Source organism: Tasmannia lanceolata, unplaced genomic scaffold (assembly GCF_043159265.1).
Source record: "Tasmannia lanceolata isolate RefF3 unplaced genomic scaffold, GAP_Taslan_0.1 ptg000013l, whole genome shotgun sequence".
NCBI classification, from domain to species: domain Eukaryota; kingdom Viridiplantae; phylum Streptophyta; class Magnoliopsida; order Canellales; family Winteraceae; genus Tasmannia; species Tasmannia lanceolata.
Window position 1 is genome coordinate 19,901,505 of NW_027518690.1, and position 144,179 is coordinate 20,045,683.

The window sequence follows — 144,179 nt, forward strand, 5'->3', positions numbered from 1 at the left end:
TGATGTTGTCGACTAATGGTTTCAGTCCTGGTATAGGAATCTCGGAAGAGGTGGTCCCATACAGTTCTGTCGACCTGGCCCAAACTGCCCTTGAAAATCTGCTTGTGGCATCATGTTCTCTGCCCTGACATTCTTCGGAGGTTCAAATTCTGGCATCTTTCATTTTCCTTTCGATTCATTTATCAGCTCTGAAGTGGTATAAGTAGGGGTGGTGGGACCTTTGAAGGATTGAATGGGTCTAACCGGTGCATAATTCATGAAAGCATGGAGTTCAAGAAGAAGGGAAGAGTCTCCTTCTATCTTGTCTTGGATTATGTGTTTCAATGTCAAACACTTATCTGTTATATGACCAATACTTCTGTGGTACTCACAGTACTGACCCTTTCCCCAACTTCTAGGGATTGGGTTAGGAAGAGGCCTCGGATTTTGGAGTGTCAGACTCCCTTCATTGACCCATTTCTTCATGATGACTTCCTGAGAACATGGCAGCTGAGTGAATTCTCTCTTCAGTTTCTGACTCATCTTTTCTTCTGCTACCACTGGCTTCTTAAGGGGTTGATGATAAGGTCCAGCATTCTTAACCTCATTGGGAACAATGGTAGGCTTTTTTCCACTATGCAAATCAACATATCTGTCAAGAATTAAACTCTGAGCTGAAGTCTCCTCCGCCATGGTACCCATATCGATAAACTGCTTTGGAGCTGAATCATATCTGGCGGACAAGCATTGCATCTAGACTTTCATCTCCCTCACTTCCTCAGTGAAAATGGTCATCTGACCAAAAAGTTTAACCATCCAGTTTTCCATTCTGATGAGTGCTGATCTTTCGAATGATTCCTCCATTGGTTGAGAGTTTGATGAAACAGGTCGTGTATCTGAGCTAGGACGGATAAGGGATGCAGGATCTAACAATGGCCCATCTATAGAGATGGCTCCTACCATAAGTAAAGGGCCAACTGGCCTTTGCAATGGTTTGCTGGTAGCATTGGATTTTCCAACAACTACCTTACCCTTCTTGATAAGTTTCAGGATCTTGTGTTTCAAGGCTTGGCAACTATTGGTTGAAAGTCCATGAACTCGATGATACTCACAAAAGTCTTGTTCATAAAAGTTGCTAGGATGAGGATTTGGAGGAGGAGAAGGTTCAGGAAGTTCAAGTTTACCCACTTCATACTAATTCCCTCAAAGCTTTATCAAGATGCTTAGGCAATGGAGGAATCTCTTTATCCGGCTTCTGAATATGCTTGTTTCCTTTCTGGGCTACCTTCTTGAAAGGTAGAAGAGAGGTCTCCATATTGTTAACTTCTTTAAAACCCCTCAGAGGTTTCTTTTCATTTCTCGGATCAGCAGACAATTTCGCAGCCAGACTTTTAGCAAAAGCATCTTCAATTCTAGTTCTTGTCTTAATCAAATGATTAAAGTCTAGATAATATTGTGCAGCCATAAAATGGAAATATTGGGAAGACAGGCTTTTTATCACAATCTTGATCTGGTCTTCGCCTGACAATCTATGGGTCATCTGAGCAACCTTCCTTTTCCATCTTCAGATGAAGGAAGTGAAAGTTTCATTATGCCCTTGCTTTAGCATTTCCAAGTCCCTCTTGGTTATGTGGATTCCCTCTTCCATGGAAAATTATTTGACAAACTTGTTTGCAATGTCTTCTAAGGTTCTAATCTCTTCAGGCTTTAAGCTCAAAAATTATTTCTTAGCAGTTCTGATCAGAGACCTAGGGAATACGAGAGCAATCTGCCCTGTAGAAAGCCCATGCTATTGTAAAAGAGGAATGACAGATTTCAGATCACTCGTGGGGCACCCCGTCCCATCATACTTATCAAGATCAGGTACTTGGAACTTAGGAGGTAGAACGACTCCTGGGACTATCATAAAGTCTGTCATGTTCAACTTTTTTGGACCTTGGAATTCCATATTCTCCACTTCTTGAGTCAGTTTCTCTACTAGGTCAGCTAACCCCTTTTCCCTTGTCAGGTCTATCAAGGTAAAGAAGGCAGTATTCTTCCGCATAGTGCTCTTCGTCAAACTCATCATCTACAGTTAATATGGCAGGTCGAGTTTTTACAGGAGAAACGGCTGGGGGTTGCTGAGGAACAGGCTCCTTAGAGGTAGAAGATCTATCACTTTTCAAGCGAGCTATTTTGTAATTCATGCTATTCATCTGTTGGAACATTGCTTTCATCATTTCGCTCATTTCTGCTAAAGTGTTATCGGATTGAGCCATTTCAACTGCAGTAGGTGAAAGGAAATAGGTACAGCAAATGAGTGAAGCCAACAAAGTCAGACTCCTGCCATGGAATTGACAAACACTAGAATTCAGTACAGGGTAATCAAATAAAAATGCCATATGCAAGTCGAGACAAAAGATGATACGAATATATCTTTCCCATGGATAAAATCCGGCAGCATAACATCTATGCAAGGAAATATGGTTAGATAAGCACATAGAGTTTGTCAATAAATCTAAAGGATAATGTCCAAACTCAAGATAATTGAAGAAAATTCGGCAGCATAACGGATATATAGAGAGGGTCTGAAGCAGTTAATCATAAAAGGTATGTCAATAGGGTTAAGATAAAGTAAAGCACTCAGCAAGATAAACTCGCAATCAACAGGTGGAACACAATCGGATCAGAATCAATCATAGGATAAGGTTCATGGATGATAGATCAAGACTAAGATGACGGTGATGAGAAATTCATGATCTGATCAGGATCCAAATAATGGAAAGATAAGGATAATTGCCTGAATTGGATAAGGAACTGAGACTAAGAAGAAAATCCTAATCTAATAATATAAATTCATGATGGAAAATACAGATCAATCTTATGACCAATAGGTCAAGGAATAGATTATGGATAAAGAACCAATAATCTACTGATAATTCACAGAATGGATAAATAGAAAGAATTCATTAGATTAGGAAAGGGAACCTAACTAAGAAGTAAACCCTAATCTAGTAAGGAATATGCAGTACAGGAATCAATAATACAGGATATAATCAAATTTTATGATCAAGGGATCATGGAATAGACTATGGTCATAATGGTGGTAAGTAAAAGCCACTGACCAGATTTATATCAGAAAGATGAATTGATTTAATTGATTGAATTAGACAGGGAAGCCTCACTAAATAAGTAGGCCATAATCTAATAATCAATAGATATAGATATATATACATATATCCTAACCAGAGGCACCAACCCTAGTCTAATCTAGCGGAGTCAAGGAGGTCTCAACTCAAGACAGACGGATGAGTGTACTAAGACCGTGTTGTAGCCACATAAGGTGAGCTACCCTAGTCTGTAAGTAGGACAAGGCTCCTAACTCTCGGCTCAACATGTGTAAGCAACACATGTTCGTCCCTATATGCAAACAATGGACAATTGCAATATATAGAAGGGGTAAGGTTGTGAGGTCCACGTGGCTTGGTGCATAATTACTTGTACACTGTGACTGTCGTCCAGTGTACGAACTATGTACGTTTTACACACAAAGTGTCTAGGTGCTGAGTATACTATGGGTGTGGTGATGCCTCAGTGAGAGTAGGTATAGCTCTCGTGGCTCCTGTTGATAGTACCCTGTCGAAATAGGTTAATTTGATATCAACCCACAACAAACCACAGCATAAAAGTAACCACAAAACAGGAATATATGCAGGGATGAAAGTGAGTGTGTGGTCCCTTGTTTTATTTACTCACCTTTTTGGTGCCCCTGGCTTCTAACGAAAAAGGTTCCAATTTCTCATGATTTTGGCTCAAATTTTCTTAAAAATTAATTAAAATGGCATTTTTATCAAAGTTAGGCAATATCTTGAAAGATCCCCAGCAGAGTCGCCAGCCTGTGGACCCCGATCTCGAGGAAGGTGAGGGAAAAGCCCCCAGCCGGCCTCTAAGATCTCCACATGTGAAGGAGAGCTCTACCAAGGAACTTTCGAAAGAGTGCCTTTGATTCTTCCCGAGGCCGGGATACGTAGAGCAGCCAGGATGACCGTCCAGGTCCAAGTCAAACTTCACATTAGAGACTAAGGGTTTATTGTCCTAAAGTCATATGGGTTTGTGGTCTAGTATTTGTTTATATGTTTGAGTGATTTCTTTCTTTAGATATGTCTCTCATGTGATTTTGGTTGTGTGGGTTGTTACTTATTATGATTTCGTGTATAGGAGCATGCTAGTGTGTTTTTTCCTGACATATTGAGTGATCACTTTCTTTAGTAGATTCCCATGCTTAGTTGTAGCATTTATCTGTTTACTTATCTCATGTTCATATGCTTAGCTGTAGCGATCATATTCTTAGATAAAGCTCTTTACTTTTGTTGATTATTACTCTTGCTATCATATACTGACGTTTGCTCACTGTGCAGGTTCGTCTCTTTAGCTGTAGATGTGCATGTGTATGTTCATTGTTTATTTAGCTGAGTTGAGTTAGGATTAGAGGAATGTATACAGATTGGTAACAGGGTTATCTGTTATCAGATCGATACTAGTCTTCTACGCCTCTTTATGAGACGGCGGATTCTAGTATTCATTCTAATGACAGATGGTACTGGTACTAACTCTCTTTAGGCATGAATGTTAGACATGATATATGGAGATAGATAGCAGGGTTATCTTATATTGGATAGACATTAGTCTTTTACGCCTCTCTAAAAAATGTTGAATTCTAATGTTCATTCCAATGACAGATGACACTGATATCAACTCTTCTTAGGACTTGGATGTTTATTTTTCTTTTGCCCATCTCCGGGACATGCATACTTAGGTAGACATTTTCTCGAGGATATCTGTTCCCATTTCACATGATTTTCACCCAAAATTCTTCAACGTTAATAATAAATGGCATAAGAGACCTGATGATTCCATTCGGGCAGATGGGGTGCTCTTTGGACCTTCCTCATTCATCACCAGGCACGGACCCAATTATCTCTGGTTTATCCATTGCACAGAGTAGATTTTTGGTTCCGTGGCCGTATTCGACGGATGGTGTGGACCCTGATCCCGAGGACATCGTGCTGAGGAATGAGTCCCCTGCAAACCTCAAAGATCTCCACATGTGAAGGAGAGCTCTACTAAGGAACTCTCAAAATGAGTGTCACACTCATAGGATAGCACGAGTGGCGATACATAACGAATGAGATACCTCTTGATCCGGAGCCAGGGCTCGAAACCAAGACGTACCTAAAAATAACTCAGAGTCGTCATCTATGGATTCGCCATGGAACCAAAACAAATGCTCTGTCTGCAACAGATAACCAAAGATACAAAAGGTCCGTACCTAATTACAAATGGAGAAGGTCTGAAGAGCACCTCCAATTCGTCCGAGTGCAAGCACTTGGTCTCTTATGCCATTTATTATTAACCTCGAAGAGTTTTGGGCGAAAATCATGTGAAATGGGAACAAATATCCCCGAGTGGACGTCTAACTAATCATGCATGACTCGAGGATGAAACAATAAGCAAACACATCATAAATGAAAGAAGTGTCCTCTAAACATTGCTAGTTTATGAGTGACGTGCCTAACTAGTGTCTAAGTTCTGGTAGACAAACACATGCATTCTACAGTTAAAGGTATAAGGTCTGTACAGGAAAGTAAGAAAACACAATAATACATGCAATATAACCTCTTGATACCACACACGATGCAACACAACAAATCCTAAACTCTAAACTTACTCCTCCACTCTTGGATGGTCTGATGTTCATCCAAGCCGCCTACGTATCCCCGCCTCCACGAGAATCAGAGTCACGTAGTTCTTCACACCTATTCTAAGCTATGATGCCTAAGACATCTAGACCTCTATCCTAGACTCGACCTAAAAGACCAGACTAGCTATTAAAGCTTCTTGTGCGATTATTTAAATTCCAGTTGATTGTGGATTTTAGGACACCCTATATGCCCTAACTAAATGCAGGTTAGCCATAAGCTAATGCAGGTGGTTCTTATAACCTATGTGTAACTAGGCTGTGTGTCTTAAGGAAAATAATGGGATCACTAACGCATCCTAGACCTAATCATCAGTCGGCGATGTGAATCGCCAACTGACCGGACGGAGGCGTAACAAACTCCTAACTCTAGTACAAACACACAACAACCACAACAATCAAACAACATATAAAGGATCCTAACTCCAAAACTCTCTATCTAAGATAAACTCTTAACTCTAGAGGAAGATCCTTTTGAAAAATAAGGTTTTACAGTTGTTTGAATAATTTTTGAAAGATTTACAAAGTCTATTTACAAAGTTTGGCTGGACTTGGGATAAAGATCCCAAGCTGCACTACGTACCTTGTAAAAGAGGATCAAGCCAACGTAGTTCGAAAGCAAATTTCCTAACTACGCCTAAAAAAACTTCAAAGCATTTCAAATGATTTAAGGATTATTGATATTTTCAAATGCTTTTTGACTTTTGAATTTTCGATGTTTTTGAATTTTAAAATATTCAATTGTTTTTTGGGTTTCAAATTTCTAATGTTTTTTGAGTTTTCAAATAATCTAATGTTTTTGTGATTTTTAATGATTTCAATGTTCTTGTGATTTTAAGATTTCAAATGTTTATAGATTTTAAAACTTCAAATGCTTTAGGACCCTTAAATGCTTTCACTCTTAAAGGGAACACGCAAGTAACTCCACAAACTAAGGCAAGGCCCTAAATCTAAAGGGGAAACCCCGAATAAGCAATCAGTATCTCAAAGAGACGAACCACAACAAGTAAACTAGTGTCCCAAGAACAGAGAAAACAATCTAAGATCCCAAGTAAGCAAAGCTCTAATAAGACTGAGTTAATCTCTAATCAAGGAGAATGACAACTCTAAAGGAGAAACTCCTAGCTACCAACACTAAAGAAGGGGCGCAAATGAGTCAATGACTCTCTAATAACGCTACTAAAATCAGGGGCAAATAAGTCAAAGACTTGCTATAAAAGAAGGGGTTGCTCTAACATGAGGCTGGGTAAGCCTCCTAAAGGGAAAACTCTCTATATGAGACAAGGCTTGTCTCCAAACAGGGACTTTATAAATGAGGCAAGGCATGCCTCCTATGAGAAAACTCCCTGCCAACTAAGGTAACCTCCCTAAGGGATAGACTCTAAACAACAGGGTTTGTCTCTGAAAGAGAACTGCCTTTCGAGACGAAAAACGTCTCCTAATGGGGCTCTAGATGATTCTTTCATTGCCCGTGCAATGAGGGAAAAACTAACGTTTAAAAATATCCAAAAGGCTGGACCAGCCTACTAACATAAAAGAGGGGAGTGCTACTAGGACTGAACAAGTCCCCTAAGGATGGGCTTGGGCTAACGCCTTCATCGCTTTTAAAGAGGAAGGGCTCCTAAGATTCAAAAGACATTTAAAAGAATGAACACTCTCTACGTAAAGAAGAGGGAAGAAGAAGACAGGGGGTACTACCATATCCTAGTAAGTCCCCCTATTGATGGGCTCACTAATGAGACCAAGATGGTCTCCTAAAGATCAAGATGTACTCCTATAAAATCTTATATAATGTTATGCTTCTGATTAAAATCCAACCTTTCATTCCCAGCCAAAAGTGAAATGGTTTTTAAAAATATCACACTGTTGTAAACCCAAGTTGAAAACTACCTAAGCTCAAATGCATTCTTCACTTGTAAGAAAACCTGCTGTAACCATTATGATTCCTCTATCAAATCTATGGATATTCTTAAAAAGGACAATCTGCACACAGAGTTACATACCAATACTGATCTCAAAACAAGAAAAACAAGATTAAAAGGAATATCATACAAGAAAGGCATCTACTTGTGTATAAACTTGTAAGGGTCTAAACTTTGTTCATTTGACAGAGAGTCAAAAATTGTAAACCTTATAATCAATTATATGAAATGGTCTGTACAAAACTTCTACAATGAGGTAGCCAAGCCTATCAGTTATGTACGTCCTAATTAGGATGATTTGTATCCGTTATGCATTTACTAGGTCCACAATATGACCATAGGACATGACTCAGAATAATTCAAGCACTAAAAAAACAAGATATCATTATGACCATATAACAATTAGTAATCAGCAAGTAAGTAATAGTATGCTTCTCACCTAAACTAATGCAGACCAAGGGTGAAAGTTTACACACAATTTTCAAAAGACATGATATCTCACTTGTAGATTCGAATGAAAATCAAACAATTCCGATCCAATTATGCAGATTCATAAATAGGTAACCTACCACAATGGAGGATTTAACACCATTTCTCCCAACTAACAATGTCAAGGCATGAAAGTTCTCCACCTAAAACTACTCCATCAAGCCTACCATGATTACCAAAAGTGATCCCCAACATAAAGATTTCCATCTAAATCTCCTAATGAAGGTTAAAAATTTAAACCACAGGTGCATCTCAAACCCCTTGTAAGGATTTAAAGAACACAGGGTAATGACAAGAACTGAAATCTACAACATACACAGATAGTTTTCCAATCCATTAAATTTTAGAAGAAAATGATGTCTAGAATTACATCTTCATAATGGTTTAGTGACAGTATTTTCTCAACTTTCAAGGACAGTCTTAAAATGAATTTCCAGCACACTTCTCCATTCAAATGAAGCATATTTATTTAGAGTAAGCCTTGGTGTAATCTCAGTAGCATACCATAAGTGATTTCTTTTTATGCTTGTAGTGGAAAAGAAAAATTCTACTAAACAACAACATTTATGCCCTGTTATTTCCTTCAAATAATTCAAGCCTAAACATAATATGCCAACATTATAACACTTAAACTCATACGGCATTCAATGTAAAAAAAATCACCAATATATTTTCATTTCAAAAGATCATAGAAACTATCACTGGAATTTGAAAAGAATTACCTGAACAGAGTGTACCTCTTTCCCGATGACGGGTGATGAGCAAATTTATGTGTGAATTAAAGGTAGGAAAAGCATGCATTTTTTTCATTTAAAGCGGTGCTACTAAGGTATTTTGTGTGTTTTTGGTGTTTCAAGGGTCTAATTGGAGTTTTGAAGGAATTGAAGCTAAAAAGATCAAATATTGCAGAACATATAACAAATGTTTGGCCGAATTGTAGAAATTCAATCCATGGGGTTGGATTTGTTATTCGCATCCTCTTATCCTTGAACTTTTACACATCATTATATACTAAGATCAAGATCATGGGCTGATTTGGAAGTTATAAATTTTCAAGGGTTGAGATCACTTCAAGATTCAACAACTCACACATCAGTTTGGATTAATTGTGGCCACCTCAATTGGGCGGCTGTGATAATCGAATCGCTTTATGGCCCATCTTGATATGGTTTGGATTATCCCCTAAAAGTAATTTGAGAGCCAACCCATTTATCCCAAGGCCTAATAGATGTACGGTTTAAGATCATTCTATATAGTGGATGGCCCGGATCAACCTAAGAAAATGGGAAGGACCCATCGGATTAAAAGTCATATGTTGTTCTCAATATAAATTTTGGCAAAAATGGAGTGGGGTCCACTATTTTAAAGAATTAAATTTTGTATCTATGGAATTCGGCTCAACTTGGGGTCAGATTCACAAATTCCGAGGATTGAAATGGGGCCTGAAAATATTAGAAATTTATATAGGTTTCAGCTAATGGTAGAATCATTATGTGTAGGCCCATTAATATGATTTATTCCCATGTGGCCTTTCAAATGGGCCCCATGTGATTCCAATGTTTGGTTCGGCTATTGTTGGGAGTAACATGTGAAGACCACAAATGTGGAATCACACATGTGGGATAGCTCAAGGGGAAGATTCGGTTATCAAGGAGTGGGGACCACCATAAAAAAATGTTAAATTTTTTATTCCCCGGTGTAGACACTCCTATTTTGCTACGCTTTAAAAAGCAAAAGATTCGGTAGTAACATCGAGTTTTGAATCCGTATTCAGCATTAGATTAGGCATTCATGCACTTTAGGGTAGATTTCATTTCATTATGGGAGTTTTGAAGTTGATTCGCGATCCTGAAGGTCTCTAGGGAGTTCCTTTGGCCTCTGGAAGATGAAAGTTCAAGTTTCCAAGCAAATGAAAAAATCTACTATTTTTAGAATTTTCAGGGTTTCCCTCATTTTTGCCTATTTTGCACTGCAGTGGTATTTTGGTCATTCCCGATGTGTCTCGTTTGAACCCCGAGTTATATTTGAGAAATCTTGAGTGGTTTTATAAATTTTGAAAAAGCTGCTATTTTTAGAAACTCATGGGGCTTCCACATTTTCATTATCTTATGGATATTTCAATCATTTCTCATATGTCCAAAACCATCTCGAGGGTACGGCTGATGGATTATGAGTAATTTCGTAAGATTTGGGAAACCTGCTAAATTTAGATCTCTCAAGATTTTCTCTTTAGTCTTGCACTTCGGGGGTATTTTAGATATTTCCAAACATATCATATTTGGTCCCTAAGTTGTGTCTAAGGAATCTTGAGTCCGTTCATAAATTTTCGAAAATATGCTATTTTTAGAATTTCTCAGGGTTTTCCCTAGTCTCGCCAAATTCTAGCACCTCGGGGTAATTTGGTCTTTCCCTGTGTAATTCTTTCGATCTCCGAAATATGTCTGAAAGATTATGAATGATTTTCTGAATTTTGGAAAACCTGCTAAATTTAGAATTTCTCAGGAGTTTCGCTTAATTTGGAAATTTTTAAGTGTTGAGGGCATTTTGGGTATTTTCAGGGGATACCAAATGATCCTGTTTAATATTACTCACCGAAATTACCCAATTTAAAAGTTTCTATATTTGAAGTTTGACCACAAAGACTTTCTATTTTTAATTTATTTCTTTAGGGGTGAACCAATCTGAGGGTATTTTGGTCGCATTTAGATGTCTAACAGTCAAATAGGGGCATTTTGGTCCGAAAAGTTGTTTTCCAAAAAAGATGGTCCAATCATGTGTGAGGCATGCACCATAATTGTCAAATGGGTTGGGTCCATATATAGAATGTTGAATTTAGAAAGATTTTATTAAATTTTTACATAAAAACCCGAAACCCGTGTGAAATGGCCCATTGGGCTAAAGCCCGCAAAGATGGAGCTCATGTGGGTTCACCCATATGGGTCGACCACCATGGTGGGCGCCCCACATGGCTGACCCACATGAGTTGAGCACCCAACCTTGATGATGTCACAATGGTGACATCATATTTGTTAAAAGAAAAATAAAAAGAATAAAAAAAAAAGAAGGAAAGAAGGAAAAGAGGAATGATTGCTTAAAAAGGTTTTCTTCCAAAGAAGGAATGTGGAATGATAATAGCATGTCTTGATTGACAAGAAATTAAGATTGGAATCAAATCTAATTTGGAAACAAGAAAGAAAGAAAGCAAGAGGGGAAAATTGGAAACAAGCCAAAAATGAGAGCTCTCACATTGAAAATTATTATTTCTCTCTTAACCCTAGCTTTTTTTGTATAAAAATCAAAGCAAACAATCCTAGAAAAGATGGAAAAAATCCAAATTCGCCCTTTTTCTTTCTCCTCCCAAGAAAAAAAAAAACCTCTTCTCTCTTGAAGTGTGTTCATATCTCTCAAGGGTTCTTCACAAAAGGGATTCTTAAAATCCCTTTTCTTCTTCAACAAATCACACATCAAGGATCTTTGGGATATTCTTTGGGTCTTCTTCATCATATAAAAGGGTGCAACAAAGCGTATAATTCGGATCTACGCACCCTAGAGAGAAGGAGCACGATCAACGGTAGGATCTTTATCTTTGTAATATCAAAAGTAGAAAAACATGCTAGGGTTTTACTTTTGATAGATCAAATCAATGAATTTTTCCTTGAAATTCCAGTATATTATAATATAGATATAAGTTTTCAAAATTCAAAATTTCACCAAAAAATTAAATTTTCTCCATTTAATAATGATTTTCTTTCGTTTTTTATTCAATATGGATTTAAATCGGATTATCAAAGCAAGTGTTAGAAAAGGTGGGTTTCTTTAAAAATTGATATTTTTTGGGATTTATATAAAATAAAATACTACTGGAAACTTAATTTCCAATTGCGGTTTGGCCGTTTTAATTTTCATTCTATTTTTCAAACAATAACCCCGAAAGGGATTATTTCTTGATGAACGAACCCCATCCTCAGTGCAACTGCAACTCAAGCCCGAAATAGCTACCACATACCGATTGGCCTTCCTTTTTTTCCTTGTCTTCGACCTTGCTTTCTGTATGGTTGGGGATAGCTTCCTCTATCAGAGTAGTGCTTGTTTTGTAATGATTTTCACATTGAATTACAAACATAAACTAGATATCAACATGGGATATCTAGGGAACATGTCAAAGTCTTATTGTAAATAAGTTTAAGCATATAGACTTTGAATATTTTTCAAAAAGATATTCATCAATTAAGCTCATATACATATAGATACAAGAGAGTCAATCAATGATAAGCTCTGGTATCTATACTACATTTTTCAAAAGATTTTCAAATTAAAACACATACCCCTAAATCTAAGATAAGCAAAATATACTTATGTTGGGGGTTGTGGAACCCAAATCATCTTGATTCCAAAAGGGTTTGTTCCATAGAATGAATCATTTCTTATCCAAACAACCCTACTACTATTTACAAATCGAAGTTTACAAATAGATTTGTAATGTCCAAATCTATCACAAAAATCACAAGAGTGTAAGCTAGTAGATGAAAAACGAGATTGACTATAATAATGGTTATAAAAATAAACATGATTAGTTTCCAACAATTCAACTTTTTCAATAAATTCTAAGTTTTTCTTTTCTAAAGTTTTACTAACTTTCATCAATTTCTTTTCTTCATTTAACAAGACATGATAATCACTTTGAAAATTTTCAAATTCCTTAGAAATTGAGTTGAGAGAGTTTTTAAGTTTTTTTATTCTTGGAGACTTCAAGAGACTTCAAGATTTATGGTATCATTTAGTTTCTCACATCCATCAAGAAGTTCATCAATAGTAAGAGGCTCATCCCTATCTAAATCATTATTTTCGTCATTGATGTTTTCTAAAGCCATAAAATATTTTACATTAAAAATATTTTCAAGTAAGGTTCATATTTCTTTGGCATTTTTACAATTAGTTATTTTATCAAACATATGAGAGGGTGAGGCACAACATATGGCATTCAAAGCTTTTGAGTTCAAGCAATATAATCTTTTATCATATTCACTAATTCACTTAGATTTGGAGTTTAATACAAAATCGTTTTCAATTACTTTGAATAATTCACTATCTAGACTCTTGAGATAAGACCTCATACGGATCGACCAAGATCCATAGTCGGTTCCATCAAAATATGAAAGTCTAGAAACCATTAGGTTACCAATATAGATCTTTTCTCTTGAAGAAATTTGAAAGTTCAAAAATCTATATAAGAGCCTTTAGCTCTGATACCAAGTGAAATCCCAATAGGCAACCCAAGAGAGGGAGTGAATTGGTTGTCTTATTAAAGATTTTATCATTTTTAAAACTTTTGCAAGATTAGTTAGTTTTCAAAAGCTTAAGTGAATATTCTCTCTTAGACCTTTTGAGAAACACTTATTAGGTGACTTTTGAAAACCCTAGCTGATTATTTTCTTTTTAATCTTTTTATCAAAATACCTGGTGGATGATTAAATATTACAAATATAATGTAAATCTCACAACAAGATAAAGGAATAAGATGAGTGGTTTCTTTTAGGCCTTTTATCAAACACTTGGTGGACCCTAGTTGATCTACTCTCTTGAGTTCTTTTGACAAACACTTTGTGGATGGTTCATGCAAACTTAATTAACAAGATTAAAGGGGCTAATTATCAAGGTACTAGATAAGCAAGTTAATTAGTAATGTAACTACTCACTCAATTCTAATTGTATAAATGCAAGCACAAATAAGAGTGAGGGTGAGAGAGAGATAAGTACCACACAAGAGACACGAAGATTTATAGTGGTTCGGTCTTAACCCCAAGACCTACTCCACTTTTCTCAAGTTGCTCTCGTAGAGGAATCCACTATCTTCTTCCAAGAAACTTAAATATGGTGTTCCTTCCGCCAAGTACAATCCGAGCTTCCAAGCTCCAAGGGTCTTAAATACGGCGTCCTTTGTTGCCAAATACAATGAAGAGAAGAAGAGTATAGCTCACTTGCCTGTTAGTAGGCTAATTACAAGTAGAATACACTCACTCTCACTCAAGAAGATGATGAACAAATAAAGAACCTAAAGTCTCTCAAAAATATTCTAAAGTCAAAGCACAAAAGAGAATGGGAGAGTGAAAATCTCTTTGAAATGGTGTAAATATGCCTTTTAATGCTCTAAAAATGTTAGGTTATCTCATTCCCTCATTTTCCAAAGGCCTCAAGGTTCATATATATAGAGGGAGTCAAGATATGGGCTTTTTAGACTCCTCAACAGTCTTCTCGGAGTTTGCGCTCAGAGCTCCGAGTGGACCGTTACAGGTTATTTTTTTGAACCTGGACGATTTCTCAAAGCTCCGAGAATTTTCTCGAAGTTCCGAGAAGCCTATTTTCAGCAGGTTTTCCTGTTTTTGTTGCTGATTTATTTTGGGCTTTTGGAACTCATTTTCTATGTAGATTGGAATGTCATGAGGGTCCCACAATGATGGAACACCACATGGTCATTCACTAATCCAATTTGGCTCTAAGGGTGTGTTGTAGTCTCTTTGGAAAATATTATTTTTTCACTAGTTTTAGGGGATTAAACAATGTGCCTTGACAAGAGAAAATGGAAGAAAGATAGGAATACATTCTACTCTTTCTACCACTCTCTTGAACTCTTATCTTGAGCTGGGATCTTCTATGGTTGAGCTTCCATGCTTGACATCTTCAAGTGTTGGTTTAAGCTCCTTTGCAGGTTGGTGATCCACAAGCTTTGGCCTTCATGATCTTCCTTTGTGTGTTCAATGCTTTGAGATGATAGTGTTGAGCTTCTCATTGGTTGATCCTCTAAGGTATAGTTTGTCCAAGTATGTTCTAGCTCCTTTATCCTTTATTTGGTTCATCTTCAAGCAAAGGCCATTTGCGTGTGTTGGTGCTATCATGGATTAACCTGTGAATTTCTTGTCCATAGCACAACACTCAAGGCAAACAATTAGTCCATAAAAGACTAATCAATTTGCGTTTGTTAATCATTAAAACAAGATGATTGAATGAACCCATGGAGAACCATTGGGCTTACAATATTGTACAAATGCAATCCCCATGCATAGCCTCCAACTGTATCTAGATTATCTACATAATCACAATAACATGTATCTACTTTACTCATTGACGTCACGAACAAGAAAGTTGAAAAAAGTAACATTATCAACAGCTTTACAGATTCCTCTGCCCCTTCAGTTGAGCATAAAGACACCTCCAACCTCTTAACAATTGCCTGATAATCTAAGCTGTTGGCTCCAGTGAATGATTCCCTGAATGGGGTCGATTTCATATTTAACAACTCTATGTTTTGCCCTAAGATGGGCAAACCAAATATTGCACCCACATCCTCAGCTTTAAAGGGTACTACCTGCCTCCCTATCCTAAAACCCTTAGTGTCACTGTCCCAACAAGGAATCAACTGCTCTACAAGACAGCTATTTTCAGGCATTGCTTCTATCTCCACGAGACGAGTGAATAGAGTTTTGCCAAGCACCTCTCTGTGCTCCTTTCTTAACTCAAATTGTTTGTAGTACCTTCTGAATTTCAATACACTGCATCGCGAGTCATACGGGACCTGTAAATAATAGTTTAATTACCTGACCAAATGACAGATTGTAGGAAAATATTAAGCTTTCACAAATTCTTGAGGAAACTAGTTAATTACATGACCTACAAAGATGTACATTGCATATGAACCCTAGACTGGGTAAAATTTTATATCCTAATGAAATGGAGATTGGGTAAAATTTTATAACCAAATAAACCCTACATTGGGTAAATTTTTATCTCCCATCGATTCTATGAAATAAAAATAACTTGAGCACGTCATTGGATTTATGTACTTGTAGATTGGGTAAATTCCATAAAATTATTCCAAAAAGGAGAGGTAAATTTCAATATAAACCTCAAACTTGGGTGCACTTTATGTTAGGGTTTAAAAAAGGCCCAAAATTTTGGTATTTGAACAGTACCTGTTTCTTCTTTGCATGTAGCCCGGATGATTCCATCTCTGCCGGGTTTTCAACTGGATCACTTGGGTTTCTAGTTCCATTTCTCTGGTTATCCTCAACGTTATCCTCAACGTTTTCCTCAATGTTTCCCAAAGCTTTTTTAGATGCTTTTTTCGCACGACCCATTGCTCAATTACTCCGACAACCCTAGTTTACTCAAGAAGACGAAAGACAAGCAAAGGAGAACCAACGGACCAAAGTTTCAGCACGAAGATGAAGGGAGAAGATACTTGCTACGGCAACGGTGACAAATGAACCCTTCTATATTCTAAATTCAAATTGAACCCTAGTTCCTACCCGTAGATAACTCGTTCAACGCCCCAGATTAAATCATTCTTCACTCTCTTAAGTTCTCGAACTGTGGGCCCTTGATGCACTCGCACCACCCTACATTCGGCCCCCACCCACCTTCTCCACTCCCACCTTACTTTCTATCTGTCGATTTCCTTATTCAAGGGAAATATTATTGGTTTCAATAGTTTATTGATTCAACGGCGTCAATTAAGCCCCGAGATCAAACAACCGATTGCATCGCACCGACTTACATCCGGGTCGCACCCATCATTACTCCACTCGCACCATACTTTATAGACGTCGATCTCGGCATTTACAGCAACAATTACCTCTGTCCTTACAATGCACTATTTTTTCACTTACAACGTCGACGTTATGTTCGACGTAAGAGTCAGATTCAACGGCTTCGATTAAGGCTTCCACTTCCGAAGTAAGCTGCACGATCCTCGAGATTATAAACATTTAATGTGATTTCTTTAATGAATCGCTCCGATATAGATTCGGATCGCACCCATCGTAACTTCAGACGCACCATTCTTTTTAACCGTCGATTGCCGCCTCAACGGCAAAGATTGTTGATATCTTTACACAACGTCGACTGTAACGACGACGTTGATATGTACTGATATACAATCTTTGGCAGATGTCGAGACATATTTAATGCGAATAGAAAAAGAGACGCAATCTTTCGATGTGATTGAGTTATACTGGGGCTTGCAAGGAAAGGCAAAATGGTCTATATTTCTTCTGACACCCGTCCTTTTGCCGTGGGCTTGCAAGGAAAGGCAAAATGGTCTATATTTCTTCTGACACCCGTCCTTTTGCCGTGTCAAGCCGTAAAGTTGAAAACTCGCCGTCTTTTGAAGTTTAGAAAATAAACTAGCCGCCTTTGGTATTTTCCTCCTCCACTCTCCTATATAATATCCATGCATCAAATTTACAAAAAAAGTCTCTTAAAATAAAAGAATATCCTTTATAATCTTTTTTTTTTTTGGTGATGAATATTGTTCGCCTTAAAAAATCCGGCATGCTGCAATTGATCCCACCTTATCGAATGATTCTAGAGCATTGATCAACTCAACTCAACTAAGCCTAAGCCCAAAGAAAAATATGTCTTTTAAGAAGTCTCTAAGGCCCTCTCTGGCAACCATGAATATATTTTCCATGGAAATTTTGCTTAGCCAATGTGTGTGCGTTTTCATTCTACAGCCAAGACTGATCAGAACCAGCTCCAATGTAACAAATCCAAGCATTTGACCATTAAAAAAAAAAATCCCAGCATCCAATAAAAATGGAAATAATATTATGCATAGAAACAATGTTTACATTTCAATTAATCATTTGATCAATTAGGGTTGTCAATAACCAAGATTAGTTTGGGACTTGCATATATAGCTTAAAATACCTTCAAATAAACACCAGAATTTTGATACCTCCTCATTACCTCAAATTCCTACATTTTCCTCGAAGAACTAACCCTAGCATTGGGGACGAAATGGCCCAATTATCCTCTTTAACAATTGGGCTCACAAATATCCTACAAAAATGCCCATAGTCCGGACAGAGGTGAATATATATTTAATATTATTATTCTTTGTTTTCCCTACTCTTGGGTCCATTTGGCTGCACCAAAAATGGGGAAAATCAAAGTAAAAAGGACCTGTTTATTTTTCCTAGTATTGTTTGGTTGCCACTTGCTATCATGACAATCCTTATCGGCTAAATTTACAAAAAAAAAGTCTCTTAAAAAATAAAAGAATATTCTTTCTAATCTTTTTTATTTTGGTGATGAATATTGTTCGCCTTAAGAAATCCGGCATGCTGCTATTGATCCCACCTTATCGAATGATTTTAGAGCATTGATCAACTCATTCTAAAGCATTGATCAACTCAACTAAGCCTGTCCCAAACTAGTTGGGGTCAAGCATTGATTAAGCACAAAGAAAAATTTGTCTTTTAAGAAGTCTCTAAGGTCCTGTCTGGCAACCATGAATATATTTCCCATGGAAATTTCGCTTACCCAATGGATGTGCGTTTTCATTCTACATCCAAGACTAAGAACCAGCTCCAATGTAACAAATCCCAGCATCTAACCATTAAAAAAAATCCATGCATCCAATTCAAATGAAAATAATACTATGCATAAAAACAATGTTTGCATTTCAATTACTCTTCTGATCCATTGGAGTTGTCAATAACAAGGATTGGTTTGGGACTTAAGTATATAGCTTAAAATACATTCAAATAAACACCAGAATTTTGATACCTCTGTCATTACGTCAAACTCCTACGGCTGCATTCCAAGCATGAAGAACTAACACCCAGCATTGGGGACCAAATGGCACAATTACAGTGATGAAACAATCCTGCACCATTGAAAGAGAACCTTTAGATGATTGCTGGTCGTTTTGCTATACTCGATGAAGGAAAATTGGAAAAATTGTGGCACATCAATTCTAAGTCTCTGCATTTCACTTGGTTTCCTAATATTGAATTGTAAAGCCCAGTTCGTTTGGGATTATTTCTGAAGTGATTACTATTATGGCAACCTATTATTGCAATAATATATCATAACATAATTGCATTCTTCTGCATCATTTCTCAAGTGAATATTAGTACATCTTCAAATAAGATAAAAAGATCGCAATACCCTTTGATGCAGTTGCTCCTAATTGTCAGATTAGAACATGTAAAATCATCCTAAAACAATGTTCAAAATATCTATGCAAGTCCTGTATATAAAAAATGTGAAAATAATGTCAAATAAAAACTTAGTTTTTGAATTGAAACCACAAAAAGTTGTGAATTGTTTTTAATAGCAGATTGATCTTGAGAGCCACAGAGCTAAGGTTTGCTAGGGTTTCGTGAAGTTTTTGAGAGATTGAGAGAGCTAAGCAATTTGATCGATAGAAAAGAAACCTGCAAATCGTCAATGACTACTGTTTCAAAGGAAGAAAACCATAGATCCCATAGTTTTTTAATTGAAATCACAAAAAATTGTGAATCGTTTTTTTATAGCAGATTGATCTTGAAATCCACAGACCTAGGGTTTCACTAGGTTTTGAGAGAGCAAGAGAGCTGATTATGGCAAAATAAGGTGAAACACCGCCGGGGTAACTTTGTCGTTTTTAAAAATTACCATGGCTAAAGTTGGAAAAGAAAGTCGGAATTGCTGAAAGTTTCGCCATCTAAGTAGCGCATAATCTGTATCATCAGTTGAGAATCACCGACTTTGGTGATTATATTCATAGGTATTTTTCTTTGTATTTGAATAATCAGTTGTTAAATCACAAGCGGTTCTTGGCTATGGAACCGAACACCTATTTTAACACAATCAACTATAATACATAATCGATGATCTATATCTGAAACAAATAGCGCCTAAAACATTGAAACAACCAATTACTCTAAAAGCATAAGCTGTTAGAGTTGATGTTATTTTATCATTTATAATTCAACACTCCCCCTCACGTGTGGCCACCCTTTTTTTGGGTTGGCTATAGTATGTGGCACATGCGGCCCCTGTTTTGGGTAGGCTGTATACATGGACTTTTAATATCAATGATTGTTGGGTTTTGAACCCAAGTCCTGCCATGAGGCAATAGCTCTCATTGTGTTTTTTTTTTTTTTGAATGACAATGCAATAGCGCTGACACCATGTGAAACAAACAATCACTCCAAAAGCTTAAGCATATATGTCAATGTACGTGTGCACGTGCATGGAATGCGCACAGACATTTTCCTATTCTAAATTTCAATTACAATATTGACAAACATTTATGAACCAAACCCAAAAAGAAGATTAGATAAAATATATTCAGTTAATAAGAAGTTCAAGAGATGTTACCTCAAAATGCCCAACGAGCAAACTCCACGTCAAAAATCTCGGAAACTCATCCTGGGGTCCTCCCGTTTTCCGCCACCTCGCCGTCCCCTTCCCCTCCCACCTCTCCCTCTCCCTCTCCCTCTGCCTCGCCCTCCTGAGCGCCTAAATAACGATTTCCCATGTTTCATCTCCACGAGCGAATGCAACAACTCATCACACAAAATACACCCCACGTGCAAAGTTGCACCATCATTCAAAGGTGTTGTCTTCTTATTGAAATCCACTTCAATAATGGTTGAGTCACACTCAGGGCAGTGATCACGCGTGGTTGAAATCCTGTGTGCACCCTGAGGGAGAAAAACAAGGCAATTGCACATGTTGCAGTATAGCCTCCACTTTGGGGCGCTGACAGGGTCAAGGACCAGTGTTCCGTTGCACTCGGGACAAGCACACACGCCTTGAGCTATCACAGAGTGCTTACACGTAGGGTGTGGGCAAAGGAAACAGGGCATGCCTATTCCCTTCCCTGACTTGTTTGAACTACCCAGCTTAAGGGCACCAAAGAGCACATCTGTCCCTTCGAATGGAGGGCTGTTGTAGCAATAGGGACAGAGAGGAAATGACTTACCCTCTGGGCCGGCCAAGGAGAAGAGTAATAGCTCAAAGTTGTCAAGAGGGCACACTAGTTCCTTGTAGAGCTGAAAAACAAGAGACTGATTAGTAAATAATTGGTCATGAGGCAGAAAAGAAGGTTAAAAAGCTAAATGCTCCTGCAGCACATGAAGATATTAATGGAAAATACAGCAGAAGTCGTTCTTCTTTGTGAGAAATGTGACACACCGATACTAACTTGTGCATTCTACTGATACCAGATCAAGGAGTCCAGCAAGCTAACCCAAAACCAACTGGCATAACCAAGTTACTTGAGAACTGCAGGAAGGATAATTTGTCTTTCTAGTTTGATTAGATAGGATTGACCATGGTAGACAAATCTTATTATGATTTCCCAAATAAGTCTCAGGATTTACGCTATCTATCACTCTAACCAGTATGTGATCGAAAGGATTAACGACAATGATCGAATGCAATGATCCACTAAATTTGATCGTCCCATACAGATTTTTTGAAGGATCCAATATAAGCATCATTATTCAAGTATACACTAATAAGAAACTCCGGTATTTTGGAAGATTATCGTCTGTTGACAGGGTATAATAACCATACCGAACTCTCGAAAATACACTTCCACAAACCTGTGGAAAGTTTGTGATCCTGTCATTTGAGGCTTTTGACCATTTCTCTCCCAAATTGAAAAGTTTTGAAAACACCAAACTTTGAGAAACCACGACAGTTATTTTCTTTCTAAACTGACCAAGAGTTCTCACTGAAAAAATCCGGAAGCTCTCGGATTAGAGGTTCTGATCATAGCGAGACCTGAAGTGCAATCTGCCAAATGAACTAAAATACTCAAATCAGTAGTTATATCAGTTTTATTTACCATGATCTATCATTAGAAACCCCATAGAAGGAAGTAAAGATAAGAACAAAGAAATAGCAAAAAGAGTTCAAGATAAGAACAAAAAAATAGCAAGACCATGATAATAAGCTAAAGCATGGTGTCAATGCATCACATCCACACAAACTATTAGAGGGCCAAATGGACGGCCATGCTTATCCTCATGGACACATACACAAAATATAGGAATTATTATGAATGAACTGGGTTACCTTAATTGTGCCCTTCTGAGGAAGAGAATAAACCTCCTCACAAGTACCACAGTACAAACGTGAGGGCTGGCTGGAGATGTACTTCATGTACCGAACACACTTACCACATTTGCTAAGTAAACGCCCAGAATCTGCTAATGGTGAGAACTGTGCTTCAAACAGTGCATCCATGTTGTCAATCTGCAGTGAAGTGGGAGAAAGGATGTTAATGTTTATAAAAGGAAACCACTGAGTTTGAAATGTGAACAAATAGCATAGCTCACATCGAGACAAGATAATTGAACATACCACGTGTATTCTTCACTGAACTTATGCATATATTCTCATATATGGATTAAAAACTCAGCGCAAAATTCCGGCAGTCAGCAAATGAGGTTTCCAAAGTAAAACGAATTCTAAATACTGATAGAAAAGCCTCCCTAGGGCTTCCGCCTAGGGAGGGAGGCATTTTCTCCCTCTCGTCTCCCTCTTCTCATCCCCCTCTCTCGTCTCCCTCTCCCTCTTTCTCTCTCGTCGCCCTCTCTCTCTCCCTCTCTCTCTCTCTCCCTCTCTTTCTCATCTCCATCTCTCTCTCTTTTTGGAATCTAGCCCTCTCGTCTCTCCCCATTTCTGCTTTTTAGTCTCGCCCTCTTTTTCTCGTCTCTCCCATTGTTAGCAAAAGATGACCCGCGGAGGCTGAATCGGGAACCCTGGAAGCCAGATCTGGAGCATGGCTTTTCAATGGTGGCTAGATCTAGGGCTGTGGAGGCAGGATTTGGGGCCGTGGAGGCTGAATTGAGAGCCGTGGCGGCCGGATTTGAAGCCATGGAGGTCGTGAAGCTGGATCTGGAGCCGGAAAAACTGTGGAGGTTGCCGAAGGCCATGAAAGGCATTGGGGTGCTGGACTTGAAGCCGTGGAAAGCCAGCTATAGGCGCTGCGAGGCCGTAAAGGCCATGGATTATCGGAGCCGGAGGCCATGAGGGATATGGGAGGCTGTAGATCGACCGATTTAGCAATGGGGTTGTTGGGTTTGACCGTAGGCAGCTGTGGTCTTCGGAATCAAGATCGTGGGTGGACTGAGGACAGGTGTGATGGCCAGTGGAGGCCGGCTCGGGAACCATGGAGGCTAGATCTGGATCGTGGCTCTTCCGTGATGGCTAGATCTAGGGCTGTGGAGGCAGTATCTGGGGCCGTGGAGGCTGGATTGGGAGCCGTGGAGGCCGGATCTGAAGCCATGGAGGTTGTGAAGCTAGATTTGGAGTAGAGGAAAACCGTGGAGGTTGCTGGAGGCCGTGAAAGGTCGTGGGGTGCTGGACCTGGAGCAGTGGAAGGCCAACTATAGTTTGATGACAATGGTGATGGCTGAAACTCCCCTCGTGGAGTTGACTTTTGTGGAATACACGTAGAAGGGATTGGAGGATGACCTGCCGGATTTTGGTGGTGGTACGAGGTGGAGGTAGCTTGATATCCGACGGTGTTGTTAGGTGGTTGGCTATCGCACACGGTTAGGGGCGCACAATAGCTCTTGGCCTTCGAGCGGGATTTTTGAAAATCAAATTCGGAATGTGGTGAAGTTTGTGTGGCGTGGCAGGTCACGGTCCTAACTTGGTGGGCCCCACAATAGAGCATTTTTGTTGGATTTGTTACAATGAAGGCTTGGGTAATGTAAGGGGTAGTATGAGGGGTAATGGGCTTTTCTTTTGGGCCAAGGAGAATGCTCTTAAGCAATTTATACTATGTAAGTCTGGTGGGACTACTGGTCCCCATTGTAAATTTGCTAGTATGAATATATTTGTCAATTTTCAAAAAACAAATACTGATAGAAAAACAAAGCAATATATATTTAGGAACCGTGAAACCAGAAAGAGACCCTCATATGATCCAAGAACCAAAATATAAATTGTTTTCCAGATACTTTCGAATATGTGTGGTTCCACACTACATCTTAGGAGATTCCAGTTGTAGGGGTGTCAACGGATCCACCTATGTCTTAGTCACGATCCATTCAAATCTCTTATCGGTCAGATTGGATTCGGAGTGGTCTTCGGATCCTACTTCCAATGTCTTAGTCATGATCCATTTCAAATTGGACCATCCTGTAGGTCCTACTTACATTTTACACATTTAAAATTCTCAGAAGAATGTGAATGCAAACATGACCGGTAGCTGTGAGCATGAGCCGTAGCGGAGGCAAGGCAATGCACTAGGGATTTAGGGCCAATTGGTTAGACAAGGGAAGAGGGTGACCTAAGACTTGAGAGAGATGAATGAAAAAAATACTAAAAATACGAATCCTTCAGAAAAATGCATAGGACTTTATTTTTACTAAAATACCCCTACAATAATACTTAAAGTAATAAAAATTAGAGGGTATTTTTGTAAAATAGTATAATAAAATCGGATTTAGGACTGTCCTGAGGGTTTCTGTTGGTTGTCTGGATCTGGTCGGTAATAATTTCGGATCCTATAATAGGGTCCCGAAATGTGTCCATGGATCCTAGTAATGTGTCTAGCTCCTGCCCGTTAACGTTTCGATTTGGATGGTCCATCGGACTATCTAGGCAAGAGAAGAAAGGAGATTGACATGTGGAAAGCCACATGAAAGAAGTGACCGGATGACATACCAGTTAGGTATATTGTTATAATTAACTTAGTAAATTAGAAGAAATGATTCTGAATGGAAAGATTTTGAATATCGATTCATTAGTTAAAAAAAAACATTCTCCCACTTTTGAAGTGTTGAAACAAGAACTCTATGTGAGAGTAGAAGCCCAAAAAGGAGAATTGGGAATTTTTCTAATAGGAGATAATAGTGTTTTTTTCTTAGATATGGAAAGTTAAAGGGTTCTGAATGGAACAATTTTGAATATCGTTTTTTTAAATGGTTGGGTTATATTAAATGAAGAGAAAGAACCCCAAGATTGAGAAAATCATGGGAAAAATACAAGTCACAAATAAAACACAAGACACGGTGGGAGGAAAAATAAAATGGGGGAGACAAAGAAAACATAAGTATGGTGGGAGTTAGTAAAATATCTCCAATGACTCTCGATTCACCCCTTCATTGACTAGACGGAGTTAGTAAAATATCTCCAATGACTCTCGATTCACCCCTTCCTTGACTAAACGACCACACATCACTATTTGTCGAGCGAAGGAGATGCTGAAACCAGATAGAATGACCATTCACACAGTCACAAATCTCGTCAATAAAATCAGCAAATCTCCATGCATACGGCCCAGAGGTGTCAACGGATCCACTTGGGATCGGATCCACCTATGTCTCAATCACGATCCATTCAAATCCCTTATCGGACGGATCGGATTCGGAGTGTTCTTCGGATCCTACTTCCCACGTCTCAGTCATGATCCATTTCAAATCAGACAGTCCATCGGAGTGTCCTAGTACATCCTACTTATGTTGTACACAGTTGAAATTCCTAAAAGAGGGCGAGGGCGAGGGCGAGTTGCAACGGCGACAACGCAACAGCTTAGACATAAAGTCAATGGTTAGAGAAGGAAAAGAAGAGGCTGACTCAAGACTTGAGATAGATGAATGACAAAATATTGAAAATAGCAATCACTATGATAAATAGATATGGCTTATTTTTACTAAAATACCCTTGAAATAATATACTTAAAGTTATAAAAATTGAAGGGTATTTTTGTAAAATAATATAACAATAACGGATTTTGGACTGTCCACGGGCTTTTATTAGCTGTCTGGATCCGATCGGTAATTTTTTCGGATCCTATGATCAGGATCTGAAATATGTCCGTGGATCCTAGTAGTGTGTCTAGGTCCTGTCCATTAAACTTCGGATTCGGAAAGTCCATTGGACTGTCTGGATCCATTGACACCCCTAATACGGCCTACTGCCCTCCACCCATTTAATGGTGTGGAGAGAGTCTCCCTCGACTATCAATCTATCTTAGAGGTTATTATCTATGATTTTCATCCCCGGCAGCACTACTCTGACCACTGCCTCATTTGAATATTTGGCTCCAATAGGTTCCAAGAATGCCCCTCTGGTCACTCCCTACTCATCATTGAGCAAAACCTCCAACACCACCAAGCCCTGTATTTCTAGACCTGTTAAAATTAAGCTTGAGCCACCGAGGGTAAGGCGGCAACCAACTAGGAGTAAGAACACTCCCTCTGTAAGAAGAATGGCATATCTCCTTCAAACCTCTATTGAGATCAGAGCTAGAGTAGAATTTGAAGGGAGAGAGAACTAGTACCAAAGATATGAAAATAGATATTCGTAAATGTAAAAAGGGGACCTCTTGACCGGTTCTTGAAGAACCTTGCATTTCTCTATTTCCAAAGAATCCATATCGAAGCTAACATTGCCGCTCTTCATACGATCCTTTCAACGGACAAATGCGACGCCTCGATATATGCATATGCAAAGGCCAGCCTTTACCCGTGCAAGGCTCTGAAGGCCCTACACGCCCAACATCTCTTGATGCTTCACTTGCGCAAACAATCTCCAAGCTGTTCAACAAGCTACTAGGCTCAGATCTTGCAATGCACCTCTTGATACTTTGTTCACAACCACCAAGCCTTTCATCAAACTACTCAACTTAGCCATGTTGTGCCCAACTTTGAACCCACTCTCATGATCAGCCTACATCACAAGCACATCGAATACCAGGCCCTAAAGCCAAATGCAAAGTCCATCCAGTGTGAGGCATGATGATGCCACACACCAATCCGCCAAGCACAAATACTTGGTCATCCAAGAAGCAAGATGCCCCAAGGACTAATCCGCAAGGTATGCACCTTGCGAGGGTGACCGAAGCCACCCCGGCATGAATTCATGGGAAAGCCTAGAGATTGGCATAACCACAAGACGTACGACGGTCCAGGAGGCAAAGACCATAGATAGCCTCCCGCACCGTCTACACAAACAATGCAAGTGGGAACCCAACCCAACATGCATTGTCTTTGGGCCCCATCCTCGACCAAAGAAACAGGAGCATCCGTTTGGGTAACTCGCAGTCTGCACCCGAAGCTCCCTTAGGGCACGCACATGAGCTATAGTATGATTTCTTGCAGTCAGCATGTCACGGTGCCAACTCCCCCTAAAGAGTTTGGCCAACCAACCCGCTCAACAAGGAGTGCCCACCAAAGGTGCTCGTAGCCACTATTCCTGAAGGCGCAATGAGACGGAGCGAGATTGGGGCGCTTAATTGTTTCCTCGTGACACTCCCCCCCACCTGATGACGTCGACGCCCTCATCGACGCTAAGCACTATGTGACACTCAACTCCACAATAGCAATGAGTCGACATCCCAAACTTTGCCAATCATTGCCTTATCAATCTCCTGGAGTTATCTTCCGCATTGATGGTTTTCTTGGACTCCACCAAACTATGCGAAGGTTTTGTGCCCATCCCTACAAACGTTGTTGATGGTTTTGAGCACTCCACCAAACTCCATAAGGGCAGAGCGACCAGACTTGATTCCTTCTCTCAAGCAACTCTCAAGTCCCTCCTCAGTTGCACTCGAGCTTCCTTTGGAGCGGTCTTCCGAAGCGCCCATCTTGCACACTTTTGTCTCTCCCTGAACAGTGCAACCACTTCTGGCACAGCACTTGCCTCATTTCCAGCCAAGTGCAGCACTTGCCACTATCAAAGTGCAAGCAAAACATGGGAAGAAACCATCATTCCCAAACAAAGGGATCACCACATCAGTCCCGCCTCCTCCTGACGCCACACATCCCCTGCTGGATCAGCACTTGCCACAAGCAAAGTGCAAACAAACCATGGAAAGCCACCAGCATTCCCAAATAAAGGGACCACCACTTCAGTCTCGTCTCCTCCCGAGGCCAAACATCCCCTCCTGGGATCAACCCATACAACGCACTCGCTACTCTTGCCGGCTGTAAACCATCATGGGGAGAAACCTACATCCCCAAGCCAAAGGAACCATCTCAATGGTCCCACACCATCATGAGGACAGAAGTCTCCCCACTTTGGGATCCTCCACTGCAACGCTTAGTCTTGCATCCTTTGCCCCATCACTAACCTACTTGTTCGGACAACCAACCCTTATGCCACCAATGGTCTCCTTGGATACCCGGGCCAACACTCACACTACTAACCACTAGGACTGTCAATCGGGATGGGCAAGCTCGAAGCCCGCCCGTTCGGCCCGCTAAAAGCCAATTTGGGCTGAGCTTGATCAAGGGTCGTCCAGCCCGTTATAGGCCCGAGCCTGATAATATATTTACTATATAATTTTTCAGGATTTTTTATGCCCTTAAAAATAACAATAGATATTAATTAAATAGGTACTTAAACATTCTCTGTTACTCTTTATGATATTAAATGGTTTTCTAGTTCAACACTTAAACAGGAATACGTTCAACAGGTTTTTTTTTATGGAATGTCCAATAGGTTTTTGGTTGTTAACATGTCTTTGAGCTGATACCTGGTCTCCTTACTCTGTGCTTGCCTTATAATCTTTTCTCGTGTAGAAAATAAGAGGTGATGGACAAGCCCAAACTCGGCTCGAAGCCCGTTGTGGAGTTTGGGCTGAGTTTTGGCTGAGTTTGGGCAAGCCCGAACTTGGCTCGTAGCCCGTTGTATAGACATGGGCTGAGCTTGAGCACCTCATGCCCGCCCAAGCTCGGCCCGATTGACAGCCCTACTAACCACCCAAATCCTTCATCTTTCATATTGAACTGTCCTTTCGATCTTCTCCAGCGCAGAATCTTTGAAGTAGCAAGAATCACACAAACACACCATGTTGTCCCATACCAACACATTCTGCCAACATGCCATCTGAACTTACTACACTGTCCCATGCCAGCGCAACAAACCCGTTATCAATCTAAGCGACCTTGGTGCTTGCACCAAGGTCTTTCTAACATGAGCATCTCGCATGCTCCAAAGTGATTGTGAAATTCCACCCAAGTATTTTAGCCAATGCCCTAAGTATGCACCTTCAGTCCATTGAGGTCGCAAACACCTTCACCTTGCACACTTGGCCCATAACATCACCTCCCTCCTTCTCATGGGCTCCACTCTCTTCCTTTCAGAGTGAATCGGATACCTTAATCATGGTTCCTTGGTGCCTCCTCTTCACCCCAAGAGCATACTTCTAGTACATCACACTGGTCATGCTATCACACTGAGCATGCAATCCACCTCTATGAGCTCTTTGGCACCGACATGTTCAGCACCTCACATCTTTAGGGAAGGCCTCTGCCAACAAGCCAACCCTCATTTTCAAGTAAGCCCTCAGACCATATGCAAACTCATCAACTGCTTAGACAACACTACAACGAACCATATCCAGCTTCCCAACAACCACTTCTGATCTCACACATTGGTGGGTTGTTGTAACATGCCAACCCACTCACTGATTGCTGCTCTGTCACTTATCAAGCTTCAAGCAAATCCATTGACCAATGCTTACACCAACACTTATGGGACAAATCTTTCATGCCATCGTGCCTCTGTTGCACGACTCAAGTAAGATAGGTAAGAGTCCAACTTTCAAGCTGCCATACTTTGCCACCTTGTTTGCCGAGCTTACAAAGTAACCCATGCCACCAACACAGCTCAATGAAGCCTCACACACGACACTGAGAAAGTTACGAATCCACTTTTCATAAAGAAACATCCCCACACAATTCCTGCTCTTCTTTGGCTGACTAATGGACTTTTAAGGCATCAATTTCAAAGATTATCTCAACCAACATTACCAAGCTGCCACCACTTGGCCAACATTCAAGCTTTTCGACATTGCCACAACTCAAAGGATTTCTCATTCTTTTGTGCACTCCCAGTTGCACTTGAGATGCACTAAACATAGCCACAAAGTCTGCCACCTACTGCAACTATATCAAGCACAAACATCAGCTGTATCACAGCTTCTTGTTAAGCTCTTGCATTTACCACTTGCTCTGATTTGCCACGTGATACTCAACTGAAACCAATTATCAAAGCACACTCTTGATTTAACTCTGATACCAACTATCAAGGGCCTTTTGTTTTAGCAGCGGAATAACCGGTGCGGCGCCTCAACAAACGCACATGCTAAGGCCAGCCTTTACCCGTGCAAGCCTCTGAAGGCCCTACACGCCCAACACCTCTTGATGATTCACTTGTGCAAACAATCTCCAAGCGGTTCAACAGGCTACTTGGCTCAGATCTTGCAATGCATCACTAGATACTTTGTTCACAACCACCAAGCCTTTCAACAAACTACTCAACTTGGCCATGTTGTGCTAAACTTTGAACTCACTCTCATGATCAGCCTGCATCACGAGCACATCGAACACCAGGCCCTGAAACCCAATGCAAAGTCCATCAAGTGTGAGGCATGATAATGCCACACACCAATCCACCAAGCACAAAGGCTTGGTCATCCAAGAAGCAAGATGCCCCATGGACTAATCCGTAAGGTATGCACCTTACAAGGGTGACCGAAGCCACCCCGGCACGAATTCACAGGAAAGCTTAAAGATTGGCCTAACCACAAGAAGTACCGCGGTGAAGGAGGCAAAGAGCATAGCTAACCTCCCGCACCGTCCGCACACGCAACGCAAATGGGAACCCAACCCAACATGCACTATCTTTAGCCCCACCTCAACCAAAGAAACTGGAGCATCCCTTTGGATAACTCGCAATCCACACCCGAAGCTCTCTTAGGGCACGCACATGAGCTGTTACATGATTTCCCGTTGTGTGCCTCACACGCACAAGCAAGTCCTTGTACAGCCAACAAGCAAACCACCAAGGCCCACACCTACTAGGCCTATCGGGGGAGGAGTCAACATGTCACAGGGCCAAGTCCCCCTAAAGAGTTTGGCCAACCAACCTGCTCTGCTAGGAGTGCCCACCAAAGGTACTCTTAGCGAATACTCCTGAAAACACAACGAGACGAGGCGAGATTAGGGCGCTTAATAGTTTCCCCGTGACACAGGGCACTGATTACCAACTATCCAAAAAATTTCTAAAAGCCAAGGGATGACCCAGGGCATCCCAAACTTCTCTACGATTTTGGATAGCGATTAATAGTATACAAAAAAATTCTCCCATTCTTGAAGTGTTGAGACAAGAAATCTACGCGACAGTAGTAGCCAAAAAGCAAAATTAGGAATTTCTATCACAGAAGATAACAGTCTCTTTCCCTAGAGATGGAAAAATAATCCTTCCTAATAAAAAAGTTAAATATTTATAAAAATAGTAAGTGATAAAATAAATATAAAGTTAAATATTTATAAAAATTCATTAAATGGTCAAAATAAATAATATATATGTAATAAGAAATAAAAATAGTAACACATAAACGAGAAATCCCTTAATATATCATCTAAAATATAAATCAATTTTTATAGAAAAAATTATTTTTTAGCCATCGTTGCAATTTTATTAAGGTAACACTTTAATAACTGATAGGTAATTAACTTAATAAATGTATGTTACCCTAAAAATTATGTTAATTAGGAACAAGAAGAACCTTTGATTCTTTTTATGAAAATATGGACTTCTGTTGAAGAGTGTTATGGATTGCCCTAGTTGGGCCTATATATATATATATATATATATATATATATATATATATATATATATATATATATATATATATATAACACAATTCAACTCAACTAAGCATTTGTCCCAAACTGGTTGGGGTCGGCTAATGAATCCTTTAGAAAATTTATATGAAGAAAGTGAAAGGATCTACGCAGCCCAAATTGAATAAGCCTAATCCTGACACTAGTTGGGTTCGTCTACAATGATCATTTTCTTCCATTCTCTCCTATCCAAGATCATGATCGTTGTATATTTATATACATATACATCATATTACATGAGAGCTTCCTAGTGGAGACCAAGGTTGCCAAAGCAAGAAGCGAAAGCGGGAAGCGAAGCGAGAAGTGGGAAGCAAAGGCTCCCGAGATGGTGGGAAGCAGGAAACGTGAAAGGTCGGGGGAGCGCTGAGGAAGCATGTTTCCCATTTTGTGTAATTCCTATAAAATTAAAATGATAGGAAGATACGGAGAAGCGTGCTCCCATAATAATCTCATACACGGCCAGATTCAGATGTAGTTGTTCTTTTTTTATGTTGATCTCGTTGTTGCACTCACTATGGTCGTTGTTATTTTTATTTTTATTTTCATTATGTATTCACCACACCAGGTTGAGGAGTGTTGTACCAAGCTGGCTGTGTGTATGAGATTATTATGTTTTTTGTTGTATGGGTATTTTTAGTTGTTTATTGTAGTTTTCTTTGTAGCAAGTTGGAGTTCCATAGTATATACACTCCAGCTTGAGGGGGGTGTTGAAGAGTGTTGTAGGGTTGTTTGGTCATTACATGTATGTGTGACTGGTATTATAGTCTTTGTATCATGTTGCCCTAGCTGGGCCTATATATACATCATATTACATGCGAGCTCTCTAGTGAAGACTCGTCACATTCTCCCTCACTCTCCTTCTTCCTCTAACTTATCTACTTCTTTTTTTTTGAAAGATGACAAATTTCATTAATATTCAAATAGCATTCGGGACCAGGCGTCTCATCCTGCAATACAAACTATTAAAATGAATTAGCACGGGCATACACGAAGCCAATTCAAAAGTAGCCTGAAAAAATTACAAAAAGCCAATTATTCCTTTCCTCTATTATACTGCACATATTTCTTAAACTGCACATAATCTTTTCCGCTATTCCTTTGTCTATTCCTTTCCTCAAACCTTTCGCCTTGCACCTTTTTGAACTGCACATAATTCTAGTTTTCCTAAATAAGTACTTCTTGAGGTTAAGTAAACCGAAATTTCTGAAGACTACCAATGCTTCAAGCTTCTAAACTACCAGACTTGCAAACTGAAATTCTAAGACTCTAGATCTAACATAGAATTTCAAGAAAAAAACAGATCTAGAGAATCCATACTAGGATACCGAAGGGAAAGAACGAATCTCTCAAGCTATACCTATTGGAAATCGAAAACTTCTGGATAACGACCAGCAATGACATTGCTTTTAAACAATATATACCTTAAAGATTCTGGAGGGAATTTACTCACTACCATCCTACAACCCAAATCCTGTCGTTTCAACCAGAGCCACCAATCAGAGCCACCAATCTAAATCAATACTGCATTACCCCCTCAGACACTTTACTGAGGGGAAATTCAATACTCATCTCTGAAGCTAAATTATTTAAGCATCTTCTCTGATCTTCTTTTCAATATCTTTTTCTCTTGCCTTCTTTTCTTATCTCTGGTCTTCATTGCGAGAAACATGTTTTCGGTTGCCCCCAAATCTTCCTTACATGTAACCTCAAATACATCCCCCATCGACAACAAATCTTTGAATTCTTCCGAGAATGATCCCCTACTCCTTGAATCATCTGAGCTATCATCAACCTGCTTTGCCTCACCTTTAGGATCCTTAGAATGATCCCCTACTCATTGAATTCTTCCGAGGATGATCCTATAGGGCAGATTTTTGGTACACACCCTATCCATGGAAGGGCCTTTCAAATGAATGCTTTGGATCACCCCAAAAATGTGGGCCACATGAATTTTTGAAACAGCTGCTCAGATAAGCTATCTGAGCTGCTCACAAATTTGTGAGCAGCTGCTCAGATAAGCTTATCTTAGAAGGAGCTCACAAACCATAGGGGGCCCACATTTTTTGGGGGGTCCAAAGCATTCATTTGGAAGGCCCTTCCATGGATAGGGTGTGTACCAAAAATCAGCCCTATAGGATCATCCTAACCCTGCCACTTGTGGAGGGAAAAAATGGGCAGAAACATGGACACACAATGTCTGTCCATTTTCTCCACCTTTTGATTGGGTTAGGATGATCCTATTGATCTAATTTTTGGTACACACCCTATCTATGGTAGGGCCTTCCAAATGAATGCTTTGGATCCCCCAAAAAATGTGCGCCCCCCCCCCCAATCATTTGTGAGCTCCTACTCAGATAAGCTTATCTGAGCAGCTGCTCACAAACCATTTCCTCATATATATATATATATATATATATAGAGAGAGAGAGAGAGAGAGAGAGAGAGAGAGTGGAAATGAAGTATGTGCAGCTGCACAGATAAGCTATCTGTGCATGGCTGCACAAACCATAGTGGGGGCCACATTTTTTTGGGGGATCCAAAGGATTCATTTGGAAGGCCCTTCCATGGATAGGGTGTGTACCAAAAATCAGCCCTTTAGGATCATCCTAACCCGGCCATTTGTGGAGGGAAAAAATGGGCAGAAACAGTGTCTGTCCATTTTCCCCTCCAACTTTGATTGGGTTAGGATGATCCTATAGGGATGATTTTTGGTACACACGCTATCCGTGGAAGGGCCTTCCAAATGAATCCTTTGGATCCCCCCAAAAATGTGGCCCCCACTATGGGTTGTGAGCCATGCACAGATAGCTTATTTATGCAGCTGCACATACTTCATTTCCTCATATATATATATATATATATATATATATATATATATATAGAGAGAGAGAGAGAGAACGGTTTCTACACACAAGTGTAGATAAGTTATCTACACACTAGCTTAAAATACAGTGGAGGCCCACATTGTTTAGGTGATCCAAACCATTCATTTGTTTGGCCCTCACATAGATAGGGGTGTCCACAAAAAATCAACTCCATAGGATCATCCTAACCCTTCAAACCGTGGAGGCAAAAAATGGACAGATTTGTGAAGGTTTTATACACGTCCATTTTACCTCCAGAAATCGTAGGGTTGGGATGATCCTATGGAGCTGATTTTTTGTGGACACCCTATCTATGTGAGTGCCAATCAAATGAATGGTTTGGATCACCCAAACAATATACCCTCCACTATATTTTAAGCTAGTGTGTAGATAACTTATCTACACTTGTGTGTAGAAACCATTTTCTCATATATTTACTTCTATATAGCATAAGAGAAAAGGAGAGAATTATTTGAATTTCTCCCAAAATTCTATGAGAATTACACATCACTTTTTTTGACTTGTTTAAACAAAGGCACCCATTCAACCCACATATTTTCAATCCTACCCCCTCCTTTATGCTTTTAACAAAGGCACCTATTAAAGCCACATAATTTCAATCCTACCCCCCTCCTTTATGCTTTTTTAATTATGGAAACCTCTATAGATTGGAGGGCTAGGATCAACCTATGGAAATGACTTTACGGGCACAACCTATTGATGTTGTGTTCCATCACATGGACCATTTGGATCAACCTATGATGTGGTCCGTACAGTTCTTTGTCGGCCCGTGCATCGCACGGGGTTTTTTACTAGCATATATATTTATGAGAGAAGTGTTTCTGCGCTGCAGCGCAGAGAAGCTATCTGCGCTAAAGTCAAAACAGGCTTCTCATTCGCACTGAATAGTGGGTCCCATATATATTTTAACGTTTTAACAAAACAACCAAAATGACAGTTGAGCCCTCTTAAATTACACAGAGACAAAAAAATGCAACTCTAGTCCCCCCCTCAAACGTAAATACAAGCAGAGAAAAAAAAGGGTTTTCCCCTAACCAGACGCACGAAAGCTTCTCCTTCTTCGTCGTTTTTAAACCTAGACTTCCTCTTCAAACCCAGATTTTATTTAAACCCAGATTTTTCTATTCCTAGAGAAAAAAAACCCAGATTTCCTCTTCAAACCCAGGTTTATGAAATTAGGGGTTTTTCTCCAGGTTATTTTTCCATGTTTTTGTCAATTTAGGGTTGGAATTTTCAGATTCCCTTTCTTTCATTGTAAATTTCTGCAAGAAACCCTAAAAATCGAGCCCTATTTTGTTATTTCTCAATTTTTTTCAGTTTAGGGTTTGTATTTGGAGAAATTCCTACAATTTTGTTCTCCTCTTCTCCAATTTCTGCAGAGTGGCAAAGTTCATAACCACACTCCTACTTGAGATGCTCTTGCTTGCAACAATCTTGTTGTGGATCTTTAGCTCAAATGGAAGAGCACTTGGGAAACATGGCCTAACCTATGTTTCTCAAGAGTATGGTGGTTCGAATCCACCAAGATCCTTAATCACTTTCATTGAGCAGATTATCCTAGACTCAGTTAATTGAACTAGTGATATGCTAGTTTGGTGTATTACAATCCCTTCACCAACCGTGGTTTACCAAGTATTGCTATTGGGATAATAGTGGTGCTGAACATGTTTGTAAATATCCCTAAAACAAAGTTCATAAAGTGGATCTGGAGACTCCTTGTATCATGGTTTTGCCATTAGAACGTGCAACATGAGAACCAGAGAAACCCAAAAATCCCTAGCTTTCATTTTCACTTTGCTTCGGAGAGAGAGAGAGAGAGAGAGAGAGAGAGAGAGAGAGAGAGACGGTTGAGTTATAAAACCCTAGGGTTTTGCGACCTTCCAAGCCGTGGAGAGGGAGAACCGTGGACGAAGAGGGAAGAGGGAGAACTAGAGAAACAAAAAAAAAACCCTAACTTTTGTTTCCACTTTGCTCGAGAGAGAAAGAGAGAGACACACGATTGAGTTAAAATCTCTCTTAAGGATGCGTATGTCCATTTTTTTTTAAGTGAAATATGGGGGGCTCGACTGTCTTTTTTCAAAAATCTTGTTCAAGTTAAAACGTCAAAGGGGGCCCACTATAGAACCAACAGAAAGCAACTTTTTCACTACAACGCAGATAGGCTAACTGACCTCTCTCTCTCTCTCTCTCTCTCTCTCTCTCTCTCTCTCTCTCTCTCTCTCTCTATATATCAGGAAAGCGTTCCTGAGCTCGAGCTCAAAAAAACATATGGCCCCACATTTTTGGGGAGATCCAAAGCATTCATTTGAAAGGTCCTTACATGGATAGGGTGCCTACAAAACATCAAGTCCATAGGATCATTTGTGGATGGAAAAAATGGGTGGATCAGTGGAGAAACAGTATCTGTCCATTTTTTTCCTCCACTTTTGGATGGGTTAGGATGATCATATGGACCTAATTCTTTGTAGGCACCTTATCCATGTAAGGGCCTTTCAAATGAATGCTTTGGATCACCCAAAAAATGTGGGCCAACATGAGTTTTTGACGCTCGAGCTCAGAAACACTTTACTCATATATATATATATATATATATATATATATATATATATATATATATATATATAGAGAGAGAGAGAGAGAGTAAATTGTTCCTGCAAAAGAGTGCAAATAAGCTTATCTGCACTCGAGTGTCGAGTGCAGAAACAGGGTGGTCCCACATTTTTGGGGGATCCAAACCATTCACTTAGAAGGCCCCTTCATGGATACAATGTGTATGAAAAATCAGCCCCATCATCCTAACCCTGCCATTTGTGGAGAGAAAAATGGGCAGAAAGACACACAGTGTCTGTCCATTTTCCCTTCCACCTTTGGTTGGGTTAGGATGATATTTTTGGGACACACCCTATCCATGGAAGGGCCTTCCAAATGAATGCTTGTGATCCCCCAAAAAATGTGGGCCCCCACCTTGTTTATGCACTCTTGTGACGGAACAGTATACCCGTATATATATCTACTATTATATAGCAGAAGAGAAAACGAGAGAATTTTATCCATTTAACACGTCAATGTGGATGATTTTTACCCTTTTTTGCCCTCCCCACATATCTGTACATACTATCTATGTGAGGGTAAAAAAGGTATGAATGTTCGCTAGCCACCTTCTCCAAACGCTATGTCTCGCCCATCCTTTGCAATTGTATGTATTCAGAGATTTGTCTTATTAGATGTGATGAAAAACTGCACGGAAATACTATTTCTTGAAAGGTTGCTAGCAATAATACGCAAAGAAAGAAGCTAGCAATAATAATCATTACGCGGTAAAGTTTGGGAGGGAAATTACGGACAATGGGTACCTGGATATGACAATTACGAAAAAACTACAAAGAAGAGGTATCAAAATATGCCAATTACGAAAAAACTATTGTTCCTTATTAATTTTTTGAAGATATTACGAATTCCGTACACCTGTAAAAATATTTACAAATTCCGGGCACCTCAGACGAACAACAAATTATGGAAACCTCTATAGATTGGAGGGCTAGGATCAGCCTCTGGAAATGATTTTACGGGCACAACCTATTGATGTTGTGTTCCATCACATGGACGGTTTGGATCAACCTATGATGTGGTCCGTGCAGTTCTTTGTCGGCCCGTGCATTGCACGGGGTTTTTTACTAGTGTATATATATATATATATATATATAAAGAGAGAGAGAAGGGATTTGCTAGCGTCCATCGCAGAAGGCATTTCACGGATGGGTTGTTGCACGTGAGAGCAGCCACATCATGAATGAAGACAAAATCTGCTGAAAAGTGAGCTGGTGTAGCTGCTCTAACGTGCAACAGCCCATCCGCGAAATGCCTTCTGCGATGGACGCTAGCAAATCTCTATGTAGAATGATAAGCTTAGCTGCTATACAGATATGACATAACTACTCTTATCAGAGTGTGCATGTGCATTAAAACATCTATAGCATTGCATCAAAACTATAAATTGATTATATGGATAGGTAATATACATACTAGGTTAGAAATCACCTGCTTAACAAAATAAGAGAACTTTCGCGAAAATTGTTGAAGTACATGTTGCACGGCATGAACATGATCCGCTTGACCCTTAGCAATTAGGGTGATCTGTTGCTCAATGAAGCTGCGGATGTCTGGCAGGCATAGGTCTGGATCAATACACTGATATCCTCTTATTAGGGTAGTCCCAAGGGCCGTAGGGACCAATCTTCTCCCAGAATTGACCTTCAAGATACAAGTAAGCTGAATATTAAGGTCTTTAAAATTGTACAAAGGAAGTCTTGTACATAGTTGTGTCACTAACTGCTTGAGATGTTACAGTATGACTTGCATCGTGCTGGTGGTATATGAACAAGAATGACGGCCTATGTCACAAATATCTCCGATTTCAAAATTTTGTGTTTTCATCGCGACATTTTGATAAAACAACAACATCCCGAGATTTTAAAAACATAGGGATATTTTCATTTTTATCAAAAAATATTGTGATAATATCATGATATTTTCCCGATAATTTTATTTTATATTTTTTCTTAAATTTTTTATATTTAAATATTTTTAAATAATGTTATTTTAGGAAAATGACCAAAAACAGACCTTTTTGCCCAAATATCGGCAGAGCAAGAGAAAGTTGTAAATGACGAAAAAAGAGTAAAACCTACCAACTTTTTTCAGCTAAGGACAGAAATGCCCCTTGGGGCTTTTTGCTCTTTACTCTTCTCTTCTCTTCTCTTTTTACTCTTACTCTTATTTGTTTTACTTTTACCCTCTCCTTCCACCCATTCATCCCTCCCATTCGACGGAATCGACGGAGAACTCCATCACCAAGAGCTTCAATCGCCTTTTCACAAACAAAAAGAAGAGTTTCTATAAAGAGCTTCAATCTCCCATTCAACGAAGAGCAGGTAAGGTTTTCCATTTAGGATTTTGCATTGAGGGGTTTGCATTTAGTGTTCTTTTTGGTTTATTTTTAGTATTCCATTTGGGGTGATATTTGAGCTCCAACGCCAAGAGACAATCTGCACCTCTATTGGTTTTTCGATGTGTTGATTTCATCAGCTCAGAACCACTCTTGAGAGGTCTAATAGTGGTTCTGAGGTCTAATAGTAGTTTAGAGGTCTAAATAGTGGAACCTCTACTAGTGTTTCGATCTGTTGATTTTGTCTAGTTCAGAACCACTAATGAGAACCCTCTGAGCCACTATTCTCTAGTTCAGAACCACTCTTGAAAACCCTCTAAACCACTCTTGAGAGGTTTAATAGTGGTTCGAAGGTCCAAATAGTGGTTCAAATTGTCTAAAGAGTGGTTCAAACTGTCTGAATAGGTCTAATACTGGTTCAGTGGGTCTAAATATTGGTTCATCCGTCTAAATAGTGGTTCAAACTGTCTAAATAGGTCTAACAATGGTTCAAAGGGTCTAAATATTGATTTCATTCTCTAAATAGTGGTTCAAACTGTCTGAATAGGTCTAATAGTGGTTCAGAGGGTCTAATTTGTGGTTCAAACTCTCTGAAAATGTCTAATAGTGGTTCAGAGGGTCTAATTAGTGGTTCAAACCGTCTGAGTAGGTCTAATAGTGGTTTAGAGGGTCTAAATAGTAGTTCAAACTCTCTAAGTAGTGGTTCAGAGACTAATTAGGGGTTCAGAGGGTCTAATTTGTGGTTCAAACTGTCAGAAAAGGTCTATTAGTGGCTCAGTGGGTCTAATTAGTGGTTCAAACTATCTGAGTAGGTCTAATAGTGGTTCAAAGGGTCTAAATAGTGGTTCAAACTCTCTAAATAGCGGTTCAGAGGGTCTAAATAGGTTTAATTGAGATGTTGGATTGGATTCATTAGATTGGATTCCATCTAGTTTACCGTCTAATTGAGATTGATAGGTCTCATTGGATCGGATTACATCTAGTTTACCATAATCTAACTATTGGTTGTTTATTATTACTTGATATTTTAGTGTCTTTGTTACTTTCTAATTGCATCTCCTCCATAATTACACATTTGTTCATTAATTACAATGCTTTTTCCTGCAGCTAAGGGCAGAAACTTCATTGTGCGGACAGTGATCTTTTACCATCTGGTGACATCATGATGACAAACTTAGCCTTTGAAACATTTATTCATTCATTTACAGTTTTTAGTAAGTGTTTATGCTTTTATAATAATGTCTTTTTGTGCAGGCAATTTATGTTACATTTAAATGTTTTTCTTTTTCGGTTTCACGAGTGCATCCAGTCCTTCAAGCTTAGGAAGGTGCATGAAAAATTGAGAAATAGAAGCCCGTTCGAAGATTTGCTTAACCTAGAAGGTGTCAAATTGCACAAGAAGATTTTGACCACATTGGATCAATCCTAGCAACCTAAACTCAAAGAATTCATAATGGGTAGTATTGTAATTCCCTTTGAAGTTAAGGATGTAGCAAATATATATATATATATATATATATATATATATAGCATACCACGTTGTGGGAACCTTCCCATCCTGATGCGCATCTTAGCGGTCCACTTCAATAGAGGTGGATGCGCGTCAAGATGAGATGGTTCCCACAACGCGGTATGCTCTAATATATATATATATATATATATATATATATATATATATGAGAAAACGGTTCCTACACATATGTGTAGAGATCTCTACACACTAGCTTAAAATACAGTGGGGGCCCACATTGTTTGGGTGATCCAAGCCATCCATTTTAAAGGCCCTCACATAGATAGGGTGTCTACAAAAAATCAGATCCATAGGATCATCCCAACCCTACGATTTGTGGAGGTAAAATGGATGTCTTTAAACCTTCACAAATTAGTCCATTTTTTGCCTCCACAGTTCGAATGGTTAGGATGATCCTATGGATCTGATTTTTTGTGGACACCCTATCTATGTGAGGGCCTTAAAAATGAATGGTTTGGATCACCCAAATAATGTAGCCCCCATTGTATTTTAAGCTAGTGTGTAGATAACTTATCTACACATGTGTAGGAACCGTTTTCTCTCTCTCTCTCTCTCTCTCTCTCTCTCTCTCTCTCTCTCTCTCTCTATATATATATATATATATATATATATATATGAGAAAATAAAGTATGTGGCGCTGCATAGATAAGCTATCTGTGCATGGGTATAAAAATCAGCCCTATTGGTTCATTACGTGGCGATCCAAAGCATTCATTTGGAAGGCCCTTCCATGGATAGCGTGTGTACCAAAAATCAGCCTTATAAGATCATCCTAACCCTGCCATTTGTGGAGGGAAAAATGTGCAGAAACAGTGTCTATCCATTTTCCGTTCCAACTTTGATTGGGTTAGGATAATCCTAGAGGGCTGATTTTTTGTAATGAACCAATAGGGCTGATTTTTATACCCATGCACAGATAGCTTATATGTGCAGCTGCACATACTTTATTCTCTCTCTCTCTCTCTCTCTCTCTCTCTCTCTCTCTCTCTCTCTCTATATATATATATATATATATATATATATATATATATATATATATATATATATATATAGAGAGAAAACGGTTCCTACACATATGTGTAGAGAGTTCTCTACACACTAGCTTAAAATACAGTGGGGGCCCACATTGTTTGGGTGATCCAGGCCATCCATTTTAAAGGCCCTCACATAGATAGGGTGTCTACAAAAAATCAGATCCATAGGATCATCCCAACCCTACTATTTGTGGAGGTAAAATGGATGTCTTTAAACCTTTACAAATTAGTCCATTTTTTGCCTCAACAGTTCGAATGGTTAGGATGATCCTATGGATCTGATTTTTTGTGGACACCCTATCTATGTGAGGGCCTTAAAAATGAATGGTTTGGATCACCCAAATAATGTGGTCCCCACTGTATTTTAAGCTAGTGTGTAGAGAACTTATCTACACATATGTGTAGGAACCGTTTTCTCATATATATATATATATATTTGTGTGTGTGTGTGTGTTGGGGGGGGGGGGGGGGGGGGGGGGGGGGGTCGTATGATCTGTTTGCGCAGACAACACAGTGCTATATAAGAGCAAGAACACATGCTTCACTGTTGACTCAACTGATTATTTATCATCCGAATCATTTTCGGCCAGAATTACCTCCAAAATCTGATCAAAGGTTGTTTGTTGGAACCCTGAACCTCCAACCTTGCACCTCATCCGTGCTATCCCAGTTCAATTTTATTCTTTTACCTATCATGCTTAAAGAAAATATTTGTGCTACATCCCGAACTTCAAATGGAACTACTATACTACCTATTCCGAATTCTTTGAGTATAAGTTGCCAGAATCGAATCAATGTGGTCAAAATCTTCAATTTGACAACTTCCAGGTTAAGCAAATCTCCAAATGGGAATATATTTACCAATTTTCCAAGCATCTTCCTAAGCTTCAAGGACTAGATGCACTCGTGGAACTAGGAAGGAAAACATCTAGATGTAACATAAGTTGCATGCACAAAAAGGCATTATCATAAAGACATAAACACTTACCAAAAACTGTAAATGAATACATAGATGTTTCAAATTCTAAGTTAGTCACCATGATGCCACCAGATGGTAAAAGATCATTGTCCCTACAGTGAAGTTTTTGCCTTCAGCAGCAGAAAAAAAAAAGCATTCTAATTTATGAACAGATGTGAAATGATAGAGGAGATGCAATTAAAAAGTAACAATGACACTAAAATATCAAGTAATAATAGCAACTACTAATTAGATGACGGTAAAATAGATGTAATCCAATCCAACATCTCAATTAAACAGTAAACTAGATGGAATCCAATCCAATAAATCCAACCCAACATCTCAATTATACCTATTTAGACCTAATTAGTCTCTGAACCACTATTTAGAGAGTTTGAACCACTATTTAGACCCTCTGAACCACTATTACACCTATTCAGATAGTTTGAACCACTAATTAGACCATCTGAACCACTATTAGACCTTTTTCAAACAGTTTGAACCACTAATTAAACCCTCTTAACCACTATTAGACCTATTCAGACAGTTTGAATCACTATTTAGACAGTTGAACCAATATTTAGACATTCTGAACCACTATTAGACCTATTCAGATAGTTTGAACCACTAATTAGACCCTCTGAACCACTATTAGACCTATTCAGACAGTTTGAATCATTATTTAGACAATTGAACTAATATTTGGACCCTCACTATTGGACCTATTCAGACAGTTTGAACCACTATTTAGACGGATAAACCAATATTTAGACCCTCTAACCACTATTAGATCTCTCAAGAGTGCTTCATAGGGTTATCAATAGTGGTTCTGAACCAAAGAATAGTGGTTCAGAGGGATCTCAATAGTAGTTCTGAACCAGCCGAAATCGACACATCGGAAAACCAATAGAGGTTCCACTATTTAGAGCTCTGAACCACTATTAAACCTCTCAAGCGTGGTCCAGAGGGTTCTCGGGAGTGGTTTCAAACCAGAGAATAGTGGTTCAGAGGGTTCTCAATAGTGGTTCTGAACCAAAAGAAATCAACACATCGAAAAAACAATAGAGGTTCAGACGGTCCCTTGGCGATGGAGCTCAAATATCACCCCAAATGGAATATCAAAAATAACCCAAAAAAAAAAAACAACCAAAAAAACCCCTAAATGCAAAACCATAATTGGAAAACCTTACCTGCTCTTCGTTGAACGGGAGATTGAAACTCTTCATGGAAACCTTTCTTTTTGTTCGTGAACGAACGATTGGGCGATTGAAACTCTTGGCGATGGAGTTTTCTGTCGATTCTGTCGAATGGGGTGATGAACGGGTGGAAGGAGAGGGTAAAAGTAAAACTGATATGAGTAAGCGTAAAAAGAGAAGAGACGAGTAAAGAGTAGAAAGCCCTAAGGGGCATTTCTTTCCTCAGTTGGAAAAAGTCGGTACGTTTTACACTTTTTTCATCATTTACAACTTTCTCCTGCTCTGCCAATATTTCGCCAAAAAGATCCTTTTTGGTCATTTTTACTTATTTTTATTGTTTTTCCAGATAAAAACCCGAAAAAATTAAAAAAAATAATATATCCCGAGATTTTCACTCGCCGAGAAATTCTCGAGAGCGATATTTGTGACATAGATGACGGCTAAGAGAAACACGGGACAGGAAACAAATTGAGGACATTGCAAAGCAAGCAATATTATAAGATTTTGCAAAAATTTATGGACCTGGACAAAGTTGCGCTCGCATATGTTGTTAATGTGAACTGGGATGGATGCATCTGTGCCTATCCCATTCTTTTCCATGAGAGAAATTAACTCACTCTCACTGAGGTAATCTGGAGGCGAAGTGGTCCCCTGAAATTGTATAAATTCAATCATAATTCTATCAGAATGCATTACTGATGCTCACGAAAACTTCGGGTTATGTATAATACAATTATCTCTTATCAAGTTCCACTAAAGGCCTGTTTGTTTAAGATTATGACAACCAATTGTGACTGCCAAACCAATTATTGGACTCAAAATAACATTTAAATTTGAGTCCAATAATCAGTTTGACACTCACCATCGGTTTTCATAATCTTAAACGACCAGGGCCTAAGCCAATCATAATATTGTAAGGTCTTAAAATGAGAGATTGATAATACATAATTATAGACAAATATAAAAAAAATACATGCAATTTCTAAAAGGTAATGAAACTTATGAAAGAATCAAAGGGTGGAAAAAAGATTCAAGGAGATCAAAAGGGATTAAACTGCTACCTCAAATAGATCAACTTTCAAAAATTTTACTCTCTCTCCCGTTGTAAACTGAGGGAGATTCTTCTCATTCACCGCCATCCATGGCATGATAGATGTAAACCCTTTGGCTACAACATGCTGCCCAACACATGAGAATAACTCCCCTCCAGCTGAGAATTCTATTTTTGTTCTGAAATGAGAATGGAAGAAATCAACTTGTAGCATGAAAAAAATTCTGGCACATTCTTGAGAGCAGGAATTTGATAGCTTACTTTATTTTTTTTCTTCTCAACCTTGGCAGTAAACATCATAAGTGTAAAATATCATAATTTGGAGAAACACTAACAAGTTTCAAGGTTGTTCTCCAACCAGAACAGGTCGAAGTTCCAGCCAGATTGAAACGAAGAAACATAAGCTTACTTATATCAATTATGACCATTCATTCTGTTATGAAAGGAAAGGGACGTAAAAACATTAAAAATGGGATTGAAAACATACCCTAGATATCTGGTAATAATTATACTAAAGAAGTTCGTTCTCAATTAGTGGTCAAGCTTTGCATTGTTGGAATCATTGGGACAGAAGATATACAGGAAAGAAGGATAATTGTGTGGAAGGATGATGGTGGTTCTCTTTTATGTCGATGACGTGCATGTTCTCGGAGATGAAATGGAGTGATGTTAACTTGTGAAATCTTGTGATGGGGTTCGAGATGAAGGAATTGGGGGAGCTCAGGGACTTCCTTGGGTTGGAAGTAAACTGGTCTGACAAAGGAGGGTTCCTGTGCTAGGAGGGAAAAAGTACTCATGATGGGAACCATCCTAAGGTCCAAATTTTAATTTATACGAGTCTTTGAAGTCCCTTAAGTTAAAATAGAATTACCATAGTCTTTTCTCATCAAGATATCTTAAGTTCTTTGAGCTTTGAGTGTTTTAATTTTTACATAGGTACAATACATGTATTACGGAAATTCAAGTGGGGAGAGTCTTTAAGTAATTTAAGTGGTCCTTTTACACAACAATACCATTCTTACCCTCAGCAATTGCCATGTGACAGGCCTCCACAGGTGTTTTATTAAGGTATTTTAGCTATTTCTCCAAGAAATGATATCACTACCAAAGATGGATGCAACGCTATGGGAATACATGGTATTCACACCATTTACACAGTGGATGACGGCTTCAGGTAGTAAAAGACCAGGCGGGATTATTGTAGAAAAACCAAGAAATACCTTCTCACTTACGATCAAACACGAAACGTCAAAAAGAAAATGCAAGAAACACAATCACACAATGCAAGAACACAGGATATATGTGGTTCAGCAGTATGCCAACGTCCACGGGAGAAGAGTTTCACTATTTCAGTTTAGGGTTACAAAACACTCCTTCCCGGCCAAGAAATCACAAAGGAAACCTTGCAAACCATAACCCTAATATGTAACTTATATAAATATAAATATATATATATATATATATATATATATATATATATATATCAATGCCACTACATCAAGAAAATTAGTGAAAATACCCCTTTAGTGTGAAACTGAAAATACACAGAAAATAACCGTGTATGTGTCGTCACCATTAGTCCGTCAGTCTTATACAATATCAGAATACAAGACAATCGGACAACAGTTTTACTGGTTATTTCACATGAATGTATTACCTCCACATGCCAGTTTTACTGGTTATTTCGTTGGGGAATGCGTATGTTGTACATTAATTGCACCAAGACTGGTAGGCCTGCTGGGGTAAAAGGGTCCTTTGAACCATGAAAAGTGACAAACTTTGAAAGGTAAATATGAATGTGACAAATTTTGAATTCCCTATTATCTTTTGACTGTAGTTTTTTTTATGTCTCTTTATTTATTTGACTTTATTTCCTAAATTCCTTGTGCAGATATCCCTATAGTATTTTCATCCTAGTTTCGTCCTGGTTTTCTTTTATGTCAATTTATCTATGTAAATTATTTCCATATGTTCACTTTTAGGTGTATAATGATTGACGTATTGGACCATTTCAAAAAAAAAAATGATTGACATATTGGAGGGAATACCTATATAACTTTATAATCTAAAAATTATAAGCAATATAAAAAAGTGTCAAATATTATAATTAATTAAATGTTTTACTGGAAAAATGATGCACATTAAACTTTCCTTAAATCTACACTAGTCATTGTGTCTTTCTGTCATGTTGGCTGCATTTCTCGATGGTTATGGGACATTTTGTGAATATTATAACCCATTGGCAATTCGTTATTATTTTCAGAGCATGATCTACTTCCCCACTTTCTTGGCAAGGTTCAAAATCATATGTAAAACAGGTCTAGTAGAAATTAAATTATAAAGGATGTCTCAAGAATATTACAACTGTGCCTTAGTATTGGATAAGCAAACTCAATATATCTTTTACACAATTACTTGCAACAAATCTGATGACTTCCACAAGAATGAAAGACTTGTACTTTCCATTTCAAGTATCAGTTTACGGTAAGATTGCATTTACTAATCCCATCTCCCAAGAAAAACATGTACAATATCAATTCAACTAAGGTTAAAAGTAAAGCATGCAAAAGGTCCACAATGTTTGCCCCATACCTTAACACGTAATATCAAGAAAAATATGCATACAAAGGCAATAAAGTTTACAACCTTATGTACTTGCAGTCAGGACTCACGGTCCCGATAAAATGTTGTGTAATGTACTGGTATAATCTCCAAGCATCATTCCCTAATACATCCACAGTTGCTGATCGCATTGGAGTTATGGGAGGATGGTCACCGGCATCAGTTCCTGATCGTGGCTTTTGGAAACCATCGGTTAGTAGTGTCCGCACATCATCAGCCCAAACAGGATTGTTAAGCTGCTGTTCTAGTGTACTTCTAAAGTCGAAGGAGGCAGGGTAGGCTGTGCTCTCTGTACGTGGATAACTGCCAGAGAGAATGAAGTGATCAGATAAAATTAATAAGTAAATGAGTAACAATAAACAGAGAAATAATAGAGACTTTGAATCCGGTCCTGAGATCTAGGTGAAATTTACAAGGTTAGCAGTCCATCACTAAATTTGAGCAAGTAACCCATGTAGCATTTTTGCCTTCAACAATAAAAAATACAAACTAGCAAAATACTAAATGAGAGGTTGTCTCCAAACATCAGAAATCAAAATACCAAACGTGACACCGGACTTCTTATTTTTTGCTAACAGGAAAGAAAGGCCTATTGCTTGACCAATTTGCATGTCTCACAAAGAATATCAATAATGTCTCCAGATGAAGAAAGCAATATAGAACATGAAACATAAATGGGTTGATGCCATAGAAGTGAGCGCCAAAGAGATATCCTGCCAGAATATTTTGTGAAGTTATACTGAGGGGTACTTGGAATTACTACACTTACTTTATTTGTATATATAACATAAACTTGTTAATTCTTCTCCCAGTCATTAAAGTTAGGCTCATTATCGTATTTAACTCACTTAAAATAGGTTCATTTTAGCGTTCTAATCACTTAAAATACATTTGTTTTAGCAACCATATCAATTTATCATCTAAGAATATCAACAAATATATCAAGTTGCAAAATTTCCATACTAAAAGTTACAATTAACAAACCAACTCATACCTTTCTTCTCTTCTCCTTTTTTACCGTAGGACTATTCTTCCCCATAAGACCCTACCCATCCTCCCCTCAACTTTACTTCTTTTGTTACCTTCGCCATTTCCATTGCAACTTCGCCGTCACTTTTTCTTCTTCATATAAGACCCTTTTTCTTTCCATCCTCAACTAATTATCAGTAAACACTCTAATTATAAATTTCTTCATTGTACAGGTCAGATCCTTCTAACTGCATGTGCATAAGGGATCTTGGACCATCTTGATGGTTCCTCCATTCCACCACCGAAGTACATGAAAAGCAAAGGAAAGAGAAAACAAGAAAATCTCATGAAATCCATCGTGAATTTGCTGTCAAGGATCAACTAATTGTTGCGAGGATCAATTCCAGTCATTCACCAGAAGTTCATGGTAGGGCTCTTTATATATCTACTCCTCGAGAGCTTTGGAAAACTCCACATGGTTCCAAGGCTGAAAATCAGCTCATACAATGTAACTCCACATTGAGTTAGAGAACTGCAAAATGGAATGCCATCTATTCAAGGCTTGAAGAATTGCACTATGGAGTTGTTGAAAAGTTTGCTTCAATTCGACTGGTCACAAATGAAAAGATGTATCATCCTGATGGTCCAAGATGATTGTGCGAAACAGCTCAAGTCACAAGTTTTTTTACTACCAACGATTTCCTTCCTTGCAAAGTCTCAATGGTGTCGTACAGAATAAAAACTCACGTATTACAATGGCTGGTTTTTCTACAATATTTAGAGCTCCATATCATCTACAGATTGAAGCATTTCATATTGTTGCGTCTTTATATATGCCATTAACTTCCAGCTTGCTATCCTTTCATAACGGCACTAACTTCCAACCAAGATTTGAAATTTCGGCTTCGATATCGGTTTCGGTCGAAATGCCGAAATTTCACAAAAAATCAAGAAAAATTAGAATTTGTGGCCAAAACAATGAAAATCCGGAAAAATAAGAAAAAAGTAAATTTGGTCGAAATTTCGGTTCAGCTGAAATCCAAGACTGACACCAAAACAGGGTACTTTCGGTGTCAGACCTGACCGATATCCGAAATTTTGTATTTCGGACAAAATTTCAAACCATGCTTCCAACTTGCTATGCTTCATAACTTAGCTTCATTTCAGATTGTTAGACATGGAGCTAGCGTAAGACGAGAGGAAGAAAAATATTATTTGAAAAAAAAAACATACTGTATATAAAGGGAGCTCCTCATATGAATAATGTATATAAAGGAGCAGCCCAGTGCACGAGGCTCCCGCCATTGCGGGGTCTGGGGAGGGCTAGATGTACAAAGACCACAATGATGTATATATAGGCCCAAATAGCGAATCCAATGTACAAAGACTACAATATGCCTAACACTACAAGTAATACCTAAACTACCCTTACATGTTATTCAACACTCCCCCTCAAGCTGGAGTGCATATACTATGAAACTCTAGCTTGCTGCAAAGAATTACAACAAACAACTAAAAATACAAGAAAAAGGACCATACATCAAAAGGTACAATAAGGTCATACACATCCAGCTTGGTATAACACTCATCCTCAAGCTAGTGTGGTGAATACATAATGAAAACATAACAAAAAGACAGCAACGGCCAAGAGTACAGCAGCGAGATCGACGGCCATAAAAATCGAAGCAGCTACCCCTGAATTAGCATGACAGCGAGAGTGATAAAAAACAGGGCATCCCCCTGAATAAGAGCCCGGCAAATACATCTGCAAACCATGAAGGATCGAACGGTGACACCTCGGCAGGGAAAAAGTAGCGATCCATCGAGTAAAATAGGCACCCCAAAGGTGCACACATGAACCACGGCCAAGCACCACGAGCAGGAACACCAGCTAAGCAGCACCACGCCAATAGAAGATAACCACCGATGGGGAAACCGTCGAAGATAAGGTCGACAGGGAAACCGTCGCCTAGAGAGAAGAAGACAAGGAGAAAGATAATCAACCAAGGATGGGAAACCATCGTCCGGTGACAAAGTCGACGGCATGAACATCGTAGCCCGAAGAGAGGTCAACAGGGAAACCGTCGCCTAAGCAGAGCTAACCAACGATAGGGAAACCACAGCCCGGAAAGAAGGTCGACGAGAAAACAAAGCCGTCACCTGTAAGAGAACCGACCAACGAGGGGGACACCATCGCCCGGAAAAGAAGGTCGACGGGAAACGAAGGCATCGCCTATAAGAGAGCCGATCAACGATGGGGAAACCACCGCCTGAAAAAAAGAGGTAGACGGGAAAACGAAGTCGTCGCCTGTAAGAGAGCCAACCAACGATGAGTACACCACGGCAAAAGAGAGGTCGACGGGAAAATGAAGTTGTCGCTTGTAAGAGAGCCGACCAACGATGGGGACACCATCGACCGGAGAAGAGAGGTCGACAAGAAAACGAAGTCGTCGCCTGTAAGAGAGCCGACCAACGATGGGGACACCATCGCCCGGAAAAGAAGGTCGACGGGAAAACCAAAACCGTCGCCTGTAAGAGTTAAGGCATAAAGCCAGACAACAAGAAGAGATAAGGCATAAAGATGGAAACTAATGCGTAAAACTGCTCTAACAGAAGACAAGAAAGAGAAGATATATGACGGAGAATATAAGTAGAACACAACAACACTCCCCTCGGGCGAGACTACATGAGACCGGACAAGACAAGAAAAGACAATAAGGAAGATGATAACAACCACCGGGGGGACGAACAAAGATCATAAAGAGAAGACGATAACACTCTCCCTAAAAAAAAGACAACATAACAACACTCCCCCAAGAAGACAATACGAAGAAAAAGACAGCATCAAGAGAAAGGAAGAACTCCAAGAAAAACATGACAACACTCCCCCTCAAGTTGAAGGTCGAATACCTTCAACTTGCAATGAAAATCGAAGATAGACAAGGCACCACAACTCTCCGGGACATTCATCGAACACTTGGTGTGCGCCTTGAAGAAGACAAACAAGGCACTACACTTCTCTTAGACATTTGAGTAAACACTTGGTGTGCGCCTTGACGAACTACATAAAAGACACAGAAAACAATACATAGAAGACAATGTAAAGAAAGATATTTCAAGAAAGAGATGACAACACAAAAAATAAGAGAACCACAAGAAATAATACAAGAAAACAAGGAAAATAATACAAGCAACACTCCCCCTCATGTTGAGGCCGAAGGCTTTCAACTTGAAACAAAAAGAAGACTTTCAAGGCACAAAACCCCTTTGAGACATTTTATGAAACACTTGGAGTGCACCTTGAAGATGAGATGAGAAAGATTCTTTATTTCCCTTCGAGACTCATTTAGTCTGATTAGTAGCTCACCCCTAGGGTTTCCTTCCTTACCTTGTTAAAGACCAACTTAGACTTTTAGATTATTCTAAACCTCTCATTGCAAAGGGCAATGATAAGGTCACTTGGAGCCCATCTCTCCTTTCCTCCCGTATTTTTTCTGAGACTTGCTTAGTCTCATTAATATTTTCTTCCTATCCTCATTAGAGACTAGCTAAGTCTGCTAGACTATTACTTATCCTATCATTGCAAGGGCTATGATGAAAATACTTGGAGCCCACCCCTGTTTCTTTCCCTTTATCTTTTAGGAGACTCGCTCAGTCTGGAGTGGAGAACCCCAAATGGGTTTACACAAGTAATACATATATGATTTTTTTTTTTTTTGGATAACAAAAAACTAGATTGATGAGAGAGAGAAAAAGAGATTTTAGGTGAGGAGAAAATAAAGGGAGGAGGTGCAGAGAGAGAGAGAGAGCGAGAGAGAGAGAGAGAGAGATTAAAAAAAGAGGAGAGATTTTAGGGTGGAGATTTTCAGGAAAAAAACCCAACATTGGCTTTGGGAAATGGAATTATATTGGTTCACCCACATGGAACACCACAAACAGTAATTCAATATGCTCTCTAAAAGGATAAGGATTAACATTGGAAATTGTGCGGATACTTTTTTTTTGTTGTATAAGTGGTGTTGGTAGTCAGTTTTTTGGTGGAACATCCAAACCCCTTCAGGAAAGCTTTAAACCATAGTACTCCTTTTCGGTGGAGCATTCAAACCTCTTCAGGAAAGCTTTAAACCATAATGCTCGTTTTGTAGATTACAATGAGTGGACCAATCACTCCTTGGTCTAGTCTTTGAAGTTGACAGTGGGTGCATCTATTCCGTTCTTCAAATGAACTTGTGCTTCTACTTGCCAATCTCAAAGAAGTGTACATATCTACACCCTAATGAGATTATTTGAGCTCAAAAATATTTGGCCCCTAAGGGATTTCTGTCATTTTTGCATTCAAACATTTTTCCATTTGACCGCTGATGGCTGACTATTCATGGAAAAGTCCCCTTGAGTAGTTGGAGAAAAGCAGGATTTGCCAAATAATAGTGTAATATGTGTGTGTCATCACGCGGAAACCCCTCTATAGATCTTCAATAGCAGTTCTTGCTCCGCTTACGTCTGGTTGTTCTTTTCCTGATTATTCTACTCTTTTCTGGACCTACCAAGTTTTCATGATACTTGGAAATGGTGGCGTTATTTTACTGTTAACAAATAGTTGAACTGCCTTTGGGATATCTTTTTTCCAAGATTGCAAGGAAAGGAATTATAGAATGTTGCCTAGGCCTTTCTTTAATCATAGTGGATTTATTGTTGAAGTAATAGAAGGAAATTCTAGTTGGTTGTTTTAGTGGGATTTCCCTTTCTGTTTTCTTTCTACATGGATTGGTGTTTGTTTGAACTTCCATAAAATTTATAAAAGTCCTAATTTTGAGGCAACAGCAAAGTTTCTAAAATAGAAAATGTTGAGACCAAGAAAGCAACATTTCAGACCATTATTGTTGATTCTGATGGTGTTGTTTATATGGCGTGTGCATGTCCTACTGGTGAAGCTCAGGAATTGAAGCAAAATCTGCCACAATTTAGGAGAAGATTGAAGCTTTTAAGGGAGATGGAAATAGCCAAATCTTGAATTGAAGGTAATTCATTAATTGTATTCAATTGGCTAAAAGCCGTCCCTCGTCCTCCTTGCCACTTCATCAGGGAGATGGAAGATATTATAGTCCACGTTTTCAGATATTTACTCCTCCCCTAACTGTGGTTCATGTAATATTATATTTATTCTCTTTGTTTTCTTTTAATATTTTATGCATATATTCAACTTTAGATCATGAGAAAATGAAAAGTGTGGTAATCGTTGAAAGGATCAACAAAATTTTGGAAAACAGTATCTATTGAAGCTCAGTTCTTTCAATAAAATACGTTTTCCATTTTTCACCAACAAAATACAAGCTAAACTTATATATGTTCAATGAATTGTTTCACGTTAGGATTCAAAAACAAAAAGAAACTTTAAAGGTTCAACAATTGTCAACAAAACAATTGAGATGTAGAAATAACCTGATGAAACCTTGGGTGTATAAACGTTCTGCTATTTGCATGGCAACCTGAGGGCCAAACCCTAATGCACTTGATGCAACCTAGACAATATAAAATCTCCAGTGATTAAGTTGTTGGCTTATCAATACACAGCCATACCTAGAGAAACAACATAAAAAACTAAAAAGTATTCACTTACTGAATTAATATAACACCGTAAAAATGTAATAATCCGAGCCTGGTGTTGTGTAAGTCAAGACTTAGCAGTTACTTGAACAGTTGAATATGACTCAACCACTGTTCACTCTGAAATTTAATTATATAATGACATTATTATTAAAATCATGACATGTATTGTAATGTTTCTAGTCTTAGGATTTCTCCAGGATCATGCAATTACATGGAGCAGAAACACTAGAATAAATGTTTACAGGTGATTCTAACAAATAACATAAATCCCAGCTTAGTTTTTTCCCTTTTTGGAGCTTTTAGTTTGTATCACATGTGCATTCATAAACACCGTAAAAATGCAATAATCCAAGCTCAGTGTTGTGCAAGTCAAGACTTAGCAGTTACTTGAACATGACTCAACCACTGTTCACTCTGAAATTTAATTATATAATGACATTATTATTAAAATCGTGACATGAATTGTAATGTTTCTTGTCTTAGGATTTCTCCAGGATCATGCAACTACATGGAGCAGAAACACTAGAATAAAGCTTTACAGGTGATTCTAACAAATAAAATAAATCCCAGCTTACTTTTTTCCCTTTTTGGAACTTTTAGATTTTTTTCCCTATGGTACTGTGAATCTAATTAAGAAGTTCAGTCATGTCTTTATGAAGTGGCAGCAAATCTAGTAGCATGATTGGAGACGTTACAACATTCCCATATCTTAGTTCAAGTTTTGCTGGGATGATGGAGTCAATAGTTTGGCTCTATTTCCATAAAGACTTCGTCTATAGGATCCCATGGACAAGGCATACTACTTCATACATATCAAATACCAGATATAAATGATGGGTAGGGTTTTAGGGAAGAAATGAGTTTCTCAAAAGTGCAAAAATGAGGGATTTGATCTGTTTTTAGCACCCCCAACCCATTCATTTGGGTGGGTTAAATGACATCAAATGCACTTCGAACAAACACAAAACGTCACAAGAGGGGGGAATGGGGAAATCCAAAAAAAAAAAATTACTGTAAAAATTGAATCTGAAAGTTGCCCAGAAATTCTGCATAGTTTCGTATGAAATGGAATGTTTCTCATTGTTTAGTTCGTTCCAAATGAAATAGACCGGATTGAACTGGAACAGAAAGAAACTACCTAGGTTTCTAGATGGAACATTTCGTTCTGTGTTTTATTCCGTTTACCAAACACAGAACAGACTGTTTCATCCACTCCGGATGAAACTGAATGGAAACAATAGCCAAGGTGTATATCCATTTATATCCTACGTCATGACCTCTCTTTGGCAATAGGATATTGAATACAAACTTATTGCAATAGGATGACCTGGACAGTTGGGCATGGAAACAGAGCTTTGATTTGGAGACGCAGAAATAGACTGATAGGCTTGTTGAATTAAGACATTTTCCTTAATTTCCTTCTCTCATAAACCTGTAGGATGACCTGGACAGTTGGGCATGGAAACAGAACTTTGATTTGGAGACACAGAAATAGACTGATTGGCTTGTTGAATTAAGACATTCTCCATAATTTCCTTCTCTTATAAACCTGTAGGGACTGCTTGGAGGACAAGTTAGTTCGACAAGAGGAAAAAAATTCGTAAGGTAGAGACGAAGCAAACAAAGAAGTTATAATCGGAATAGGAACAGGAACAAAAGGAGATGGAGATGTATTTCCTTGCGATTATGGAGTATTTCCTTGTGATTATGGAGGAAATTCCTATAAGAAACACAAAAATTTGGAGTATTCTCGAACAAAGTAACATCAACACTTGGCATGAAGAATGCTAGGATTCGTGTTTCACTATTATCGCAACTTGATTCATAGGATGAATCCAGTAGCCGTATCAAATACCAAATTTGAATCCTATTTCCCAAATAATAAATTCGCAATTCAAAATTCTAGGATTCGTGTTTCACTATTACAGCAACTCGATTTTTAAAATTCTAGAATCCGGTTCCCAAGATTTCAAATTCATGACTCCTTTACAAATGATATTTCCGTCCACTTTTGTTATGTTAACTAAAGAGTATATAACACAATGGTTAAAAGAAAACAATGTTTCTTAAAGTAAAGAAAATAATGTTAATAAGAAGGATTTTTATGTAATGCATTAACCCTAAAAAATCATTTTGTTTCAGGGTATTGTTAATATAAAATAATCCCCCCCCCCCCCCCCCTTTTGAGAAAGTAAAAATAATCCCCCCTTTCTCTCTGCACAAACCTCTCCCTCACTATAATCGTAAGTATCGTTGTCCACATCTCCTTCTCTCTGCCACCATCGTCTTCTCTCTCACGACCACCGTCATTTGTCCCCATCTCCTCTTCTCTCGGTCGTCATCGTCTTCTCTCACAATCACCGTCATCGTCTTCTCATCTCATTGTTGCCGTCATCATCTTCTCTCATGATTACCATCATCATCTTCTCTCAATGTTGCTGTAATCGTCTTCCCGTCTCATCGTCACATCTGTTTTCCTATTCCCCTTATAAGAAGATGAAGAAGAAAAATAAGAAGAGTACTGAATTTGTTGTCACAGCATTTTTTCGCCACTTTCCTTTTTTTAATAGTGCTTTACCTGTTTTTATTTCTCAAATTTTGAATTTTTTTATAACAGTTTCTTGAGTGAAAGAACAGTCAACAGTTAGTTTGTTTTTTTCTTCCTTTTTTTTTGAATGACGCCAATTTTATTAAAAGGAAAGACCGAGGTGGTCAGGATACAAGAAAAGATATTATAGGACATATACAAGATACAATAGCAACAAAGACAAATTATGGAGGGAGAGTATCAAAAAGTGTCAGATCTTCCTTGTACACCCCCCAATCTAGCCAATTTATCGGCCACATCATTAGCCGACCGGCGAACATGCTAAAACGATATGTCCTATGATCTAGTACAGTAAGAGATCTCGTCGAAGAATGAATCAAACCTCCACGGATTCTTCTGAGAACCTAGCAGCCACTTAATAACACTAAGGGAATCACCTTCAATGGTCACTTTGTTCAATCCATGTGAGACCAATAATTTGATGCCTTGATGAGCAGCTCGGAATCACCTTCAATGATCACTTTGTGCAATCCATGTGAGACCAATAATTTGATGCCTTGATGAGCAGCTCGGATCTTCTCTTCCAACGCGCCCATGACCCCAATAGGTCCAGCACAATGATACTGGAATCACCCTCCCACCCTCCGACCCGCGATCCGGGGTCGCCGGCCCCAAATGTGGGTTGTTTTCGACCCTAATTGTCAAAAATGGCGACCCACAGGAAAGGGAGAGATGCATAGAGAGAGGGGGCAGAAGAGGAAAACAACAACGCTCATTCCCAATTTTAATCTAATCATACCTCACTTGAGGCAGAAAAAAAAAAAAAAAAAAAAACTGAGAAGAGATCAAGAGACTAACCTGAAATAGATGTTCCGACAAAAACTTCCACTGAAGATCGTCAATTGAAATATAATCTATGTACAGTATTGTAAAACCTTCTTCCCTGCTTCCTTGTTTATGCAGAGAGAAAGGGGGGTTTTAAATGGCATAAGCGAGGAGGGAAAAAGGAAACCATGGAAGGCATGCGGCAACTTAAAAATCCTAGAAAAAAAATCCGACCACAAGATAAGTTTTAACCTCTTTTTTAAACAGTTTTCAAATGTTATTGCCTTTCGCAAAAATTTATATTGGCACTACAAGTTTTAATCTCTTTTTAAAATAGTTGTCAAATGTAATTAGCTTTCCCAAAAATTGTCAGCAACCACCAGTTGATATACTTGTCCGTCATATTTAAGATAAGGCCTAACAATACTTTAGGATCTCTTAGCATAACATTAAACTAGAGAGAGAGAGAGAGAGCACCAGAGCGACCTGGATTAGCGCTCCGAACAGACCCGCAACCCCATATAGTGAATTAACTTAACCTACCCTCAGCGTGCCACTTACCGGGCTACCATCGTACCCCATACCCGTTCCCATACACATTTTTGCCCTAGTTTGGGCCTATATATACATCATATACATGAGGAGCTCCCGAGTGGAGACTCTCCATCCTTCACTCTTCTTCTTCCTCTCTAACTCTAATCTCATTTCTAACAAACTTTAAGGCGGAGGATCCCACTTTTGGGCCATGACTGTCTTCATCTCCTACCTTTTTTTCTTCCTTTTCTCTTACTTTTTTCTATTTCTCAATGTTTGGCATTTCTTGTACAAAGAAGAGGAAGAACAATGAGTTTGATTTCCCACACACAGCACGTTTTGTGTGGAATTCATATAAATATAATTATGTAATACATACTGATATGATATACCAGAGGGTGAGCCTTGGTAAGGTTGCTCCATTGTGACCTGGTGGGCACGGGTTCGAGTCACAGAAACAGCCTCTCTGAAAAGCAGGGGTGAGTCTGCGTACATCTAGCCCTCTCTAGACCCCGCAATGGCGGGAGCCTCGTGCACTGGGCTGCCCTTTTTATACTGATGTAATATACCACTAATGCACTTACGATTTTGGTTTCGATGTGTTTTGGTTTCGATATTGTTTCAGTGAGGATGAACACAAAAACATTTCAGTCATTTTGTGTCGGTTTCGATGGAAATTTAAAACCATGCCCTTCTGTAACTCCTATAGAACCACGAAAGTAACCTGCTGGGCAGCCATTAATCATGAAAAACTCCCACCAATAAGAAATTGACTTTAATTTTACGGTAAAACTGATAACTTCGAAAAACATTGGATCTACTCAAACCTTCAATTTAGTGTTAATGTGGCATTCCAGCCTGACTCAACTCAACTCAACTAAGCCTTTGTCTCAAACTAGTTGGGGTCGGCTTCATTCCAGCCTGACTGATTTAAAAAGAAAAAGAAAAAGAAAAGAAAATCGGGACGAAAACTAAGGGCATTTGTATACAAGTCTAGTTGCAGGAGGCATTAGGATTTTGGAATGGAAATGACATATGATGAAAACATGTCACTTGTCTTGTACATTTTAAAATGTGAATGGCCCTGCAACTGGGCAGCTGTGCCCCTGCATTTATATTTCCTCTCTGATTTTGTAAATCACGGACGCCATAAACAAACAGTAAACATATAAAAACTAACAAAATATTTCAGACAACTAAATTATGGAGTTTAAAACTAATAAATGCATTGAGCAGTTAGCTAGCAAATTATATGCATAATGCAATCAGCTCAACAATCATAGCCTACGAACTGTACAAACAGGTGACTATAAGATTCTTCCCTAGGTCAAAATGTTATCTAAAAGTTATGATTGGAAAAGCATGGTTTAAAATTTCGGCTGAAATCCAAAACCGACACCGTAAGTACCTTGAATCGGTGTCGGCTCCAGATTTCAGCTGAAATTCCAAAATTTCGGTAATTTCGGCCAAATTAAATTTTTAAAATTTTTTTCCCCGAAATTTTGGCTAAAAATTCGGAACCGAATTTCGGTATTTCGGCTGAGGCTGAAACAGATACTGAAACTGAAACTTTAAACCATGAGAAAAAGTAGTGCTAACAATTCCTATTTGTGTACTGACCTTCAGCAAATTCACTGTGTTAAGGCCAGAAGGACGGCCCTTGCATTCTTCCTTTGCAGACACATCAGTCACTATCAAAGTGCCATCTTCATCTACTAACTTTTGGAACATCACGGCAACCTGAGATTAGTAGAAATAAATGAGAGATGCAACAAAGAAATGGAATAACCATAAGAAGAAGCTAGAAACAAAATGTTAAGTCGAGAGAGGTCCTCACATCAAAGTCGAACACCTTGTCACGATACCATTCTAATTGAAGTTCATAGCCATTTTTTACGATGCAAGGGTGCAGAGACCAAAATTTTTCTGGCTTAAATGCAGTTATTTGCAAGTACCGTTGCACGCAAAATCCAAGAGTAGGGGTTTGACATGGTCCATAGCTGAAACAAACAATAGGCATGATAGCATCAGATCTGTAATGGATAAAAGAATAACAGTTGCCATAGCATGCACACAAAATCCAGAGTAGGGGTTTGACATGGTCCATAACTGAAACAAACAATAGACATGACAGCATCAGATCTGTAATGGATAAAAGAATAACAGTTGCCACTGCATCAATGAGTAGGACAGTTTAGGCACTCGGTCGCTATATGACCGAGACCCGAGCACTTGAAGCACTTAGGCGATCCACGAGTCTTTGGCTTGTTGGAAGGGTTAGAGCCCTAACCAACATCTCTTCGATCGTTTTCGCCATAGACACGACCAAGATTCATGACCGCCTGATCAAAATAGGTTGATTTCTCAGTTGACATCGTCGGATGACATGAGCGATGCTTCTTTTGCTTCTTACGTTAATGGCCAACTTGTACACGTCGTTGTAACTCCAATATGGTTGTAGCATCACGACATCCCGAATCTCCTCCCGTAAGCCTCACAAGTAGCGCCCAAGAGTTTGCTCTTCAAGCTCAGTCACAAGACTCACAACGCAACGCATTGTTAGTAAATCAAACTCCTCCATGTAATCATCCACGGTCCGATTTTCTTGCCGAAGATTATACAACTTCATGTAATTATCTTGAAGGTAGTTTTCCGGCAAGAATTTTTTTTCAATTCCTTCATCTTTTCCCAAGAATTGATCTTTTCTTTTCCCAATCTTTCTCTACAGATCTTTAATTGTTCCCACCAAGCCGAAGCATGTTTCTTCAACTTGATAGCCACAATCTGAACCTTGAGATGATCCGGTACCTCCTTATAATCAAACACTCATTCAACCGTGTTGAGCCAATCAATGAACTCATCGGGTTGAATCTTCCCTTCAAAATCTGATACATCAACTTTCATATTCACATCATGGTAGGGCTGATTAGAACCCATCCGATCTTAAAAATCCCATATCACCCGGCTCACCCCTCGGAGCACGATTATGAAACATCAGCTAAGTAGCACAGTGCCAATATAAGAAGAACAACCACGGAAAACGGGGGACACATTCGTCCGGAGAGACAAGATCGTGGGGAACATTGTCGCCTAGAGATATAGCCGACCAACGAAGGGGATACCGTCACCCAGAGAGACAAGGTTGACGGGGGGCACCATCACCTGGAGATATAACCGACCAACGACGGGGGACACCGTCGCCCAGAGAGACAAGGTCGACGGGGGACACCATCGCTTGGAGATAACCAACCAACGATGGGGGACACCATCGTCTGGAGACAAGGTCGACGGCAGAACATCGACTAAAGAGATAACCAACCAACTACGAGGGACACTGTCATATGGAGACAAGGTTGACAGGGGGACACCGTCGCCTGGAGATAACCAACCAGCGATGGGGGACACCATCGTCTGGAGACAAGGTCGACGGCGGACATCATGTCGCTTGAAAAGATAAGGCCAAAAGCCATGCTAACAACCGGGCATATAGCCAGACAATGAGAGGTGGATTGCAACGCAAACCACGATGAGTGCGTAAAACTAAGCAAGGAAACTACCCATGTGTGTAGAAGCACCAACAAACAGAATGTGGAAGAAACTAACCAAGAAACGAATCACCAAGAACACAAAGAACCAATCAACCAACCAAGAATGGTGAAGAACATCAACTGGAAAAGACAACAAGACTAAATATGAAGAAGAACCACCAACACAAACCACCGAACAAAGACTAACAAGGCGGCGATACTACATCATGCGAAAGGAGACGACAACAACAAGAAAACACTAAACAACATTCCATCCATGGAACTACATGGGTCTTCAACACTCCCCCTCAATTTGAGGCCAAAGGCCTTCAACTTGCAACGAAAAGAACACAATCAAGGCACAACACCTCTCTTAGACATTTGATCAAACACGTGGTGTGCGCCTTGAAGAACAATACAAAGGCCATTGTTGAATAACATGTAAGGGTAGTTTAGGTATTACTTATAGTGTTAGGGGTATTGTAGTCATTGTACATTGGATGCCCTATTTGGGCCTATATATACATCATTTACATGAGGAGCTCCCTAGTGGAGACTCCATTCCTCTTCTTCTTCCTCTCTAACCCTAGCTCCATTTCTTTTTTGAACGATGGCAGATTTCATTAATAAGAGGGCGACTGAGTAAGTACACCCTAAGGAAAAACATTAGAGACCAATAATGCAAGGCAAAAGAAGAAAAAAGTACACCCTACTTATGGAGGAAGGAAATCAAAGAGCTCTACACGCTGTTTGTTCACTCCCTCCCAGGCTAATCCATCTACAGTCCCATTTGCCGATCTTCTTACATGCATGAATGGTAAGGAAACACCATTCAGCCTGTCACAAATCTCATCAAAAAATTGTGCAAATCTCCAAAGGGGAACAGAAGAGCCTTTAAGCCATCTAATGACATTGAGAGGGTCTCCCTCTACTATTACTTTATCCAGGAGATCCCTATGAAGATGAGTAATCCCCTAGTAAGCAGCTCTAACTTCCGCTTCTGTCGCATCTGTTACCCCAATAGGTCCAGAAAAAAGCCCCAATGACTTCGCCCCTGTAATCCCTTCGAACACCACCTATACCTGTTGTCCCCTGATTTCCCATAATAGACCCATCAAAATTGAGCTTCAGCAACCATTGAGGTGGGGCCTGCCACTATTGAACAATGGAGGCATCAGAGGGTCTATTCTCTGTACTGAAACAAATCTCCTTCCCCATCGCCCATAATGAATATGCCGGCACAAATCGAAACAAGGTAAGGGATTTCGTCGAAGCTATAGTTAAAGTGATGACTTTGATGAAGAGAAACTGTGACGATTTAGAGATGCCCTCAAAAACTCTATCATTCCTTTCTTTCCATAGAATCTACATCATAGCTAGAAGAGATAGTGACCAAAGAACTTTCCCGCTTTTCTTCCATGGGACCACTAACCAATTTTTGAATAACCCTTGAATAGAAGATGGGAATACCCATGAGATACCAAATCTGGACAAGATGCCACTCCACACCTCTTTGGCCACACTACAATGCATAAAAATATGATAGACAGATTCCACAGCCGCTATCCATATTGCACAATGGTCAACTATCAACATCATGTTACGTCTAAGAAAGTCCACCGTCTGGATCCAGTTTCGCAGAGCCACCCAGCTAAAAGTACAAACGCTATGCGGGGCTTGGAGCTACCAAACCTTTGCTTCAATAGGAGACACAAGAATAGGGACCAGATGATTGTAGAAAGATTTAACTGAAAAGACCCCAGTAGAATCCTTAGTCCATACTCTTATCCACCCCTGCGAAACTGATGTAGCAACCCTCAAGCATTTCCAACAATCTTCCCACTGAATTCAATTCTCTGTCAAAGAAGTTCCTTCTAAAAGGTGGCTTCCACATCACCCTTTCACCTTGTCTCTCAAAACACTCATTTACCATGGCATCCTTACAGGCAGCAGCTGCAAACAGATTCGGGGAAATCTATTTTAGAGGAAGATGAGAGCACCGTCTCACATGCCAAAAATTGATTATGTCGCCCGAGTAAACTGTATATGATTCCAGCAAAGACTTGTTAACTTCCTTTATCTTTCTAATGCCCAAACCCCAACCTTTGATAGATTTGGAAACATCATCCCACCTTACTAATGGAATTCCTTTTCTCCTTCCTTCTGACCCTCCTCCCCACATAAATCTCATTTAAATCTGTTATAGGCGTTTCGCAACACTTCTAGGGCATTTGAACAAAGAAAACTGATAAATCGGAATATTCGACAAAACAGCCTTTATCGGAGCAACCCTGCCTCCCTTTAACACCGGGTTCTACTTCCAGATATCTAGCCTCGTCTCTATTATTTCCACTATTGGATCCCAAGCAGACTTTCGAGGTCTATCAGCCCCCAAAGGGAGCCCAAGATACATGGTAGGGAATTTGTCCAAAGGACAACCCAAAAGCCTAGCTAGACCCTGCTCCTCCGAGACCTCTACATTCAAAGCATACATTCTAGACTTGTTGAAATTTGATCTCTGCCCTGTGATAAATTCATAGCACTTGAGAATCTCCTTGAAGTTCATGATCTTAGACACTTGAGGGGAGCAAAATAACAGTGTCATCTGCAAACTGGAAATGAGATACCACCTCACCACTCCATCCCACTTTGAACCCATCAATTAACCCCTGCAATCTCCCCTTCTCCATGAGACAAAGATTCGGCCACAATAACAAAAAGGTGGCTGGAGAGACAATTTCTAATCCAACCTCTCCATTTCGAACCAACCCCCATTTTTCCCATTAAAAGATCTAAACATTGCCACTCTACTGTGTCATATGCTTTTTCCATGTCCAGTTTGCAAACAATACCTCTTCCTCCCGTTCTAGCTAGAAAATCCATAGCTTCATTTGCTACCAAGGAGCAATCCAAAATTTGCCTTTGGCTAACAAAAGCACCTTGATTGAGAGAAATAATTTTAGGCAGGACTATCTTTAAGCGATTAGCTAAAACCTTCGCCAAAACCTTGTAAAGACACCCCCACCAAGCTCATCGGTCTAAAATCAGAAACCTTTATTGCATCATTAACTTTTGGGATAAGAGTAATGAAAGTTGTTCCTGTACCTTTAGTCAAGAAACAAAATTACAACATTCCTTTTTACCAAAATTCGAGTTAAAAAGGACAATACACACTTATTCGAATGAAAAATAAGAACAAATTTATTCGGGCACTTGATGATAAAAATCAAATCGAATTGAAGTCCCCAACTTTTCTTCTCCTCTTCTTCCCTTCCCTCTTTTTTTTCTTTCTTTCCTCTTATCTATCTCTTTCTCTTCTAGCCGTACCCTCGCTCTCTTAAACGTATGAATTTTTGGGGAGAGAGAGGGGCGTCCCATAATATATATACTGTGTGTGGTTTCCAATTTGGGTGGAAATCTTTCCCAAGCAAATCTCCTATTACTTCCAACTCTATTCTTTCCTACTGTAATTCTAATTGCACAAATATATATAAACTTCAATTGTATAAGGTTTGAAAGTGGCCCATACGTAACTTAAGAAATATGGGAGAGGCAAAAACATGTGCACGCCCCTTATGGGAAGTCGTGCACGCCCAAAACTTTGTGGAGATTTGTAAATCTTCTAAAGTTTAGCATCTTCCTATAATTTCTCCTATTGTCTTTCCTTCTTTGTAGAATTAAATCTTTTTCTAATCCTATTTTTATGTATACTTTATATACATACATTATATAATATATATAGGGGATTTGTGGGCGCACAAGTGGCGCCCAAAAGGGAAGAAAAATATTTGCCGTACCCACTCCAATATGGAGTGGGCGGCTATATTTTTGGGAGGATGGAGATACGACCAATATTTTTGGAGTTTGGGAGTCGGTTACAATTTTTGGGAAATTTGGGAATGGCTTATATTTTAGGTATTGGGAAATACGCCACATATTTTAGGGGTTGGGATACGACTAACTTTTGGAGGCCTATAGTTACGAAAAGTGAATTCTCAATTTAACATTGCAAGTGCCAAAAATACCCTTAAGCCAATACTTAATGAAATATACTAACTACGATAATTTAGTCTCACCTACTTTATTAAAAATTTGGGTACAATTAACAAAATTTTAAATCACTAAAACCTAATTAAAGTGCCAGTTGTTACCTACGACGGGGTTGAAACACATTTTTTTTTCTTTGAGAGAATTTTTGTATGAGCTTCAACTTGTAATCAAGCCTACATACAGGCTATATCTTCTTCTTGTTTCTTCAAGATTGTAAGAGGGTTTTACGCTTCGGCCGTTGAGAAAGGAGAAGCTTGCTTGTAAGAGGGTCTTGCGCTCCGACCCAAGAAAGGAGAAGCTTGTTGGCGAGTGTGGAGGACGCGGAGTCATCCTCTTGTATCAAAGTTTACTTGTAAGGTGTCTTGGAGCCGGGCGTTGTGCGGTCTTCAAATAGTGGATACCCTTGAGTACGACCTCAAGAAGAGTGGACGTAGGCCTTGGGTTTGAAGGCCGAACTACTTTAAATCTTGTGTGCAATCTTCTTCTCCTTCTTGGTGCACTCTCTCTATCCCTACTCTTTTACTTGTGTTTTATTTCTATTGGATCATCTCTTGCTTGATTGATGTGAATATCTTTGATTTGTGTTTATTGAAGATATCTCTTGGATTTGGCCAATCAATTAACTAGTGCTTATTTGGGTAATCAAATTACATTGATTAAGTTAATAAACATAAAACTAGTGTTGAATGCTTATTGAGTGTTAAGTGCTGCTAATTAATCTTCTATTATTTAAGCTATTAAAAGCAACACTAGAAATCTAAATAGCAAAAGTTTTTTAAAGGTAAAATTTTATCAGACAATCAATTCACCCCACTCTTGTTTGCCTAACTGGGATTTCAATTGCTCTCGCCATAGTGATACTTCAGGGGGAGCTGCTCTTTTTTGGTGGCCGGCGATCTCGTTGTTTTACTCTTGGTTGTTGCTGTCTTTTGTAATGTTTTCATTATGAATTTACCACACCAGCTTGAGGATAAGTGTTATACCAAGCTGGATGTGTATAAGCGTATTGTAATTTTTGATGTATGGTCCTTTTTGTTGTATTTTTAAGTGTAGTTCTTTGTCGCATGCTGGAGTTTCATAATATATGAGGCGGAGTGTTGAATAACATGTAAGGGTAGTTTAGGTATTACTTGTAGTGTAGGGTATTGTAGTCATTGTACATTGGATGCCCAATTTGGGCCAATATATACATCATTTACATGAGGAGCTCCCTAGTGGAGAGTCTCCATCTCTCCATTCATCTTATTCTTCCTCTCTAACCCTAGCTCCATTTTTAACAGCCATGAAACACAACGAATAGAGAGACAGAAAACGAAGACCAGGATGGAGTGGATGGGAGGATAAGACTCAAAAGAGAAAGAAATAGAGGATTTAAACCATAAAGAAAGGGGAGATGAAATTAGAAAGAACTCAAGAACGGACTAAGATGTTGAAAAGAAAGGGAAAGAACCCAACAAGGGTATGGATTAACAAAACGGAAAGAGGCTTATGAATTTACGACAAGAATAACAAGAAAGGAACAAGAAAGAAGAAAAAGAATGGATTTAGGAGAAGAAAGAACAAGATTTATGGATAAAGAACCAAAAAGAACAAAAGAAAGAGTTGGATGGAGAAAAGAGGGAAAATAATGTTCAAGAAGGGATCCTTTTCTTGTTTTTTTCTGAATTTTGGGTGGATGGATTTACAAATGGCATTTACAAGAGAAGATTTGGGGTTTAGGAACCCAAAAGAAGGCATAGGGTTTAGGGATTTAGGGTTATAGAACAAAAAAGACAAAGAGAGAATGTATGGATGGAGAAGGGCAGGAAAAGAATGGATCTTTTTTGTGCTTTTTTATAGGGATTTAGGGCTTTGGATGGAGAAGGTATGGATGGAGAAGAGAAGGAAAAGAATGGATCTTTTTTTGTGCTAGGGTTTTGGATGGAGATTTGGGGTTTTGGATGGAAAAACCAATTGAAGAAGTTGCATACGAATTGGGGATCTGGGGTTTTGGATGGAGTTTTGGGGATTTGAGGTTTTGAATGAAGAAAATGGTAGAATTGGTCGTAGAAGAGGATTTGGGGTTTAGATTTAGGATTTTGGATGGCTTACAGCAAGAGAGTGAGGAGGTAGAGGGGCTACGGCAAACAAAAAAAAAGAGAAGGAGAAGAGTTTACGGCAAGTAGAAAAGGTGGTGTTACGACTTGGTTTCGGAGGGATGGAGGTTGCGCCCAAGGAGGGAGGGGAGAGAGAGATACTGAGATGTGGGGTGCACAAAACACAAATACGCAAAAAAACTAAAAAAAAAGGAGGGGGTTGGGTTAGAGAGAGAGAGAGATGGAGAGAAAATCTAGGGGAGATATTCCGTAAATGGAAAAAAACTAAGATGAGAGAGAGAGAGAGAGGGTGCAAGTGATAGGAAAAAAACGAGGAGAAAAATGAGGGAGAGACATGTAGAGAGATGGAATGAAAGAACTCTTCTTTTTCTTTCCCTTCGGATCTTAGCTCTGACCATGATAGAAATGAGGCTAGGGTTAGAGAGGAAGAAGAAGAGGAGTAGAGAAGGTGAGCAGTCTCCACTAAGGATCTCTCCCATGGATATGATGTATATATAGAGCCCAACTAGGGCAACAAGTGTACAAAGACTTCAATACTCCTCAGCATACATATAATACCTAAACTACCCTTACATACTCTTCAAAAAAGAGAAACAATATGCACTTTCAGATAGGAAAGGAAAATCCCCGTAATTTTTGGATGATCTCTCAATCAAAAAAGAAAAAAAAAAGGAGAAATAACCAACACTTGCTTCCTCTACACCTTTTCCGACAACAAAAGAACTTCCTTCAACAAAGATTTTCTGAATCAGCTTCTACTAACCCATGGAAGTAGCATTTTTATAGAAAAAGTTTGTATATTGTGATTCCAAAACTACAACCAGAAGGCTAGCATGCTTTGAGTAGAAAACATATCCTCTCAACCAATTAATTTTGATTATTCATATTTACAGACATAGAGGCCTACTCTAAGTAAGAGGAAGTATTATCCCTTTCTGACGATGTTGCCAATTTCTCTTTTGATCTAAACCTTCCAACTGAATAAATTGCCAAATTTTTCCGTATTCCATTTAAGTGGAGTCATTTTTAAGGGCTTAGGTTGCAGAACAACCCCACTTAATGTATCACTAAAACAAACCATTTAATAGCTCCTTTTAAAAGTTTTTAATAACAAGGGATCTGAAATCCGGATGACTAAACCAAATCTACTCGAACCTAAAAAAGCAGCCTCCTTAAATCCACCTCCAAGTTAAAAGAGGACTGGTGAAGGGTCCAACAAGGGTCTAGGAAGGATTCTTTGAAAAGAGCCAAGAAAATATCCTCTAAGGTGAGGAAAGGAAGAAGTGATTGTGCCTAAGCAAGAATGGATTTGCTTCACCTCTCGATGGCGTAAAAGTACCTCCCGTGAGGAAGATCTACAAGATTAAGATAAGACACACCTTCTAAAGATTTAAGAGTTGCAATGTGGACTTGACTCTTGACAAATCTAGCTAGGCTGCGTTATCTTTGATCCTTCTTCTTCTCCGGCGAGTTCCTTCTCCGGTGAAATCGAGTTGTGGCTTCGTGATAAGATTAATCTGAGGAAGAATATGTAGATAGATCTACGAATGGCATGGGACTTGGAGGGCGTGGTGATCTTCTTCTCTGGCGATTGATGGGTGGCAGGTAAGCGGATCGGAGAGATTCGAAGTTAGGTGGAATTGGAGAGGGGGTTCTTCTCCGGCGAGTCCTACCCGTTGTGGCTTGGTCACCTTCCCTAGTTCTCTCAATTTCAGCCTCGATCTCTTCCCTCTCCGACCCTGTGGCTGAAGTTTCTGATGTAGAGGTTTCTACATCATACACGTAGGGCTCATCGTATTCTACTTCCGTATCTTCCGCTTCTTCTACTTCTGTATCTTCTGATTCTTCTTCGGTTCAGTTTCCGTCTCTGTGTCATCGTGGATATCGGAGTCGGAGTCTGGTGGATTTCTCCTGTCTAGTGACCTGCACATTTTTTCTGCTTCTAGGAGTGGTTGTGTGGCTTGTTCTTTATGAGGAGAGGAGGAGATAGATCTTTTGCTGGTCCGGGAGGGTTTCGAGTAGAAGGTTGGGTTCCCTTTGGGGTGGCCACTGGTGCAAACTTGATCCCTTTAGGAGGAAATCTTGTCCAAAGGGCCACTGGTGCAAATTCGATCCCTTTAGGAGGAAATCTTGTCCATAGAACCCCCACTGAGAACAACTGGTCTCTGGTGAAGGACAAGAGAACTAAAAGAATTGAAAGGGTAGTGAAGCGAAGAATGCAAGAAGCCTTTGGGGATTGGAGATGTTGTAGATGTGGTTTCAGGAATTTCCAAAGAAGAAAGGTCTGTTGGGAGTGTAAAAAAATATGGTCAGGCTTTTATTTTAATTTTCCCCCTCACCAAGGTAGGGTAACTCAGGTGGAAGAAAACATCGTTGGGTTGGGAGTAGAGCCTTCTCAAAATCTGGGTGTAGATAGAGTGGATCCTCTCTCATCGGAGGGGGTATCTTATAACTTGGAAGTTGTTCCTTTGAAGTCTATAAGTAATGTCGATTTAGGTTTTTGGGGAAGGATCAAACAAGGGTGGTCAGTTGATTCAAAAGCGCTGGAGAATTGGTTGAGTAGCAGGAAGGGTATTAATTGTGAAGTTATTGTACACAAAATATCAGTAATGGAGTATCTGATCTCTGCCCAGATAGGAGCTGACAGACAATATCTAATTAATGTCTGGACAGAGGTAATTAATTCTCCTTTTCTTGAACTTTTACTATGGGGAGAGAAATTCAGTCCGGAAGGGAGTGAACACTGGTGGAGCGTTGAAGGTGTGCCATCTCAGGCTTGGTGTGAGGAAAATTTTAGTAGAATTGGGGCAAAAATTGGAAGAGTGGGGGAGTTGGATCAGTCTTGCCAGGCTGGGGAGGGGTACTCTTTTGCAAAAGTGCTTATTTCCACAGTTGAGGTGATAGGTAAGGAGGTACCTATCTAAGTCTCTCTGGACGGTGCGGTTAGGTGGGTGAAAGTTAGGATGGTGGAGGAGGTTGGGAATGTGGTTTTCGATGCGGACAGTTTGTCGGGCAAGGAGTCGGAAGATGAAGTTTTTTCTGAGGTGGGAAGTTCGGAAGGAGAATATAGTAGCGAGGATCTGGGTGGTGGGTCGGAGGAGGGGTTATTGAATGAAGATGATTCTCAGTTTCCAGAGGTGCCCCAAGTGGAAGAAGAAGTTCACGATAGCATTGTATGCTATCCTACGCAGCGCAGGATAATCCTCTAACATCTGGCGGAAATTTTGAATTTCAAAATAGCCTGTCTCCCTTAGAGTACAGATGGCGGATTGTGTGTGGCTTTAGGCCTGTCTCATCAGATCTGGTGGACCCCACTTGCCGTATTAACAGCTATTTTAATATTTATGAAGCGCTTTCTCCCAGATCTATTTCAGAAGACACCTTTAATTCTCATCGGAAGATGGATCAGGGATTAAGTCTAAATGGGCTTAGGAAGGTGGGCTTTATTGAAGAAATCCTTAATCCTTTTCAGGAGATGGATCAGGAGCTTGGTGGTGATGGCCCTGGGGAGGTGGGCTCCCAATCACCCTCAGTGGTTTCCGGTCAAAGGGAGGCGGCCCATCTTCTGGAGATTGTTAGCGGTGGGCCCTCTTCATATAGTTTTGGGCCTGTGGGTCGTTGTGGAGTTTGGGGTGCTTTGGAATCCCCTGAGTGTTATTCGAGTATTGAGATCTCAATTCCATTCCTGTCTAATCAATTACTCTGTAGGAGTGGAATGGGATGCCCTTATTATGTTGCTTGTCTTTCGTTCTCGCCTGACGTAAAGTCTTTAAGATCAAAGACCTTATCCAAAGGTTGTAGCACGGAGCTTGAAGATCTTTCCGAAGATTTGGCGGATGTGGTTAGGCATCTAGATTTTGATTCAGTTTCAGAAGATGATATCTCTGTGGGGGTGGATAGTCCCCAGAGGGATGATGTTCTGCTCATTGAGGGTGCCTCGGAGTCCCTGGAAGTTTTCCGTTTTAGTGTGTGGTCTGCATCTAGGGCTGTGGTGGTAAGGGAATGTATCGATCCTTGGGCTTTTAAGCAAGTAGGGGTGGTCTCTTTGAATCTCGGAAGTATTATTTTAGACAAATCTGTGGAGCAATTTTGTCCCTCGGAAGTGGTGAATAATTTTAATTGAATTATGGTGCGGTATAATTCTCCATCTGAGGCTAGGGAGCTAAGAAGGGTCGAGGGCTGTCCTATGCCAAAGTTGGGGCGAAGCTACTGTAGAAAGAAGAGATCTTGTCGCATAAATGGAATAATTTTATCTGCAAATCTGGATGAGGTTACAGACGGTGTCCTGCCTGTTTCTTCAATGAAGCCTCTGAAGCCCATTCTGGAGATAGACGAAGATCCATTTGGGGATACTATTGGAGATTCTTCACTTGTGGTGGATATTGTGGGTAAAGTAGCAAATAGCCCTGAAGAACTGGAAGTGGAATCAGATAATGTCCCATATGATATTCAGATGAAGCCTTTGAAGCCTCTTTCGGAGACGGTAGAAGGGTTATCTGGGGATGAAGTCGGGGAGGCCTTTAATATGGAGGATATTGATGGTTTGGTGTCTCATACTCTGGGAGTTAGCAAGTCTCTGGGCTTGGTTTATGCTGAGTCGGAGGAGGATTGCATATCTGAAATTAAATGTGCTGAGTTAAGGGATTCAAAAGAAAAAGAGTCTTTGAGCAAGGGTTCTATAAAGCCTTCAAGGAGGAAGATCAGGGAACTTCAGAAGCTGAGGATGGACATTAACTTAGGTAAAAATTTGGAAGGGGACGGTGTTTCTATTGATCTGCAAAAAAGAAAACCTAGCGGGAGGAAGGGGAAGTCGTCTGCCAAGTTAGATTTATAATGAAGATTGTATCTTGGAATGTCAATGGCCTGAATCATCAGGACAAAAGAATTTAGGTTAAGGAGCTGGTTTAGAAGATTAAGTCGGATCTCATCTGCTTGCAAGAAACCAAAATGGAGTCGGTTAATAGGGGAGATCTTAGAGGGTTGGGGGGTTCGGGCTGAGTGGGAATTTTCCTTTGTAGGATCTAATGGTGCCTCAGGTGGTAAAATCAGCAGGTAAATAGCAGAAAGTTTTGGTTGGAACATAGGGTAAAAGAATTAATAGCTTTGGAGGAGTGTGGGTTAAGTTCAGAGGAAGATTGGAAGGAGTTAGGGAATGTTAAAAAGGAAGACAAAGGGCTATTGCTGCAGGAAGAAATATCTTGGAGGCAAAAATCAAGGGTAAAATGGCTGGTGGAGGGTGATAAGAATACTGCTTATTTTCATGCTATGGCCAGTGCTAGAAGGAGGTCGAACAGAATTGAGTCTATTTCAGTAAATGGTGCTATAATTCGCTCCAAGGAGGAGGTATCTTCAGCCATAGTTGATTTTTATTCTGCTTTGTATGCTTCAGAAAGAGTTCTTCGCCCCATTCTTGAAGAAGTGGAGTTTAAGAGTTTGAATCTGGAGGTTAGTTCAAATCTAGAACAACCTTTTGCAGAAGAGGAAGTTGAAAGAGGTCTTTTTTCGATGACCAAAGATAAAGCTCCTGGACCCGATGGTTTTTGCTTAGCTTTCTTCCAAGCTTGCTGGCCGGTTGTGAAATGTGATATTCTAAGATTCTTTAGAGAATCTATGAGGGGTTGACGCTTGACCGAGGCACAGGGGCTACTTTTATAACTTTAATACCCAAGATCAAAGGTGCTACTAAGGTGTCTGATTTTCGTCCAATAAGCTTGGTGGGGTGCTTGTACAAGTTGTTGGCTAAGGTGTTAGCTGATAGACTTAAAGTGGTCTTACCTCGTATTATCTCGGATAGTCAGAGTGCGTTTGTCAGTAAGAGGCAAATTTTGGATTGTTCTTTAATTGCTAATAAAGTTATCGAATCTTACTCGAAAAGTGGAGCTGGAGGTGCGCTATGTAAGTTAGATATGGAGAAAGCTTATGATAGAGTGGATTGGGATTGCTTAGATTTTTTGCTTGGAAGAATGGGTTTTGGAAATCGCTGGAGAGGTTGTATGAGAAATTGTTTTTCCTCTGCGTGGTTTTCCATCTTGGTAAATGGTTCTCCAAAAGGTTTTTTTGAGTCTTCTCGGGGTTTAAGGCAAGAGGATCCCCTTTCTCCTTTTCTTTTTGTTATCATTGCGGAAACTCTTAGTTGGTTGATGAGTAAAGGCTGTTGTTTGGGTTTGTTTGAGGGTTTCGTTATTGGATGTGATAGAGTGGAAGTTTCTCTTCTGCAATTTGCTGACGATACCATTCTTTTCTGTGCCCCTGAGAGGAATATGATTTTAAACTTGAAGGCTACTCTAAGATGCTATGAATTGGTTACTGGTCAAAGATCAAATTTTAGGAAATCTAGCTTGTTTGCTATTAATCTTCCCCCTTCAGAAGCTGATGAGTTTGCTAAGGTGATGGGGTGTAGGCTGGACTCCTTCCTTGTATTTAGGGCTTCCATTGGGGGTGGGAAAACCTGATGAGTTTGCTAAGGTGATGGGGTATAGGCTGGACTCCCTGCCTTGTATTTAGGGCTTCCATTGGGGGTGGGAAAACCTGGAAAAGAGCTCTGGACTCCTATAGTAGAAAGGATAGAAAGAAGATTAGAAACTTGGAAGAGAAATCTTGTTTCTAAGGGTGGGAGACTCATCTTGGTCAAGGCAGTGTTAGCTAATATAACAGTGTATTATTTATCTTTGTTCATTGCCCGGTTAGTGTAGTGTTGAGAATAGAACAGATTCAAAGAAGATTTCTTTGGGGAGGTGTCGATAGTAAGGATGGTATACCCTTGGTAAAGTGGGAAAACGTTTGTGTTCCGATAAAGAATGGTGGTCTGGGGATAAGAAAGTTGAGAGAGTTAAAATCGTGCATTGTTGGGAAAGTGGCTTTGGCGTTTTGGTATGGAACAATCTTCTTTGTGGGTAAAGGTGATTGGTAGCAAATATGGCTTTTTAAATGGGAATTGGTGCTCGGATGATTCATATAGCAAGAAAGGTGGGACTGTTTGGCGAAACATTTTGAGGTTCAAGCAAAGATTTGAGGAGGGTATTCAGTTTAAAGTTTACAAAGGGGATCGTATAAAATTTTGGGTGGATGGTTGGTGCTCTGATGAACCCTTGAAGACCCTTTTTCCTAATTTGTTCTCGGTGGCTTTGAAGAAAGATGTGTTGGTGTGTGAATGTTTTGAGAGGGTGGACTCCAAGGTGGTTTGGAAGCCTAGCTTCAGAAGGAATTTTTTTGACAGGGAGTTAAATTCCATTTCTCGGTTACTTCTTTTGATTGAGAATTGCTATATAAAAAGAAGTGGGGTGGATAAAAGAATTTGGATTTGGGACCCATCCGGCTTCTTCTCTGTGAAGTTATTTTATTCTTGGTTGGTGCATGCTTCAGGCTCCCCTCTTGCAGCTACCGTTTGGAAATTCCTTGGGCCTCCATCTGTTTCCTTTTTTGGTTAGGCAGTTTGCTGTGGGAGGATTCAGACCATTGAATTTCTTAGAAGAAGGGGAATGTGGCTGGTAGATTACTGTTCGCTTTGTATGGAAGATGGTGAATCTATTGATCATCTGTTTATTCATTGCAAGGTTGCATGAGAGATTTGGGGCTTCATTCTGGGATCTTCCCAAACTCTATCTCAGAACTTGTGTTGAGTTGGGATTTTGTGCCTTGGAAGAAGAAAGGGAAATTGCTTTGGAAGCTGTGTTTGATAGCTTTGTGGTGGGTTATTTGGAAAGAAAGAAATTCGAGAGTTTTCAATGGAGTGGCTAAGTCATCTTAGTGGTTATTTATGAAAATTATTGCTTCGGTGATTTTTTGGGCGAAGAGTCTTCCTCAGTTTCAATTTGTTTCAGCTTTTAATCTGTGGGAAAGATGGAGAATTCTGTGTTGGGAAGGGGTGAGGAGAGAGAAGATAGTTCAAAGATGGGAGGCTCCTCCTGAAGGGTATTTGAAAATAAACTTTGACGGGTCTAGTTTGGGTAATCCGGGCCCGGCTGGTATTGGTGGCCTTGCTAGGAATTCTGCAGGAGTGGTGTCTTGGGCTTTTGCTGGCCCAATTGGTAGAAGCGACTCATCTGAAGCGGAAGTTAAAGCGGCTTTTCAAGGAATAAGACGCCTGAGTAGGGATATGTTTGATAAGGTGATTGTGGAAGTTGATTCTTCTAACGTAATCAGTTGGCTATCTAGGAAGGTTGCACCACCGTGGCGATTTCTTAGCTTCTTTGAGGAAATCGTTGATCTTGTTTCAGGTTCATCCATAGTGTTTAAATTTGTTAGAAGATCAGCCAATGGTGAAGCTGATTCCCTTGCGAGATCGGGTGTCCATTAAGAGGGTTTGGAATGGTGTGATCATCACCCTCCGTGAAATGTATTTTTAGTCTTTTCTTGATGTAATTTTTCTTTTCTTTGTCTTTCTGTGGACCATCTCGGTTCCATTCTTTCAATATATTGCCATTTCAAAAAAAAAAAAGAAAGACACCTTCTAAAATCCTCAGCATACCTGGAGATAAGCAGCTAACACTAGATTTTTCTTCAGGCCAGCCAATCACAATGAAATCCCCAACTATGAACCTCAGTTCAAAAATCAAAGATTTTATAATTTAGTTCACATTCCAAAATTATTCTATCATTGCATCCACAAGAAAGGCGGAAACTGCGTAAATAAGCGATGAGGAGGAGTTGTGGCAGATTTTAACAGAAATAGAACACTGAAGATAGACTGTATTACTCCCAGAAGAACAACTTTGTGATACAGATGGCACATGAATAAACATCTACAAATGAGGAAAGCAGCTTTTGCTTCATCTCCAACAGACTTAATTACCCACATAGTATCAAATTGGATTTTAGGTTCTTGAAGTAAAATAACGTCGAGATTAACATCCCTATAAGGTCTCTTACCAACTTTCTTCGGTCTGGGCCATTTAATCTCTAAGATTCCATGAAACAGTTTTTACAAGGAAAAAACATAGACCCCACCTAGATCAGGAGCCTGTCTGATCCTAGGACAATGATAATATTCACAACATCATCCGTTAGGTTTTCTGTTACTGTTCAAAAGAAAATGTAATTTTTTACTGCCTCTATTGTTGTGGGACATTTTAGAACCACAAATAGAGGGTTTAAGAATCTTTTTTTGACTAAGAATCAGTGTGCTTTAGAGGGTTATTCAAGTTCTCGACAAGAAGACGAGTACCCACAGGAATCACTACCTTGAAAACAGGAACACAATTCCTAATCATCACTTTGTTAGAATTTATTATCCCATGATCAGATATATTATCCAATTTTTGGGAGGGGGAGGTGGAGGGAACTGGTACTGCTCTTAAAGATAATTACCAATTTAGGAAACCAAAAACTTCTATTCGATGTGTTTTAGCAGGTTATTCAAGTTGTCAACAAGTTTACGGATGTGGCTCTTTGGCTTAAAGTCATGGGTATGCTCCCCATTGACGCAAGTTCGAATCCCCCTGGACTTACCCGATGCGAGTGGTTTACAGGTGATTGCGCGCATCCGTAGGGAATAGTCCCGCCCTAAAAATTGGGGTGGGGATACCCTATGTCTTTGTTGGACTCGAAATTTTATAAAAAATGGGATAATACTAAAATTTCTTACTAAAATCAGAAGAGAGAGAAAAGGGGGTCGTTATGCATCACATTATTCCCTAAAGTAAAAAAGGATAAATACGAAGTTAAAGTTCTCTGATAAAATGGAAACAAAAAAAAAAAAAGGAGCCTACGACTAAGGGAAGAGAAATCCCTAAATGTTCGTGAATAAAGTAACCCTCACAAAGGAAGAAGCGAGTCCTCCACTATTCAAAAAGAGAAGTTACATAACCCCCCACAAAAGGGGAGTGAAGATCGTGAAGTTGAGGGATAAGGGGTGAGGCGGCAGTTGCCAACCACTTCAAGAGAGTTCTATAAATAGATATTCGATCTTTGAGAAAGGGGATCGCATCATTTAAAAGAAAGAGATTACACAAAGGAAGAGCAAAAGAAGGAAGCAAAGAAATAAAGGAAAAGTAAAGATTTCCTAAACTAACAGTTCTCTTTACTTTTTGCAGACTTCATCTAAAATGGAGAGAAGTCCTTTTGAGTCTCTTCCAGGAGACTCAAAAAGCGAAGAAGACCTTTCTCTACCGGAGTCCGGTGAGAAAGATGATAAAGAAACTCGAAACTCGAAGACCTCTCTCCACTGGGGTCTGGCAAGGAAGATGATAAAGAAACTCGAAGACCTTTCTCTACCGGGATCTGGGGAGAAAGATAAAGAAACTCGAAGACCTTTCTCTACCGGGGTCCGGGGAGAGAGATGAAAAAAAAGAAAATCTTTTAAGTCTCAGCCAGAAGGCTAAGAAGATGACAGAAGACCTTTCTCTACCGGGATCCGGGAGAAAGATGACATGACTCAAGGGAGTTCCTCTCCAGGAGGACTCTCTTACAAATGAGTCTAAATAAAATTTTACCTTCTCTTCCGGGATCCGGGAGAAAGATGAAATGACTCAAGAGAGTTCCTCTTCCATAGGACTCTCTTACAAAAGAGTCTAAATAAAATCATCTGAGATGACTCAAAGGTTTCTCTCTTCCTGGAGAATCTTTTACAAAAGAGTCTAAAATAACTCAAAAACAAAAATCATCAGAGTCAAATTCTCTCTCTTCAGGTTCTTTTTTGGGACGATAATCAAAAGTTGTATCTAGATAGGGAGCCTCTTGATGGACAATCAGAGCTGTTTTCTTCTTAAAGAAACGTAATTAACGGTCAATAGAGCCGGAAGTGTACGATCCCTACCCCAATTAATAAAACCTCTTCTCTCAAGAGGGAAATTTGATCTCAATTTACTTTGTGTGTGATCCTCTTTTTCATGTGTTAGAAGTGCGTGTGGGTGTGTATTGTAGCCACAAGGGCATAGCAGTCTTTTGTATGTTCTCTTTCCTATAAATACATAAGTGAGGGGGAGGATCCCTAACTCACTATTTCTCTTCTTCCTCTTTCTTTCTCCCTCTATGGTGCCTTCTAACATAGTATCAGAGCCCTAGGGTTTGAGGCCCTAGGGACCACCTTGCAAGCCCCCTTCCTCCTCCCATCTCCTCTCCTCCACTCCCTGCTACAGTAACCCGCTACAGTACAGCTACAGTACCCGCTACAGTTCCACCACTACCATCACCACCCTCCACCTCCTCCACCACGACCTCCTCCACCCCAACCTCCATCATTTGAAGCCCTACACATTCTAAAACCCTAGTCCTCTTCTCATTTTCTTCCTTTTTCCTTTCTTTTTGTCCCTTTCCTTCATGGCCTAAACATTTTAGTCCCCATAACTCTTTTCGCGGCTCCGATTCCTTTGTATATTTATGTCTTTCTCTCTTCGAGGCCTTATCATGCCTCCCGCCTCTCGTTGTCATCGGAGCCGCAGTATTCTCTCTTGGCTCATATCATGGCCCCTCTTCCTTTCGGGCTCTGCAGTCGTAGTGCTTGAGCTCCTTCTTCTATCTTTCTCTTCATAGATCCTCCACTTATTGCGGATCCCTCTCTTAGCCTGACCTTTTCGGTTCGTCTCCCTACATTATCTTCAGCTTCCTCTTTACCTAGCTCTTCTTCGTTGGTGGATGGTTCATTCCAACCTCATTATGTACCCTCTCTCATGGAAGACTATTCGAACGTTGAGCGGTGCCTCGTTAGCGTCTCTACTCATTCTGATTCCTTTGATGGCTCTACTATTGCTGCCTATAGCACTAGTGATCGTGCTACCCGTGGTGGCAGTACCTTTGGCCGTGGTCGTCGCCGTAGTGTACGTGTTAGTGGCCGGGATCTTACTGGCGGCTGTGATGCTGGTGGTCGTCGTCGTCCATATTGCTCTCATCGTCGGCGGGAGGGACCTTATCTTGACACTTGTTATGCTCTTCATCCCGAGCTCTATCCGCCTCATGAGCCTCTCATCGTTCACTCTGTGCACCATTTGGCTTCTGCTCCTTCAGCTATATTGGCTTCCTCTTCACAGCACAGTACAGCCACCCCTTCTGAGGGCTTCTTTGTCTCTCGCGCTAACTATGATGAGTTCCAGCGTCTTTGCTTATCCCGTTGCCCGCAGAGTGCCATCTTTGCCCAGCCAGGTAGTTTCCCTGCCTCTTTTCCTTCTAACTCCAACTTCTGGATCATTGATTCCGAGGCATCGAACCATATGGCAGGTACTTCTTCATCTCTTAGTTCCTTTCGGCCCCTATCTTCGCAGTCTATTACACTTGCTGATGCGAGTACTACTCCTATCTCTGGTATTGGCAGTATTTCTCCACGCCCTGGCCTTAGCTTATCCTCTGTCTTATGTGTTTTCAAGTCCCCTATTAGCCTACTTTCAGTTAGTCAGCTTACCAAACATCTTCATTGCTCTGTCTCATTTTATCCATCTTATTGTTTGTTTGAGGATCTCTCGACTAGGAAAACGATTGGTTCGGGACGTGAGGTGGATGGGTCTATCGTCTCGACTGTGGCCCTTCCAGTATTGTTTTGTACAGTTCCATCGATGCCTATCAGTGGCACTGTCGCCTTGGTCATCCTTGCCCCGAGCGTCTACAGCGGACCTCCATTGTTCCTACCCCCATTCAGCCATTTCAGTGCGAGGCCTGTGAGCTTGGCAAACACCGTCGTGTGTCGTTTCCTCCTAGACTTGTTAGTAGAGTCTTGCACCCTTTCGAGTTAGTACACTATGATGTATAGGGTCCCGCGCGGACTACCTCTCTTTTTGGATACCGATATTTCATTATCTTCATTGATGACTTTTCTCGCATGACTTGGCTTTATCTACTTAAAGACCGCTCGGGGGTTTTCTATGCCTTTCGCACCTTTCATGCCAAGGTTACAAATCAGTTTGGTCGTTCAATCAAATGTTTGTGCACTGATAACGCTCGAGAGTACTTTTCACAATCTAATGGCTTCGAAGAATTCCTCTCTACTCGTAGCATCATCCATAATCTTCATGTGCTCACACCTCCCAACAAAATGGTGTGGCAGAACGTAGGTTGAGATCTTTACTGGATGAGACCCGCACTCTTCTCATTCAAATGCGGGTCCCTAAGACCTATTGGGGTGATGCCCTCCTTACAGCCTGCTTCCTTGCCAATAGGCTTCCTTCCTTTGTCCTTGGTGGTTCATCCCCATTCGCCTTGTTACATCCCCAGCATGACCCTTTTCCTCTCACCCCTCGGGTTTTTGGTTGTGTGTGCTTTGTCCACAACCTCGGCCCTGGATTAGATAAATTGGACCACCGCGCTAAGCGATGTATCATTCTCGAGTATTCTCGGACCCAGAAAGGTTATCGATGTTACAGTCCTCGCTTATGTAGGTCATTTATCTCTGCCGATGTCACCTTTTTTGAGTCCGAGTCTTACTTTACCACTCCTCATGAGGATCGTCCCGCAGTTCTTGATTCGGACATCCCAGTTCCTCGTCTAGCTCTTCCAGACCCCAAACCTTCTCCTTCCTCGTCTCCTTCTTTGTCGGTCCCTGAGTCTTGCATACCTTCTCCTTCCTCAGCCCCTCCTTTGCTGGTTCCTCCGTCTAGCACTGTTTATGAGCCCTCCTCTTCATTATAGGCTCCAGAGGCTCCTCCTCCAGCTCCTACGAAGACATATCAACGCAATTCGAAGTCTACAGCCCATCAGCCTCCTCCTGCGCCATCGACATCTCAGCCGGAGATCACAACTACCTCTTCTCAAGTACCTGCAGATTCTCCCCGCGTACTCGTTCTCATAGTACTGCTCATCCTATTTCCTCAGTTGTTTCCGATGACTCTCTGACCCCTATGTTTCGGAGTTTTGTATCTTCTTTGTCTTCTGTTTCTGTGCCACAGTCTTTGCTAGCAGCTTTTGATCATCCTGGTTGGTGTGCAGCTATGGACCTTGAGATGGAGGCCCTTCAGGCGAATCATACATGGGATTTGGTTCCCCTTCCACCTAGAGCTCGGCCCGTCGGTTACCACTGGGTTTATGCCATCAAACACTTACCTGACGGTACAGTTGAGCGCCTTAAGGGGCACCTAGTTGCCAAAGGTTATACTCAAACCTTTGGAGTTGATTACCAGGAGACATTTTCCCTGGTTGCCAAAATACCATCTATCAGAGTTCTCCTCTCACTTGTAGTTAACAACAGCTGGCCCCTACATCAGTTAGATGTGAAGAATGCCTTCTTACTTGGAGAGCTTATTGAGGAGGTGTATATGGAGCAACCTCCTAGGTATGTTGCTCAGGGGGAGATGTCCTCCTCAGTGTGTTGGTTGTGGCGATCAATATATGGCCTGAAGCAGTCCCCTAGAGCTTGGTTTGGGCAGTTTAGCGATGTTATCATGCGCTTTGGCATGAAACAATGTGTTGTTGATCACTCTGTCTTCAATTATCAGTCGGGTGCTGGTTGTGTTCTATTGATAGTGTACGTTGATGACATTATCATTACAGGTAGTGATTCAACGGGGATACACAGACTGAAGACATTCTTGTAGAAAGAGTTCTCAACCAAAGATCTAGGACGTCTTAGATACTTTCTTGGCATTGAGGTTGCCCATTCTACTAGAGGCATCTCTCTCTCGCAGCGAAAATATGTGTTGGATCTTCCTTGAGGAGGCAGGTTACCTAGGAGTGAAACCTGCCTCAGTTCCTATGGACCCAAATGCGAAACTTCTTCCAGAAGAAGGGGCTTTGTTACATGATCCTGGCAGATACAGGAGGCTAGTGGGTAAGCTCATATATCTTACAGTCACTCGTCCAGATATATTATATGCTTTTGGTGTTGTTAGCCAACATATGAGCTCACCCCGTACTTCCCACCTGGCAGCAGTGATTCAAATTCGTCTACTTGAAAGGGGCACCAGGGAAAGGCCTCCTATTCAAGAAGCATGGGCATATCAGGTTGGAAGAATTTTGTGATGCAGACTGGGCAGGATCTCCTACAGATAGGAGATCCACCACCGCATATTGTACTTTTGTTGGTGGCAATTTAGTGTCATGGAAGAGTAAGAAACAGGACATTGTTTCCAAGTCTAGTGCCGAGGCAGAGTACCGAGCTATGTCCCATATTAGTTGAGAATTATGTTCACTCCTATCTGAGATTGGTTTCTCCCCATCTTCTCAAGCTCAGCTTTATTGCGACAATAAGGCTGCAATTCATATAGCTACCAATCCTGTCTTCCATGAGAGAACCAAGCACATACAGGTTGATTATCACTTCATTCACCAGCGAATTCATAGAGGCGAGATTCATGTTTCCTTCACTCGGTCTGTGGACCAACTAGCGGATGTTTTCACTAAATCACTTAGTAATGCAAAATTAAATGACATTTGTAACAAGCTGGGAATGTATAATATATACATTCCAGCTTGAGGGGGAGTGTTAGAAGTGTGTGTGGGTGTGTATTGTAGCCATAAGGGCATAGTAGTCTTTTGTATGTTCTCTTTTCTATAAATACATAAGTGAGGAGGAGGATCCCTAACTCACTCTTTCTCTTCTTCCTCTTTCTTTCTCCTTTGATGGCTTCTAACATCATGCATGTGAAATTTGTTGCAAACAGTCATCAAAAAAATAAAAAAAGAAGAAGGTTTAGGATTCTACCTTTGTATCCATCCAGTAAACAGTGTGTGTATGTCACTCCATGAGTAGATGCCTATTTATTAGTTAGAAAGATCTTCTAAAGAAATGCCTTTTAATTCCTTGCAAAGGATCTCCTCCTTAGTCTTTCAATCAGTCCCAAGAGAAAGAAGAAGACAAGGCATATAAAGGTGGGCTCTCACTGTGAGAAACGAAGTGCCAATAGGCAGATACATAGCCCTAATGTCATGAAAAAGTTCCCAGTAAGGAGGTATCTGCCCACAATGTCATGTCAAAGTTTAAGTTACGATATATGCTCACAAAGGTAACTAGGCAAAATAGGTTGGTTCTTTCAATTGACAAAGAAGGCATGCTTGATATCCATACACTAGCTTGGGTGGGCATGTTGAGGACGGACATACTTATCTTTTAAATTCCGGTTTCAGTCGCCACGGAAACGGAAACGTTTCGGTTTCGGTTGGAAATTTCGATAGGAATTCTGCGAAATCACAGAAACATATGGAAACATATGCAAAGAGAGAATTTAAAGATGAAAAGTCAGGAAATGCTAGAATAAGTACAAATACACACTTAGAAACCATCACATAAGCAAGACAACCATCCATAATCGCTTAAAAATACCGAACACCTATTGACATGCACGGTCGCGTGTGTCTGATAAATTAGTGCATATCAAATTTCACATGTAATTCTGATAAATATTTATGCATAATACATGCACCACATTTCCAATGCAAATAATAAAAATATAATTATGTAACACAGAGGGTGAAAAATTTTCTATGAAAACCTTACTTTTCTTTTTATGACATAGATATATATGGTCTATGTTATGAAGAGCAACAGTCATAAAAATAAGACTTGCATGCAATCTGGGCAGATGTGGCCTCTGAGAGAGAGAGAGAGAGAGAGAGAGAGAGAGAGAGAGAGAGAGAGAGAGAGCATGAATGTTGGCATATAACAATATCTAAGAAATTAAGCTAACAAAACGAACAGTCTAGAAAATATTGAAGTCAATAGCTTCTATGCTGGAATTACTCAATTATAGAGGCTCACAAAATTTTCAGAAGTAAAGCAAGAATTAAATTGTGTACTGAAATGTGTTGAGGTCATTTCAATTTATGAAAGCTTAACTAATTCCGGAATATTGAGTAGACTCATGGAAGTTTGACTAATTATTAAATGATGCCATAGACTAAACAACAAATGGAACATACGAGAGAGAGAGAGGAATTTACGAAATGACTCTTGCATCAAGGTTCCCATATTTGCCTTGGAAATAACGAGTCTGAAACCGTGTAAATGCAACTCCAACTTTCAAGTCTATCTCTTGCCGTGCATCTACAGCCAAAGCTTCATGTCTATTGGGTTCAACAAGGTTGTCCATGGCCTTCAATATGTCTTTCTCAGTAACAGAAGAAAATCGAGCACGATAGATTCTTCGCCCAGCATCAATTTTGTGAAAGCCAGTACATTCAATAACTGGAAAAATGAATTTGATAATATGTGAGTTCAGTGTCACTTAAAACATTTCCCATTTAACATTTGCTTGACTTATAGTAAAGAAAGAAGAAACCATTATACTATCTGCTTAAACTTGCTGAAACTAGTTTGTGTTACGGATTGCACACAATCATATATCAGTAAATAGATTCACTTAACAATTATACATGCGATGTTCATTGCCGTGAAAGATATCTCTCACTAAGGTATTACAACCTTTTAGTAAGACACAAAGTTTGCAGTTCTTAAGGCAGATTATTAAATGAAAACATTCGTTCTTCAGCAAACTCAAAAGCTTATAAATAGCTCTTTCATCCAATTGCATTTTCTAATATTAGTATATGAAGGTGCAGAGTTGCTGGAACATATATAATTTGGATTTGATTTGCCGTCCTTGTGTGCATCAGATGTCAAAGTGCTAGTAATCCAAGTAATGTAAAGTGTAAACTTTGAAATGACCTAGAATACTCAATAAGCATGAATCATATTTGATATTCCATGTTGCATCAGTACGGATACGAGTGTCCGAATCCGACACGGGTATCGAGTGTCAGAATCCGACACTCGTATCCACCAACCTCACAAAAAAAAGATTCGTGGATTCGCCAAAATATTTTAATTAATTCTGAAATTTTAATTATAATAAATAATATCTTACAATTTTTAGTTGGTTGAGTACGTATAATGTTTTATTTTCATATAAAAATATAAAAAACTTACTATTAGGATGGATAGAACTTAAAACATGCAGCAACTGTAAGATTGTGGTAGCAGTATTCAGAAAAAACAATTAAAAGAGACCTAGAAGTGTCCCTGAGAATCCTAAGTATTGGAATCCGAGACTTGTCCGACACTGATTCTTCACCCATTCAGAAGAATCCATGTGACATAGTTGCTATTTTTGCCTGTAAAGTAAAGTCATTCGGTTCAATAAATAGCAGGGTGCGCATTAGAAACACATAAGCGAAGTGATGGAAGATGGTAAACTCAACATATTTCGGAAAGTAGAAGTAGAGGGAGGAGCGAGTGAAGTACACGTAATGAGCAAGTAAAGGTAAAGACAAAGATCCTCTACAGGGAGTTGAGGGAGACATAATACTGCCCTTAAAACAATCTTATCCGAAGGTTGATTCTATAATATATTTTCCGATTGATTAATTGAAAGAGGAGGGTCCCCATTAGCACTATTAGCGTATGGTACATTGTATGTACCCTCAACTGATCGAATGATTCTACGACACAATTACTAGCCTGTGCCTGACATAGAAATAAAATTACTGAACTATGGATGGAGTCATGGAGTGATCCCCTTTGTAACCATGATTTTATCTATCACAATCAATTAAACACCTAGTGAACGATTTAGTCTTGTCACATTTGAATTGATTGACTTACTGACGTACTTATTGAGCGAATCTGAATTCCCTTTACTTACTGATAGGGCTATCGTTATATAGAAGGAGACTCTTAAAACTAAATCTTAAGGAGGACCTGTATCGCCAATAGAATGATTCATTCTAGGAATAGATCGATAACAGATGGCACGAAAGACTCAGTATGAACTTCACTTCCATGCTTCTTGCTCTTTTTTCTTGGCGTAGCCTACACAAACTGAAAATCGTAGGACCCAACAATCCAATTATTTTGGATTTTTGAAGTCTTCAATCATTCAATAGTACTCGTGAAGGCATTCTCAATATGAAAAGATTGTTTATCACTTGTCATTTACACACTCTCGATGAACTTCACGAGTACTTCTAGATCTCAAGAGTCATTAAATAGCAAACCTCAAATGTCTCACGGTTGATGGAAATGATAGAACACCGTTCTATCAAAACAGAAATTAGAGAAGATGATGATAGAAAAGTGGGAAACAATGAGTTAATTAGAGGAAACTCAAGCCTCCAATGAGTTAATATGAGGAGACTCGACCTCCAATGCACTAACTGCACTAATTCTGGTTATTCCTTGCTGAATAGCCATGCGGCATCTACATTATACAGAAATTAGGGAAAGCAAAATAAGGAAACAGAAATCAGCATAATATGAAAAAAAATAAGGAAACCCTACTTTAATATGGCAAAAACTTCAATAAAGAAAAACAATCTAAATTAGGAAAACCGATTCTAACAGGAATCCTAAGTGGAATCGGAATTCCAACAAGTCATGGATTGTACTGAGTTAGCATATCATGATTAGGAAGGTACTCACCTATAGTCCAAGTAATGAATTAAGAACCCTCCATCTTTTGAAGGATCAATGGATTTAATGCTCACAAACGGTCACAGAATCCTGGATCGATAGATTGAATGGATGGAGGACAAACCTTTAAGCTCCAAAAGACATACAGATAGAGATTTTTATTAAAATAGTCATCACCTTCAAAAGATTTTTTACAGGTTTCACTTCACGTGAGCTTTCCCAGTATTACAGAGGCATTAGTTACACAATGAAAATTAAATATCACAAGTGGCGCAGCTTTTATTCGGGAAGTAATTGTCGAACCCGAACACAATGTGGAAACAACGGAAGACTCACAGTTTTGACGAAACGACCGCAATGCATACTGTTATCAATAAAATAAGTTACTTCCATTAACACAAGAATATAACCGCACCTTCAAAGCATATATTCTCTCCTTCGCGATCACAATCCAACCATAATACCAGATACCCACAACTAGAAGCTTCTTGACTTAGATGCCGGCAAATATGAGCCTTGATGTTGAAAGGAAAAAATAATGGCAGCGCATTTAGAAACAAATAGAAAAGTAAAAGAAAAAAGGAAAAGAAATATTTTATTTTTTTTTTGTGAAAAGAAATATTGTATCAAAAGTTTTTACATCTCACCAATTGTGTGAGCAAACTTTATCTTTAGCTTTGCAGAAATGGAGTTTAAACCACAAATAAAAAAATCCATACAGTTTATTCAATACTGGAAGCCTATATAGTTACTTTCACAACAAATACTCAGGCAATTAAAAGAAATTTAAGAAAATGTATTTCGTATTCAACAATCCGAAGAAATAAATCATAAATAGTCACAGTTTACTACTTTACTCTATATGGGAAGAAGGCAAAAAAAATCTATTAACAAACATATTACTGAACTTAAGTTGCATGAATGATGAAGAAATACATCAAATGGTCAATAAGAATTTTTACAGCAAAAAAGACAGAAAAGAGGACCCAACTGGGCAAAACTGGGGAAATCATGCTAATATTGCACATGCCATTGTTGGTTTCAGTAGAGGGTCCAGACGGTCTAAGTGTCTGTTGAACCCTTGGGCTTCATCATCAAAAAGGGGGAGATTGTTAGCCCAAGGGTTCAACAAGTACTCCTATTGAATTGTTTTGATGATTAACAAACTAAATTTGTTTTAAAGGTTTTATACACTAATGATTTCCATTGGCAAAGTTATAATGTTCACAGTGTACCATCCTCAAGAGTGCATGACAAGGTTGAACTCAAGGTTGAACTCGAGGTTGAACTCAAGCACAAGAATGGCAAATCAACTCAAGCATCAATGGAGTTGAGTGAAGACATGTCAAAGCCTCTACAAGGTGCCAACAAGATTGAAGACCAAGTAAATTTAGAATGTAAATGGTCCCCAATGTTTTGTCTAGGTCTATGGCACAAAGGAGAGTTAAAATCAACCTAGATAGAATTTAATGGGTTTGTGAATGTTCATAGTGGTGTCTCAACATTGTTGGACCCTCATGACACTCCATTTATCTTGAAAAATCAAAGTTCCAAAAGCCCAAACAAAATCAGCAAAAATATAAGGAAAATCTGCTGGCCGTAGGCTTCTCGGAACTCCGAGAATTGTTCCAGGTTCAAAAAAAAATAGCCGCTCGGAGCTCCGAGCCCGGAGTCCGAGACGACCGTTGGGGTGCGAAAATTTTGTGTTTTTTGTCCCCTCTATTTATATGAACCTAGGGACTCTTGGGTTTTTCACCTAAGGACATTACAAAGATTTCAAGAGCACAAAAAGCCATTTGTTCTCCTTCTCTTGAAGATCTTCACTCTCCATCTCTCTCTTGTGCCATTTACCTTAGATTATTCTTGAGAGACCTTAGGACCTTCACTTGTTCAATCTTGTTCTTGTGAGAGTGAGTGAGCTTTACCTTAAATTAGCCTATCTAGAGGCAAGCAAGCTTTTTCATTTCATCTTCTTTGTATTTGGCACAAAGGGCGCCGTAGAAGACCCTTGGAGCGTGGAGCTCGATTTGTACAAGGCGGAAAGAACGCCGTATTTAAGTTCCTTGGAGAAGATAGTGGAATCCTCAAGGAAAGTAACTTGAGAAGAGTGGAGTAGGTCTTGAGCTAAGACCGAACCACTATAAAAATCTTTGTGTCAAAGCTTCTTTGCCTCTTCTCCTCTTCTTGTGTGGTAAGTTTTCACTATTGCTTTGAATACTATTTTGGATTTCCTATTCAATCTAAAACTAGTGCAATCTAAGTTTTCAAAAATCTTAAAATTAGAAAAGAAAACCAATTCACCCCCTCTTGGGTTGCTAAGTGGAATTTCAGTGTCAAAGCTGAGTGGAACCCTCCATACCCTTACCTTTTTTGTTACGTAAGTTTGTTAGGTTTAGTATTTTGGATCTTCATCCCGCTTTTTGTGATTTTGAGGGGATTTTATGGGTTTTTGACTTCTTACTTATTGGGTAGTAGGTAAGGATTCATTTTCTGTATATAAGGGCTACGGAAAGCTCTATGGGACTAGCTATTTTCAGCACCTAGTCTATCAACCTATACTGAGTTTTTCCTATCCAGGTCAAGGTTGCTACTTACTACTACATGTTTTCTTCTTCTTAATGTGGTTCTCACGGAAAGAAACCTGTGAATTCAGTTTTGCAAGTTTGAAAGTCTCTATTGCTGGATTTCTTGATCTAATATTCAACCCACAAATTTCAGCACCTTCAGAAACCTTTTGTGCTATTTTCAGTCTAAGATTCAGATCAGATCTGCATTTCTCTTCTTGGGTCTGATTTCTTTCCCACTATTCCAAACCTTCACGGGATTGAGATCTACTTTAGGAATGGAGGTCCTTGACCATTTAGGGTGTTCTCAACCTTTCCTTTCAGAGATTGCTCTCTTTCGCTGTTTACAGTGTCTGAGCCATTTTCTTAGACTCACACAAGGTTGTCGGCTCCTTGCACCCTTTGCCTCTAAGGCAAAAAAATTTGCATCTCCTAAAATTTCAAGAATCTGATAATTGTGCGGGCCCTGATTTTATGAAGATCATTTTTAAGATCTATGCTTGGATCAAAAGATCACGTGCCGAAATTTTGAAATCTGAAATTTAGGGAAGTCGAAATTATTGACTTCTTGAGATTTATCAGATTTTGGGGTAGAGTCTTTGATCTGAAATTAAAATAAGAAATTTCCAGCAAGTTAATTAATCAACCCAGAGATTATTCACCAGTCTGTGGCTGCATTATTATCTCTAACCCCTTACGCGCATCACAAGAATTGGATCATGGAAGTAAAATTGATTAAATATGTCATAAGAAATATTCGAAATAATATTTAAAAAATGTATTAATAATCCAAGTATATGAAAATTTAACCTAAGGTTTTTTACAATCCTCATATGATCTTTGTGGAGAATTCTCCCTGAAGAAGAATTCTCCATAGCGTGATCCAGATTCCAATTCGTTTTGATGATCTGAAGCTCAAGTTGTTCAATCAAATCTAAGTCGAATGGTGCAACAGGTTTCATGCACACAACTGGATGATCTGATGATCAGGCGTAACAAGTTGAAGAGTAATATGACATAGGACATAATTTGATAAACCCATTGGTCTAAGGGAGAATGAATTCCAAGGTTATCTATACTAACATGAAAGCTGATTAGAGTTTTGATGGTGACTTGGACGGATCATGATAAGGAGAGATCAACTGGCGCAACAATGCTGTGTCCATCGATATTACAACCCCAACGTCAATTGGATTCACGGTCTGAAAATTAACAGCATGTATATCCAAAGATCAATCAGAAGTTTCTCAACCACTGGTGGCCTCACTCTCTTTGTGGATCATCATGAATGTAAGATAAAGAAGGGATAAGAAATATGAGATAAGAAAGAGAGATATAGAAAGGGGAAAGGTTGTGAGGTTGAAAAAATGTCTCCCATCACTCCTCATGACCTTTCCTCTGTATTTTATTCAACTAGACTTGATGGATATTACATGAATGGCACTCGTAAGTGAAAATAAGGCTAAATGACTAGTCTACCCCACAACAATAGTAACAAGAACAATTGACATAAACTTCGAAAAACCCCAAACTATCGAGAATATAACCTTCATCCCAAGCTTGGAACTAATCATCAGAAACTGTTCATGACCGAGAGCTTTGGTAAGGATATCTCCAAACTAATCGTTTGGCTTCACTATAAAGTAGATGCATGTTTCTTTCAAACTATTTCTTGAACAAAATGACAATTTGTTTTGGATGCATATAGCTGAAGAGTGTGGCAGACTTTGTCTATGTCATCAATCAAATGTTATTGTTGAAGAGTGTGTAAAGGTAGTTTAGGTATTATGTGTATCTGTGGAGGGAATTGTAGTCTTTGTACAAGATTTCCCTATTTTGGGCCTATATATACATCCTTTACATGGGAGGACTCCTTAGTGGAGAATCTCACCATCTTCTCCCTCACTCTTCTCCTCCTTCTCCTCTCATCCTCATCTCCTAACATGGTATCAGAGCAAAGATCTTGAGAAGAAGAAAGAGGAAGAAGAGTCCCACCACCCTTGCATCTCTCATCTTCTCAATCCTAAAGACGCGACGAGACCAGATGCCCCTCCCCTTTGTTTGTTTTCCGTAAACCCTCCACCACCCATTCCACCATATTACCTCCATCCAAAACCACAAATGCCTTCACCCAACCCCTTTTTGTAAATATCATTTGCAAATCCATCCATTTTTCCAAAAAAACAAAAAAAAAAGAGCAAAAGATCCCTTCTTGTATATTCTTTCCCTTCTTTTCTCCATCCATAAGTTCCATTATTGTTCTCTTTTTTTTCCAAAACCCTAAATCTCTTTCATTTCTACATCTTAGTCCATTGTTGAGTTCCTTCTAGTTTCCACAACCCCCTCTCCTTATGGTTTAAATCCTCTATTCTTTATGTTTGAATGCCTCATCCACCCTCCACTCCATCCATCTTTGTCATTTCCTTCTTTGTCTTAGTTTCGTTTTATGGCGTTTGCATTGATGTCAAAAGCGCACGGCAAGTATTTGATGAAATGTCCAAGAGAGATGTGGTGCCTTGAGAGTATTCTTTTCATTGCAATTTGAAGGCCTTCGGTCTCAACTTCAGGGGTAATGTTGAATGATTCCATGGATGGAGAGTTGTCTTGTTGTTCCCTTGTTGTTATCTTGTTGTTATCTTGTTGTTATCTTGTTGTTCTCTTGTTGTTGTCTTGTTGTATGGTTGTCGTTTCCGCACGATGTAGTTTCGTCTTCTTTGTCGGTATGATTCATTTATGTGATTTGTTAGCCGGTTGGTTTCTTCTTCAGGTTGTTCGTTGCTTCCTTCCGCTTGGTGTTTGTTGTTGTCTTGTTGGTGGCTCCGGTTTGATGGAGGTGACCCCTTTTGTTGGTAGTTCGTTGGTGACTTATTTGTGCATTGATGGTGGTTTGTTATAGGTGGCGATTAGTTGTTAGTAGCGTTATAGTGGGTCTGTAGTTGGTATTGGTGGTGGTGCGTTGTTGGTGGATGATTCGTTGTGTTGCTGGTTACCTCATTGTTGTTGGTTGTTGGTGCCATTTTGTTGGTTGTATCATAGGTGGATGGTTGGTGTTGTTGGTATTGGACGTTGTTGGTGATTTCTTGATGATGTGTTGTTGGGTGGTTGGTTGTGGTTGATTGTGTTGGTTGTTGGTTGGTTGGGTTGTTGCTTGGTTGGTTGTTTGGTTGGATTGTTGTTTGGTTGGTTGTGGTTGGTTATTGTGTTGTTGGTTGGTTAATGTGTTGTTGCTTGGTTGCTTGGTTGCTTGGTTGGATTGTTGGTTGGTGGGATTGTTGTTGGTTGTTGGTGGACTCCGTTTCTGAGTCGTGTTGTTGATGCTTCTACATAGTGAGTGTAGTTGCTTGGCGTAGTTTTATACATTTGCAGTTGATGTTATTGTTGTAGTGGTTTGCTTTGCAATCCAATTTGTTGGTGCTTCTACACATGTGCAGTTGCCTTGCATAGTTTTACATATTCGTTGTTGGTGGATACATGTACGGTCATTAGCGTTGCTTTCGGCTTTGTTGGTGGTGGTGGTTATATGCCAGGTCGTTAGCGTTGCATTTGTCCTTTTCATTATTGGTGGCTATATGCCCTTCGGCCTTATTGTTGTTGGTCCCTATATGCCGAGTCGTTGGCGTTGCTTTCGGCCTTGTAGTTGTCCATGCGACATGTTGTTTTCCCGTCGTTGGTTGGTTGTTGTGCGCCTGTTGGTTGGGGGTTGATCCTTGTTGTTGTCGGCTATTGGTTGTGTTTCTTCTTCTATTGGCGATGTGATGTTCACCTTATCTCTGCTCGTGCTTCACCATTGTTAGCAGTGCGCGCCTTGGACATGCTTATTCTCTATTCGAGGATCATTGTTGTTTCCCTGCTGAGGCGCTTTTGTTTGATCGTTGATCTCGCTATTCGCCGTTGCTGATTTAGGAGAAGCTGTTTCTGATGGCCGTTGATCTCGATGTTGTGTTCAATGTCGTCGTTACCTCTTTTTATTATGTATTTCACTATGTATTTACCTCACCAACTTGAGGGGGAGTGTTGGACCAAGCTGGCTGTGTGTATGAGATGATTATCCTTATTGTTGTATGGGTTTTATCGTTGCTTGTATGGGTATTGTAGTTTTCTTTGTACCAAGCTAGACTTCCATAGCATATATACTCCAGCTTGAGGGGGAATGTGGAAGAGTTTGAAAGGGTAGTTTAGGTATTATGTGGATGTGTAGAGGGTATTGTAGTCTTTGTACAAGGTTGCCCTATTTTGGGCCTATATATACATCATTTACATGGGAGGATTCCTTAGTGGAGAATCTCACCATCTTCTCCCTCACTCATCTCCTTCTTCTCCTCAAATCCTCATCTCGTAACAGTTATATAGCTGTGAATTGATCAAAAAGACTCTTCATTAGCCCAAGGTATTCTTAAATGGATGATTTTCTTTTCATTCTATTTTGCATAGGGTTTTTCTATATTTTGATGTTTGAAAGGGAATAATGCTAGCATGCACCTATTTTGAAGTTATGTTGTTCGCTAAAATGCACCAACTTAACTGAAATGAGTGGGCCACTTTTATATTGTAAAGAGAAAACTCATGTGAGTTGCTAACTTGTACCTCACTTAAGTGGGGCTAAAGTTAGCAAGATTTTGTGGATTAAAAGAAATGAGGGGGGAATCTCAAATATTCATGAGGTTGGAGAACAAAAACTCAATGATTTTGATGAATTTTTGAGAAAGATGAAACAACAGAGCGATGGCAAGATTGAAGAAGGAAAAGGGACAAGATAGGAACATGGAAAGGTGAAGGGGATAAGAAATACTTAATAGTGACATCAGACCTTGGATCTTGATCTTTTTAGTCTCAATGCTCTGATAACATAAAAATGTCACATGAATACGATAGATCACAGAGATAGTGACAAAGTAGAAGAAAAAAATCTTCGAATCAGAACTCAATTCATTTCATTCAATAATTTATATATATAAAGGGAAACGACATCAGGACAACCATGTTTTAATAATTGCATGGTCCTAGCTTATCTTTTCTCTTTTAAATGACTTGTAAGAGCTTGTTGGGAAGTGTTATAACCTTTTGACAGCTCGTTAAACACTACAAGACAAGATGCATTAGCGCAAATAACAAAACATGGTTGCGCTGATATCATTTCCATATATATATATATACACACACACACACACACACACTACAAGACAAGATGGTTGTGCTGATATCATTTCCAGATTGTTGGGAAGTGTTATAACCTTTTGACAGCTAGTTAAACACTACAAGACAAGAAACATTAGCGCAAATAACAAAACATGGTTGTGCTGATATCATATATATATATAGACACACACAGATTACAACTGATGTTGATCTGGTTGGTCAAAATGACCAAAATATCCTTATCATGAATTTTGATCAGCTTTAACAATCCGGATACCGTCAATAATGAGTCTATGAGAATCACATCTCATCAGCATCGGAGAATGTAACTCAAAAAAGCAACCTATCATAGGTTGCCTTTGCAACTGCCATCAAAATTCACTTTCATAACACCATTCTCTTGAATCGACAATGTTGGGAAAGTTGCCTTGTTTCCCAATGTTCAGTGGGAAGCTAAAATTGGAAACAGAGAGTCGGTTAGGTTTGTTGGAAAACCTAGAGATACAATCTCTTCTATCACATGGCCAAAATCATGGGAGGCAAGAAAGAGGTGTTTCTCTCTCTTGGTGGCAGAAAGAGAAAGAAAAAGAAAAAAATGGAGAGAGAATGGGAGAGACAGAGACAGAGTTTCCTCTCAAGGGCTTTTCTCGGATTTTCTCTTGTGGGTTTTTCTCAGGTTTCTCTCGTGTACAAGCTTGGTTGAGAAGACAAGGAATGGATTGAAGTTTATGGGTTTGTGGGATAATCTTGTTGTACTATAATCCTTGTATTTGGGTTTCTCATAGTGGATCCTTGTATTTGGTTTTCTCAAAGTGGAAGATCGTATTCTCACCCGTGGACGTAGGCATCCTGGCCGAACCACGTAACATCTCAATGTTCATCTTGTGGCTTGTTATATTTCTACTTTTCCGTCTCTTTTGCGCACGATCAAATCGGATTTGTCCGGTGGATTTTCTCAACAAGTGGTATCAGAGTTATGGTTGGAGCAGTCGGCGTTGGGTCACGATTGGAGCCATCATAGGTGTCGACGTTGTTGTTAGATCACAGTTAGAGTGATCGTTAAAGGTAGAAAGATTGTTCGAGATATTCTTGTTCGCGATGGAGACTATAACAATAAGTGTGGGGTGATCTAAAATGGCAATAAACTATGTTTCTACCCAACTCAACATCGATAGGTTTAACGAAAAAGGGTAGTTTCACGCTTGGGAGATGAGGATGAAGGACATCCTTATTCAACAGGGCCTGGCTAAGGCGTTGAAAGGAAGGGATGGGAAACCGGAGAAGATAGCAGATACTAATTGTGGCAGATTAGATTGTCTGGTTGGGGACATTGCGACTAATGATCCTAAGATCTTGATGGACGGTTGGAAACGGCGAGCGGATGGTAAGAACTTGTGTAGGATCTCTTTTGCAGTTGGTGCAGAAGCAGGTACCGAGGTTACAGATGATGGTGAGGTGACAGTTCTTGTGTTGGGGATGACGGATCAAAATCTCTCTTCATGGTTGACTGGGTGAGTCAACAGGTTGACAGCTACACAAGTGCATTGGTTGTGTTGATCAAGTCAGATGAAGTCAGAACCAGGATGAGTCGAGGGTGTATAGCTGGTACTTTGATAGGCCAATGGTGGTTTGCAACGACAACGGCCGGTGGCAACATCAACAGAAAAATCTTCAGGTGGCATGGAAACAAGCCAAGGTGGAGACTGTTGGGAAAGTTGCCTTGTTTCCCATACTTTAATGGGAAGCTAAGATTGGAAACAGAGAGCCGGTTTAAATTTGTTGGAAAACTTAGAGATAAACCTATTCTATCACACGACCAAAATTGTGGGAGGAAAGGAGAGAGAGAGAGAGAGAGAGAGCTTCCTCTTGGGGTTTTTCTCGGGTTTTCTCTTGTGGGTTTTTCTCAGATTTCTCTTGTGTACAGTCTTGGTTGAGAGGACAAGGAAAGGGTTGCAGTTTGTGGGTCTGCGGGTTAATCCCATTGTAATCCTTGTATTTTGTTTTCTCATAGTGGAAGATTGTGTTCACACCCGTGGACGTAGGCATCTTGGCCGAACCGCATAAAATCTAGATGTTCATCTTGTGGCTTGTTTTATTTCAACGTTTCCATTTCTTTTGCACACATTTGAAGACAAGAGGTGACATTCATGTACACACACTCAACACATTACACAACAGTGACAATTCCTACCACCAAGAGATCATACACTTCAGCGACAATGAGCACCACATAAATAACAAGAGGTCCATGTACTGACAAGTCTTTATTTTATGAACAATAAACATGGCTTATTAAACATTGAAAAGAAAGTGATCAATGACTGAAATATTTTGCAATCCTTAACTACCACTAGATAGGATTTCAAAAAAGGATTCTATAGAAGTTATTTCATAATAGCTGTTAACTCATGAAAATGATAAAACTCAAATAGCTGTGAACTTTGGCATCACAAATGACCTAGAACAAAAGTTATACCTTTGGGTTTGATTCTGTCTTGAGAATCGGAGCCTCGAAAAGATCCATTGGATCAATTACTTCCCAATTTTGATATGTGGGTGGGAAATCTACACTGGAATTACACATATGAAGAAAAAAATTTAGGGAATCCAATGCTAAAACGTACATTAAAATATGAGTAATCATCCACAACTATACTGGGAAAATATGAGTTTCGCACCACAATCATTTTGATCGAAAGGAGGCCAAAAAGATAATAAGGTTTACATTCTACTATACTATTTTTCTGACAGTTTGATTCTTATTAGTCAAACAATTTAGTATGCTTATAATCATTTTCGTCAGTAGCTCAATAGCACTATATGGTCACATGATAATGATAATGACAATGATTCTAGAAGATCTGATGTAAACATAGACTACTCCAGACCTCATTTCAGATAAGGATGGTTTCACACTGTATCATCACTGTTTGAATAGAAAACTACTTTCTAAAACCCTTCTTAAACTATACATTAGCTATACGATATTAAGGGAACCAACCCCTCACTTTTGAGTTTCAGAAAGCTTAATGCAATGCTAGAGAATGAAACATGTTTAAGAAAATTGCATAGTTCCCACCTAATGTATATGTGAAACTTACCGATTACTCCAAAAGCTTAAGTTGTTGGAGAAGGCAGTTTTTAATCTTTTATACTTTAACACTCCCCCTCATGTGTGGCCCCTCTTTGTAGGGTTGGCCTACACGTGGCACATGTGGCCCCACTTTTGGGTTTGCCATTGCATGTGGATTTTTTAATAACAAGGAGGCTCGAACCCAGGAATTTGCTCTGATACCATGTGAAACTTACTGATTAGCTTAAGCTGTTGGAGAAGGCAGTTTTTAATCTTTTATACATTAACAGTATACACATCATAGAACCAAAGTACCGTTCTAAGAAGAACCAAAAGAAAAAAGCTCCAAGTCATGGAACTGTACAGCATAACTATGTTAATCATCCACATGACCTGGCTTTATGGGAAACGACTAAGAATCACAAGAACTACTACAGCTGAAAATTATGGATTGAGGTGATAACCATTTCTTAAATAAAAAATATGGCACACCACATCCACCAACGTCAGAATTAATGTAGCTTATCAGTGCATAGACATCAGTTGGCTATATTATAGCTTTTTTTTCCTTTTAATGATGATGTATATAATATTCTCTTAGGCTTTTTTGGTTTTTTTTTTTAGTACCCTTTATTCCCTGCTAAGAACTTCAAGCTAATGTTCTCGGTAACCAATGGGCCAAAAGAAGCAGTGAGATCATAAATTTTCCCATTTTTTTAATGATAAAATGATTCCCAATTAATATATGCAAGCCTGTTTGAGTTTTGTTCTGTCCAATGTCTACTAAAAATTCAATGGTTATTTTAGTAATTCAATTGTTCAAATAGTTGTTCAATAATTAGAACCCTTTATTCCCAAAAGGAGGGGACAAGTTGGTTTTATTAACATTCAAAATAAATCTTCAATGTAACCCAAGCATTTTCTACCATTCGGGGAAAAAAACAAGTGTTTTCAAATAAAATACAATACCTAAGCTAGGTAAGATTATCTAAAAATATACAAAAAAACAAATACGACAAATTGGCAACTAGATTATAGTTCCACACATTTATGTAAATGAGACATATCACGATACTGATAAGGCGGGGAAAAAAAGGGATACTACTCTCAAAGAATGAAATTAGATAGTTTCACCGGTTAAATGGAATTTGCACACGAGACATTCCCATCAGGACTATTGCATCAAGCCATGATACAAAGTAAAAAAAAATATAAAAAATCATGCTTGTTTTAATACAAGAAAAGACCTGAAAACGTGCCCAATGACGGATGTGACTTTATAATGTGCATGAAAGCCCCGAAAGGTTCCATCAAATTCATGGACATCAGTACTACCTCGTCGTGTAGACATCTATGGCAGGCAAAAGATAGGCATCAGAAGAGGTAGCAATAAAAGATTACTATGAAAAAGCAAGCCAAGCACACCCGCAAGCAAAAAAAACAGAATTAGAACTTTCAGTATTTTAAGTCAAGTGAGATCTAAAAAAATAAGCATTTAATAGCACAAACAAATTGAAGGAAATTTGTACACAAATGACAATATGAATTAACAAAAAAGGGGTACAAGAAAAAAGATAAGACCTAATTAAGGTTCCATTTGAATACCCATGAATATGTTAAAACCACAACCAAAAAAAAAATATTCCGTTCTTTATTACATTTGAGTGTTTGAAAACTTTTGATGGTATCAATATCTTCTATGCTGCCTTAAATATTACAATATAAACAAATTCTGGTGGAAGTACAGAATATTTCTTCTGTTTTTGCAGAGTTACTAATATTGCGGATATCAAGTGGGCAGCGCAACAGAGCAACCTCCTCTCCAGCAACAAGGATCCTTCGAAATTCTTCCTCCTCTGTGAGAGGCTGCATGAGACCTACTACCTGCTGATTGGTTGAGCTATTGTATTATTTTGTTTATTTCTAATGTCAACTTACTTTATGTCAGAGGGAAACATCATTAGTTAAAGTCAGCAGTTAGTTTATGTTTATGTTTATGTTTTAGTTTGGTAGGGTTTTCTTGAAGTTAATTCCACTTGAAGATTCTTGTTGTTTTTAAAGGAATTCCCTCCAGATCTGATTACGGTCGAAATCAACCTACAGCCTGATTTGTTTACAGAGTTCTTCATCGTTTGGAAGAGATTACAACAAAGGGTGGGTGTTGGGATCTATTTTCTACTAAGTCCCTGTTTGGATTTCAAGAAAAACATTCCTGACCAAAAAAAAATTACCAAACTATTTAGAGGAAATGTTATGAATATGCTTAATTTAAAGGGATATCATCGTAAATTGAAGGTTTTTCTAAACAAAGATTGAATAGGGTTAGTTCATGTTATCTTTCACCATGTGTAAAAAACGAAATAAATTTTAGAAATATTTTTCCTTTCCAAAGTTTTCCAGAAAATTCCTGCAATCCAAACACGGCCTAAGAGATTTCTGTATTGAATTTAGATTTAGATTCTTTTGATAAAATCTGTAATCAAAAGCTATCCACCAACTTTGGGTCATACTGTTTTGGTAAATTTTCATCAGATCAGAGGATATTTTTAAAGTATTTGAAAAAATTGAGAATCAACATATTTAGTTCTCACATGCAAAAAGAGAAGCCCACATTGTGGCTGATAAATTAGCTGACGAATGAGTGTCAAGTCTCAATTCTGGATTAGGAGAGTTTTAAATCCCCTGTTTGTGCTGGACTTAGTTTTGAGAGCTATCATCGCAGTCCTGATTGTATTTTGTAGCCTTGTCATCTCCATTAGGGACTTTGTGTAGTCTTGGACAGATTAAAAAAAATTATACCATTCAAAAAAAAAACATGCTCTGCAAATCAAATTTTGAGAAATTTTCCTTAAATTTCAAAATTTGAAAAAAGATGAGAAATTAAACTTTGCAAAACACCATAGATAGCAAAACTAACCGACGATGCCAATGGATAAAGGGAAGAAAGAAAATCAATAAGGAAAAGACTTCATTGCAAGAACTATGACATGAAAGCAGTGACACCGAGGCAGAGATGATACAGAGATTCCCTCGACATAGACCTCTAGCAGATTTCTAATTCGCAGATCCTTTACAAGAACAGAAAGGAGGGAGACACATATACACTTAAGACAAATTGTAACTTCTTTTGAATACCAGGAACAAGTTAGATGTCAAGGACGGGAAGGAGACCAATAGAAGAAGAAACAAATACAGAACCAACATGGGTGATGAGAAGCGAGGATCCATCACCTATAAGGAAGAACTTGAATAAGGGACAAGAGATGAAACAATATATGTCATCAGATACATGAAATGGGCATGCTAAATATAATTGGACCACTAAGGTGCTACGGAAAAAATAAGAAGGGTCGAGAGAGATGATTTCTGTGAGGTGAAGGAGAAATAATGTTAGGGTAACACAATACTATATGATAGTAATGCCCTATGTGATACTAATGCCATACAAATGCGTACACTTGGAACCTGAAGAGAATATTTAGATGGTTTAAACTAGTCTCGGGCCTGAAGATTAATTTGGCCAAAAGTATTCTTGCCGGGATCAACATGTCGGCAATAGAGGTGGATCCGTACGCTAATTTCCTTCGATGCAGTAAAGAGGAGTTTCCAATTACATATCATGGTCTTCCCTTGGGTTATGGAATCCCTAAAGCATCTCTTTAGGACCCGGTTGTCGAGCGGATTGAGAGAAAGTTGGGTATTTGGAAGAAGAACAATCTATCTTTTGGGGGTAGAACAGTTCTCATTAAGGCGAGATTGGCTAATATGCCGGTCTATTATATGTCCCTCTACAAAATCTCATTTAAAGAGGCAAAAAGAATAGAAAAGTTGAATAGCGATTTTCTGTGGGAAGAAATAGAGAACTCAAACAAGGTGAAACATCTCATGGAAGAAAGTGTGCAAAGCAAAGAGATATGCCGGTATCGGATTTAGAAAAATCAAATTAAGAAACATAGCCCTTATGGTCAAATGGCTTTGGGGGATTTTTTATTTTTTTTTTTGGTGGGGGATGGCGGGGCCGTGGGCATTGTGGCACAGGATCATTGGGGACAAATATGGGAGGGGTTGGGGGATTGGGAAAGTAGGGACCCTAGTTTTAGGTAAAAGTTGAGGAGTGCGGAAGTCAATCTGTGTGTCCAGACCATTGTATAGGCCATTGGTTAGGGTTATGGTAGGAAATGGGTAGGGGACTTGGTTCTGGGTAGGGGACTCGGTTCTGGGTAGATCTATGGTTGAGTGGGTCCTTGTTACACAATGCTTTCGAAGACATGTTCCTCCTAGCATCCGATAGAGGGGCGAGAGTCTGCAACTGTGTGGAGGGATGGGTACTGTGGGTTATTAGGCTGAGAAGAGATCCAAGGATAGTGAGATTAGCAGTCTTTCCTATCTGATTCATAGTGTGGTTATTAGGCTGAGAAAAGATCTAAGGATAATGAGATTAGCAGTCTTTCCTCTCTGATTCACCTTCTTGAGTGCCAGTATGTGTCCCCTTTGATGCAGACCATAGAGTGTGCTCCCTTGATACTAATGGCTTCTTCTTGTCCACTTTTTTTTCTACAGGATAACAAATGGAGATATATCAAGTTCTTTGTATGATACTATTTGGGGATCTGTTGCATCTCTTCAGGTGGCGGCCTTCTCTTGAATGGTGGCTAAAAAGAAGAATAAACACATGTGATCACCTCAACAAAAGGAACTTCCTCCCATTCAAAAAAAAAAAGAACTTCTAGTTTGGAATCTACTGTTTGGAATGATTTTTTTAAGTGCATCAAAGTGCTTTGGGTTCCTCATAAATCGATAAAGCATACCATTCTCAATTGGAGTTGTGGCCTGTTTGGGGAGGCAGGGCGCGCTCTAGGAAGGCTTCTTCCTTTTGTTATCATTTGGCACAAATGAAGCGAACGAAACGAGAGTGTATTTGAAGAGAAATCAAAACATATGGGTAGAATTTGTTAGAGTTAGTACCCTAAAAGCCAGTACATTTCGTATATCTTACCACGTTAAAATAATAAAGGAAATATTTCATGACATTTATTGGGTATTATCAGATTGAATATGTGTGATGTTAATATTATTATCTGACACATATTCTTCCTTAGGTAGCAAAGTAGGAATATCATGCTCAAGGATTCGCAGATCCTTAAGACGAGGAGATATGGTATCCCAGTTCTTTGTAGACCTTAAAAGTTCCTAGTTGGAGTCGAGATTGGACATCTCCTCTTGTACACAACCAGCATCAGTCTTCTCTACATGTGTGTGTCGTGGAGTGGCTTATCTAAATCACTTGGGTAGTAGACCTTAAGCAAGAAGAGTCGGTGGAACAATAGGGATTGCGCACTGAACAGGATCACACTAGAATAGACTGTGGACGGGAGTTAGTAAGGCTATTCTACCAGACAAGACCATTTACATGTCCTTAGGCCTGAGGGGTCATATTGGTATGTGGGCCTGGCCTTGATTCTTGGTCTATCTAACCGTGGTGCTTCTTGAGATCACAAGTGAGTAGTATTGGAGTCTTGAACAAACCCACGAGGCTAATAGGGATACCTGACATGAAATCTCCGCCCCAATTATGGGAATATCATCTACAGTTTCGGTCAGAGCAGTAGGCCTATAAAGATAGCTTGGCCAAGCAGATTTAATAAATGGTTTATCAAATGTTTTATTAAAACATGTTTTTGAAATGATTTTGCAAATGCATTTGCGATCCCTAACTGCTTAACTGGAAGGTATACTATGAGTGGTCCCAGGGGACAGTAGATGTCCACCCCTCATAGGACTCAACTTAGTAGATGAAGAATGGAGAAAGGACTTGCACATATTAGATATGATTAGGGGTGCGATGATTTGATGGTCATCTTCAGGGTTACATCTCGATGGAGGCCACTGATCTAATGCGACTGTAGTTATTGACTACAAAGCAAAATCGTAATGGGGCCCATTATTGGGTTCTGTAGGATCGACCGTCGGATCCCTACAAAGATCCCACTCACAACTCGAATGACTCATTTATATCCTTTTGATAAGGGTCCTGCATTTACTAGATTGCACGGACGGACTAGATTCGCTGCATTTGATGCGACGGAAAATATTTACGTAGTTCCTTTACTGTAAACATACCATAGGACGCAATTGGAATACCCAAAGAGTTAACTGTTAACTTAGGGGTATTTTGGGAATTACAGAATATTATGGATGGAGCTTTTATCCCATTGGATGGAAGGAAATAAGTTTATTTAATTAGAAAAATTAAATAACTAGTGTGCCTTTAGCATATAGACTCGTTTTACTAAAACAGTCTAACTTTCTGACATTTTGGCCAAAATGAGTGTGTAAGTACTCATTTCGAAGAACTTTTAAAGTTATACAACTTCGTAGCTTATGGTTTTTCCAAATTCGTCCATCTGATGGTCCAAAAATGAAGTCTAAATTTAGCCAGCAGCTTTGTAGTTGGAATGCACCTGAATCAGGGTGGGCCCCACATGCAAAAACGCCCAACCCAAGCAAACCACATTTTTCCAAGGTTGGGAACATGCCCAATGCTAGTAGGAAACCTCCATAGCTTCGCACTTTGTGTTAGTTTCCAATATTGAAAGTCTACTTAACTAGTTCTCCCAATTTGAGTCAAATTGTGGGAGAAACTTTAGAATTTATTAAAGTAGGAAACCAACTTTATATAAACCATCATAGCATATTTTTTTAGGCTGAAAAAAGGCTAAAAAATTCGTGCTCCCTCCTTGGAGAAACACCCAAGACTATCTCTCTCTTCTCCTCTCAAGTTTTTCAAATTCGCATCCAAAGGTACTGATATATATCAGTACATATGTTTGAATAAAAGTTCTTCAACTTCCCTTCCCACAATTTGAAGGAATCTATCGGTTCAAGTTGCGGGTTTACGGTGATCGAATCGTTCATGGCCGTTTGAGGAGTAGATGATGTGATCCTTAGCGTTGGATGATCATTCCTTAAAGTTTGATCATTTGGACCGCTATTTTATTATTATTTTTGTGGTTATTGGACTTAATTTCGCTATTTGGATTTCCTATATGTGAAGGGATGTTCACATCACCTAGGGCCCACCCCTTGCATGCACTTTAGCCTTTTATTTTATTAGTTTCATTAGGATTGACCCTTTTAACATTAGGGCATATTTTCCTATGTGTTGTAACTGTAGGAGGGGTAGATTAGTACTTTTGCATTACTTAAGTCACTTAAGTTATGATTTATTATTATTAGTTGATATTGGGCCCACATAACATGATATATAAAAGTGGTGGGGAGAACAACCCTAATTTTAAAAGATTTGTGAAAACACCAAGAAAAGGAGCCGACGGCCCTCTTCTCTCCCTCCACGCCTTAGGGCGTCTCCTCTTCTTCCTCTCCAACTCACGGCAAGGTGAGTTCTCCCCTCTTATCTCTCTTCTTCTCCTCTCACGCTCTTTTCTTCTCTCTCCCTCTCCCTACCTAGCCATCTTTTCTTGATCTCTCTCGCACCTTAGTTTCTCCCTCTCCCAACCTAGCCATCTTTTCTTGATATTTCTCTCTCCCCTTATTTTCTCCATATTCCTTTAATCTCCTTACCTAGCTATCTTTTCTTGATCTCTCTCTTTTCTCAATTTTGGCCTCCAACCCTCTCTTCTTGTCTTATATCATCATCTTCTCTCTCTCTCTCTTCTTCTATCCTCTAACCTTTCCATTTCTCTTCTTGCCCTTTCTTGGTCTATTACTTGGAGGTAGCTGCTGCCCTACTTAAAGAATACACCGACACGCTTCTCCACCGCTCTCTTTTGGCCTCTTTCAAGCTTTTGGGTTGAGGTATTGCTGCGTTTGTCAGGTAAGATCGTTTTAGCATCCTTAAAACCCTCTTTCTTGACTAGTGAGACCCTTATTTCATGGTAGGTTTATGTCTTTATCCCTTAGTAGTGATCTAGGTTATTTTCCATCCTAAATAAGACCCTTGGGCCCTAGTTTTAATGATTTATGTTTCTGGACAGCAACCACAATAAATTTGATTTTTCAGTTTCGTGGACCCTTACATGCCTTGTTAATGATATGGAACTTCTATATTCGATTACTATTTGATTTAGCATCTTTTCACATTGATTTCTATCTCAACAGCTAACATTACATGGGTTTTCTAAGCTGAAATTAGTTGCTTCTGTTTACTTAATTATTTGGGCATAACATGGCTATGGAAACTTGAAATATTACTCCCCACGAGCTCCATTTAGATCTTGGTTGTGGTCGTGAACCCTTACGGACTTGCACCAGTAGATCAAGCAGAAGTTGATATTACGGACAGTCACAAAAGTATTTTCATGCCTTATATTTTAATTTTAATCATCATCAGATCATCTAGACCCTAGGTTCATGGGTTAACGGGCGAAACCAGCGAGAAAATTTTTTGTTATACACAATTTCTAGTTCCGTTGCGCCTAGCGATTTCGCCTGGGGGTGAAAACCCTTCCAACAGAATTGTCCTAGAAATCGAGGTTGATCTTGTAGCGTACGTAAAATAATGAAATTTACTCACTGTCTACAACACGAGGGACATTCTTCGTAATTGGAAATCAATCGTATTTGAGAAAGGGTTGAAGATTATAGTTGCGCCTAGTTGGTCTCCTCCACCTCCACCTCAGGGTTCGATAAAGCTCAAATTTGATGGTACTTCTAAAGGAAAACCAGAAAATGCTAGTGTGTTTTGGGATGATAAGGGGACTATCATTTAATCTTTTTCGGGTCCATTAGGGATTTGCGATTCAAATGAGGCGGAGGTCATAGCCCTACTTTGTGGTCTCAAATGGTTTGCAAAAGAAGGGTCAAAGCCTTTGATTATATAAGGGGAGGAGGTGGAGGTCAAAGCCCTACTTCGTGGTCTCAAATGGTTTGCAAAAGAGGGGTCAGGGCCTTCAATTATAGAAGGGGACTCTTCAAATGCTCTTCCTTGGGAAGCTTGTAAGTTGTAAGGGCCCTAGACCGTGGAATCTAACCAACATGATCACGGAGATTCAGGATCTTTGTCGTATAGTGCATCCAACATTTAATCATATGAAGTGGACTGCTAAGTCCTTAGCAGATATTTGGCGAAAGAAGGTCTAGAAAGGGAAGCATTGTGGTTTTTTTTTTTTTTTTTTTTTTTTGGTGGGGGGGGGGGGGGGGGTCCCTGCTCGTTTTTGGGCTTGATTGTAGCTTTCTTTTTCATTGTAGGGGCTCCTTGTCCCCTTTCGTTGTATGTTTTATTTGGCTCTTAATAAAATTTACCGGTTACCTTCTCAGAAAAAATATATGAATATCCCAAACAGAGAAGAGGTATCCTTCATTTGTAGACAATGGTTTCTTTAGGAAATTACCAATATAGCCTACATTTTTTTACCAAAATAATGAACCGGCCATCGTTTGGTCCCTTTGCAACGTTTCCCAGACAAAGAAGAGGTATTCTTCATTTGTAGACAATGGTTTCATTAGGAAATTACCCATATAACCTAAATTTCTTACCAAAATGATGAACTGGCCCTCGTTTGGTCCCTTTGCAATGTTTTACGCAATTGACGGCATTATGCTCATTTGAAAGGGACAAGAATTTTCAAATAATCTCTTTATAAGTTCCTTATATCAGCTGCAACAGTTTACCCTGATAGACTAAGTCTTCTAACTGGCAATGGATATTGACTGGTCACTCTTGGCTCACCATGGGGATCCTTTAAGACAATAGATAAACTAAATTTGACGTATAAACAAAATCCTGTGTCTTCTAGGAGCAGTTCATTAATCATTTTAACTATATGACTTCCTCAGTCCTCTATTCTATTTTACTACCACACACCCTGTTGCTGTCATACTTCTTTTCTCAAGTAAGGAAAAGCATTTCCTAAGTCACCCATGCCATCAGAACTTGTGCTCCATGACCTTATTGTATACCAAAAGAAGCCAGTTTAGTGACTTATGTGACCTCCCCCAAGATTAGGCTGTCCCTAATTCTTTGCTTTACAAGTTCACCTGTACAGTGAATAGAACATGTCACGAAGTGGGTTCTGTTGTGCAGATCTCTTGTATTCTGGCATGACCCTAACGGACTAATATGCATGACGCACATGTGGCTCGTGCACGGGGCAGTGTGCATTTTCAAATTTTTGCTAAAGGGTATTTCGGTAATATTCTCCATGTAGTGGCATAGATATATAAGCCGAATGTTAGTGTTACGAGAGCAAGGTTTGCTTTGTGTTTTCTTGGCTAAGTAGAAGAGAGTCTGTAACCTTATACTGAAATAGTGATAATCTTCTCCCATAGACGTAGGCACACTGCTGAAACATATAAATCATGTATTTTTTGTGTGATTGTGATGCTTCTTTAGTGAAGAATCTTTTTGATAATGCAATCTGCACTTCTGCAATTAGAAAGAATCAAGAAAAGAAAGGAAATCCTAGAAGAGAAACAGAGGAAGAGTAGAAAGAGAAAGAAGAAGTTCTGAGTAATTTCTTGATTTGTCCCATCTCAATGAGTACATTTATAGCCTTAGTGTATTCTGTTATTTTCTGTTACAACCCATCAACTGTCTTTTGACTCTAGTTACATCATTTTAACCTCGTAGCAAACTCTAGTTCTAACCCATCTCAGCTGACTTACCCTCTCCAACTTAAGTCTTGTTTATCTTCAATCCCTCACATAATCAGCCATCCATCTTGGCTTGCCTCTGCTCCTTTGATTAGTAATACGTGTGGTTGGAATCGTTATTTGATCATCAGCAACAGACTGAGTAAAAGATGTATCAGATTGTGTTCTTTGCATCGTTGTCCTGACGTTTTTGCTGCACATCATGTTCGATCCTTGTAGAGGAGGTATTTCTCAGTTTGCTTGTAGAGAAGAAACACGCGAGAGAGAGAGAGAGAGAGAGAGAGAGAGGCAACAAAATGATCCAAATCTAGGGTTTCAAAATTAAGAAACACACGAATTTGTAAGACTTACACGACCGCTTGAGAGCTCGGAGGCAATGGAAAGAGCGATGCTAGGTTTCTCGGCAACCTGTGTAAAAGAGAGAGAGACAAACAGATAATGAAAATCCCAGCAAGATAAAAATCTAAGAAGAAAAACTAGAGATTAAATTGCAAGAAAAGAGAGAAATCCTCCCCTCACTTCCCTCACCATTAGGACTTTGGGTGCCATTTTGCACTTTGGGAGACGAACAGAGGCGGTTCAACGGATCAACTTCTCCCCCGGGTTTCTTTTAAGTTGGGTCGGCCAGTCCGTAGGTTTTCCATTGGAAATGATATATTCTCCCCCTTTTCTTCCCTGGACCGCCCATTCTATGCCTCTAGTGTCGTTATGAATGAAGTACTATTTTTACGCTAAAAAAACGGGGAGATCAATAGATCATATCATTTTCTTTAAATTGACGAAGAGTAGTCCATTGAAGACCAGTTGTACAACCAAATATGAAACCAAGCAAATCTCCTTTTGCCACAACATGGAGGGATGAGATCTCCCTGGAGATTTTTAGAGATGATAAGTGAGATCGACATCTGAAAAAAGGTGGGAGTGGCACCAATTGAGGAGAAGATAAAAGAGGCTTAAGATGGTTTGGCATATCCAATGTGTGTCTTTGGATGCTCCGGTGAGAAGAAGTGACTTGTGCTAAGTTGATGGAGTAAAAAGAGGAAGTGGCAGACCGAAAACAACTTGGGTTGAAACAGTGAAGAAAGACCTGATGGCTAGGAACAAAACAGAGGACATGACCTTGGATATGAGATAATGGAAGAAAATGATCCATGTAGACGAACCCAGCTAGGGTCAGTATTAGACTCAGTCAATTTAAGCCGGATAGATTCTTTCACCTTCTTCATGAAAAATTTTCTAAATGATTCATTAGCCGACCCCAACTAGTTTGGGACAAAGGCTTAGTTGAGTTGAGTTGAGTTGAGTATAAATGAGATCCTCAATCGGGTGGATGGTCATCATGTCCAATTCCATCATGTCAGGAGATAGACGAACGAAGAGCGGATCGACTTGCTCAGACTAGAGTGAAAAGAATGGAGTTAGAAAATTTTGATTTCTTAACCCCTTGAACTTGATTGTTGCTTTTGGTTTGTATCACTTTAACGTGTACTACCTTTCCAAGACTGTCTAGGTCCTGGTTTTGGTTTTCTAATAAATTTACACCATTTCAAAAGGAAAAAAAAGTTACCAAGAAAACATTGAAAGTAATCGTCGAATATTTTCCATCAAACAGTTTTCCAAATGTGTTTGATTTACAAGAGTATTTCGATTAGGCTCCGTTTCTTTCAACATAAAAATGGATGTAAAAATTGTTTATTGTTCATTTTTTTCAACATAGAACAAATTCTACGTCCAAAGAAACAAAGCATTAAGGAGATTTTCAGTCGGTCACTGGTCAGCCGACATGACACAAAATGCCTCGAAAATTTTTTCGCCTAAATCATAAGGTCTCTCTCTCTCTCTCTCTCTCTCTCTCTCTCTCTCTCTCTCTCTCTCTCTCTCAAAGATCAGGACAAACCATTTTTCCTTACAACTATCAACTATAAATCCCAATAAGTTCCATATTCACAAATCCATCTCATAATTTTATATTCCAAAAAACAAACTAAAAAAGAGTAAGAAACTAAAATTCTTATACATGCTTCGACCAGAAGCTTTCTTCCTTCAACTCTCTACAAAATGATTCATGATAGACTGTCGCCTCCAAACTACTAATCTAGAAAATTTGTCATAAAAGTCGGAATGAGCTATACAACGCAATAGGAACCATTTCTCTAAGTGTCTGATACACTCTTGAGATGTAGTGAAAATCAGTATTCAAAGGTTCATATTCAATATTCGATACTCCAGTGAGTCTCACTTAGTAACCAATTGTTCAGAGTTCATATTCAATAGTTCAAAGTTCAGATTCGATATCCATTGGTTCATAGTTCTAATATCCAATGGATCATATTCCAGTGTTCAAGGGGACATATACTTATTTTTAGGTTCTTTTAATAGAATTAGTCTTAGGCTTTACTTATAGCATAACCAGCACACAACTAAGCACAAATATGATATGCCTTGTTATCGTAAGGTGGGGTATCTTTTATTGTGAATTCATTGATTTTAATAGTATTAGTCTCTTTAGATGTGGTTCAAGGTAGATTAAGTCTTTAAAGAGCAGTGCTGATACCATTTCACTGATTGATAATTGTGAAACCATGTTTTGATAATTACACAAACTCACCTTGTCGTTTCCTTTTCAATTGGCTGGTGACAGTTTTTTGGGAATTGTATTAGCTTTGATAGCTAGTTACATAATAAAAGACAAGGTGACTCTGTGTCATTATGAACACATGGTGGTGCAAATTTCGGTAGCCATAAGTGACTTGCCCTGAATCCAACCAATAAAATGATGCATCCATGAATTTCCAAAATTTTTGAAAGACGTGACATCGGCCCACGCATGAGACTTGTTGAGTTTGTGACACAAAATCACCGGTTTTATTTCATTGTTGGAGTGAGTCCCACTTGGTGGCTTTAAGTGGGATGCTCTCTCTCTCTCTCTCTCTCTCTCTCTCTATATATATATATATATATATATATATGAGGAAAGTGTTTCTACTCGGCCGAGTAGAAAAGCTTATCTACTCCTCCCTTTAAAAAGTACAGTGGGCCCACACATTGTGGATGATCCAAAGCATTCATTTGATAGGTCTTATCATAGATAGGGTGTGCCCAAAAAATCAGCACCAAAGGGTCATCCTAGCCCTTCGTTTTGTTGGGCCTTGTAGAAACAGAATGGACGCATCTTACGCATCTTACACAGTGCGTCCATTCTGTTTCTACAAGGCCCAACAAAACGAAGGGCTAGGATGACCCTTTGGTGCTGATTTTTTGGGCACACCCTATCTATGTTAAGACCTATCAAATGAATGCTTTGGATCATCCACAATGTGTGGGCCCACTGTACTTTTTAAAGGGAGGAGTAGATAAGCTTTTCTACTCGGCCGAGTAGAAACACTTTCCTCATATATATATATATATATATATATATATATATATATATATATATATATATAGAGAGAGAGAGAGAGAGAGAGAGAGAGAGGAAAAGGATTGTACGCTTGAGTGTACCAAGCTTATGGTACGCTCGAGTGCCCAATCACATGTGGGTCCACTTTGTTAGGATGATCCAAAGCATTTATTTGAAAGGCCCTTACATAGATGGGGTGTGTACCAAAAATCAGCTCCATAGGATCATCCTAACCCATCCATTTGTGGAGGTCAAAATGGACAGACAGTGTTTGTCCACAAATCTGCCCTTTTTTGCCCTCCACTTTTGGAGGGGTTAGGTGATTCAATGGACCTGATTTTTGGTACACACCCTATCTATGATAGGGCCTTGCAAATGAATGCTTTGAATCACCACAAAAAATGTGGGACCCATGTGATTGGGCACTCGAGCGTACCATAAGCTTAGTACGCTCGAGCGTACAATCCTTTTCCTATATATATACATATAGAGGAAAGTGTTGGTGAGCTTAAGCACCCAATCACATTGGGGCCTACTTTGTTAGGATGATCCAAAGCATTCATTTGAAAGGCCCTTATGGGTGTGTACCAAAAATCAGCTCCATAGGATCATCCTAACCCATCCATTTGTGGAGGTCAAAATGGACAGACATTATTTGCCCACAAATCTGCCCATTTTTTTTCCTCCACAAATGGAGGGGTTAGGATGATCCTATGGAGCTGATTTTTGGTACACACCCTATCTATGAGAGGGCCTTCCAAATGAATGGTTTGGATCACCATAGAAAATGTGGGACCCATGTGATTGGGGCGCTTAAGCTCACCATAAGTTTGGTGAGCTTAAGCTCACCAACACTTTCCTCACACACACACACACACACACACACACACACACACACACACATATATATATATATATATGAAAGAGAGGGTTTCAAGAAGAAGGGAAAATGGGAGGAGAGGAGAAAAGGCTAGAGCAAGGCAAGAGGGTTTTCTCTTGAGGGCCTTAGGAGGGCTTTTGGGGTAGAGCAAAAGCAAGGTTCTTCTTGAGGAGAAAGCTAGGCAAGGCAAGAGGGGTTTTCTTTTGGGGGTTCTAAGAGGGCTTTTGTTGTGAAGCAAAAGCAAGGTTCTACTCAAGGTTAAATCTAGGGCAAGAAGAGGGTTTTCTCTTGGAGCTCTATGGGGTTTTTGTGGTGAAGCAAAAGCAAGGTTCTTCTACTCAAGGTTGAAGATAAATTTAGTGCAAGGAGATGTGTCTACTCTTGGGCCTATAGGAGGGCTTTTGTGGTGAAGCAAAAGTAAGACTCTCTACTTGGTTAATCAAGGTGTTGAGAAGAGTAGAGAGGTGGAGAAAGTCTAGGGCAAGAAGATGGGTTTTCTCTTGGGGTTCTAGGAGGGCTTTTGTGATGAAGCAAAAGCAAGGCACTCTACTTGATTACTCAAGGTGTTGAGCAGAGAAGAGAGGAGAAAAGGTTAGAGCAAAAAATGGGGATTTCTCTTGAGCTCTTGGAAGGCTTTTCGTGGTGAAGCAAAAGGGGTTTTTTCCTCATCTTCTTGTTTACTCAAGGTGTGTTCTTCTTCCATTGTTCTTTTCCATGGAGTTTTCTTATATGCAAGAGAAGCATTGTATTGGAAGGTCTTTCAAAGGGGTTTTTCTCATACTCAGTATAAAGATTTGACAGTTGCTTCGAGGTTGCATAGAAGGTTGAAGAGAAGGGTTTTATCGGTAGATTTTACCGATTGAGGTAACATTGTACTATTGGTTTTAAATAGTGGATTTTTGTGTTGCCTTGTCCGTGGAGTAGCCCATTGTCGTGAACCACCTATATTCTGTTGGAGAAAAATGGTGTGGTGGTAGAGAATAAGATAGGAGGATGCTTCAAGAATAATACATGAGTTTTCCGCCCCTTATACACCACAGCAGAATAGTGTTGCGGAAAAAAAGAATAGGACTAGAATGGAAATGGTTAATTCCATGCTAGTCAATTCTGGTTTAAGAGGTTTTGGGGTGAAGCCTTACTAACGGCTTGCCACATCCTAAATAAAATACCAAATAAGAAAACTCATGTAACACCCTATGAACTTTTGAAAAAGAGAAAACCAAACTTAAATTATCTGAAAGTTTGGGGTTGTAGAGCCATTGTCCAAGTACCAAAACCTAAGAAAAGAAAGTTAGGTGAAAGAGGCACTGAATGCATATTCATTGGATATGCAGATCATAGTAAAGCCTATAGGTTTTTAGTTGTAGAACCAAATGACTTAGTAGATATGAACACGATTATTGAGTCTAGGGATGCCACCTTCTTTGAAAACAGGTTCTCATCCATTCATTGATTAATAGATTCAAACCCACCTATAGAGTTTTCATTAGAGCCTCAAGAGGAAACAAATGAGGTACCTAATGAAATCAGAAGAAGTAAAAGGGATAGAAGAGATAAAACCTATGGCCCTGATTTTGTAGTCTTTCTTATAGAAGGATCAAGAGATGAGGTCTTCACTTCTACCATGATAGATCTAAAAGTAGAACCTGATCCTAAGACCTATGAAGAAGCCATTAAATCTCAAGATGCAGCCTTTTGGAAAAAGGCCATCAATGATGAAATGGATTCTATCACGGGTAATAAAACTTGAAAATTAGTTGACTTACCACTTGGGTCTAAACTCATAGGTTGTAAGTGGATCTTCAAGAAGAAGATGAAAGTAGATGGAACCATAGAAAAGTTTAAGGCTGTTAGAGTAATTAGGTCAAGCAAGAGGTTGCTTGAAGCATTACACCCAAGGTATCTAATTTGGAATACCAAGTTTGTTGCCTCCAGCCCCTATATATATTAGATACACTAGGGTTTTAATAGGTTAGTGGGCTATAGCCCAAATAGGCCCACTACACCAGTCCATTATATTATTGGGCTTATATTAGAACATACATGGGTTATATTATATACCCAACAATCTCCTCCTATGTTCTACATATAGCACAATCCAATAGATAGATAGTGTAATGTTCAAAACAAAATATTGAATCATCCACATCACCATATATGGTCTATATCATAAAAGATCTGTAATCCAACTGAAAACATGAATCATTTTATGACAAACCAAGAGTTTTAGATATACAATAAGCTAAACTCAAACAAAAGGTAGTTTCACATATAAGTGAACCCCACTGATCTTAGATGAATTCATTCATGAGGTATGATTCTCATCGAGATCCAAAATAAAGTTCTACAAAAAAGTGAACTCTATGCATACTGAAATGTAAGCATAGTCTTTATGACTTTAGAAGATTTACTCATCAAGTAAGTCATCTTCATCAAAGTCCAAATCAAGACAAGCTCCTCATTTTTCGCCAATCCTTGTGAATTACCAAATATGGATTTTATGAAAATGAATCCAATCATTTGTGTAAAATACTAAAGTATCTAGTTCTACCTGAAGAAGAACTTAGTACAATTCCATAATTCACGAAAGTATCTAATTCAACCTGAAGAAGAACTTAGTACAATTCAAAATGGCTGAAAAAGTATCAGTATCACCTCACCATAAGCATCATTGTCAAGTTTCAATAAAGAACAAGACCTAAACAACTTCTTTGCAAATAATCATTCCTACTTGTCAAGTTTCATTAAAGAACAAGACCAAATAGTTTTTTTTGCAAAGAACCATTTCATGTGTCTTTTTGGAATGTTACAGTCATCTTATCCATATTTGAGTTAAGCTGTATCATCAAGTTTGGAATGTACAACCTTTCCCAAAAAGGACATGTCATCAAATGTGGAATGACACACAACAACTGTAAACATCGTCGAAACATATCAAGTGCTTATCTTGGCCAAAAGGGAGATTCGAAGATTCAAAATAACATGGATGTAGGTTAAGTCCTGTCTATATAGACTTTAACCGCATCTCCCCCACAGTTTTGAATATTCGATCTTTGGTCAGCCCCTATATGAGAGCATCAGCCATATTATCCTTCGATTTCGTATCAATCAAAGTGATAATCTCGTGTTCAATGAGATAATTTAGCATGGCATGTTTCAGCCTAAGATGTCTCCTCTTACCATTAAAGAGTGAGTTCTTCACAATCGTAATTGTAGCTTGATTATCACAGAACACACTTGAGGAATTAATCCTTCACCGAGTTAGTGGAATGTCCATAACCAGATTCTTTATCCACTCTGCTTCATCTCCTACAGAAGCTAGAGCATAAAGTTCTGATTCCATAGATGACAGAGCAATGTAAGTTTGTCTCTTCAACTTCCACGCAACAGCAGCTCCACCCAGGGTAAACACATAACCACTGGTAGATTTACTGTCTTTTAATTCTGAGCCCCATGATGCATCAGAATATCCCTCAAATACAGGAGGATGGCCACCATAACAAAGAGCATAATATTGAGTACCCTTAAGGTTTTTCATCAGCCTCATAAGGGCATTCCAGTGCTCATGGCCAGGAATGCTAGTAAAACGACTCAGCATGCCAACTATAAAGGCTATGTCTGGCCTAGTTCAACACAAAACAGACATGAGACTACCTATCAGTTTAGAATAATCTAACTGGCTTACACTGTCTCTTCCTTAGAGATCAGCTTCTTGGGTATAATCAAAATGGTGTCTCAATCGGTTTGCACTCACTGCATCCTCAAAAGGAAAGTAGTTTTTCATATAATGGGCTAGGCCAAGGGTGATTCCTTGCCTTTCAAAACTTACTTTCATATCAAGAATGGTGTAACAACACCCAGATCTTTTCATGTCGAATTCTTTACCCAATGTTAGATTCACATTACTCATCACACAGAGAGATTGGAAACAAGAATCAAAATCTACATACAAGCAAATAATCATGACCGTATTCGACACAAAATGATAGTAAAGGCATTTATCCGAGTAATTTGTGAGAAACCCAAAGCTCTTTACTACTTTGTTAAAAAAAAATTTATGCCACAATTTAGGTGCTTGTTTAATACCATAACAAACTTTATATAATCACATACAAATATCTACTTACAGCCCATAGTCTTAGCCTCTTTTGGCAAATCGACTAGCTGTCAAGTTAGATTTTCTAACAGATAGCTCATTTCATCATGAATGGCTTCTGCCCACAACATAAAGTCCTTAGATCTCATCACTACCTGATAGGATGATGGATCATTCTCCAATTGGTAGGTCACAAAGTCCTCACCAAATTCTTGGGTACTCTATCACATGGAGGAGCATATAGAGATTTAGGATGTGATTTGCAGTCAAAGCTGCATCTTCCCAAATGCAACTAGGCATGCCAGCTGACATTAACATGGAGTGTAATACTTAAGTGAACGTCATGTTCTTACACTCATCTATGCCGATTGATTGAGGCGAGAGATGAGCAGTAGTTTCAAGGATTACGCCCTGAGAGCACAGAATTCCTTGAACCCTGTCAGTGCGGATCTTCTCCTTCTCTAACACTCCTAACTCTCACACTTGTCAAATGTAATTGACATATATAATGGTATCTTATGAGTGTTAGTAAGGTAGACTATTTTTTTGATAGGGCACAAGTCCCAATCGGTTGTGTAACAACTTAGGAGCAAGTAGTGGTGAACTTTTCTAACTAACAGTCTCATTATCTAAACTCAAATTAAACATACCATCTATCAAATATGTACAATCAAAATAGTATGAGTTAACAATCAAAAATTACTCTACCACACATAAATGAAGTACATATGCTAGCATAGTCGAAAAGACTAATATAAATTAAATTATTTTGAAGAGCAAGAATTACTTTAACAATTTTTTAAAAAATTAGTATTTGTCTTGAAGAAAGGACCAAGTTCACAGTACCAGCGTGAGTCACCTCTACCTCTGCTCGACTGGCCACTGTAACAGTCTCTTTCGCGGCAACAACATCAATTAGTAGTTTTGTAGAGTTGCAAACATGACAAGTGGCTCCTGTATCTAACCACCAATCTGAAGAAGTACTGACCTTAGCAACAGACTGTTGCTGTCTAACCATCTCCAAGTTATTCCTGGCTCGATTCTCATCTTTGATTCGAATGAATCGTTTGAGATCATCCAGTCTCACTTGCACATTTTTCCTATACATTTCATTTTTAAAAGAATGCCATTGAGATTCATCAACTTCTTCATTCATTCGTGTCAGCAAAGGTACTTAAAACGGTGTAAAAATAATTCATATATTTTAGACCGAATTGAGCCTTTCACTTCCATGAATTAAATTCAGATCTACCAAAGGATTGAAGTGTGACCATCTCAAAGGGAATAGTAGTCTTTTCCATTTTAGACTAACTACAAAAGTAAATATGGAAAGAGTGCACCTGATTGGCGAATCACGAGAACCCAATCCAAGAGTCAATTCCAAGACCCGAACCGCGAGAACCACAACGAGCTGCATGAACCGGACAAAGAGAAACCCAATCCGCTGCAAGACGGCAAGAAGAATCGGCCATAAGAATTAAGCCCAAAGAGGGTTCGGCCAACAATATCCAAATTCCAAGAAAGAATTTTCAGCTTCGGTTTCACCAAGAACCGAATCCAAGAATCGAACCCCCAAATTGTTTGTCTACAAAGTTTCAGCCCAAGAAGACAATGATCAAAAGCCGTATCACTTTCGGAGCCAAGCCACCAAAATTCGATTTTGCAGCCAACACAATTTGCAGCCAAGTTGAAATCCTCCACCAAAATTCTCATGTGAAGAGAGATTGCAACGACCCCTTTGTAAATATAGAGGGTTTTGACACAAGCAAGAATGAGGATTTTGATTTCGTCTCAACAAAACCCACTTCAAATACAATTTGTGTTACTGTGTTAAACGTCCAAAAAACAAACCAAAGCAGAGAGAGAGGCAAGAGGGTTTGAACGACTTTTCGTTTGATGATGCTACTCTTGTTGGGATTTGAGAAAGAGCATAGCAACACGTCCTTCAACACGTCTCTGTGTGTTGCACACAAGAGAAAATTGCCAATTCGGTAGCTAAATATTCGTGTCTACAAAGCTTGAGAGAACGTGGGTTCTATTCCAAGAAATTCGACCCAAGATTTCAGCCCAAAGCAAATTGTATTTCAACAAATCCTCCTAATAAGAACGATCTCCCCAAAACCAGTGACTCAAAACAGTAAATAGCCACCAATAAGAGTCGTTCCCACAAGAACTCCCAACAGCCAATCTTGATTAGCAAAGGGGGTTTTTGCTTTTCTTTTCCAAATCTCCTTCTTTGGCACTAATAGATGAGAGAGAGGGACATCCACCAAGTATTCTACCGACTTGATTTCACCACCGTTTCTAGCAGGCTTTCAACCGGTGGCTGAAATAGTCGTTTTCGAGGGAGAGTGGAACCCACATCCAACCGACTTTTTGGGGGGAAGTAACCCACGGCCAATCTTGGAAGGAAGTAACCCATGGCCAATTTGGGCGAGAAACCCTCGGCAACTTGGAATAAATCCAATTGTTTTTAGTTTATCCAACTATGGATTAAAACCACGTTGGTATGAGGCAAAAAGAGAGTCAGTAGATTCAACAACGAGTTGATCTCGCCCAAAAAGAGAGTCGGTTGAAGCTGCTGTTGTTAGGTGGAGACAACTGAGGCAAGCGCACACCCACCAAGCAAATTTGTTTCCACCGTTTCTCAAAGAAGAGAGACAACTGAGGCAAGCGCACACCCAAATCGATTCACTGATTGAATCCAACGGAAAAAAAAAATCACGTTAGTGTAGAACCACGCCCAAATCGATTTTTCGAGGGATAAAAAACCCAAACCCAAAACGATTAAAAATTAGGGTTGCAAAATAATGCTTCAAGATTGTTAGAGTAATTAGGTCAAGCAAGAGGTTGCTTGAAGGATTACACCCAAGGTATCTAATTTGGAATACCAAGTTTGTTGCCTCCAGCCCCTATATATATTAGATACACTAGGGTTTTAATAGGTTAGTGGGCTATAGCCCAAATAGGCCCACTACACCGGTCCATTATATTATTGGGCTTATATTAGAACATACATGGGTTATATTATATACCCAACAAAGGCAAGGTTGGTTGCTAAAGACTTTACTCAAAAAGCCGGAATATATTACTTTGACACATATGCCCCAGTTGCTAGTATCTCAACACATATACAATCTTCACATTCACCAAATGAATGTTAAAACAATATTCTTGAATGGTGAACTTGATGAAGAAGTACATATGGATCAACCTGAAGGTTTTATTATACCTGGTCAAGAGCGTAAAGTATGTAAATTAGTCAAGTTTTTATATGGACTTAAACAAGCCCATAAACAGTGGCATGAGAGATTTGACAAGGTTCTATTGTCAAATGGATTTAAGATCCACGAGTCTGACAAATGTGTATATAGTAAGTATAAAGGTGAAAAATGTGTCATCATATGTTTATATGTAGTGATATGTATAGTATCACAAGAACCAAAGAGTTTTTGTCATTAAACTTTGATATGAAAGACATGAGTGTTGCAGATGTGATACTAGATATTAGAATCATAAGGGAAGGTAGCAACATTATTCTTACCTATTCACATTATATTGAAAAAGTACTTAGAAAATTTGATCACTTTGATTGCACACCAGTTTCTACATAATTTTTCTCCAACATATTCTTGTGTTCTTATTGTTGCTTGTGATTTGCTCCCTTTGGTGGTTGGTTTGTTGGCGTGATTTTCTCCATCTTGTAGTGTATGATCTTAGGTAATTCCGTATGTTCGCCGGTGGTTGATTGGCGGGTTTTATTGGCGGTGGGTATTTGCCCCACTACAAGACTTGATTCCCTAGTATTAGTTTTCACCCTTCATCAGTTTACTATCAATGGATGAGGGTGGTTCGAATAAAATGGCTTAAACAGCCTCACCTTGAGCCAATTAACAGAGGACATGGAAGAAATTTAAAAAATACTATAAAATTGCATGGGTTTGAAATTTGAAAAATGCAATGATGTGGTTGCATCACACACTGAATTATGTGTGTCAAACCACAACCGGGGATCAATTTTTTATCAAGTGTCACCACTTAATCAGGGAAATAATGAAAATACCTGTAACTTAAATTTCCAAGTTTACCCAAAAATCACATGTCTGGGCTTATTTACTCATTTTACAATCCTTGGGAGGGATTTACTCAATCTCAAAATTTTCCTTCGAAATTGGTAAATTCTGAATTAAATCAATAAATAACCCCTATGATCTGTTAGTCAGTGCAGATTTTTAATTGGGTATTATGACCCTTCGAGCGACAAATGGATGCTCTTAGCTCTTTGAAAAAGTAGTCCAAGCCCTCAGAAGGAACAAGCTGAAACGGAAGAATGAGAATCACAGGAAGTGATTCCAGTTAGCTTCAGAAGCTCTGATTCTTCACAGCCCTTTACGGTGTATTTTGAGAAGTGGGCATCTCAGATTGGGTGTTGGGTTTGCTGAACACAATTTCTTTGATTTCTCTCCACCAGAAAATCCGCATAATCTCTAGGCTTGTCAACATTGGAAATCAAAAGCTTGTTTATTAAAGAAAGCTACTCGTGAGAAACCATTCGGGAAAATAAAAAGGGCTACTCACGAGAATAGATGGTTTTTCAATTCCCTGAGGGTCAGTTTGTTTGTAGTTACATTGTAGTGGCGAATTAAAACTTTTAGCAGTAGACAAGCAGAGCAGTCTCCTCTTAGTTACCTCAGAGTGCAGTGGTATGGGGTGTCACTACCGATGAGGAGAGAGAGAGCATCAATCCCGATATTCTACTAACAATTGCTATTAGTTAGAGGCACAGAACAATAGTATCACTGGAGTTGATACACGACGCACTTTAAATACAAGAAGCCGCATTGGTAGCTTTTCCTCAATCCAAATAATAAACTTGAGATCGTGACTTGTCAACCAGGAAGTTGTTTGGAAATACCGTAACAAAAGGTACATGGGGGTTTGTCGCTATTGATTTGGTCAAATACATGGTTTTAAATTTCGGTTTCGGTATTTCGGACCCCACCGAAATTGTAATTTCGACCAAACAAAATTTCGACATTTCATCCGAAATCCGACAAAATAATAAAAACAATATTTTATTCGATACCAAATTATGGCCGAAATTTCAGCTGTAATTTATTAAAAATAATTAAATAAATGATTTTTTGGGTGAAATTTCAGAATTTCAGACGAAATAAAATATCTAAGTGACATTTCAGTTTCGGTTCCGACAAAAACCCAAATTTTCGGATTTCAGTCGAAATTTAAAACCATGGTAAAATATGATCGTCTGGTTCTTATAGTTTAATGTTCCTATTCAGCAACCATAGTTATTGGCAAGGAGACAAGCCAAGTACTTTGAAACTCTACATGCAACCAACAAGAGTATTTTGCATACGTGGCAGCCAATAACCACGCAAAGCCCCGTCAAAACCCGAGATAGTGCAACCAAACAGACACTCGGGGGCGTTTGGATACGTGGATTTTAGAATCTTGGATTTCCTCAAAATCCTGCATGGGAGACGAGAAGGAGACCGACTGTTTCGCTTCTCTCTAGAATCTTGATTTTAAGTAAGAAATCCAGGTTTTAGAAATCTCTCCCACATTCTCAAATTTCTAAAACCTAGAAATATGGGATGATCTCCCACTCTCTTGCTGATGGAAAGAAGGGCGAGAAATCAGAAGCCGACGGCTGATCTCCTTTTTTTCTCTCGTCTTCCATCTACAATTTTGAGGAACTACAACATTCAAAAATCAGTGTATACAAACGGCCCCTCAGAGATTCGTGGATAATGCAATCCAAGGAGCAGCAATGCACGATATCTTGCCAATGAGTGAACGAGCATTGACTAAATATTATTACATTATCTATCTCCACAACATGATACGTATAATGATTGATCCAAAAGAAAAAACAAAACACAAAACATGGCCCCTTATCTTAAAAAGTACATCAGAACCAAAACGTGGAGTTCTACATCTCCCTTGCCTGATACACCTCTAAAACTGACTGATAAGTATAATTATGATAATCACGAAAAAAAATCCACAGGTCAAACTTAGGTCTGCTAGGAGAACAAAAAGAGTATATACTAACCATCCTAACAAAAATCATGCCTTCATTGCTCCCCCCAAGAGCGGAAACTGGCCAGGATCCTCAATGCAAGGTGCAGGATCAGAGTAAGCAGACGGCCGAGCTGAAAAGCCGCCCCTGGATCCACCCCGCTCTCCACGTCCACGACCTCTTCCCCCACGTCCACGACCAGATATAGGCCCCACATACTTGTCACCCTCTGCTGGCTTCAGGAATTCGTTTATGCTAACAGCCTGCAAAACAAATTTAAGGAATGGTGCATTTTTTTAATGTCATAGTAAGAAAATAGACAAAACAGAGATGGATGGGAAGCACACAAGTGATGCAAACTGAACCCAGCATGTAAAGGTGAATATGAGTTTTTTCTTTTTTCTTTTTCATAGAACAATAAGTTGAAATTGATGACCATGAGATTGAAGATGAGCAGCATATCTAAACGACGAGCCTAAGCAATATTGAGTTAATCTATCTACAGATATTACAATTAATGGCTTCCAATGAGGGATTAGAGTCACATTTGCAAATATTATTAGCTTAAATAAACACAAGAGGACTGATTTTGGTGGCATACAAAGAGGCCCAAGTGTTACGCCAATCTGGTTCTCCATATGGGAACAGTCTGGCTCCGTCTTCAACAAAAAAGTTGTTGCAGAAGTCCTGAAGATCACAAGCTAGTTATCATCAGTCAACTACAAGAATTGTTCCCAATCATTTATTGTGACTGGATTCTTGATCAGAGACTGATCGGGCGTTGGATTTAAGATTCACGAATGTCTTCAGCTGAGAAGGTACAATTTCAGAATTTATTACACATGGATTGAGTCAATGAGTTGTGGAAAAGCACAAATTGGAGGCAATTTTGGATTGCGGTCGAGCGTATTAATCGGTAACTTGACTGCCGATTTTCTGGCCAGTGATCTAACACTCCCTTAATTTGATTCTCACTTAGATAGTTGCGACTAGTATGGAAGTAAACACAAAACCTAACAAAACTGAGAAACTGAACGATACTAATTTTTCATTTTGATAACGACGGATCCGAGAGGTACTCAACCAAGATAGGATTGACTAGTTTCTGGATTTTGACCCTTCGAAAGAACCATCTTTGAACGCTAGTGCTTCCATTAAGAGTCATTATGAAACATTTTCAGAAGACATTTACAGTCTACACAAAGCGACTAATTATATTTTGATAAAATCGTCGAGTCCTATGATGGTGTATTGGAATCACTCATGCAACTTCTTATAGAGAGGTTTAACTTAGCAAAGATAAAAGCATGTGATTCCGAAGTTGACCATGTAAACAGAATGACAGTCATTTCCAAAGAACTAGCAGTAGCAGTCATAGGAAACCTAATTCCGGAAAATTAAGGTTTTAATTCCCCTACACAGTCTCTAGTTGTTGTCGCTACTAAATTCTTAGGGAGAAGGGAGTTAGAACTTTTCAATTCCCCGTGACGGACTGATAGTATTTCTCTCCGTCATGCTTTTTTTTTCATCTTTTTCTCTTGTTGACCTTCTCGGTCGGCTTTGTACATTCTTATTCTTCCACTAACAGATCACTTCATTCAAAAAAACAAAAAAAAGGAATATGTAGCAATGTCTCCCCTTTTGTATATGTGTGTGATTTCCTACAGTAGTCTCATGAATCAATATAAGTGTGTTAACATGCCTTCGTAAGCCTGCCTGTGCACACAAAAGTACCAATGGTTATTTCGAACATATACGGTTTGCCGTATTATAAGTTTCAGGATGGTGCAGAATTGGTGCAACCAATTCTTTTATGAGTAAGCATTATAGATCTTTTTTTTTTTTTAATGTTTGGTAAGCTGGGATCGAACCTTAGACCTCAAGATTAAAAAACAAAGCCTCGGCCATTGAGCTACAGGCCCAACCCCTAAGCATTATAGGTCTCCACTTAATTCAAGTTGCATTTAGCCACCAAAGTTACTAATGGTGGACTTGCATGTATCTGGTAACAGTGCCTACAATGGGAATGTTAAGTTCCCGAAAAAAGAGCAACTCCTCAACTATCATGCAAGGACTTGTGTTTTCAACTCAATGTCATCAGCACCACAGAAGCAAAAGTTGGCTGCTTGAAATCCACCAAAAACATTAAATATGATACCATAAGAATTCAAAAGGTTTTCTAAATAGCATCAATAAGCCACATAGAAACTAGATTAGCACACACAAATGACAATAACTCATCCTGACTCAACTCAGCTCAACTCAACTCAACTAAGCCTGTGTCCCAACTAGTTGGGGTCGTCAAAAGGGAGGCCCAGTGCACGAGGCTCCCGCCATTGCAGGGTCTGGGGAGGGGTAGATGTACGCAGCCTTACCCCTGCTTTGCAGAGAGGCTGTTTCCTTGACAATTACTCATCCTGACATACCCATAAATAATATGAACTCCAAATAGATAGTGGGAATATCAAATGTCTAACATCAAACAAAGCATTAGGGCATTACAAAGTTGATTTATGTTGGCAATCAAATGCCAACATAGACTTCAGTGCATAAAACATATTCCTTGAAGAAGAAAAATTCCCATGAACTTCTGCATGAGAATGAAATCAGAAGCAGGTCAAAGGACAAAGTTGAACCATACCTTACGAATTTTCTCCTCCTTTTCAAAGCTATCCTTTTTCTTAAGCTTATCCTTTTCAGACTTCTAGGAAAACAAAATAGAAGCAACGAAGCTACCATGTAAATAAAAAATCAGATTATAAATTATGTTAAATAACTAACAACTGGTGAAAGAAGGTAACTCATGAACCCACCAACTTAACAAAAAGGTCGTCCTCTTTCTTCTTCTCAATAAGTTGCATCAACTCAAAATCCTTGTCAAGTGTGACTTTTCTCTCCTCTGTCTTTAGAACTTCTAAAGCCTTCCTCTTTTCAGAAAGAAGCTTCTCATATTCTTCAAGAGTCATCTCCTGTAAAACAATCATCAATAGCAAGTCAGCTAGCAGATAAAAACATACCATTTTTAAAGGGTAACTCAGTAGAAATTTGTGTATGGTGTGACCACCTCAGTCCTTTTAATATAATTGGCTACCATTTTCAAAACAAGAAAATGAAATTTATGTGTGTGCATCGCTGGGTATGCGCCAATGTAAGTAGATATAGATATAGATATGTGCCCATGTGTAACTATGTCCTATATATTTGTATGTATATTCTGATCAATAAGTAGAATTCACTATTTTTTTTAATGGAATAAGTAGAGTTCACTATTGTGCGGATAAAAACTGAAAATTACTTTGTCCTCTTCTTCTGGGACCTTCTTTTCGGAAGCGTCCCGAGCATCTGCTTGTTCAGGCTTCGCTTTCTCAGGCTCCACATCCTTTGGTACTTCAGTCATCTCATGAGTATCCCTACGTGAAAGACAGCATCTTGCAACTAAGTTTTGTGGAAGAACATTAAAACATAAATGAATTGACTCCACCCTAAAAAGCGTATGAGTTATACATTAAGAAAACAAGAAATAGATAGCATTGAAGAGACAAGTAACATAAACAAAAAAGCCAATACCCAAGCATCAAAACCAAAAACATGAGCGTTAAAAGTTACATCAGCAAGGAAACTAAAGAATAAGCAATGCTGAATGCAATTTCTATCCCTTTGCTACCTGCACAGTAGTTCACATCAACCTCCCTATTTATGCACTTGGGATATAAAAATCATCGAGACCAGTGAAGCATATTAAAGATATAGTCATCTCCTAGAGGAGCTCTAACAATGGGAGTGGAGTTGGATTAGAGCAATAGTGCATTTTTGGCACTTGAGGGATGAGGGAGGTTTATGTAATGCCCGTACAATATATACATATATGTGCGTGTGCAAGTACAATTTGGTAGCAGTCTTAGGATCAGAGCCTGACCAAATCCATCTCAAACCAGTAAAAACCACTCACACCTCTGAGGAACACAGAAGAATGTGGAAATCTAGAAGAGTTGTAGAAGCTCCTACTATGCATTATCACCACATAAAAAAGGAGTGCTTTTAGGCTGAACTCCATAAAATGAAGCTGATGGAGAACACAGGAATAAGCATAATTTAACTATCTATATCCGTACCTCTGATATTCTTATCAATCAATTATTATTTCACTAGCCCTTTAACAACAGTTGGCTTCTAATCAATCCTTTACTCTTTCATATCAGTCCTTCCTCTTTTATATCATTCTTATCAGTCTTTCATATCAGTCCTTCCTCTTTTATTTCATTCTTATCAGTCTTTCAAATCAATCCTTTACTCTTTCATATCAGTCCTTCCTCTTTTAATTCATTCTTATTCCTCTCATATCAGTCCTCTTTCTTCTTTATCATCTTGTCAATCCTTTTTTATTCTCCAAGGTTGAACCATTGCCCTAGTGGTGATCCCGCTCAAGTGTGTTTAATTTATTTTCATATTAGCCACCATATCATCCCCTTTCTTCTTCCTCATCTGTCCTTTCTTCAGTATCAGCCTTTTCCCTTTTCCCTAGTGGTAATGCTCTCAAGATTGCACTGTTGAGACCAAGGGTTCAAACTTCATCACTACCTGTATAAAAAAATTGTTTCTTTTTCACATCAGTCCTTAATCAGTCCCTTTCATTTACTTTTTTGAGCAGCAATCAGTCCCTTTCATTTAGGTCTTCATTTTTTATCTCTCTTAATAGATATAACTCATATTTGGTTTCTTTTTCATTTGGCTATCATTAAACTTTAAAGTGCCAAGTTTATAATGGTTTTTGCTAACAAGTGCCCTAAGGGCACCCGTTAAGGTGCATTGGAAAAGAGATTTTACAATCATTTTACACATACTTTCATACTTTTACACATGTTTTGAGATTTCTTTATAAAATTTTGTGTAAAATATCCCTCCCAATGAACCTTAACAGGTGCCCTTAGGGCACTCTTTAGCAAAACCCTTTTATAATATACCGCAGTCAATCACATGCCCTTGTTCTAAAAATGGATCTGTTTGGAAACTAATAGGTTTTGTATGTTCTCTTATAGCTTTCAATATACACCCTTAATGTTACATTGATTCTTCTCATCCATTGAAGTACCCATGTAGGACACATGTCGGACTCCCAATACATTAGGAGTGACTGTGCCACTTCTAGATCTCTTTTAAGCTATTTTTCTACTACTACAACAAATTTACAATTATCACATGTTTTGAATTTTATCTATCCAAATTGTTGGTTTTTTGTGTGGAAATAAAATATTACATTTACATAACCTACCAAAACATTGCCATTAAAAAAAAAACACCCTACCAAAACATTATTGTTAAAGTATAAAAGATAAATAACGCCTTTCTCCAACAGCTTAAGCTTTTGGAGAAGTTGGTAAGTTAACATGGTATCAGAGCCAAAGGTCTCGAGTTCAAACCTCCTAGATAGCAAAAATCTACATGCGATGGTCGGCCCAAAGTGGGACCACATGTGCCACGTGTTTGCCAAGTGGGCCACACATGCGGGAGAGTGTTAAAGTATTAAAGATAAATAACGCCTTTCTCCAACAGCTTAAGCTTTTGGAGAAGTTGGTAAGTTAACAATTATATAACCATATTATCATGTAAAAGAATTAAAATTGGCCGAATCTACAAAGCCTTTCTTTGAGGTTAGCCGAATTCAACAATCAATACTCGTATCAGATTCTGACACTAGTATCCACACCCATGCAACAGAGTATACAACTTATTTACAACTACAATCACCACTCAGATTCCCTATCCAAAGTTCATGAACTCTCTAACTTCATTACCTATTGCTGATGTTTATCTGGTATCTTAAATGGTACTTGTAAAAGTAAGTAATCATGGTCGTAATTGTCATGGAGGAATTTAGAGGGCATATCAGTAGCTTCAATTATTCTCTTCCATCAAAAGGAGATGGTGAAGCTGCCCAGGCTTTTGGAGGCGGTTCTTGTGGTTGTGTTATTTCCAACCCTCCTCTTTATCTAGTGCAAATTTTTTTTGGATGGAAAAGTTTTTGTTTATTTGAAAAAAAACAATAATGGTAGTATGATGGAGAAAATTGGAATGAGGAAAATCTGCTATGATGGTTTATGGGGGCAACGGTCAGGTTTCTTTTAAGGGAAAAGGGCGTGTAGATTGGAGATGTGAGATTCTTTGGAGTTAGGGAAGGAGGCGGATGTGGGCGCATGTGCTTACCAATTCCGATAACAAGCTATGTAAGGATAGTATTCGATGCTAGACTCACCCTTCGCTCAAAGGGTTGGAAATTTTGTAACCATAATAACCAATGAAAGAATGTAAACATACACCCCCCCCCCCCCCCCCTAACACACACACACACACAAACAACCCAACCACAAAAAAAAACATGGAGGTAATAAAATGCAATGCTCAAGTAATCTGGGTTCAAAGTTACGAGGGGATTTTCTGGAAGACTCCAAGGAGATTATATAGTGACCACAAATGAATATTTTAATCTATGCTAGTTTTACAGCTAGCTAATACATTGCCTTCAAGAAGCCGAACAAATATGGCTAGGGAGACAGACCCCTTCACAAAAATCCTCTTCTTCTTCTCTACTCTTCGCAAAAAGTGTGTCTAAATCATATCAATAATCCCTCGTAATCTTATTCAAATCAACAAACACAAGTTGTTTGTTGAGTTTTCCAATTGCAGCTGGTTGTGAAATCTCACATGCAAGTGAGACGTGGCCTAATTAGAGAGCAAAAGGAAATGTTATAATCCGTCACTCATAAGATTTAGCATTACTGATTCTCCCAAAGTGTACGAAAAGGAAAATCACTGACATTTCCAAAGAAGAAAAGTAACAACCATGTGGTCTATAGTGATGAAGCATTGAAGTCGTATATTAAGTTCATATGCTAGACATTTGATCTTTTTTTATGTATACTTTGCTGGAGGGATCATTCTTCGTAATATTTTCTATTGCTTTCAATCAATTTATTCACCTCGGAAAAGAATGGGAAGGAATAACATTGCATGAAGTGGTGTCTTCGTAAAAATGGAACTAACATTCAATTCCATTTAAAGGATGGCAAAGCTAAAGCGAAAACATGGTAATTGGGAAAAACATAACCTAACATAGGTAACGCCGTAAATTAAAACACTCACACTCGATCCACCTATTAACTAAATCATTAAATTTGCATCCTTCTGCATGAGAGAAGTGCCCAACACCTGGATGAAGCACAAGACAATGTAGAAGAGCAGTACTTGAAGACAGTAAAGCACCCAAAAACGCTTCGTAGATCTCAAAGTCTTAGAGATCGGTCCCATGGTTTTATGGATGTTGATATACCATAGAGATTTCACCCAAGAAATCATGAGGGCAAACAAATGTAAAGAATGGCAGCAAAAAAAAGGGTTGTGTTCTTTAACCATTTTTAGCTCTGTAAACAGAATTTTTTTCCATAATGTTGTTCTAAGAACCATCCCAACTTTTATTTTTATTTTCTAAGAATCGTCCCAATTTTTAGGATTCCACATAATGAAGATCGATTCATTGGGATGCTTATTCATGCCCCGCCCCCCCCCCCCCCCCCGCCCCCCGACCGATGTTTTCTTCTCATTGTGGCGCCCAAAAGAACGAAAATCTCTGCTGCATTTAAACAAAGCGTGCTTATAAGAAAAATCTGACAATCTTGCTCAATTTTTCTTTAGAAGATAAATTTAGCAATATTTCCCCATTTTGGAGAAGTGGATATAAAGATAGCTGAAGGGATGCAGATTAAGAGAAGACGAGGAAAGAGAAAAAGTAAAGGAGATGGAGATGTTGGAATTGGGAAATCAACGGAGCGGTCAAGGTTGCCCTTAAAAGAGAATGACCGTCGTCATAAGTTCTATCAACATCGTTGCAGCTCTCTGCGTACCTGCACTCTCTATACATTTCCTTCTATATGCTTCGCCACGGTTCGATGCTCCAACCCACCACCACCACCACCTCATCATCGTTTCCATCCGAGGTGTCAAGCTGAAGCCCCACCGACTAGGGGTGGTTATTCGGTTATAACCGAACCGAAATAACCGAAATTTGATAACCGAAATAATTTCGGTTATCAAATTTTGGTAACCGAAACCGAACCGAAATTTTAAAAAACCGAACCAAAACCGAACCGATTAAAAATTCGGTTATTCGGTTATAACCGAATAAACCGAATAACCGAATAGTGGGAGAAAAAGAGGGAAAAAAGCAAAATCTTTGTTTCGATCGGAGGGCTAGGATGATCCAATCGAAATGATTTTTTGAGCATAGCCTAATTAAGTCATGATCAATCAAATGGACGGTTTTGATCATCCTTTGGAGTGCCCATATCACATCTTTTTTTGAAAAAATTATGGTTTTTATCATTAATTCGGTTATTTCGGTTAACCGAATTTTTTTTGGAGATAACCGAAACCGAAACCGAATAACCGAATTGCCAAAAATAAAAACCGAAACCGAACCGAAATGGAAAAAAATCGAACCGAACCGACCGAACCAATTCGGTTCGGTTCGGTTATTCGGTTTTAACCGAATAATGAACACCCCTACCACCGACTTGCCAGAACCGCATTGTGTAGCGGCGGTTATGGTTGTTGCCCACAAACCCCTTTTACCTTCTTCTAGTCGAAAACTCGAAATAAAGAAAAAAGGCAAGTTTTGTCAAGCATGTAAGAGAGAGAAAGTGTAGAAGAGAAATAGAATAAAAAGTAAAGAGGGAAGGAGCTTCCGCGTTTAAGAAATGGATACTCGATTTTTGGTAAGAGGGTAGAGTAGTACAAAAAAATAAAATAATAAAATAAAATCATTTAAAAAATAAAATCATTCAAAAAAATAATAAAATAAAATAAAATGAAAAAGGTGACTTGTTCGAAGAAAGGTTACGTGCTGGGAAAGAAAAGAGGAAAGAGAATAGAAGGTGTGTTTTTTTAGTGAAGGGAGCTTCCACATTTAACATATGGATACTTGATTTTTGGATATATGGTAGAGTGCTACAGAAAAATATAATAATAAAATAAAACCATTCAAAAAAATAATAAAATAAAATAAAGTGGAAAAGGTGACTTTTGTTCGAAGAAAGGTTATGTGGAGGGAAAGAAAAGATGAAAGAGAATAGAGGGGTAACTTTTGTTCGAAGAAAGGTTATGTGGAGGGAAAGAAAAGAGAAAAGAGAATACAGGGTGCTTTTTTTTTCTTTTTTGTCCTCTTCATTTATAGATGATAGTTGAAAACTTGAAATTCACACAGCTCATCCTTGATAAATAACAACTCGGCAACTCACAGACGCATCCGAGGTCAGATAATCTGATTACAGGAACACGATTCTATTCCAAATAATAGAAAAATGATTCTTAGAAATGAATTAGGAAACGTGATTCGGATTTTTGAAGCACTCCAAAGAATAAGAATTGATTGTGGCTCCCATAATGAGAATCAAAAGAAGGGTTAAAGAACGCAACCAAAGGCTCCAAGGAATCTTACCTCTGGGATGCCAAGGGGCAAAAAACGCATGACTCGACATGGTATGCATTATGACCGGGGAGAACCCAATTGACTCCGAAGAGACCTAACATGAAATATTAAAGATCACAAATGTAACTGCAATGGAGTAACAAGAGGTCGACAGACACAGAGTCAACAAGACATAACGGCATAACCCACAATGGCTGGCAATGATTTTACATCTTTAGAGCAGGTGATCAACGGTGAGAATCCCAACGAGACAAGTTGTCCGTCAAAAAGCATTTTACCCACAACGAGGCTTTAATTCTCCAAACTTCTAAGCAAGCAAATTAGAGGTAGAATGGATCATGTGAGTGAAGAAAGAACAAATACTTTCCAAATTCCTTTCTATAAATCAAATTGACCGTGACAAAAAGAGAGGTTGCAAAAAAAAGAAGAGAGGTTGCACCGTCAATCTCCCAATCGAAGAGGTTTCTTTGGTATCCTATGTTTGAATCTACAATCCCATTGGTTTTGCAAAGATAATCTGCCCCGCTATCTTTATGGGAGGCCACGCTACTCTCTTTATAGGAGGCCACGCTAAAAAAGCATGGGGAATTCATCTTTTAAAGTTCTATTACCACACCAATTTTTTTGAATGGTAATGAATAAATAATAATGAAGAAAGAACAACACCGATCGAGGAGGAAAGAAAGAGAGAGAAACAAAAAGAAGAGACAAACAGCAAGCAAATTGCTCAAAAGGCGTGGCATTTTGAGGTTCGAGCAAAACATTTCGGAAGGGGATAGATTTAGGGAATATTCAGAGAATCAGATCTGATTTTGGAAGTGGTGTTTTCCATCTCCTATGAAGGAATTTTTTCCAGAATTATTCTCTTTGGCCACTTCTAAGGAGGTGATGGTTAGGGATTATTTTAGAGTGCAGAGAGAATAAGGAGGTATGGAAGCCAGTATTCAGAAGGAATTTTTTTGATAGGGAACTTGAGGTGGTTGGCAGATTCTTGGAGACTATTGATTATTGAAAGGTGCTATATCAAGATGGATGGCGAGGACCATCTCGGTTCCATTCTTTCAATATATTGCCATTTCAAAAAAAGAAAAGAAAAGATGGATGGCGAGGATGACAAAAGGGTGTGGATCTGGAACTCTCCTGGAGAGTTCTCTATTAAATCTTTTTACAATCATCTCGTATCTTGCCCTAAGCCATGCAAAGTTTCCAATATTTGGAACATCCCAGCACCCTTAGTGTATGTGCCTTTGGTTGGGCTGCTTGCCTTGAAAGAATTCAGATGATGGATTTCTTGAGAGAACGGGAGAAGTTAATTATTGACCATTGCACACTTTGCATAGATGCGGGGAAATGGTGGATCATCTTTTTATTCACTGTAAAATGGCAAGAGAGGTATGGAGCAGGATATTGGCTAGGTTTGAGATTTCATGGATGTTCCCAGCCAAGCTGTTAGATGTGCTAGAGAGTTGGTCTAACGTCCCATGGCGAAAAAAAGGAAAGATTCTATGGAATCTATCTCTACTAGCAACTATATGTGTGTTGTGGAAAGAGCATAACGCGTGTCTTCAAAGGAAACATGAAGAGATAACACTTCCCTCATTAAAAAAGTGATAAGCCATCATCATATCGTGGGTGAACTTTACCATCCTTTAGGTTTGGGTCCGCCTATAATGCATGGTGTGCGTGGAAGGAGATTAGCCATGATTCAGAACACGTGCCCAAGGTGGTACAAAATTGGGAGCTCTTACACCTGGGTTTTTGAAGTTAACTTTGTATGGATCTAGTGTGGGGAATCCAGGCCCATCTGGAATTGGGGAGTGTTAAGGGATGAGTATGGAGAAGTGAAATGGGCATTTGCGGGTCCTGTAGGCTAATGAAGAGGAAGTGCGTGCTATCCACCAAGGAATGAAGTTTCTTAAGAACGAAGACTTGAATAAAGTGGTGGTATAGGGGGGACTCTCTTGATGTGATAAGATGTCTTAGTGGTTCCCACCCCTACCGTTGGAGATTTGCTTCTTTTTTATGAGATCCAGGATAGGGTGGGTGTCACTAATATATCTTTCCATCATGACTAAGAGATCGGCCAATGGAGTGGCTCCATTGGCCGATAGGTTGGCTCGGGAGGGTATCTCAAGGGAGGTAGTGGAGATTTTCTCCCTCCATAGTTGCCTTTGATGTTTTGTCCCAGGAGGGCTTTCTAATGTATCTCTTTCATTCATATCATTTGCTTGACATACCTCCTCGGTCTCTCTTTGATTTTTTATTTTTTTTAAATTACCATACAGAAAAAAGTAAGCAAATAACATTTTGGAAATTAGTCTTGAACTTCAAAAAGTCTCACAATATAGTTGGTTTGTTGTTCTCCTATATGCATCCATTGGGTCCAGCCTCCGTAACCAGATTCACATTTTACATCCATCACGGTTCCCCGGTGCTCCCTATCTTCTCTGTAATTCCACGACCATTTCTCGAAACGGCCTTTGTTCGTTAACCTCAACCTCATGATGCCAAGACCCCCCTCCCCCAAGCGTCTTTAATTGGCTAGCAAACAAATATCCCATTTTACTACGTAGCATTTCAACTATTTTCTATTATTTCCCAGCCTCCGTAACCAGATCCGCATTTTACATCCATCACGGTTCCCCAAAGGGGCTCCCTATCTCCTCTGTAATTCCACGACCATTTCTATCAAAGTGATCCTACCACATAATAGAAAAAGCGTTTTCCATAAGGTTAATTTCCTTTCCATTCTCTCCAAAAAAAAGCGTCTTTCCCTTCCATCTTCTTCCTCCCTTCTCCAAAGGTGCTTCCTATCTCTGTAATTCCACAGTCATTTGTTCGTCAACCTCAACCTCCTAATGCCAAGACTTCCATCTTTAATTGGCTAACAAACAACATCCTATTATATTATGTGGTATTTTCTATTACATTCTTTGTCGTTCCACATAAAGTTTCTTTGGAGTTGCTCTATTTTGTGTATGACTACAACCATCTAAAGGAATAATGACATTAAATAAAGACAGATATTAGCAAGGACAGCCTTGATCAAACTGTTCCTACCACAAAAGAATAGAAATTTTTTTTCCATAGGGTTAATTTTCTTTTCATTCTCTCGATTACCGAATCCCAAAAGACTTTAGTCGGCCTTCCAATACACAGCGGAAGGCCAAGATAAGAATTTAGGATGTCACCTTTCTTCTATGATTTGTGGGCACGGACACGTGTGTCACATGTTGACACGGACACGGAGTGTCGGACATGGCAAACTCCTAAAATTTAGAACGGCGACACGGCTAAAATAGAAAGTACATATAATCACGATTTGTGGATACGGATTTGTGTGCCGAGTTTCAACCCAGATATGAGGAATCTGACAAGACAAACCCTAAAAATCTAGAAATAGTGACACGCTCATACACGTACATACACATAAAGTTATTGAAGTTACTAACACTTCCACAATTGTAAATTTCGTTTCGTTTCGTCCGAAATGGACGAAACATTTCGGTTCCGGCCGAAAACCGGAATGAAATGACGAAATTTTGTTTCGTTCCGGATTTCGGCCGAAATCGACCGAAATTGACCAGAATTGATAGGAATTTACAGAAATTTACAGAAATTTACCGAAAAGTTTCGAACGAAATTGTCCGAAATTGTTCGAAATTTACAACTATGAACACTTCTAGTAGTACATTTAAAAGTGCCTTAAGGAGTGTCGACACATGAGGGCAAGGGTGTCGTGTCGGACACGACACGGGTGTCCACAATAAATTCAAAGTGTCGGTTGAATCATAGCCTTTCTTGCATCCAAAAATTTCAACATACATTTCCATTGCCTGGTCTTCCAGCCTTATTCCCAAATTAAGGATTTAGCGATGTTTAACATTTGATCAGAGATAGCTTCAGAGCATCTGAGAACGAACTGTAGATTCCTCAGCTTCCAAATATCATGGTTGTTAAAGAATAAGGTGTCATCTCCATATTAAAGATGAGAGATTTCTACGCCTGATTGACCAATTTTGAAACCTTCAATCAATCCCCTAGGACTAGCCCCATCCAACATTCTACTCAATCCCTCTACCAAGATGGTAAAAAGGGAAGGAGACAAAGGATCTAATTGTCCAAGACCCCTGGAAGTCTTGAAGAAGCATTTGGAAGTCCCATTGGCCGAAATTGAACACCATGTTGACAACATATTTGCATGTTTCTATACACTCAATTTTATAGGATTTCCACCGACATATCTGACAACCCAACATGATTCCATTTTAGTTGCAATCGACATGTATATTGAAACTGACATTTAAAACCTTTGTTGGAAATTAAGTCTATATGACAAGTGTAAAGCCTAGAATAAATAAGCTATGAGGCCTGTAAGGGTTTCCAAGTTTGTCACTTGGGCAACCATTATAAAGAGGAGTGTGCATGTAAGGAGCTGATTTTAATGATTTAATTTCATAATTTTTTTTCCTTTCTTCTACCTGTGTGTACCTAATTCTCACAATTCGTGAGCTGCTTCTTCCCAAAACCAAAACTCTAGACCTTACCAACCATTACACCTCCACGCAGATCATTGTATTTGGTAAAGGAGTTGCTTCCTTGCCCATCTAACATTATTGACAGCATCCTCGCCAATTAGTCATTAAGAAGTCAAGAAAGAGAAACAACATAAGGTCACTGGCAAGACTCAACTTCAGGGATCTATATGCCACTAGGCTACTGGAGAATATTGTGCTTCTCATGGAAACCGCTGCCATATATAGAATTCCAATAGAAAGTGTGCAATGACGTGGAGAAAAAATGACGTACAAGCTTCAGTGACGGCATGGCTCGGTTGCCATAAACAAAACAAAAAATTGTCATTTCTACACAGGGCTCAAAATAACGACAATTAAGGATGAAATGCACTGCTCACAAAAAGTGTGTGCGTTCAAAATGGGATAACCCCTAGTGGCGCCATGAATCTATAATTTTACTACTTTCTTTTGGATATTTTTTGTTTTATTTAATCAGAACTTCAGACTGGATTCTGAAAGCAGACTTTAAAACTCTTTTGGTCACATAATGGAAATTATGTCAGTTCTAAATCCTAGTAAGTACCTATACAAATGCAATTACAAGGAAAGGGTTTCAACGTAACAATTGTATGACTTCTTGAGTGAAACAGCTCCTACAATAACACATAGAGTGACCTAAAAGAGCACCCAGTGTATTCCTTTTCTTTTTTTTCTTTTTGTTTTCAGAATGTTGATTCTTGACATCTTGGTTGAGGGGCCCTCCCTTTTACCTTCTCTAATAAAGCTTCTTCATCATTAGGGGAAAAAACACCTAGAATCTACCAAATGAATTATGTTTTCTCTCAACGAGAAGATTTTATATCATCTAGATCTCAATGAAACAGAGTTGTGATCATCGAAACCAGGACAATGGCTCAACTCCAAACAAATGGACCTACTACAGCCTGAAGTCATCAAACAAGATGTTATAGAAATATACAAACACATAAATTTACATATTCTAATTAACTGGCAAACGTGAAAGTAAGAAGAGCATTAGAAAACTAGCATACCATCCAGAAGCTCCATCATTGTTGCCAGTTGGTTCTTTCCCATCACTGGTATCTTCTTTCTTCTCAAACTCATTTTGCCCTTCAGCCCTCCCATCACGCCAACCATAATTACGTCCCTCACCACCACTAAATCCACGGTTTTCACTACCGTAACCCCTTCCTTCATCGCCCGAAGAGTTCCAATTCTCATTTCCATATGGCCTATTGTCATTTCTGAAAGAACGGTTATCATTCTCATAAATACTCCCTTGATTGTCAACCGCCTTATCCCAGCCGTCATCCCCCTGGCCATGGTTTTCATTGCCACCAAAACCCTGATTCTCATTCCCAAACCCGCGATCTTCATTAAAGCCTCTGCCACGGCCACGGCCTCTTCCCCTACCTCCACCGCGGCCGCGCCCACGCCAGCCATCATCCGCCGCTTTTACATCAGAATCCCCACCAAAATTCCTCTGAAAACCGGTGGAATCCCCTCCAAAATTCGTCTGAAAACTGGTCGTTCGCCCGTTACCATACTGCCCCGAATCGTTACCACCGGATCCAACCCTTCCTGGCCCTCGACCGCGGCCACCTCTCCCTCGCCCTCTCTCTGCTCTCACTGAAATTTACCAAACACGCCATCAATGTTAGATACGTAGCCTTTGAAATTATCTTAACTTCATACTTCTTATATTATTACTAGGAGAGATTAAGGCCCGCTTCGTTTAAGATTATGACCACCGATTGTAACACCAAAACCTATTATTGGACTGCAAATTACATTTAAATTTAAGTCCAATAATAGGTTTAGGGTTGACAATCGGTTGTCATGATCTGAAACGAACAGCGCCTTAGAATGAACCTTGGCTTTGCAATTGTAACATTGTTATGATCTGCCTATTGGATTTTGCCATTTAGCCATGGTGGTTAACTCCTCAGGGTGAATTTTAATAATTATTTTTGGGAAATGATATCGGCACAACCATATTTTGATATTTTCGCTAACCCCTCTTGTCTTTTTAGTATTTAAAGAGCTGTCAAAAGGTTATTACATTTCCCAAAAAGCTCTCATGAGCCAATTAAAAAAGAAAAGACAGCTGGGTTTGTGCAAAAATCAAAATATGGTTGTGCTGATAACATTTCCCTTATTTTTTTAGGGTTTTGCGAATCATTTTACACATGGTTTGGGAATTTTACAAATGTTTTGAGTCCTTTCTATCAAAATATGAGTAAAATTTCTTCTCCAATACACCTTAACGAGTACCAGCAAAACCCTTCTTTTATAAGATCTTTTGTTTTCTTTAAAAAATTCAACAATCAGAATTAAAAAAACACAAGAACAACAAGTACAAGAAATTCCAAACAACAAGAAAAAAAAACAATGGAAAAACAATTACCAGATTCTGCGGGCGGAGGAGGTTTAGAAGGGAATTTTGAAGGAGCCAAAGAAGATTGCTTCTTCTCAGCTGCCGCCGGCGACTTTTTCTCGGCCGCCGGCGCCGGAGACTTCGAAGCTACGTGGGCGAGGAGAGTCATGAGATCATCGGCCTCATCTTCTCCCAAGAGAGCAAAGGAATTCTCCTGCCGAGCCATGGAGAAAAAACAACGAGGAAGAGTCTCGTCTAGGGTTTTACTGAAGATCGGATCTTAAACCCTAACCCTAACTCTAACAGAAGACGTACTTTCGAGAGAGGATCTTTCCATCTTTCTATCTATGCTTACAAGGGCGTTCGTGCAAATTGGTTGGGGAATTGGGTATTTATAGTGGGTTAGTGAAGATGTGCTAACTAAGTTCCACCCTTGATGTTGGATCCAACGGCCAACTTTGTTTGAGGAACAATTATTGGCAACTATAAGAACCCTTAGTATGTGTCTTTATACAGTGTGTAAGCCCGTAGAAGCCAGAATTTTCCGGTACTGTATGGGGCCCACACACCGTAGGATGATCCAAACCGTCCATTTGATGTTTGACTCAACGAAGCCTCTGTCCCAAACTAGTTGGGGTCGGCATCGGAAATAGGTTGTGCCCAAAATATCGCTTCCACATGATGATCTAGCCCTCCTATCAATAGGGACTGCATATTTTGGAAACCTGTATAGATCCACGGGTTGGGATCATCCTACAGTGCGGCATGTATGGTTCTCTTTTCAACATCCTATTTCAGTTGCCCCACGCATCAAATGGACAGTTTGCATCATACTACAGTGTGGCCAGTACAGTGGAAATACTAGAGTGTATAGGCTTACACCATATAAGAACTTTGAAACACTGGTGTTAGATTTTGATATTGGTTAACTTGTTAATTTGCGGGTTTTCAAGGACAAAGGCGGAAGAGACATTGGATCATTTGATATTGCAATGGCCTTTCGCCTTTCAATTATGGACAAAGGCGGTGCGGGCGTTTGGCATATCATGGGTTTTTCAAAGATCTATTAGCAAAAGTCTTATTGAATTGGAGCTTGGATCCGTTTGGGGATACAGGTAGGTTGCTATGGAGATCATCCCATATACCATCATCTGGAACATATGGAAAGAACATAATAGATGCATTTTCGAGGAGAAGAGTAAGAGTGCAAGTCGGGTGGCGTTAGATATAAGAGTGGAAATTATTTCATGGGTGAAAGGAAAAAAGAAAATTCCCTACGGTTTAGTGGATATTCTGCACAATTTGTAGGCAATTTTATGTGAAAGAACTATCCAAAGTAAACCTCAACCTAAGTGGAAGCCTCCACCTCTGAGGTGGGTTAAATTGAATTTTGATGGAAGCTCGATAGGCAATCCAGGAAAAGCTGGGATTGGTGGACTGGTGAGGGATGAGAAGGAATCAATAATAATGTCATTTTTTAGGGCCGGCAGGAGAATATGATATGAATGAAGTTGAAGTTAAAGCCATGTTATTTGGTCTTCGGTGGGCTTATGAGCATAATATGAGGCCGCTAACTGTGGAAGGGGACTTAGCTAATGCAGTAGCGTGGGCTTCAAACAAGTCTAAGGATCCTTGGAAGATACAAGGTGAAATTACGCAAATATTGGATTTAATGAAATTTCTGGATCCCTTGGTCGAACATCAGAGGAGGTCAGCAAATGAGGTGGCGAACATTATAGCAAAAGAAGGACTGCTTAGGGAGTCTATGCTGGTCGTGTCGTCCATCAATACTCCAATGTAAAGTGATGTGGGACATCATGTCCCTGCACAACTTTTTTTAGTAATAATGGATTGTTACTTTTCAAAAAAAAAATTTACGAGTTTTCATGATTTGGTCGTCACAAATTAGCAGGATATAAAAAAAATTAGCATTGGAATTTATATATGAGAACTAGAAACCTCACCAAGATTTTTATTCAAAGAAATTGAGTTTTAAAAAATAAAAAATGTTGCCCTTGAGCTTGGAATAGTAAGAGGCTTCATCGAACCAACTCCATCAGGTGGAATAGAATTGGAGACAATAGAAGAGACAACTCTAGCGGTAACAGTAAACCGAATGTTGGAAGGCTTGTAACCCCCGGGCGAAATCGCTACGTGCAGCGGAATATCAAATCGCGTAGAACACAAATTTTCACCCTTAAACCCAGGATCCTAGGGTCTAGATGATATGATGGTGATTTAATTAAAACAAAAATATATAATTATTAACTTTTTGGCTATCCGCAATAAAAGCCTATGCTTGATCTACTCCTCAAACGGACACGGTCGATCTCATCGCGGCGGACCCGCAAGTTGAATCGATGGATTCCTTCAAGTTGCACGAAGGGAAATTGAATAACTTTTATTCAATTGTGTACATTAATCATATTAGCACTTTCGAATGGGAAATATGAATTTTCTTGATGGAGCTTTAATGATTTTTTCAAAAACTACAAGTAGAAATGAAAAAATTAGAAGAACTAGAAGAGAGATGAGATAGGATAAATTTTGGATGTTCTATCAAAGAAGAGAGAACATTTTTCGCAGCAAAAAATATGTAAGATTTGGTAGCCTTATTTGCTCTTATTAATAAAATAATATTTTGGCAATTCAATTATTGTGGCATTTAAAAAACATGTTCTAACTAAGCATGAAAATGCTTGATGACAATAGAGTTGTTCGTAGCAAGTGTGTGTGCTACTCAGCCCTGGACCACCTACCACACTGGGATAGAGATCCTAGGGCAAAGTGTGAACACACTAGGTGGAGTCCTAAATGAGCTCAAGCCAATGGGAGTAATAGAGTTAACTCCCTTAGTGGCTAGTGACAGGTCAGTGCAACCCGTGTGTGAATCAGGATGCTGTCATGCTTCTGATATACCTCTGTACACACTATGAGCAACGCATACTGAAGAACTTTGGGATAGGACCTGACAAACTTGAGAAGTCCCGGGACCATGGTTATTAAAGCCATATTTTTGTGAAAATATTTGATTTCAAAAATGTTTGTTTTATCTTAAGTTGCCCTCATATGAAAGATTTAATATGAATTATATTAAATATGTAAGATTAGAACCATAATAGATATATAATTAATATTATCAAAGTCAAATTGTTTGAATTTCTCAAAATTAGTCAAAAGGTCAAACTTGAAAATTGGAATCGAGATAAGGGGCATAAATGACAAAAGTTAAGGGTAAAAGGGTAATTGACTAGTGGCATTTATTTTAGGAGAATTAGGCACATGTGAACCACGTATTGCATTCCATATTCAATGTATGCATTTATTGCATACATGCACATGTTGCAAATTTGGTTTAATGTATGCATTTATTGCATGCATGTACATGTTACAAATATTGAATGCACTTATTGCATACATGAACATATGCATAATTCATTCTCTCTACCCTTGAATAATAATTATTGTTCCTTAACTCAAGAGGCAATTTAGAACACTATAAATAGCATACCCTCAAGCCTCATTGGGCATTCCCTGATGTTCTCTCATGGTGTTTTTTCTAGCATGTGTTATTGAGTGATTCCAAGTGAAGTATTTTAAAAGAGTATCCTTTAGTTTTCTCAAGCAAGTCAGGTCCTTGTCCCTTAGAGCTTCGTAGGCAGACTTAATGTTCAAGCTTTGGAGAGACATCCAAGCGTTGTGAAGTTGAGGATTGCAGAAGACTTCTGATCCTCTCCTGCGTGTCTTACTGGCGATACCTACACAGGTTCTTCCAAAGTTAGCGGAGCAGGTGAATTGCTTGTGGATGATTCGTAGAGGGTGTTTTCATGCATCTTTGGTTTGGTAGATGGCTATATTTAATTGAAGGAATTCTCATGTTATTATTATCTAAACTCGTCTTACTTTTTGTAGTAGTTTATTTCATATGTAATTGTGCTAATGGATCCTTCTATAGATCCCATCTCTTCCTCCATATCTCTTGGCAATGAACAGGTTCCTGATGGTTAAAATCAAGGAACCGAAGCAACGCAAGGGAACATCAAAGGTATTTGAAGAACAACAGGAGATATTTACAAGTTGATGAGATCCTATTATTGTTTGTATTTAATTCATTTAGACAGGAGCTAGAATCATGAGAGAGAAAAGGAGATGAGAGAAAGATGTAATCATGTACTCATGACATATTGGAAATGTGTCTTTTCTTGTTTTTTATTTAATATTAATAAAAAATAGCAATGAGTTTCTCTAGAACATGTATTGTTTCCAAAAATCACAAGCGAGATCCTGTTTCTAGGTTCCACATGTTCTAAATTAGAGATTCGTTGCAGTAGTAGCTCCATTAAAATACAATCAGGGATAGGTGGGAGCTACTATTAGAATCTGGAGCAAGTTTAGAAGTCTGATTGTATGTTTGTTTATATCGTTTAGATTTGACCTAATGCCCCGGATTCTTTTCTTTTCATATCCATGTATGTTGGAACATGGATATTTATTAATTTAGAAATCTAAACAATAGTACGATGGATTATCTATTTAGCAACAATGATATTTTCAATAGAGTCGTCTCTCTTGAGGGGTAAAAGGTGTTAGAGGTAATTAGGTCAAGCAAAGAGTGATTGAAGCATTACACCCTAGGTATCTAGTTTGGAGTACCTAGTTTGTTGCCTCCAGCCCCTATATATAGAGATACACTAGGGTTGTTGACTGGTTAATGGACTCTAGCCCATGTAGGCCCACTACACCGGTCCATTATCTTATTGGGCTTATATTAGAACATAATAGGGTTATACT

At 39.2% G+C, this 144,179-nt stretch overlaps 2 protein-coding genes across 6 annotated transcripts; both read right to left on the reverse strand.

Moving 5' to 3' along the window:
* Nucleotides 1–18,564: 18,564 nt before the first annotated feature.
* Nucleotides 18,565–109,303, reverse strand: LOC143889933 (DNA topoisomerase, type IA, core). Of its 3 annotated transcripts, XM_077394333.1 has the most exons (16): nt 109,108–109,300; nt 108,931–108,987; nt 99,216–99,319; nt 97,372–97,465; nt 87,611–87,710; nt 84,729–84,972; nt 60,099–60,261; nt 59,882–60,001; nt 54,187–54,266; nt 47,803–48,081; nt 45,167–45,335; nt 44,628–44,756; nt 38,480–38,692; nt 21,982–22,161; nt 20,275–20,951; nt 18,565–18,793 (listed from the first exon to the last, which is right to left on the reverse strand). In XM_077394333.1, exons 1-15 carry the CDS (start codon nt 109,126–109,128, stop codon nt 20,304–20,306), a joined length of 2,601 nt encoding a protein of 866 aa, XP_077250448.1. In that variant the 5' UTR covers nt 109,129–109,300; the 3' UTR covers nt 18,565–18,793; nt 20,275–20,303. The 3 variants fall into 3 exon arrangements, with proteins under 3 accessions (XP_077250448.1, XP_077250449.1, XP_077250450.1); XM_077394334.1 differs by lacking the exon at nt 38,480–38,692 and having other exon boundaries at nt 109,108–109,303; XM_077394335.1 differs by lacking the exons at nt 87,611–87,710; nt 99,216–99,319; nt 108,931–108,987; nt 109,108–109,300 and having other exon boundaries at nt 97,372–97,471.
* A 13,450-nt stretch (nt 109,304–122,753) lies between these two features.
* LOC143889934 (uncharacterized) lies at nt 122,754–139,763 on the reverse strand. Of its 3 annotated transcripts, none has more exons than XM_077394337.1 (6): nt 139,419–139,763; nt 138,043–138,640; nt 126,291–126,405; nt 125,809–125,964; nt 125,637–125,696; nt 122,754–123,258 (listed from the first exon to the last, which is right to left on the reverse strand). In XM_077394337.1, the coding sequence occupies exons 1-6, from the start codon at nt 139,612–139,614 to the stop codon at nt 123,043–123,045; spliced, it is 1,341 nt and encodes a 446-aa protein (XP_077250452.1). In that variant the 5' UTR covers nt 139,615–139,763; the 3' UTR covers nt 122,754–123,042. The 3 variants fall into 3 exon arrangements, with proteins under 3 accessions (XP_077250452.1, XP_077250451.1, XP_077250453.1); XM_077394336.1 differs by having other exon boundaries at nt 125,637–125,699; nt 139,419–139,762; XM_077394338.1 differs by lacking the exon at nt 125,637–125,696.
* Between the last annotated feature and the right edge of the window lie 4,416 nt (nt 139,764–144,179).

Bases quoted from the DNA above. Each gene is read 5' to 3' on its own strand.
- LOC143889933 (XM_077394333.1), bottom strand. From the start codon at position 109,128: ATGGCACCCAAAGTCCTAATG. The intron at 108,988-109,107 runs GTGAGGGAAGTG...TCTTTTACACAG, and splicing joins TGGCACCCAAAGTCCTAATG to GTTGCCGAGAAACCTAGCAT. The intron at 38,693-44,627 runs GTCCATAAATTT...TGTATCTTGAAG, and splicing joins GCGAGCGCAACTTTGTCCAG to GTCAATTCTGGGAGAAGATT.
- LOC143889934 (XM_077394336.1), bottom strand. From the start codon at position 139,614: ATGGCTCGGCAGGAGAATTCCTTTGCTCTCTTGGGAGAAGATGAGGCC. The intron at 126,406-138,042 runs GTATGCTAGTTT...TCTTTCACGTAG, and splicing joins AATGATGGAGCTTCTGGATG to GGATACTCATGAGATGACTG. The intron at 125,965-126,290 runs GTAATTTTCAGT...ATTGTTTTACAG, and splicing joins TCCCAGAAGAAGAGGACAAA to GAGATGACTCTTGAAGAATA.